The sequence below is a fragment of the Pongo pygmaeus genome, chromosome 19, assembly GCF_028885625.2.
Source record: "Pongo pygmaeus isolate AG05252 chromosome 19, NHGRI_mPonPyg2-v2.0_pri, whole genome shotgun sequence".
Taxonomy (NCBI): Eukaryota; Metazoa; Chordata; class Mammalia; order Primates; family Hominidae; genus Pongo; species Pongo pygmaeus.
The window spans coordinates 76991702-77129982 of record NC_072392.2 but is presented as its reverse complement, the minus strand read 5'-3'; the positions used below and the strand labels follow the sequence as shown (position 1 = coordinate 77129982).

General features: G+C 51.0%; 7 protein-coding genes, 1 long non-coding RNA gene and 1 pseudogene across 14 annotated transcripts in view; 7 read left to right on the top strand and 2 right to left on the bottom strand.

Moving 5' to 3' along the window:
* The window catches only part of TMEM101 (transmembrane protein 101), a 3980-nt gene extending 1105 nt beyond the window's left edge, over positions 1–2875 (top strand). The window contains exons 3-4 of the mRNA XM_054457801.2: positions 907–1053; positions 1827–2875. Of these exons, the coding sequence (XP_054313776.1) occupies positions 907–1053; positions 1827–2135 (456 nt within the window). The 3' untranslated portion in view covers positions 2136–2875. The remainder of the gene's footprint in view (positions 1–906; positions 1054–1826) is intronic.
* Positions 2876–4925: 2050 nt separating this feature from the next.
* On the bottom strand, positions 4926–9853 carry NAGS (N-acetylglutamate synthase). The gene is made up of 7 exons (XM_054457798.2): positions 8900–9853; positions 8078–8352; positions 7752–7965; positions 7280–7460; positions 6497–6668; positions 6218–6400; positions 4926–5546 (listed from the first exon to the last, which is right to left on the bottom strand). The coding sequence occupies exons 1-7, from the start codon at positions 9323–9325 to the stop codon at positions 5393–5395; spliced, it is 1605 nt and encodes a 534-aa protein (XP_054313773.1). The 5' UTR covers positions 9326–9853; the 3' UTR covers positions 4926–5392.
* PYY (peptide YY) lies at positions 6263–57753 on the top strand. Its single transcript, XM_054457807.1, has 6 exons — positions 6263–6345; positions 43540–43784; positions 56500–56625; positions 57002–57189; positions 57296–57376; positions 57507–57753. Exons 4-6 carry the CDS (start codon positions 57002–57004, stop codon positions 57529–57531), a joined length of 294 nt encoding a protein of 97 aa, XP_054313782.1. The 5' UTR covers positions 6263–6345; positions 43540–43784; positions 56500–56625; the 3' UTR covers positions 57532–57753.
* Positions 57754–68057: 10304 nt separating this feature from the next.
* Positions 68058–69724, top strand: PPY (pancreatic polypeptide). Of its 2 annotated transcripts, none has more exons than XM_054457806.2 (4): positions 68058–68113; positions 68880–69070; positions 69314–69385; positions 69576–69724. In XM_054457806.2, exons 2-4 carry the CDS (start codon positions 68880–68882, stop codon positions 69598–69600), a joined length of 288 nt encoding a protein of 95 aa, XP_054313781.1. In that variant the 5' UTR covers positions 68058–68113; the 3' UTR covers positions 69601–69724. The 2 variants fall into 2 exon arrangements, with proteins under 2 accessions (XP_054313781.1, XP_054313780.1); XM_054457805.2 differs by lacking the exon at positions 68058–68113 and adding an exon at positions 68260–68347.
* A 1844-nt stretch (positions 69725–71568) lies between these two features.
* Positions 71569–83011, bottom strand: LOC129017347 (uncharacterized). Of its 2 annotated transcripts, XR_008495055.2 has the most exons (6): positions 82763–83011; positions 80560–80732; positions 79488–79590; positions 72110–72282; positions 71819–71944; positions 71569–71683 (listed from the first exon to the last, which is right to left on the bottom strand). It is a non-coding gene; the product is annotated as an uncharacterized LOC129017347 (long non-coding RNA). The 2 variants fall into 2 exon arrangements; XR_008495056.2 differs by having other exon boundaries at positions 71569–71944.
* A 93-nt stretch (positions 83012–83104) lies between these two features.
* On the top strand, positions 83105–87280 carry LOC129017346 (leucine-rich repeat-containing protein 37B-like; annotated as a pseudogene).
* LOC129017340 (leucine-rich repeat-containing protein 37A3-like) lies at positions 84125–86417 on the top strand. Its single transcript, XM_054457799.2, has one exon. The coding sequence runs from the start codon at positions 84143–84145 to the stop codon at positions 85652–85654; it is 1512 nt and encodes a 503-aa protein (XP_054313774.2). The 5' UTR covers positions 84125–84142; the 3' UTR covers positions 85655–86417.
* On the top strand, positions 85716–95577 carry LOC129017607 (leucine-rich repeat-containing protein 37A-like). The gene is made up of 4 exons (XM_054458220.1): positions 85716–85720; positions 86588–87280; positions 89586–89663; positions 95313–95577. The coding sequence occupies exons 1-4, from the start codon at positions 85716–85718 to the stop codon at positions 95371–95373; spliced, it is 837 nt and encodes a 278-aa protein (XP_054314195.1). The 3' UTR covers positions 95374–95577.
* A 6869-nt stretch (positions 95578–102446) lies between these two features.
* Positions 102447–134642, top strand: MPP2 (MAGUK p55 scaffold protein 2). 5 transcript variants are annotated; one of them, XM_054457795.2, is made up of 13 exons: positions 102447–102720; positions 105696–105759; positions 111750–111868; positions 126697–126849; positions 127000–127149; positions 127539–127766; positions 128457–128588; positions 128697–128802; positions 128888–128956; positions 129192–129353; positions 130037–130239; positions 130618–130746; positions 132020–134642. In XM_054457795.2, the coding sequence occupies exons 2-13, from the start codon at positions 105729–105731 to the stop codon at positions 132194–132196; spliced, it is 1659 nt and encodes a 552-aa protein (XP_054313770.1). In that variant the 5' UTR covers positions 102447–102720; positions 105696–105728; the 3' UTR covers positions 132197–134642. The 5 variants fall into 5 exon arrangements, with proteins under 5 accessions (XP_054313770.1, XP_054313771.1, XP_054313772.1 ...); XM_054457797.2 differs by lacking the exon at positions 102447–102720 and adding an exon at positions 103044–103064; XM_054457796.2 differs by lacking the exon at positions 105696–105759 and having other exon boundaries at positions 102699–102720.
* Positions 134643–138281: the final 3639 nt, after the last annotated feature.

Sequence of the window (138281 nt, the reverse complement as noted above, 5' to 3'; positions counted from 1 at the left end):
CTTTTAAACTGTTAGTTTAGTAATCTCAGACTCATGGGGTACAAACGACCTTAGAGAGTACCTAGTTTTCATAAAATAATTTTATGAAAATGTAATTACTCTTAGTACAGCATTTAAGCCAGAACCTGTGCCAGGCCCTGCAGGGTTGGAGATAAGGTTGGACAAAGGCACTGTCCTTGAGGAAGAGACTGTCAGACCCTTAGGGGAGGAAGATGTGTGAACAGCTACAGGGCAGCAAGATCAATGTTTTTGTGGCATAGATCCCAGGCCACGTAGAATAAAGAACACCAAGATTAGAGTCTACAGATCTGAGAGTGGGTAAGGGAGAAACACATTGTGTCTGGGTTCTGCCACTTATTGGCAGGTAGGACCTGCCAGTTTTCTTTTTTGTTGTTGTTTTTTGAAACAGAGTCTCACTCCGTCACCCAGGCTGGAGTGCAGTGACGCTATCTCAGCTCACTGCAACCTCCGCCTTCCAGGTTCAAATGATTCTCCTGCCTCAGTCTCCCAAGTAGTTGGGATTACAGGCGCCCTTCACCACGCCTGACTAATTTTTGTATTTTTAGTAGACAGGGTTTCCTCATGTTGGCCAGGCTGGTCTCAAAACTCCTGACCTCAGGGTGATCCACCTGCCTCTGCCTCCCAAAGTGCTGGGATTACAGGCGTGAGCCACTGTGCCTGGCCAGACCTGACAGTTTTCTTAACCCTCTGGGCCTCAGTTTCTACTTCTATATATATATAAAAAGAATGATCTGTCTCTGTTGCACCTGTCCACCAAGCTTGGAAATGTAAGAGGGTTCATCAGATGGAATGGGTTGTGTAGAGAGGGGTGGTTCTACACTCTGGGAAGCCAGGAGAGATGTGGCGGCTGCAGTTCTTGACTGGGGTCCCCTTACCCTGGCCTAGGTCCGTATGTACTCGCGCACAGTTGCCATCATCGGCGGCTTTCTTGTGTTGGCCAGCGGTGCTGGGGAGCTGTACCGCCGGAAACCTCGCAGCCGCTCCCTACAGTCCACCGGACAGGTGTTCCTGGGTATCTACCTCATCTGTGTGGTATGTTGGGGGACTGTTGGTTGGAGGTGCCTGGCTGGGAGTGAACTGTGAGTCTAGGCATGGCAGAACCCCAGGAAGGTAGACACAGAACGAGGCCTTGAGTGCAGTTCCTGATGGCCTAGCTCCCTGGGAATTGCCCCGGCCAGCTTCTAGGCCTCAGGGGCCCTCCAAATGCCTGTTGAGGGGCCCTTCCTCCAACAGTGTTGCCATGAGGTAGACTGGCCATTAAATTCCAACCCTGAGAGCCAGGAGAACAAGATGGGGTGATTCTCTCATGGCTCCAGCCCCCAAAGGACTAGAAGGGGTTAAAGGAGAGGTTTGGTGGGGGTCAGGCCCCAGCTGGGACTCTGCCCCCTAGAGCTGATGAGAGCTCTAGGGTAGCCACTTATGGTTCTCCCTGGTGCTAGGGGAGGCCAGGGTGACTGCAGACATGGACAGGCCCCAGGGCATTAGGTCTCATCTTAATTACCGAGTATATCTCATGTAGAGCTCTCTGTGTGGGCTCCCATATTCAGAGGTGGGAGCTCTAGTCTGACTGTGGAAATACACTTCCTTCATAGCCCCTAGGGTGAGGGGAGACATGGGCCCTAATCTCCTGGGGCTCCATAGTCTGAGGGGGAGACAAAGGCCCTACTTTCAGAGGTTCCCCAGTCCAAGAGGGGAGTCACAAGCCCATCTGCAGGGACTCATTTGCAGGTGCCATCCCAGGGGTGGTTTTCCCCAGACAGGCTTCTGAGCCTGTTGGAGAGTCTTAGAGGATGGTATGTCTCCAGGCCTACTCACTGCAGCACAGCAAGGAGGACCGGCTGGCATATCTGAACCATCTCCCAGGAGGGGAGCTGATGATCCAGCTGTTCTTCGTGCTGTATGGCGTCCTGGCCCTGGCTTTTCTGTCAGGCTACTACGTGACCCTCGCAGCCCAGATCCTGGCTGTACTGCTGCCCCCTGTCATGCTGCTCATTGATGGCAATGTTGCTTACTGGCACAACACGCGGCGTGTTGAGTTCTGGAACCAGATGAAGCTCCTTGGAGAGAGTGTGGGCATCTTTGGAACTGCTGTCATCCTGGCCACTGATGGCTGAGTTTTATGGCAAGAGGCTGAGATGGGCACAGGGAGCCACTGAGGGTCACCCTGCCCTCCTCCTTGCTGGCCCAGCTGCTGTTTATTTATGCTTTTTGGTCTGTTTGTTTGATCTTTTGCTTTTTTAAAATTGTTTTTTGCAGTTAAGAGGCAGCTCATTTGTCCAAATTTCTGGGCTCAGCGCTTGGGAGGGCAGGAGCCCTGGCACTAATGCTGTACAGGTTTTTTTCCTGTTAGGAGAGCTGAGGCCAGCTGCCCCCTGAGTCTCCTGTCCCTGAGAAGGGAGTATGGCAGGGCTGGGATGCGGCTACTGAGAGTGGGAGCATGGGAGACAGAGGAAGGAAGATGGAGATTGGAAGTGAGCAAATGTGAAAAATTCCTCTTTGAACCTGGCAGATGCAGCTAGGCTCTGCAGTGCTGTTTGGAGACTGTGAGAGTGAGTGTGTGTGTTGACACATGTGGATCAGGCCCAGGAGGGGCACAGGTGCTGAGCACTACAGAAGTCACATGGGTTCTCAGGGTATGCCAGGGGCAGAAACAGTACCGGCTCTCTGTCGCTCACCTTGAGAGTGGAGCAGGCCCTGATCTGCTCTGGGCTGTGAAGGGGTGGAGCAGGCAGTGGCCAGCTTTGCCCTTCCTGCTGTCTCTGTTTCTAGCTCCATGGTTGGCCTGGTGGGGGTGGAGTTCCCTCCCAAACACCAGACCACACAGTCCTCCAAAAATAAACATTTTATATAGACATTTGGTTTTGCTTTTCTGTTCTCCCCAACAGGGCACTCTGCCATTGGCTGGGATTGATCCTGGGTTTCTTGAAATGCTAGATCTGGTCAAGCCCCACCTTGGGCCTCCCGTGATCTTTCCTCTGTTCCAAGATTTCCCACAGTTCTTTGGCTCTCTCTCTCTCTTTTTTTTTTTAATTTTTCACTTCTTTATTTTTTAGAGACAAGGTCTAACTTTGTTGTCCAGGCTGGTTTCAGACTCCTTGGCTCAAGTGATTCTCCAGCCTTAGCCTCAGCCTCCCAAAGTGCTGGGACTACAGGCGTGAGCCACTGTGCCCAATGGCTCTCTTTTTCAAGAATCTCAAAATCCTCACTGTACTATATGCTTTCGATCCCTCACCTCAATCCCTCTTGTAGGTTGTCTTTTTCTCCCCATTTGGAGCTGGTTCTTATGAAGACATCTTTGGTGAGAGCAGCTAGAGGGAGAGAACTGTGAAGTGTCCACTGTGAAGTGGAATATTTTACACTTTACACAAGAAGGAAATGGAGGCTCAGAGAGGATAAGCAGTTTCGGTCAAGCCACAGAGCGAATCCAGCCCACAGAGCTGGATTCCAGGTCAGGTCTGTCTAATAGTGAAGTCCAGATATGTACTCACTGTGACCCATCTCCTGAGGGGAGACAGAGGCTGCTCTATTCCAGCCCCTACTGTGCCATGATGGTCTCCCTGTTGACCTTCTCCCTTTTTTTTTTGAGACGGAGTCTTGCTCTGTAACCCAGGCTGGAGTGCTGTGGAGCGATCCCTGCTCACTGCAAGCTCCGCTTCTCGAGTTCACGCCATTCTCCTGCCTCAGCATCCCGAGTAGCTGGGACTACAGTTTTTTTCCTCCGCCTCCCGGGTTCAAGTGATTCTCCTGCCTCAGCCTCCTGAGTAGCTGGGATTACAGGTGCCCGCCACCATGCCTGGCTAATTTTTTTTTTTTTTTGAGATGGAGTCTCGCTCTGTCGCTCAGGCTGGAGTGCAGTGGCGCGATCTCGGCTCACTGCAATCTCCGCCTCCCAGGTTCACGCCATTCTCCTGCCTCAGCCTCCCCAGTAGCTTGGGACTACAGGCGCCCGCCACAACGCCCAGCTAATTTTTTGTATTTTTAGTAGAGACGGGGTTTCACTGTGTTAGCCAAGATAGTCTCGATCTCCTCACCTCGTGATCTGCCCGCCTCGGCCTCCTAAAGTGCTGGGATTACAGGCGTGAGCCACCGCATCCGGCGACCTTCTCCCTTCTTGTCTATGCGTGTCTGCCAGAAAGTCACCCCAGCAGCAGCTGGTATGGTGCCTGGTACATCATGGAGCTTAAAAAAATGTCAAATGAAACCCCTGGGCTTTAGATTTCTGCCCATCGAGTCCTGTAGAGACTGGACACAACCACTAGGAGGGCCTAGGGGAAAACGTCCAAGTTTGAGCTTTTAAGCCAAACCCATCTTTTAACTTCTCTGGGCTTTTGCAGGTAAACGGCCTGCCACTGATGCCACTGATGCCTTTCTAGGCTGTGAGCCCAGCCTAGAAAGGGAGCTGTGGGTGGAGGCACTCACAGGGAAGGGGAGCTGGGGCTGCTGTGGCCTGGTCTGTGGAAGGGAGGATGCTTCCTAACCTCTGGGAGGGAGATGGTGGCAGCATTCATCATAGAAGTCTCCTACTCCCTCTAGGAGTCCCCTGATTCCCCAACCCTCAAGATCTTGCTCCCAGCCTGTAATCCTAGCACTTTGGGAGGCCAAGCAGGGAGGATTGCTTGAGCCCAGGAGTTTGAGAGCAGCCTTGGCAACATAGTGAGACCGTGTCTCTACCAAAAAAAAAAAAAAAAAAAAAAAGCCAGGTGTGGCGGTGCATGCCTGTGGTACCAGCTTATTTAGGAGGCTGACGTGGGAGGATTGCTTGAGCCTGGGTGGTCGAGGCTGCAGTGAGCTGTGATTGCACCACTGTACTCTAGCCTTGGTAACAGAGCAAGACCCTGTCTTAAAAAAAAAAAAATCTTGCTCCCACGGGGTCACTTCTAATTTACTTTCAAGTGTAAGCTGACTCTCAGACAAGTGTTTGCATTTTAATCAAGGCCTCCTGAAAAACTGCAAGACCCAAAGGAATTAAAATGAATGGTAGAATATCACACAGGCAGGGGTGTTATTTTGGGTAAGGGAGCCTCAAAACATAGCACAGAGGCACAGAAACTAGTCCACCCTTAGGGTTAGTCCTGAGTAGAGCCCTGGAAGGCACCCTCCCCTCCCCTAATCCCCAGGTTGAAAATCGAAGGCCATTTGGTTGTGGCTTTAGAGTGAGTTGAGTTGGGGTCCTAGACTGGTCCCCCTCTTTCCTGTGCTTGTCCCACTTCAGCACCTCCTCTGGGCAGAGCTGGGGCTGCTTTCTCCTCTGCAGATCACTCAGCCAACAAGCCCCCTCCAGCCTGTGGCTGGCTGCCTGGGGTCATGCCCAACTGGCATGGCTTTTGGTCCACCCTGGCCATTCCAGGGCCTGTAGCATCCATGGTGAGGGTCAGCTGCCTGGGTCAGAAGCTGGCTTGTGAAAGGAGTCTGGCAGTCCCTTGGCATGGTTGACCAACTCATAGGAGTCCCGGATATCAGCCAGGCCAAACCAGAAGAAGATCCACTGCTTGTTGGAGAAGCTGCCGTCACTGTGTTTGAAGTACCTGGGTGTGGGGAGGTGATGTAGGAAACAGTTTTTAGGGCAAGGCCAGTGTTCATTACTCACTGGTTCTGTCTTCAAAGAACATTGATTGAGGACCTACTGCATGCTGGGCGCCCAGCTTGGTCCTGCTGTGTGTTATCTCATTTTATCCTCACAGCAGAGGCCTGAGCCTGGCATTGTGATGCTCAGCTCACAGAGAAGCAGCTAAGGCTCAGAGAAGTTAGGTACCTTGCCAGGTGCACACAGGAAGGGAGCGGGTGCCTTGTTCTCCACACTGCCTTGGCTGTGCAGCAAAGAGGAGGGTTCTTGCTCACTTCCTAGTGCTCACAGAGCAGGGTGTAGGGGTGAGGGGGTAGTTACTGAAGGAGAGAGGAGGGGTGTTCCACTGGAGGCGCCGCAGGCCTCCAGTAGACCCTGAAGGGTTAGGATTCCTCAGGCCCCTGTGAGAGCGGGCTGCGTGGGGGTTAGGAGGTCACTTGCTTCCAGGAAAGGAGTGTTAAGCGTGCTTTAACTCGGGAAATCTCAGGCTTTCTGTGTGGTCTGCCCCTGGGAGGTAGTGAAAGGGAGACCAGTGGAAGAAGAGGAAGCCCAGCCTTCTTGGCATGGTTGGCAAGGGCGGGAGAGGGGAGGGAAGTCGGGGCCCAGCCCAGAGCTGGGAGTGGCGGGACCTACCAGGGATTGATGGGGTTGGTGACCCGGGAGCGCCAGAAAAGTGTCTGAAGGTCCCGCCGCAGGCACTCCCACAGCATCTGGCCGGAGCCTTGGCCCTGGCGGCTGGAGCTCACCACAAATTTGTCCAGGTACGGGGTGCCCCCCAGGACGGGCTCCATGGTCAGAATGGCGGCGGCGTTGTACCTGGCGCAGCGGGAGAGCGGCAGGCTGGGACCTCTCCTTGGTCCGAAGCTGCCCGACTGCCCCCCAGACCCTGCCCTCTGGGGTCCGCAGGCTCACCCCTCGGAGACGTAGATGGAGTGCAGCCGCGGGCGCAGCGAGGCCAGGTAGTCGTCCCTGAGCTTCTTGCCGAAGCTGGCGTTGACCAGGTCCACTAGACGGCCCTGGTCCAGCTTGTCCAGGCTGCGCACCCGTAGCATTCGCTCGGCGTTCTTGAACAGGGTCCCGGACCCTGGAGGAGGAGGGGGAGGGGCTAGTCTGGCTGGAGAGCCGTTTGCGCAGCCTGGTGGGGACTGCAGGTAGGGCAGGGGCTGGTGGGACAATTTCCGTCTTTGGGAGACCTCCACAGTGAAATGATTTGAGTGGTCTGCATAGATTTGTCAGTGATTTTCATTCAAGGAGATGCTTTTCCTAGGCAGAGATTGTGCCCCAAGCTCCTCCAGTCGCCTGGAGCCCCACCCACTTCCGTTAGTCCTGCCTTTCTCCTTGAAGTCTGTCTCCCGCCACGACCCGGCCCACCCACCTAAGCCCCGCCCATCTCTCCTGGCGAACACCTCCCTTGTGGTCCCGCCCCCTGGACACGCCCACCGGGGGCCCCTCCTTCTCCCCCCTAGTCCCTCCGATTTCTTTAATTCCTTCGGAGTTCCCTTCCAGTACACTGGGTGTCCTCCTCTCTCACCTCCCCCGGGTTTCAGCAGCAGCAGGAGCCATTGCTGTGACACCCCCCGCCCCCTCCTACGGCTCCTGGACAGGAGGAGAAACCGCTCCTCCTGACCGCAGACACCCAGCCCCGGCCAGTGCTCACTCCCGGGACCCAGTCCCCGGCCCGCCCACCGCCCTCACCCTTGTTGCTAAAGAGCTCAGTGAGCAGCGTGCTAGCGGCGGTGATGACGGCCGAGGAGTGGTGGGGCAGGCGGCTGAGCACGTCCACGATGAGCCGCATCTGCTGCCGTTCTTTTGTGCTCACCCACTCGGCGTTGCACACCAGGTCCAGGTCGGCGGGCAGGTTCACGTTACTCAGGACCTGTGTCCGGAGCCAGCCGGTGAGCCTGGCCCACAGCCGGCACGGACTGCGCCCCTGCCCCCACGGACCTCTCTTTTCTCTGACCCCTTTATCCTTACTTCCGCCCGGAGTCCTTAGCCGGGGAGGTCGCAGATCTGGGCACCCAGGGCTGAGCTCCTCCCCTATACTCCCTTAGGCTTTTCTACCCACCCGGCTTGCTAGTGAGTCTGCGGCCAGTCGCGGAGAAGTGCGAGGGGTGCAGGAGAAGGCCCGGATCGCCGGCGTGGGGGGAGGGGAAAGAAAGGGCCGCACCTTATGACTGCTGTCGCGCAGGCCGCCTATGTTATTGAGGAAGATGATTTTGGTGGGCCGCAGCGCCTTGGCCAGCGACGCGGTCACCTCCAGGGAGTCGAGAAGCACGGAGCGGCGCGCGGCCGTCTCCCCGATGGGGCACAGGATGGGGATGCTGCCCGACTCCAGGCACCACTGCAGCAGGTCTGTCTCCACCGAGACGATGCCTCCGTAGCTGTGGGCCAGACGTGGTGCTCTAGAGGGCCCCCTCCAGGCCTGCGGGACGGGGCAGGGCGGGCGGAGTAGCACGCTCTGAGGACGCCTGGGCGGGCAGGGCGGGCACTAACCTGGCATGGGGAGCCGGCTCGGCAGCGCGTAGCACCGACCCGCCGCCAAAAAAAGGCACAGCAGTGGCGGCGTTGTGTCGAAGCGCGTCCACCAGCACCTTGCAGCTCTTGGCCAGCTGCGCCTTGGCCTCCCAGAAGGAAAGACAGCCCGAGGGCGCCGTAGGGGCCGGCAGCCCCAGGACCACCAGCGGCTTCATGTCCATGCGCTGCAAGAAGGCCAGGGCAAAGGCCAGACTGGATACGCCCTGCTGGCACTTGAGCACCTCCTCGTCCACCTGCGGAGGAGTGGGCTTTCAAGGAGCGTGACACGGACCTGAGCCGCTGGCTCCCACAGCCTGGCCTGCAGGGCCGTCTCGGTGACCCTACCCTTCCAGAAGCTGTCAGGACCCACTTCTGGCCACCGGTGCCCACCTGCTCCGCCCTTTGCCCCGTTGGGTCTTGCCACTCCCTTGTCTCACGCTGGGGTACCTCCCGCCCTCCTCCCTGCGACCTTGGACTCCGGGACACCTTTGGGGGAGGGGCAGTGCAAGCGGCTCCTGTCCAGGTCCTTCTGAACCCCTAACTGCGCCCATGTTGGGGGCCTTCTTCAGAGCATCACACCTGGCGGGTGGGGGCCCCCAGGATCTTCACTCGCGCTGGGCAGGAGGCTTCCGGAGGAGCTTACGGCCTCTCCCATTCCCGGCGGCGCTGGTCTGGGCTCTGCCGGGCTCCTTCCCGCTTCCGCTGCGCAGAGCCCGCAGCGTATCCTGCCATGCCTGAGGACAGGTGGCCGCACGACCCCATCCCCTCGCTGTGTCACGGCCCACGCCGGGCTCCGCTCACCTCGATGACGGCGAAGGGCTTGTCCGCGGAGTGGTGGCAGGTCTGGAACTGCATGAGCCAGTGGCGCGCCTCCCCGGGGCTGGCCCCGCACTGGTTCAGGAAGGCCTGAATGTCCCGCTGCACCAGCGAGCGGCCCGAGGGAGGCTCTGGGGGCTCGTGGGGCACCGGGGGCGTGGGACTCGGCACCCACGACGGCTCCTCGGCGACGGGCGACTGGGAGACGTCGTCCGCGCCCGCGTACTCCTCCGGCGGGGGCTGGGGCTGCGACCAGGCGGTGCTGAGCCGGCGCCCCGGGCTGGTGCCCCTCGACGCCCGCCGCCGCGCGCCACAGCTCAGCCTTCGGGCGCCCCCAGTGCCTCCCCGGCCTCTGAGCCTCGGGGCCACAGCAGCTGCCCGCAGAACCGCAGCCATCAGCGCCGTCGCCATGACGACAACCAACTCTTGCCCCCCAAGAGTGGCAGTCTGTCTGGAGCGTCTGGCACTGGGGGCTCTTAACTTGCCTTTGGGCGGGGCTGGACCTGGTCGGGGCGGGGTCCGGACAGGGGACCAGGAGTCTCCTCTGGGTGCGTTTGAGGAGGGTCAGGCCATGAGTCAGGGGGCGGGGCCACTAGGCTCCCCCGCCCCTGGAGGAACTGAACCCACTATCGGTCATGGGGCCGAGACTAAATGTGGCGGGTTGTCTTTAATCTGCTGCCAAGGTAGGTTCCAGGGGCGGCTTTGGGAGTCTGCAGGGCCTTGGATGATTGGCATTCTGACCAGAGAAGAAGGGACTGCAGGTGGCTTTGAGCACAGGGCTGGGCAGGGGGCTGGAAGGAGGGAGCTGGAAAGAGCAGAAGAAGGTGGGCAGTGGGAGGCCTCGGGGCGGGTGGTGCTGGCCTTGTCTGTCCTGTTACCTGAGCTCAAAGAAGATCCTAATGAATGACCATGAGGTTACTAGGGTTTGCCAAACTCCAGTCACTGGGTACCAGCTTGAGGAATTCTGTGATATCCTCAAAACACTCCTCAAAACTTATAATACTTTAGTGTTAAAGCTTTTCTTTATCAAATATCACATCTGGTAAAAATAAAATAAAATAGAGTTTTTTATTTTGTTTTTTGAGATAGGGTCTCACTCTGTTGTTGCCAGGCTGGAGTACAGTGGTGCAATCATAGCTCACTGCAGCCTCCACCTCCCAGGTTCAAATGATCCTCCTGCCTCAGCCTCCCAAGTAGCTGGGACCACAAATGCACACCACCATGCCCAGCTAATTAAAAAAAAATTTTTTTTGAAGACGTGGGTTTTACCATGTTGCTCAGACTGTTCTTGAACTCCTGAGCTCAAGCAGTCCTCCCACTTCTGCCTCCCAAGGTGCTGGGATTACAGGTGTGAGCTACTTCACTCGACCTCTTTAACCCTTTTTTTGTTGTTGTTTGAGACGGAGTCCCACCCTATTGCCCAGGCTGGAGTGCAGTGTTTCAATCTCGGCTCACTGTAATCCCCGCCTTCTGGGTTCAAGCGATTCTCCTGCTTCAGCCTACTGAGTAGCAGGGATTACAGGCAGACACCACCACATCCGGCTAATCTTTGTATTTTTAGTAGAGACAGGGTTTCACCATGTTGGCCAGGATGGTCTCAAACTCCTGACCTCGTGATCCACCTGCCTCAGCCTCCCCAAATGCTGGGATTACAGGCGTGAGCCACCACGCCCGGCCCTCTTTAACCTTTTTAAACTTAAAGTTTATCCATGTTAGGTCTGTAACTAGGCCAGTATCACTTGCCATAAGCCTTAAGAATCAAGTGAGGAGGCGGGTGCGTCATTTGAGGTCAGAAGTTCAAGACCAGCCTGGCCAACATGGTGAAACCCCGTCTCTACTAAAATTACAAAAATTAGCCAGGCAGTAGTGGCATGTTCCTGTAATCCCAGCTACTCAGGAGGCTGAGGCCAGAGAATCACTTGAGCCTGGGAGGAGGAGATTGCGGTGAACTGAGACTGTGCCACTGCACTCCCGTGTGGGTGACAGAATGAGACCCTGTCTCGAAAAAATAAAAATAAAAATAAAAATTAAAATTAAAAAAGAATCAAGTGAGAGGAAAACAATGTTATTACATTCCATTACATTCCAGCTGCATAGCTTGCCTGTTTTCTTGGTAACATGGAAGGTTAGCAGGTGCCATGTGTTAAAGATACCCTAGCACCAAGCAAAGCCTTCTTTGTGGTAGAGGAATAGCTAACACATGTCGAATGCCAGGCACTATGCAAAGGACTTCACAAACAGTCATTCATTTAATCCTCTCAGTGACTCCAGGATAGCTATTATCATTATTCCCATTTTACAGATGAGAAAATGGAGGTACAGAAATATGTGAGGGTCAGGGTCACTCAGCTCACAAGCCGTGGAGCTGGTCTAGGAAGCAGTTCTGCTCCAGATCCATGCTCTTAAGCAAGTTTTGGAAAGGAGTTGAAAGGCTTGAAAACATTCACAGGATATGATTCAATGTTACTTCATACTGTGTTCATGTGCTGGGCACTGTCAGCTGCACACATCCTGCCCTTGGGTACACTCTGATCCAGTCGGACCCTCTGTTGTTATAGAGGGGGAAAGAGGACCCTCTGTTGTTGTAGAGGGGAGGTGACTTGGCCAAGGTCACACAGCTCGTCAGTGGCATGGCCAGACCCTAAGCACCCTCAGTTCCTAGCCCTGCTCCTCCCTGCTTCCTTGCATGTGGTTTTGTCTCCCCATGCTGGAGTCCTGACACCTGGGGCTCTGCCTTTTTGGGGAGCAGGGCTTGGGCTGCTTCCCTCCTGAGGATTCTCCAGGGGAGGCCAAGTGAGTGTGCTTACCCGTTTCTGGGATCTTCCCCGCAGTCCCCCACCCCTCGGACACACTGTCCCATGGGGGAGACTCTGTAGTGGAAGGAGGGGCTGACATAGGACCTCCTCATTGAGTTTTTTTGTTTTCCCACTTAGAAATCTTGGGTTCCAAAGCAAAGCATGAAGCAATGGTGTGGAGGGGCTGCACCCCCTACCTGGTGGGGCCACCTCCAGGGCCTTCTTTCTCTTCCCTCTTTACTCTCAGGCCCGGCCACACACACACTTCTCAGAATCCACCGGAGGAGGAGGTCTTAGCCTCCAGGGGCATTATAGTTTTCCTCTCCAAACTCCTCCAACCCAAATGTGCTTCTCTTTCCCTAGGCTGCAAGGCCAGCTCTTCATCACAGCAGGCCACCCCTGCTGACCCCTCTCCACTCAGAATTCCTCCTTCTTGTCTCTGTCCTCTTTGACTCAGACTAGGGCTCCCTGAGGGCAGGACTGGTATCTCCCTCAGACTGGGGGCTTCCTAGGGGTCCACCCAATTCAGTCCCTGCTGACTGAATCAGCTCCATTGCCCCTGAGCCTATGAGGTGGAAATGGGCTGGGAAGCGGCTTCTGACTCCTTTGGGCTTCATCCCAGAGGGCCGTGTCCCCAGGCAGCCAATGGGGCCCAGAGATACCAGAGTAGATGATTAACTCCAGGCCCATTGACCCTGGGGCCACTGTGTCCCCTCCACCTCTCCTCTGGTTGGGGAACTGGCCCTGCTTTCTGGAGGAGGAGAAGAGTGTGAGTGTCTGGGGTCAGCATTCCTACCCAGCCCCACCCCTCTGAGTTGAAGGCCTACAGGATCATTGTTGATGTATGGGTCCAGCTCACATTTTTCTTCCTCTAAAGCTGGGTGTTATTTTGTTAGAGCAGAGCCTGTTGTCATTGTGCCCAGGTTCAGGGGCCCAGCTTCTCACCAGGTTTGGGTCTTGGAGATCCTGGGAGCAGAGACACAACTTCCACCCAGAAGGGTCCTGGGCCCCAAGCACAGGAGCCAGGTTTAAGCCCAAGGCTTTCCATCCCAATACAGCCCTTCTTGGCTGCAACTCAGCCCAGCAGGGCATGAATGTGTGACAGGAATTGGCCAGGGTGAGGGGCTGGGGTTGACATTTGACAGTACCACATCACAGCTCCTGAGGGGAGGCACACACACAAATATGCACAGTACACAAATATAGAGCCCCATAGCATTGAGATGCAAACAGATAAACGACATGTAGACACATGGGTGTATGAAGAGACACAGTAGACAAACTTGGAGACCCACACCAGCCACAGTCACACAGACACTCATCTGTGTATGGATGATGTAGAGGGATGCCTCTGTACACCATACAGGTGTACAGAGGTACACAGATCCACTCACACACGTTTGGATACAGAATTGTGCACTCATATAGGCCGGGCGTGGTGGCTCATGCCTATAATCCCAGCACTTTGGGAGGCCGAGGCGGGTGGATCACTTGAAGTCAGGAGTTTGAGACCAGCCTGGCCAACGCAGCGAAGCCCTGTCCCTGCTAAAAAAAAAAATACAAAAATTAGCCAGGTGTGGTGGCTGGCACCTGTAATCCCAGCTACTTGGGAGGCTGAACCTGGGAGGTGGAGGTCGCGGTGAGCCAGGATCACACCACTGCACTCCAGCCTGTGTGACAGAGCAAGACTCAGTCTCAAAAAAAAAAAAAAAAAAAAAAAAAAAAAAAAAAAAAAAAAGTGCACACTTAGGCATTCTCAGGCGTTCTCAGTGACTGTGTCATATAGGAACACATGGACATAGATGTGGAAAGACACCAAGAACACACAAAAACACACCCAGCTGTGGCCATTGACAGCTACAGGACACTTTGACACACCCAGAGTAGCACAGACCTCCTGACAGTGCCATCTGCCCTTATCTACAAAGGCACACAGATACACCCAGGCCCAACCAAAGGCAGACGCAGGGCAGTGCTCCGGCTTTGTCATGCTCATGTGACAGAAACCCTGATCAAATCCACCTTTCATCTATCCTGTGCCTGCACTACACAGCTGAACATGCGTGATGGCTAGAGAAAGACATACAACCTCAACGCCTGGTCTCACTTTAAATTTACAGCCACAAGCTGGGCATAATGGTGTGCACGTGTAGTTCCAGCTACTCAGGAGGCAGAGGTGGGAGGATTGTTTGAGCCTGGGAGGTTGAGGCTGCAGTAAGCTATGACCACGCCACTGCACTCCAGCCTGGGCAACAGAGTGAGGCCGTGTCTCAAAAATAAAAAAAGAAAAAAAAAGGGAAGCTCTCGGAAAACATAGGCATCCATGTCTCTGCTCTCCACCTGTTAGTGTAGATGGACAGCACAGGTGTCATCTAAAGCCAGTTCCTGCCCTGGTGCACAGGCCCCATCCCTTCCTTCCTCCTCAGTATTGCTCCAGGAAGTTTTCCCTCTGCTGCTCCATCATCAAAATTCCCACCAGCATATAAACACAGTTATTTTCCATCTTAACAAAACTTCTTTTCTTCGTTTTTTTTTTTTTGAGACGGAGTTTCACTCTTGTTGCCCAAGCTGGAGTGCAATGGTGTGATCTCAGCTCACTGCGACCTCTGCCTCCTGGGTTCAAGCAATTCTTCTGCCTCATCCTCCTGAGTAGCTGGGATTACAGGTGTGCGCCACCACGCCTGGCTAATTTTTTGTATTTTTAGTAGAAACGGGGTTTCACCATGTTAGCCAGGCTGGTCTCAAACTCCTGACCTTAGGTGATCTGCCCACCTCAGCCTCCCAAAGTGCTGGGATTACAGGCTTGAGCGACCGCGCCCGGCCCCTAACAAAACTTCTGACTTCATCTCCCCCGCCACCCCTCAGCCCCAATTCTTTGCTCCTTTTACCTTCAAAATTCCTGGAAAAAGTGAACAAAGTTGCCATCTCCAGGTCCTCCCTCTCGTTCTCCCTTAGGCGCAATCCACTTAGGCAATCTCCCCCACCCCTACCAGAGTCACTGTCAAGGTCACCGGTGACCACTGCATTGCTAAATCTAAGGGTCAATTCTCAGCCCTCCTCCCCCTAAGCCTATTGGCCACCTTTGCCTCCCTCCCTCCTCCTCGATACCCCCTTCACCTGGCTTCAGGCTGCTCCTCCTCACACTCCCTTCCTGGTCCTCCTCTTTCTCCTGCTCTCTTCCTGATGGAGAACCACAGGGCTCAGGCCTTGGTCCTTTTCTCTACTTTCTCTCTCCCGGGATCCTGTTAGTTTCATGACTTAAATACCATCTCTAAGCTGATGACTGTCACGTTTTTAATTTCAGCCCAGACCATTCTTCTGAACTGCAGATCTGTGTCTCTAACTACCTACTTGACCCCTTGGACCTAATATAATAGACATGTAGTAGGCATCTCACATTCCAGGCATCGAAATCAGAGCGCCATTCCCCCATGCTGTGGCCAAATCTACTTTACTCACATCTTCCCATCTCAGTTGATGGCAGCTCAGTTTTCTCTTTTCTCAGAGCCAAAAATCTATGATCAGCGGGGCATGGTGACTCATGCCTATAATCCTGGCTACTTGGGAGGCTGAGGCAGGAGGATCTCTTGAGCCAGGGAGGTTGAGGCTGCAGTGAGCTATGAATGCACCACTGTACTGCAGCCTGGACAACACAGTGAAACCCTGTTGCTTTTTTTTTTCTTTTCTTTTTGAGACAGAGTCTCACTCTGTCACCCAGACTGAAGTGCAGTGGCTTGATCTCAGCTCACTGCAACCTCCACCTCCCAGGTTCAAGCAGTTTTCCTGCCTCAACCTCCCAAGTAGCTGGGACTACAGGTGCATGCTGCCATGCCCGGCTAATTTTTTGCATTTTAGTAGAGACAGGGTTTCACTGTGTTGCCCAGGCTGGTCTTGAACTCCCGAGCTCATGAAATCCACCTGTCTTGGCCTCCCAAAGTGCTAGGATTACAAGTGTGAGCCACTGTGCCTGGCCGAAACGCTGTTTCTTAAAAAAAACAAAAAAACAACTGTGGGTTCAAGCATGGTGCCTCATGCCTGTAATCCCAACACTTTGGGAGGCCAAAGTGGGCAGATCACCTGAGGTCAGGAGTTCGAGACCAGTCTGGCCAACATGGTGAAACTCCGTCTCTACTAAAAATACAAAAATTAGCCAGATGTGGTGGTGGGCGCCTGTAATCCCAGCTACTCAGGAGGCTAAAGCAGGAGAATGGCTTGAACCCGGGAGGTGGAGGTTCCAGTGAGATGAGATCTTGCCACTGCACTCCAGCCTGGGTGACAGAGTGAGACCCTGTCTCAAAAAAAGAAAATTACCCCAAAACCCCATGGCTTGAAAGAACCATTTTATTTGCTCATGGATGCTGTCCATGAGGAATTCAGGAAGGGCTTACCTGGTGGTTCTAGTTCAGAGTTTCTTATGTGGTTGCAGTCAGATGATGGCTGGAGCTGGGACAGCAAGGGTGGGGCCTGGGTCCAGCTGGGGGCTGGACAAGCATCTCTCTCTCTCTCCACGTAGTCTCAGAGTGGTCTCTCTGGGCAGGCTGATTTGGAGCAGCCTCAGGGCAGTTGGGCTGCTTACAGGGCAGCTGGAGGCTTCAAGCCCACCTGGTCCAGCAGAAAAGGCTGCTGCATTGTCTTTTATAGTTCAACCTTAGCAGTCCTGTAGCATTACTTCTGCCCCATCCTATTGGTTATAAGTGTGTCACAAGACCACCAGACTCAAAGGAAGGGGTCATGGGCTGCATTTCTTTTATATATATATATATAATTTTTTTCTTTATTCTTTTTGTAGAGACAGAGTTTTGCTGTGTTGCCCAGCTGGTCTTAAACTCCTGAGCTCAAGCGATCCAACTGCCTTGACCTCCCAAAGTGCTGGGATTACAGGCGTGAGCCACTGTCACAGCCTGCATTTCTTTTTTTTTCGTTTTTGTTTTTGTTTTTCTTTTTGTTTTTCATTGAGATGGAGTCTTGCTCTGTCACCCAGGCTGGAGTGCAGTGGCCGGATCTCAGCTCACCGCAACCTCTGCCTCCTGGGTTCAAGCGATCCTCTTACCTCAGCCTCCCAAGTAGCTGGGACTACAGGCGCCTGCCACCACACCCGGCTAATTTTTGTATTTTTAGTAGAGACGGGGTTTCACCATGTTGGCCAGGCTGGTCTTGAACTCCTGACCTCAAGTGATCCACCCACCTCGGCCTCCCAAAGCACCGAGATTACAGGCGTGAGCCACCGCGCCCGGCCCGTCCACATTTCTCGATGTGAGATGTCAGGGCCTCCTTGTGGAAGGGCATGTGGGATGGGAGGTATTGTTATAACCATCTGTGGTCCCAGCTACTCGGGAGGCTGAGGCAGGAGAATCGCTTGAACCCGGGAGAGGGAGGTTGCAGTGAGCCGAGATCGCCTCCAGCCTGGGTGACAGAGCGAGACTCTGTCTCAAACATAACAAAACAAACAAAACAAAACAAAACAACAAAAACGGTTAACTAATGTAAATTTCACAGGGTTCTACTTAATATTTGCATGTCCCAAGGTAAAGTTAATGTGTGGATAGGAGATTGTGGGGTATCAGGGTTCAGGAAAATGTCCTAAGGATGAATATTGAGCCTCCTGGACTCAGAACTTAGGGCGCAGGTCCAGCCGCCAAAATACCCCCGGGGTCCTCGGTGGATAGAGGACACGGATTCCACTTTGCGCCCCAGGTTGTAATGACAAACAATTGCCACCAAGGGGCGATGCCGGCCCGGCCACGCGATGCGTAGTCCCGGGTAGTCCGGGGTAGTCGCGGACTGGCCGCGTGGGGTTCGCCTGCCCTGCGGGGACCCGCGGAGTGAAGGGATCCTCCCGAGGGGCTAGTGGGAACCGCCCCGGGGCGGCGAGGCTGGGGCGACTCCTGGTCCCCTCGTGCTCATGCTTACCGCCTTTCCTTCGGGGCCCTGGCCACCCCCGGCCCCAGCCAGCGCCCTCCCGTTCGTTGGGCCCAGTCAGGGCTCTGTCTCGGATCCCAACCCTCTTCCGGGAAAACGCAACTCGTGGGTGGGGAAGTGAGGGTGCAGCCTAACGGGGGAATCAGGGGCAAAGGCGTTGAGAGGAGCAGGAGGTTTTATTTGGGACGAAGGTGGGGAGTTCTCCCCTCAGGCTGAGCCACGGAGGAGGGGACTCAGGCATCCCCGGGCGGGACACGTTAATGGGGCGCCCTTGCCGCACCCTGGATCAAAAGGCGAGGTTCGAGTCCCAGCCTCAATCACTGGATTCGGGCTGACTTTGTGCAGGACTTTTGCTCCCATTCTGGGGATCCTTCCATCTTCTCAGTAGGGAGAAAGCTTCTCTCCCTACCTTACACGGTGGCTGCGGCTCAAACAGAGAAACCTAAGAAGTGGCAGTGTTCGCTGACTTGACTGTTACTGTGAGTGGGACAGGGGAAGGGTAAAGCCCACGGTAGCTTGAGGCCAGGCGCGGGGTGTAGGTTAAGGAGACCTGGGGAGCCGCTGCAGGGTTTTGAGGAAGGGAGTGCCTTGATTTCCGTTGAGCACTTGGGAGATAAGAACAGCTCCCAGGCAGAGAGAGGGGAGCCTGGCAGTGGGAACAGACAGAGGGGGCTGATGGTTACAGCAGAGTATACTTATTATTTTTTAAAAATACATGTTTTTTTTTCAGGCTGGGTGTAGTGGCTCATGCCTGTAATCCCAGCACTTTGGGAGGCTGAGGCAGGAGGATCACTTGAGCCCAGGAGTCTGAGACAAGCCCGGGTAATAAGCGAGACCTCATCTCCACAAGTCATTTAAAAATTAGCCAGCCAGGGCTGGTGTGGCATGCCTGTAGTCCCAGCTACTGGGCAGGCTGAGGTAGGAGGATCGCTTGAATCCAGGTGGTGGAGGCTGCAGTGACCAGAGATTGTGCCACTGCACCCCAGCCTGGGCAACAGAGCAGAACCTTGTCTCAAAATAATAATAATAATTAATAATTTCAAAAAATAAAAGTAATTTAGAAAAGTTACCAAAAATGTTGAAAATTGGATAAACAAAACCCACCTGGCCCACAAATACAGCTGCAGTTTGCTTTTGGTCTATTTCTTTTCAAGCTCTTTTTACACTTAAAAACACGGCTGTGTCACTATGTATACAGAGTTAAGTTTTCTGATTTTTCACTTAGTATGTCACAGCAATTTTTTTTTTTTAAGACAGAGTCTCACTCTGTTGCCCAGGCTGGAGTGCAGAGGCATGATATCAGCTCATTGCAGCCTCTGCCTCCCAGGCTCAAATGATCCTTCCGCCTCAGCCTCCTGAGTAGCTGGGATGACAGATGTGCCCCACCATGGCTGGCTAATTTTTTTTTTTTTTTGAGATGGAGTCTCGCTCTGTCCCCCAGGCTGGAGTGCAGTGGTGCAATCTCGGCTCACTGCAAGCTCTGCCTCCCAGGTTCACGCCATTCTTCTGCCTCAGCCTCCCGAGTAGCTGGGACTGCAGGCACTGCCACCATGCCCGGCTAATTTTTTGTACTTTTTTAGTAGAGACGGAGTTTCACCGTGTTAGCCAGGATGGTCTCGATCTCCTGACCTCATGCTCCGTCCACCTCGGCCTCCCAGAGTGCTGGGATTACAGGCGTGAGCCACCACGCCCTGCCTGTTTTTTTTTTTCTTTTGAGACAGGGCCTCACTGTGTTGCCCAGGCTAGAGTGCAGTAGCACAATCACAGCTCGCTGCAGCCTCGACCACCAGGCTCAGTGATCCTCCAGCCTCAGCCTCCCAGGTAGCTGGGATTATGGGCATGGGCCACCATGCCCAGCCAATTTTTTGTGGAGATGGAGTTTCACCATGTTGCCCAGGCTGCACAAAATATTTTAATGACATTACTGGTTCAGGAAGAGGTATGTTGTGGGGAGAGGAAGCATGGAGAAGCAAAAGGAAGAAAAAAAGCATTTGCTACAGCCCATCAGCCAGAGGCAGCATCCACCAGCCTGACCATATAGTTTTATATAGACTTACTACCCTTATTTTTTTTCCCAGTTGAGATCTTATTTATTTATTTGAGATAGAATTTCACTCTTTTTGCCCAGGCTGGAGTGCAATGACAAGATCTCAGCTCACTGCAACCTCTACCTCCTGAGTTCAAGTGTTTCTCCTGCCTCAGCTTCCCAAGTAGCTGGGATTACAGGTGCCTGCCACAATGCCCAGCTAATTTTTTGTATTATTAGCAGAGACAGGGTTTCACCATGTTGGCCAGGGTGGTCTTGAACTCCTGACCTCAGGTGATCTACCTGCCTCAGCCTCCCAAAGTGCTGGGATTACAGGCATGAGCCACTGTGCCTGGCCCCAGTTGAGATCTTATTGCAGGTGACATTTCATATCCTGTCTTTCCCGCAAAACATTAAATCCTAGTTTCTCATATCATAAATTTCGTAATCATCTTTTAGGTGACTGCATAATGTTACATTGTAGGAATGTTTCATAATTTTATATCAAATATGCTGTTATTAGAGATTTATGATGCTTCCAAGTTTTTGCTATTATAAATGAACTGTGGTATATATTTTGTGCCTTGTATCTCTGGATTGCATGTATTAGGTTGGTGCAAAAGTAATTGCGGTTTTTGCCATTAGAAGTAATATTTTAGCAAGTGCCCAGAAGCTGAATTTCTGGGTTAGAGTGCATGAATATTTTTAATGCTCTTGAGTCTTGAGAAGTTGCTTTTCTTTATTTTTTTTTTTGAGACGGAGTCTCGCTCTGTCACCCAGGCTGGAGTGCAATGGTGCGATCTCGGCTCACTACAACCTCCGCCTCCTGGGTTCAAGCAATTCTCATGCCTTAGCCTTCCGAGTAGCTGGGATTACAGGTGTGAGCCACCATGCCTGGCTAATTTTTTGTATTTTTAGTAGAGACAGGGTTTCACCATGTTGGCCAGGCTGGTCTTGAACTCCTGACCTCAAGTGATCTGCCCGCCTCGGCCTCCCAAAGTGCTGGGATTACAGGTGTGAGCCACCTCGCCCCGTCGAGAAGCTGCTTTTCAAAGAATTGTGCCAGTGTACACGCTCACCAGCCACGAGCCAGCCAGTGTGCCTGTTTTCCTGTATTCTTGCCATCTGTGAGCTTGATTTATTTATTTTGGAAATCTTACCAGGTAAAACATGGCATCCCATTTTGCCTTTTTTGGTTGCCAGTGATAGTATGGTTCCTTGCTAGTGGACTTGTCTGTTCATGTCCATTTACCTTTGGGGGATCCTAATGTCTTACTTATAGATTTGTATATTCCTTTTTTTTTTTTTTTAAGAGACAGGCTCTTGGTCTGTCTCCCAGGCTGGAGTGCGGTGGTGTGATCATAGCTCACTGCAGCCTCAAACTCCTGAGCTCAAAGGATCTTCTCACCTCAGCCTCCCAAAGTGCTGGGATTATAGGTGTGGAGCCACCGTGCTGGACTTGTATTAACCCTTTGTCGTATTTGCCATCTGAATTTTTCTTAGTCTATTGATTCCTTCACTTAAAAAACAGTTGAGAAATGCAAATCAAAACTGCTTCACACACATCAGGATGGCTAATAACAAGTGTTGATAAGGATGTGGAGAAATTGGAATCCTAGTGTACTCTTAGTGGGAATGTGAAATGGTGTGGCTGCTATGGAAGCAGTATGGCAGTTCCTCCAAAAATTAAGATGGCAAATTTTATGTTATGTGGTTTTTTTTTTTTTTGAGATGGAGTCTTGCTCTGTCACCCAGACTGGAGTGCAGTGGCATGATCTCAGCTCACTGCAAACCCTGCCTCCCCGGTTCACGCCATTCTGCTGCCTCAGCCTCCCAAGTAGCTGGGACTACAGGTGCCCGCCACCACGCCCAGCTAATTTTTTGTATTTTTAGTAGAGACAGGGTTTCACCATGTTAGCCAGGATGGTCTCGATTTCCTGACCTTGTGATGCGCCCGCCTTGGCCTCCCGAAGTGCTGGGATTACAGGCGTGAGCCACTGCGCCCAGCCTGTTATGTGTTTTTTATAATTAAAAAAATGCTAGGGCCAGGTGCGGTGGCTTACACTTGTAATCTCAGCACTTTGGGAGGCCAAGGCGGGCAGATCACTTGAGGTCAGGAGTTCAAGACCAGCCTGGCCAACATGGCGAAACCCGTCTCTACTAAAAATACAAACATTAGCCAGTGTGTTGGTGCATGCCTGTAATCCCAGCTATTCTGGAGGCTGAGGTGGGAGAATCACTTGAACCCAGGAGGTGGAGGTTGCAATGAGCCGAGATTGTGCCATTGCACTCCAGCCTGGGTGACAGAGTGATACTCCATCTCAAAAAAAAAAAAAAGAAAGAAAGAAAGAAAAAAGAAAAAGAAAAAGAAAAGCTAGAGAACCAGAAAATATAACATCCACTAAAAAGAAAAAAAGATGTTATTGAGTTCTACTTTGTGTTAAATATCTCCATGTGCTGGCCATGGAGATTATCAAAACAATAAAATGTCAAGGTGCCCATGGTCCATGGGGATGGAAATATAAAGAAATCATCACAACATAGTTTCAACTCCGCTCTGAGAGAGGATTGAGTGCCCTGGAGTGCTCGAGGTGGCAGTCAACCCAGGGCAGGTGAAGTGGTCAGAGAAGCTTCCCCGGGGAGCTGAATTGAGGATAAATTAAAGTTAGCCTGGCAAAGCGAGGTGGTCCGATCTGTGATTTCAGTTACGCTTTTATGACATGCACACCATTTAACGCTTGTGCGGGCAAGGCTGTTGACCTTTCTTTTTGTGATTTCTTCCAGAGCTTTTACGCTCGTAAAGCTCCCCTTCCGCAAGAGGTCTGATGATTCCATTTCATCCTGTTTTTCCATAGTTCAATTTATTTTTACGTTTAACTCTTTAATCTACCTGGAAATTATTTTGATGATTGGCAGTGGGATGAGACCCTGGTGGAAGGATGAAGAGGCAGAAACAGGAGGAAGTGACTTCATTCTGCTGCCCTTCTTCCTGACTTGGTGGCTCTGGGGCTCCAAACGGTCACCTTCTCCCCTCCCTGTGGTCGTTTCCGTGATGGATGAGTGGGATGGTGTGTGGCTGTGGCCCTGGGTGATTGGAGGCGATGGTCCAGTAGACCATGTTGGTCTGAAGTAGGAGGGATGCAGAACAGACTGCTGTGAGGACTTCCGGCGTGGGGACTGGACAGGACAGATGGAGGCATATGTCCCACTGCTCTCTGCCCCTCCCTGCTACCGAAGCGCTCGTTCTCCATCCTTGCCCCCTTCCTCCCTCCCTATTGCTAATTTTAGTTCTCTGTTCATCCGTTTGTTTTGGGCTGTGTTCCCTGCTGGACTGTAAGCTCTTAGAGGGCACATGCCATGTCTGTTTTGCTCAGAACAATGGGCACTGGCCTCCTCTCAGAGCCTGGAGCAAGGACTGGCACAGACGAGGGGCCCAGTGAATGTTGGTTGGATGAACAAAGGGAAGAAATGGCCTCTTCATGCCAGCCCCACAGGGATGTGGCGTGTGGGAAGCTGGGAAGAGTGGTCATTCTGAGCTGTCTGCTCCAAGACCTGGAGACAGATTGCTGGATGGGGGACTGAGGATTCAGAACCCCCAGTATGGGTCAACCTCTCAAGGTCTGATCTTTGGGCTGAATTCCATCAGCAGCAGGGAGGCTGAGAGGCTGGGAGTCTCCCCTGCCCAGATGCCTTTTGTAGCTGAAGTCCCAGGGTAGAGGCGATGGGCTGGGCCCAGAGGAATAGGGCTGGGGAGAAAGGGCTGGAGTCCTGGAGGCAGCTGGTTTTGATGAAGCTCAGTCCCAGGGGCTCAGAAACATTCATTACAGCCAGGAGGAGAAGTAATTAAGTCAGAGAGCAGCGGCGGGGAGGGAGGGAAGCCCCATTTTCTCAGGAGTCTCCAGGTGCAATTAATAAGGGCAAGGGAGGGGAGAGCTCTGCCCAGTCTGGTGATATTGGTAATAGAGACATGGCTTCAGGGCTGCGGTCACCATGTCTGTGCTGACCACCAGAGGAGGGGTGGACACGGGGGCCCGAGGAATGTGTTAGCATCTGGCTTCATGAGGCCAGGGCCAGACCACCCTGAGCTGAGCTCTGGTGTTGCTGTTGACTTGCTGTAGGAACTTGGGCAGGTCGCATAACCTCTCTGAGCCTCAGTTTCACTATGAGTAATGTGGAGCTAATAACATGAACCTCATAGGATTGCTGTGGGATTAAATGTAAAATGCTTAGCAGTGTGCTTATCATGCAACAAAACTGGGATGATAGATAGGGTTGGGATCCCAAAAATAGTTTGTGACAGCTGGTGCTGAGAATCCACGTGTCAGCAGGTGTGTGGGCAGAGGGCAGGAACACGCAGGCTGCCCTGATGGTGGCTTCTGGTTTCTGAGTCCTGAGGCAGACAGCAGCCCTGGGAAGGGTATAATGAACCCCCGCTCTGTGTTTTTTCCCCGATATCTGTGGTCCTTACATGACCTTGCAAGGCTATTATTGTTCTTTCCATTTACAGATGAGGAAACCAGGGCTTGGGAAGGCAAAGTGGCTTGCTGAAAATCAGTGGGATGTAGAGCTGGAATTTCAGTTCAGGCTTGTCTGGTGCCACAATATTCAAACTCCTTTCCTTTAAGCTGCAAGGCTACAGAAACTTGGGGTGCACAGGAAGCCACATGACCCAGTCTTGGGGTGAACCATGGAGAGCAACCGTCATTGACCTCTCAGGCACACTCCATGCCATCTGTCTTGAACACGCATATGGGCACGACGTGTTCAGGAAAGAAAGACCTAGACGCTCACCCTCTCTCTCTTTTCTTTTCTTTTTTTTTCGAGACAGAGTTTTGCTCTTGTTGCCCAGGCTGGAGTGCAATGGCATGATCTCGGCTCACTGCAACCCCCGCCTCCTGGGTTTAAGCAATTCTCCTGCCTCAGCCTCCCAGGTAGCTGGGATTATAGGCATGCACCACTACATCCAACTAATTTGGTATTTATAGTAGAGATGGGGTTTCACCATGTTGGTCAGGCTAGTAGTCTTAAACTCCTGACCTCAGGTGATCCACCCACCTCAGCCTCCCAAAGTGCTGGGATTACAGGCGTGAGCCACCGCGCCCGGCCAACATTTTCATATATAGAATACCCCTACAGACTTTTCTTCCTGTGTGTAGACATATATTATATGAAATTGGAATTATTATATATAGGTATTTTTGGTATTCTTCTTTCCCCCATAAAATCATATTTCATAAATATTTCCATGTCATTTAACATTTTTCCAAAACATGATTTTTAATGATTCTATTGGAATAGTACACCTCATTTATACTATAATTTGTTCATGGACATTTGGAAATTTGTGCTGTTTCCTATTTTGTGTGTGTGCTACTGTTAATCACACTGATGAATAGCCTTGTGCTGTCTCTGGATATATCCATTGGTTACATTCACAAACATGGAAGCCTTGGATTGAAGGATAGGTACATTTACCGTAACCCAGCCTCCTGTGAGGCCTGTTACGGTCTCACCAGTGAGGGTGTTACTGTGTTGTGAGGGAACTCGCCATGGCCCAGGCAGCCTTGGGCATTGTCATTTAAAAACATCTTTGTGGCTACACTTTGGGAGCCTGAGGCCAAGGATCTCTTGAGGACAGGAGTTCCAGACCAGCCTGGTCTATGAGTATAGTGAGACCCCGTATCTACAAAAATTAAAAAATAGCTAGGTGGCGTGGTATGCACCTGTAGTCCCAGCTACTCAGGAGGCTGAGGTGGGAGGATTGCTTGAGCCTAGGAAATTGAGGTTGCAATGAGCTATGATCACGCCACTGCACTTCAGCTTGGGTGACAGAGCAAGATCTTGTTTCATGTATTTACAAATAAAAAATAAATAAATAAAAATAAGTGGGAGTCTCTGTCATTTTCTTATTATTTGTAGGTACTCTTCATATATGCCAGATCTTAGTGCTTCTTTGGTTGTATATGTTGTGAATATGTTTTCTTAATTTTGAGAGTTGCATTTTAATTTAGTTTTTTATTATACAGAGAAGTATTACATTTTAATGTCATCAAATTTATAAACCTTTCCTTTATATTTCTTTTGTTTGTTTGTATATTTAGAAGAGCCTTTCCTTTTTCATTATAAAAGTCATATAACAACTTTTCTACAACTTTAGAAGAGAAACAGACAAAGTCATGCCCAGTTCCACCATCTCATGCAACCATGCAGGATTTAATTAACAGCAAAATCGAGATTTAATCAGCCGCTCAAGCCCTGGTGTAGATTTAGATGATCAATTTCAATAACCTCAGAGCTGACTGGTGCCCGACACCCAGATGCATTGGGCAGGGCATGGATGTGGCAGTGCAGAGGATTGCCTGGTACGGGCCTTCTAGGCTGCGTCCCTTTCTTCGCCTGTAAAGGAGGAGGTGGGACTAACACGCTGGTGTCTTAGGAGGCAAGTGCAGACTCTGGGTTTGGACAGACCCAGTTTCAAATCCTTACCCGGCCGCTGGCCAGCTGCAAGCCCTAAGGTTTACAGCCTCTCTAAGTAAGCGGTTTCCACCTCTGCGAAATGGGGGAAACAGTGCGTCCCTCACGGAATAGTTGGGAAAATGAAATCAGATGGCAGTCATGCTTCTCAGGCAGGCCCACGCCCCATTTCAGTTAGATATTATTATAATTATTGGTTATTATGGGTGGTGTTGATGGTAGCTGTGTTTAGGAATTCCCGACTAGCCTTCTGCTCCCACCCGCTGTGAATCCAGGTCAAGAGGTGGGGCCCTGGCTGTGTAGAGGGCCATAAGCAAAAGGAGGCCAGGACCGACAGGGCACCGGGGTCGGCCAGGCCGAGGCCACATCCCGGCCGCGCAGAGGGGAAAGGAGCAGGGCTGACCCGGAGGCTGCGAAGGCTCCCCGCATCCCCGGGGCTGGCGCCCCCCTAACAGCGACCCCATCGCTTCTTGGATCCAAGGGGAGGGGCCGCCCCGCCGCTCCCTCGGTTCCTTATCAGCGATGGCCCGATAAACGCGGGCGATAAGGGCCTCCGGCGGCCGGGGCGTGCAAATGGGGCGGCGCGGCCGTGGTTCCGGCGGATCCGGGCGCGGTGTTTGCAGGAGATAAGCGCGCGGCCGCTGCGCCCCGCTGGGTACACAGACGCCACTTAGCTGCGCAAACAGCAGCCGCTCGCCTCAGGACACTCAGCCCGGCCGGCACCGGACACGCGGCCCCTGCGCGCGCCTGGGGAGGACCCCGGGAGGCCGGTGGGATGCGACAGCGACGTCATCGAGCAGATTCGCGCGGGGTCGGGGTGGGGGCATGGGACTGTGACAGCCCCGGATATGTCAAGGGCACGAGCCTACAGGAGAGTGGACGTGCACCGCGAGCCGATGTGCGTCTAAGACCCGGCCCCGGGGAGCGTTGGGTGTCTGAGCTTGTTGAATGAGGGCAGTGGGTGAACTAGTGGTATCTGAGGGGCTATGCCTATGATATGTGTGCTTGGGGGGCCTTGAGGGAGCCCCCAGGGCATGGTCCTCATCCCTGCAGTGCCCCCTGTAGCCAGGCTGCTGCCTAACAGTTCTCATTCTCCCCTTGGGAACAGGCACCCAGATCCCTGAGTTCCCGGAAGAGGCTCAAGCTTCCCGTTCTCAGCAGGACTGGGTCTTTGGGGACACTGAGCAGGCCCCAGAGCTGGGGCTCCATCAGGCAGGGCCTGCGGTAGGAGAACCACTGGAGGGCCACCCAGCACCCCTTTACTGCTTCCCTTATCTCGGGGCATCAGCTCCACCCCCAAAACCCTCCTTGTCCCTGTCTCCTACTCCAGCTGCGTTTTTGTTGTTGTTGTTGTTGTTGTTTGTTTGTTTGTTTGTTTTAAGACAGCATCTCGCTGTCACCCAGGCTGGAGTGCAATGGCGTGATCTCGGCCCACTGCAACCTCTGCCTCCTGGATTCAAGCGATTCTCGTGCCTCAGCCACCCAAGTAGCTGGGATTACAAGCGTGCTCCACCACACCCGGCTCATTTTTATATTTTTAGTAGAGACGGGATTTCACCATGTTGGCCAGGCTGGTCTTGAACTCCCAATCTCAGGTGATTCGCCCACCTTGGCCTCCCAAAGTGTTGGGATTACAGGCATGAGCCACCACGCCCAGACTCCAGCTGCCTTTAGCACCCCAATTGGCTGCTGGAGGCTACAGACTTGGGGCCACCACTTTCCTCCTTCTCCTTAGAACACCCCTTACCAAAGGTCATCTGAAGAAGAAACCCTCTTATCCAGGACAAAATGAGCAGCTGTCCCCAGCCTGGAGCAGCCCGTTGAACACAGACTGAACACAGGCATCAGGCTCAGGCACCCAGTTGAGTGCAGAATCCAGCCTGGCCCATCTTCAGGCACAAGTCTTGATGACATTTCATGAGCTTGAAAGACTTTGTCCAGTCCTGTTGGGTTTTGTCCAGTCATGCCTGTTCCTGCCACGTGCCTTAACCTTCTTTCCCCCCCAGCCCCTGCTAGTCTCCCTGCTTTTACCACAACCTTGGCTAAACTCTGGCTTTTGTCTGACTCTGCCTGTAAGCAAGCCTGCCAAGTACAAGTGTTCAGTTTGTGCACTGCACAAGAGCACCACATCTAGGGGCATGGTTCACATTGTAGCTAAGTGGTGCACATGAGTGTGTACTGTCCTTCCTCAATCAGTAGAGGAGACTCCTCTTACAAAAATGCACACCGGCATTCAGGGCCATGCATGAGGAAACACTCACTGACTCACACATATACAAGTATTTTTGCCCCATCCTAGCCTCACTCCAGACTTCTGAGGTGGCTTCTCCTGCCGGCCTGACACTCTCAGAGATGGGATTCCCAACCCATCCACTCTGAAAGGGGAGTGCTTACTAGCTGGTACTGACCTGTCATTCAGAGTTGGGGGGTGATGTGTGTGGGTGAGAGTGTGGGTCTAATATGCAGGTGGGCAGGGCTTTGGAGAGCTCCCCTGGGCAGAGCTGGGCAGAGCTAAGAAGTTGTCCATGAAGAGTCAATTTGATCTAATTGCTAGGAGGATGCATATGTTCTGGCTACTGATTTAAAATGTTTATGGAAAGTGATACATTGGACTATATTGATCATACCATTAAGAGAATGGAAAGGCAAGCTACAGGGTGGGAGAAGATATTTGTAAGGGACTTATTTCCAAAAAATAAATAGAATGTTTACAAATCAATAAGAAAAGGTGGACAATTCAAAAGAAAAATGGGCAAAAGGCTTGATCAGACAATTCACAACAGAGGATAACCAAATGGTTAATAAACATATGAAAAGGGCCTGGCGCGGTGGCTCATGCCTGTAATGCCAGCACTTTCGGAGGCCGAGGTGGGTGGATCACGAGGTCAGGAGTTCGAGACCAACCTGGCCAATATGGTGAAACCCCGTCTCTACTAAAAATACAAAAATTAGCTGGGCATGGTGGTGTGCACCTGTAATCCCAGCTACTTGGAAGGCTGAGGTAGGAGAATTGCTTGAACCTGGGAGGCAGAGGTTGCAGTGAGCTGAGATCACGCCATTACACTCCAGCCTGGGCGACAGAGTGAGACTGTCAAAAAAAAAAAAAAAAAAAAAAAAAAAAACACACACACACAAAAACAAAACCATGAAAAGGTGCTCTTTTAATCAATCATCAGGAAAATGCAAATTAAAGCCACAGTGAGATACCATCACCCATCCACCAGAATGACTAAAATGAAAAGACAAACATGATGCCAAATATTGGTGAGGATGTGGTATAACCAGGTCTCATACTGTGCTGATGGGAGTGTACATTGGTACAACCACTTCAGGAAATTGGCCATATCTGCTAAAATGCAACACATACACACCCTATAACCCAGCAATTCAACTCCTAGGTGTATATACTCAACAGACGTGTGTATATGTGTTCACCAAAAGACACTTCCAAGAATGTTCTGCTCGGCCAGGCGTGGTCTCATGCTTGTAATCTCAGCACTTTTGGAGGCTGAGGCAGGAGGATTGCTTGAGGCCAGGAGTCTGAGACCAGCCTGGGCAACATAGCAATAGCAAGACCTTATATCTACTAAAAAAAAAAAAAAAAAGTTCTGCTGTCTCAGATGGGCATGCTTAAAAAAGAAATGTTCATAGCCACAGTAATTATAATATTTCCAAACCTGAAACTATCCAAATGCCTGTAAATACAACAAATAAATAAATAATGATATGTTCACACAATAGAATATTATATAGAGACAAGAATGAACAAACTGTACACACAACAACACGGATGAATTTATTTCACAAACATAATATTGAGCAGAAGAAACTGAACCTAAAAGAATACTATGTGGCCAGGCGTGGTGGCTCACACCTGTAATCCCAGCACTTTGGGAGGCAAAGGAGGGTGGATCAAGAGGTCAGGAGTTCAAGAACAGCCTGGCCAACATGGTGAAACCCTGTTTCTATTCAAAATACAAAAATTAGCTGAGTGTGGTGGTGGGCACCTGTAATCCCAGCTACTCCGGTGGCTAAGGCAGAGAATTGCTTGAACCCGGGAGGCAGAGGTTGCAGTGAGCCGAGATCATGCTACTACGCTCCAGCCTGGGTGACCGAGTGAGACCCTGTCTCAAAAAAAAAAAAAAAAAAAAAAAGTCCAGGCATGGTGGCTCACTCCTGTAATCCCAGCACTTTGGGAGGCCGAGGCGGGCGTATCACCTGAGGTCAGGAGTTTGAGACCAGCCTGGCCAACATGGTGAAACCCCGTCTCTACTAAAAATACAAAAATTTGCCGGGCATGGTAGTGCATGCCTGTAATCCCAGCTACTCATGAGGCAGAGGCAAGAGAATTGCTTAAACTCGGGAGGTGGAGATTGCAGCGAGCTGAGATTGTGCCATTGCACTCCAGCCTGGGCAACAGAGTGAGACTCTGTCTCAAAAAAAAAAAAAAAAAAAAAAAAAGGCGGGGGAAAGAAAGAAAAAGGAATACTATCTGATTCCACATAACTTATGTGTTAGAAATCAGGAAAAATGGTTATCCTCAGCAGGGAAGGGATAGAAAGGTAGGGGACACGGGAGGACTTCCTAGGGGCTTGTAATGTTCTGTTTCTTAAGCTGGGTGCTGGTTGCACTGATGCGCTTCGTTTGTGAAAATCCATTGAGCTGAACATTTACAATCTGTGCACTTTAGGTGTGCTAGTCTTCAATAAAAAGTTGAAAATGTGTTTTGACATTTATGGAGCTAGCATTTGGGTAAATTGAAGCTGTGTGTCACTGATTAAACTCTCTTGGCCCTGTTGTTCCCTCCCCTACTCTTCCCGCTCTTCTATTTCTGGGCCTTACCTAGCTACCCACACACCCATTTCTCCCCCCACCGCTGGTCTGCTTCTGATTGTGCAGGATATGCAATTATATATATAATTTTTTTTTCTGTTTTTTGAACTAGAGTCTCGCTGTCACCCAGGCTGGAGTGCACCGGTGCCATCATAGCTCACCATAGCCTTCATCTCCCAGCATTAAGTGACCCTCCTGTCTCAGTCTCCTGAGTAGCTGGGACTACAGCTTTTTTTTTTTTCATCTTTATTAGAGAAGAGGTCTCACTATGTCCTCCATAAGCATGTTTTTGTTAGAAGTCCTTTAAATTTTTTTCCCACAAAACTGCTGTATAGGCAGGTGCAGCCATTGTCTAGAAGCCTTGCCTTCCCTGATGTTTTATCGGTTTGAGATTAGGCTCAGCTGTGAGTGAAGATAAATTTAAAAATAACAAGGACTTAAATCAGGGATTCTCAAATTTAAGCATGCATCAGAATCACCTGGAGGGCTTGGTAAGACTCCAGCTGCTGGGGCCCATGCCCAGGGCTTCTGACTCAGTAGGTTCGGGATGGGGCCTGAAAATGCGTGTTTCTAATTAGCCGCCAAGTGATGCTGCTGCTGCTGCTGCCAATCTGGAAATCACCCTTTAAGAACAACTGCTGGAAACACATCAAGTTTTTTTCCCTCATGTAAAAAGCCTAGAGGCCTTTTTGTGGTTCAGAGATCCTTCAAGCTTTTCATTTTGGCTCCCTAAGGTGTGACACTCATCGTGTGGCCCAAAATGACTGCTTGAGTTCCAGCCATTAGAGATTTATTCCAGCAGACAGGAAAGAGGAAGGGGCAGAAGAAAAACAGAACTTTACGGATAAGGGCACTTTACAGGGGGTGCCCACAGTTTAAGGGTGAGACTTAAACTGCCTTCTGAGGCAGAGTATGGAGGGCTATGCTGCTGGGAGCACAGGGAGGGGCCCCAACCCAGCCAGGGGGCGGGAGTGAGAGGTGACCTCTACAAATAGCAATTCCTGTCTACCTTTAGTGTTGCTGCAAAGGTTACATTTTAAAAATGGATGTGACTGTGATTTACAAGTGGCAAGTCCTATAGAGAATTTCCTTGCTTTTCTTTCTGAGGTACAGACCCAAACTGGGGTGGGGGTGTAATAGCCTGTTTTGGGAATTACGCTGAGACTTGCCTGCAGGAGATATGATCTGGGAGAGAGGCTGGAAAGGGGGGTCTTTAAGTATTGATGGAAGCCATGAAAAATTCTTTTCCCCAGAAAGATGCGCTTTCTTTTCTTTTCTCAGAGACAGAGTCTCGCTATGTTGTCCAGACTGGTCTTTAATGCCTGGGCTCAAACGATCCTCCTGTCTTAGCCTCCCAAAGTGCTGGGGTTACAGGTGTGAGCTATCATACCCAGCCAAAATACAGTTCACTTCTCTCTCTTTTCCTTCCTTTCTTTCCTTCCCTCCTTTCTCTTTCTTCTCTTTCTTTCTCTCTCTTTCTCTCTCTCTCTTTCTTTCTTTCCTTCCCTCCTTTCTCTTTCTTCTCTTTCTTTCTCTCTCTCTCTTTCTTTCTTCCCTTCCCTCCTTCCTTCCTTCCTTTCTTCCTTCCTTCCTTCTTTCCTTCCTTCCTTCCTTCTTTCCTTTCTTCTTTCTTTCAGGGTCTTGCTCTGTCACCCTTATGTCTGGTGGCACAATCATGGCTCACTGCAGCCTTGACCTCCTGGGCTCAAGTGATCCTCCCACCTCAGCCTCCCAAGTAGTGTAGATTGCAGGTGTGTGCCACCATGCCTGGCTAATTTATTTTTTTGTAGAGACGGGCCTCCCGCTGTTGCCCAGGCTGGTCTTGAACTCCTGGGCTCAAGCAATCTGCCTGCCTCAGCCTCCCAAGATGCTGGAATTACAGGTGTGAGCCACCGTGCCCGGCCAAGATTCACTTTGATACATGTTTTACTATGCAACCTCAAGGGGTTCACAGGCCCCTGAGGCTCACTGAGGAACCCCGTTTAAGAATCCTTGTTCTAGAGGAAATCTCCATCTCAGCGGTGGTTTTAGGAGCCCCAGGCTCTGGGACAGCAGTTTCAGGAGGCTTTCCTGAATGGCCCCAACTCCAAAGTGGGGACTCTAAGTGGGAAGACCCCTGTGGCAGTGGCATAGGTGGCTCTGAGATGGTGCTGCAGTTTCAAGGGACCCCAGAACTGGGCTGAGGACACAGAGTAGGGTGAAGGTAAGCAGGAGAAAGTGAACAGAGGGACAAAGGGGCATGGAGCAGGGAGAGTTGGGAGTGCATCTGCCAAGGAACTGCAGGTCAGCAGTGCCAGTGTTGGGCGGGCAGGCGCCGGAACACCTGCAGCGTGTTCCCAGCTAGGGCAGGACTCCTTGCATGAGTCCTGGTGCAAGGGGCATCTAGGAGTGGCCCCTGGAACTCTAGTTTCCAGGTCACTGACTTGGGCCTTATTCTCTCTGGGAGGCGGCAGAAAGGTGGGAGTGGGTCAATTCTTGTTTTCTTCTCTCTCTGCTATCACCTTCCACCCTCCTCTCTGATGGATGGCACAGACTGAGTTGCAGCTAATGGCTTTCTGCGGAGCCCTTGGAACTAATGAAGCTGCTAACAAGTGCCTGGGTAAATGAATTGCCGCCCCTGCCTCCCTCTCCCCCTCCCTCTCCCTGCCCCGCTGAAGGCCATGGGCGGCGCAGCAGCTCAAGGCCACTGGAGATGCAGAATGGGGGATGAAGGATGGGGCCTGTCACTCTAGGCCAGGAAAGCAGGGTGGGGGGACATGAGAGGGCGGAGGTAAACACTGGGGAGAAGCATATACCGAGAGGGAGTTGGTGAGAATTGTGGAGAAATGTGGGTAGAGGCCAGTGGCAGAGACGTGAGCAAGAAGGAGAAGGGATATGTATCGGGTAGGGTGGGGTGAGGTGGAGCGATGGTCCCCTTCTGTGCCAGGCACTGGGGCACAAAGATCAGAAGCCCCTGCCTTGTCCTTGAGGAAACCACAGTTTGGTAGGGGGTAGAGAAGCATGCAGAGATAGTCACTGGTTGGTTTTTGTTTTTGTTTTTGTTTACGTTTTTGGTTTGAGATGGAGTCTCGCTCTGTCACTGAGGCTGGAGTGCAGTGGCATGACCTTGGCTCACTGCAACCTTGACCTCCCGGGTTCAAGCGATTCTCCTGCCTCAGCCTCCTGAGTAGCTGGGACTACGGGCGTGCGCCACCACACCTGGCTAATTTTTGTATTTTTAGTAGAGATAGGGTTTCACCATGTTAGCCAGGCTGGTCTTGAGCTCCTGACCTCAGGTGATCCACCCACCTCAGCCTCCCAAAGTGCTGGGATTACAGATGTGAGCCACCATTCCTGGCCGGCATATATATATATATATATATATATATATATATATATATATATATATTTTTTTTTTTTTTTTTTTTTTCAGCATCTTACTCCTGTCACCCAGGCTGGAGTGCAGTGGTGTGATCTTGGCCCACTGCAGCCTTGACCTTTTGGGCTCAGGTGATCCTCCCGCCTCAGCCTCCTAAGTAGCTGGGACAACAGGCGCGTGCTACAATACTCAGCTATTTTATTTTATTTTATTTTTATTTTTAGTAGGACGAGAATTCGCTATGTCGCCCAGGCTGGTCTTGAACTCCTGGGCTCAAGCAATCCACCCACCTTGGCCTCTCAAAGTGCTAGGATTACAGGCATGAGCCACTGTGCCCAGCCTACCCACTGTTTAATTGTCAAAAGAAGCCTGTGACATGAGCTTTATTATTCTCTTTTTACAGTGAGGCTCAGAGAGGCCAAGCAAACTCTCCCAAAGTCACACAGCTAAGAAATGCGAGTGGGATTCAAACCCAGAACATCTGACTCCAGAATCCATACCCTTTCCACCACCCCTAGGTTTGTAAGTATGTGGAAAGAAAAGACGTGATCAGAAACCATTAAGAACAGATGGTTCTGGGTTGATCTGATTTTCCCCGTTGATGGAATTATTTGGTCGGGGATAGGAGTGCCGCAAGCTCCTCATGTCTGGACTTCAGCAAGGCACACAGCAAAATCCTGACATCCTGCAGACATGGGGTGATGTGTGGGCGAAATGGCTCAACGGCTGGAAGAATTTCTAATTAGATGAAAGGCTGCTTCTAAAGGCAATCCATGGCTGAAGGTGGGAAGTGGCGGCTTTGCACCACAGGGCTCTGTCCTTGGTCCTGCTCCGTTGAACTTTTTTTTCCTTAACCTCCCCCCCATATTTATTTCTAATTATCGAAATAATATATGTCTGCTGTAGAAAAATATAAACTATAGCTAAGCCAAAAGAAAGAAAAAGTATCCTAATCCTCACAGCACCACTTGCTGAACAGCCTTTTTCAATTTGCTGTAACTCTGAACATTTTTAGAATACGATGTTAGGACCCGAATTCCCACAACAAAAGATAACCCACTGTTCACACTGAGGGTGCATCCTGCCAGTCTCTTTATTGCAAACAATAGCAAGAAAATGTAGCACGTTATGGGGTGCTCACTGTGAGCTGGCAACAGTCCTGAGCTTCTGACAGCCACTATTTCATTCAATCCTCCTAACCCTTTACGGGCACTTTTATGACCTATTTTTCACAGATGACAAAACCAAATCTCAGAGATGAAATGATTTGCTCACGCCACAGAGACTGGGTAAACAATTGAGGCAGGGTTTGAAGCAGGTTTTGTCGGATTCTAGAGTGGGGCTTTGAGCGACCATGGGACCCTTCTCTACAAAGGTGCCCGCATGTTCACCTAGACCCATCCCCCACTGCCTGCCCTTCCACCTCGCCCTCTACTAGTAAAGGGGGCAGTTTGTGCAGGACGGTCTGAGTCTCCCTGTTGCTTCTCTTCTGCTTGCACAGTAGCATCGGGGGACACGAATGTTATGTGCGGGAAATGCGTGAGGGGAGAAGAAAAGACACACACACGATACCTTTAAGGGTAAACAACCTTTATCCCATGTAAATGGCAATGTAGATATAATAAGCAAATGATATAATAATAAGCAGATTGATATAATAAGCAAATTGCAATGGGAAGGGGAGAAGGGAAAAGATATTCACAATCACCAGACTATGGAGGATTCACCACCAGACTGGGAAGCAACAGCCTGGGTGGGCTCCAGAGTCGGCCACTTGTCCGTGTACGAGGAGAGGTCTCATGAAGCTTCGGCGCAGTATGGGACCCTAGCTCTTTTGTAACGCGTTGTTTGGCATGAGGTCCAGGCACGAAGGCCCTTCGTGATGACGAGGCTCAAGGAACACAAAAAGTTCAACTTGTTTTTGCGATTGTCTGTTGTTTTTCTTATATATATATATATATATTTATTTTTTGAGACGGAGTCTTGCTTTGTCACCCAGGCTGGAGTACAGTGGCACGATCTCGGCTCACTGCAATCTCTGCCTTCCCAGTTCAAGTGATTCTCCTGCCTCAGCCTCCCAAATAGCTGGGATTACAGGTGCCCGCCACCATGCCTGGCTAATTTTTGTATTTTTAGTAGAGACGGGGTTTCACCAAGTTGGCCAGGCTGATCTCGAACTCCTGGACTTCGGGTGATCCACCCACCTTGGCCTCCCCAAAGTGCTGGGATTACAGACGTGAGCAACCACGCCCAGCTTTGTTTTTCACTAATGTATAGGAATAGATTGAAATAGAGATTTCTCCAAAACAGCGCTGGATGAATGCCTCAAGGGTTCACACAACCCCTTCTGGTACTTGGTGAACATTGTTTCTGTCCATGTTCAATTGAGTTCAGATTTAATATTTAACTTTTCCTCCACAACCACCTAGGATGTGATCCCACACCAGGCACAAACCCCAGAGACTCTCCTGATCTGTCAGTAGCCACCCATGGGTGCTTACAGTAGGAGGGTGGCTTGCCTAGGAAGCCAGGAATGTATCTTTAAGTGACAAACACTTTTTAAAAACTTACTATTTTTCAAGTTCTGTTCTAAGCACTTTAGAAATAACTTTTTTTTTTTAATGACTTTTTTGGCAGAGTGCTGTGGCCCACATCTGTAATCCAGCACTTTGGGAGGCTGAAGCAGGAGGATCACTTGAGGCCAGGAGTTTGAGACCAGCCTGGGCAACATAGTGAGATCGTGTCTCAACAAAAATAGGCTGGGCGCGGTGCCTCACGCCTGTAATCCCAGCACTTTGGGAGGCTGAGGCAGGTGGATTACGAGGTCAAGAGGTCAAGACCATCCTGGCCAACATGGTGAAACCCGGTCTCTACTAAAAATACAAAAATTAGGTGGGCGTGGTGGCACGCCTGTAATCCCAGCTACTCGGGAAGCTGAGACAGGAGAATCGCTTGAACCCAGGAGGCGGAGGGTGCAGTGAACCGAGATCACGTCACTGCACTCCAGCCTAGCGACAGAGTGAGACTCCGTCTCAAAAAAACAAAAAAAAAAAACAAAAATAAATACTAATACAAATTAGCCGGGTATAGTGGTGCATGCCTGTTTTCCTACTAGGAAGGCTGAGGTGGGATGATCGTTTGAGCTCAGGAGTTCAAGGTTACAGTGAGCTATGACTGTGCCACTGCATTCTAGCCTCGGTGATTGAGATCCTGTCTCAAAAAAAAAAATGTTTTTTAAAGTAACATAAAGTTGGCTGGGTGTGGCGGCTCATGCATGTAATCCCAGTGCTTTGGGAGGCTGAGGCGGGCAGATCACCTGAGGTCAGGAGTTTGAGACCAGCCTGGCCCAACATGGTGAAATCCCATCTCTACTAAAAAAAATACAAAATTAGCCAGGCGTGGTAATACACACCTGTAGTCCTAGCTATTCAGGAGGCTAAGACAGGAGATCACTTGAACCTGGGAGGTGGAGGTTGCAGCAGTCCGAGATCGCGCCACTGCACTCCAGCCTGGGTGACAAAATGAGACTCCCTCTCTCAAAAAGAAAAAATAAATAAAATAAATAAATAAATAAATAAAGTAACATAAAATAAAATTGACCATTTTGTTGGTGTACAGCTTTATGAGCTTTAACACATGTATAGATTCCTAGATCCAACAATGGTGTCTGAACAATGAACATTCGTATACAAAAAGAGAACTTCAACCGAAACCTCATACCTTATACAAAAATTAGCTCAAAAGGGAAAGCAATGTAAAATAATAAAACTTTTAGAGAAAAGTAGGCGAAAATCTTCATGACCTCAGTTTAGGCAAATAGTTCTTAGACTGGACACCCAAAAGCATGAGTCACAAAAGAAAACAATTGATAAATTGGACTTCATCATAAATAAAAACTTTTGTTCTATGAAAGACAGGGTTAAGAAAATGAAAAAACCAGCTACGGACTGAAAGAAAATAGTTGCAAATCACATATTCAACAAAAGACTTGTATCCAGAATATATAAAGAACCCTTCAAACTCAACAATAAGAAAACCAACAACCCACTTAAAAAAAAAAACACACATGAACAGACACTGCACCAAGGAGGTTATAAAGATGGCAGATAAGCACATGAATAGATGTTCGACATCACTAGACAATAGAAAGATGCAATTTTTTTTTTTTGAGACAGAGCCTTGCTCTGTCACCCAGGCTGGAGTGCGGTGACGCGATCTTGGCTCACTGCAACCTATGCCTCCCGGGTTCAAGCGATTCTTTTGCCTCAGTCTACTGAGTAGCTGGGATTACAGACTTGCATCACCACGCCTGGCCAATTTTTGTATTTTTAGTAGAGATGGGGTTTCACCATACTGGCCAGGCTGGTCTCGAACTCCGGATCTCACGTGATCTGCCCACCTTGGCCTCCCAAAGTGCTGGGATTACAGGTGTGAGCCACCACGCTTGGCCGGAAAATGCAAGTTAAAACCATGATGAGGTGCCACTGTCCACACATTAGAATGGGTAATATAAAAAATATTGACAATCCAAAGTGCCGAGAGGGTGCAGAGCAATTAGAACTCTTGTCCACTGATGGTGGGAATGCAAAATGGTACAGCCATCCTGGAAAACATTTTGGCACTTTTTCTGAAGTTAAGCACACAATTACATATGACCCAGAAAACTCTCTTCAGGGTATTTATCCTAGAGAGATGAATATGCCCACATGAATGTTTATAGCCGCTTTATTCATAGTTGATCCAAAATGGAAACAGCCCTAATGTCTTTCAATGGGTAACTGAGTAAACAAACCACATTAATATATTGGCATATTTACTATTCAGCAAGAAAAAGGAATGGACTATTGATACACAGAACAAATCGGAGTAATCTCAAGGGCATTAGGAGTGGACAAAGCCTGTCTCGATAAGTTACATACTGTATTATTCCAGTTGTGTGATATTCCCTAAAAGATAGAACTATAGTGATGGTAGTGGGTGCAAACATTAGGGCTGACAGGCGTGACCACACAGGGATAGTACCAGGGGGTCCTTCGGAGTGATATAGTCCTTCTGTGTCCTGACTATGCTGGCGGTTCTAGGAGTCCTTTCTCCATTCAGTTGTCTTTGCACTTTGGTCAAAAATCAATTTGCCATATTTGCATGGGTCTATTTCTGTACTTTCTATTCTGTTCCATTTACCTAGCTATCTGTCATTTCACCTGTACCACACTCACTGTCTTTTTTTTTTTTTTTTTAGATAGGGTCTCCTTCTGTCGCCTAGGCTGGAGTGCAATGGTGCAATCTCAGCTCACTGCAACCTCTGCCTCCTGGGTTCAAGCAATTCCCATGCCTCAGCCTCTTGAGTAGCTGGGATTACAGGCATGTGCCACCACGCCCAGGAATTTTTGTATTTTTAGTAGAGATGGGGTTTCTTCATGTTGCCCAGGCTGATCTTGAACTCCTAGCCTCAAGTGATCCTCCAGCCTCAGCCACTCAAAGTGCTGGGATTACAGGCATGAGCCACCTTCCTCAGCTTTTTTTTTTTTTTTTTTTTTTTTTTAGGAGACAGGGTCTTGTTTTTTTATCCAGGCAGAGTACAGTGGTGTGATCATGGCTCACGGTAACCTCACACTCCTGGGTTTAAGCAATTCCCCCACCTCAGCCTCCCAAGTAGCGGAGACTACAGGCACCACCATGACCAACAAATTAAAAAAACTTTTGGCTGGGCGTGGTGGCTCATGTCTGTATTCCCAGCACTTTGGGAGGCTGTGGCAGATGTATCATGAGGTCAGGAGTTCAAGACCATCCTGGACAATATGGTGAAACCCCATCTCTACTAAAAATACAAAAAATTAGCCGGGTGTGGTGGCGGGCACCTATAATCCCAGCTACTCGGGAGGCTGAGGCAGAGAATTGCTTGAACCCAGGAGGCAGAGGTTGCAGTTAGCTGAGATCGCGCCACTGCACTCCTGTCTGGGCGATAGAGCAAGACTCCATCTCAAAAAAAAAAAAAAAAAAAAAAAAGTTTTTTTTGTAGAGACAGGGTCTTACTATGTTGCCCAGGCTGTCTTGAACTCCTGGCTTCAAGCAATACCTACCTCTTGACTTAGCCTCCCAGAGCATTGGAATTGTAGGTGTGAGATACCCAGCCTGGCCTAAGAGTATTGTTTTTTTAATTGTGAGTGGATTTTGAATTTTTGTCAAATGGTTTTTCTTTATCAATCAATATGAGCATTTGCTTTTTTTTTTTTTGAGACAGAGTCTTGCTCTATCGCCCAGGCTGGAGTGCAGTAATGAGATCTTGGCTCACTGCAACCTCTGCTCCTGGGTTCAAGCGATTCTTCTGCCTCAGCCGCTGGAGTAGCTGGGATTACAGGTGCCCGCCACCACGCCCAGCTAATTTTTGTATTTTTAGTAGAGACAGGGTTTTCCCATGTTGATTAGGCTGGTCTAGAACTCCTGACCTCAAGTGATCCACCCGCCTCGGCCTCCCAAAGTGCTGGGATTACAGGCGTGAGCCACTGCGCCTGGCCAAGTGATTGATTTTTGAATATTGAACCAGCCCTGCATTGTCAGGATAAATCCCACCTGATTGTAACATATACTTTTTTTTTTGTTATATATTCCTGAGTTCAGTTGGCTAATATTTTTTTCTTTTTGAGATGCAGTCACATCCTGTCACCCAGACTGGAGTGCAGTGGCACGATCTCGGCTCACTACAGCCTCTGCCTCCCAGGTTCAAGGCATTTTCCTGTCTCAGCCTCTTGAGTAGCTGGGACTACAGGTGTATGCCCCCATGCCTGGCTAATTTTTGTATATTTAGTAGAGACAGGGTTTCACCATATTGGTCAAGCTGATCTCAAACTCCTGACCTCAGGCGATCCACCCGCCTTGGCCTCCCAAAGTGCTGGGATTACAGGCTTCAGCCACTGAGCTCGGCTTATTTATTTATTTAGAGATGGAGTCACACTCTGCTGCCGAGGCTGGAGTGCAGTGGCACAATCTTGGCTCACTGCAATGTCTGCCTCCTGGGTTCAAGCGATTCTCCTGCCTCAGCCTCCCTAGTAGCTGGGACCACAGGTGCACACTACCACACCTGGCTAATTTTTGTATTTTTAGTAGAGACAGAGTTTCACCACATTGGCCAGGCTGGTCTCGAACTCCTGACCTCAAGTGATCCATCTGCCTCAGTCTCCCAAAGTGCTGGGATTGTAGGCGTGAGCCACCGCGCCCGGCCAGCTAATATTTTGTTGAAGATTTTTACATATATGTTCATGAGAGATATTGATCTGTAGGTTTTTTTTCTTACAATATCTTCGTTTGGTTTTGGTCTCAGGGTAACGCTGCCCTCATAAAATGAACGAAGGAGTATTTTCTCTTGTTCTATTTTCTGGAAGAGATTGCGTAAAATCAGTGTTATTTCTTCTTCTTTAGTTATCCCGCTCTACTGCACACTTCCTATGATTGTGTCTGTGTTCAGGGCCAGGTGGCAGGAGGACACAGAGAGAAGAAAGCTATAGGGGTTCTTCTTCTTGGGACTACAACTGTTTTTAAAAACAAACACACACACATACACACCCAGGCTGGTGTCACTCCTGCCCGCAAGTGATCCACCTCGGCGTCCCATAGTGCTGGGATTACAGACATGATCCACAGCCCCTGGCCCACAACTCTTGATCAGAGAGGGAAAGATTTGGTTGTCTGTGGACCCTGCAGCCACTGATACTACTGTCACCACTGCTACTCCGATGGAATTGTCTCGGGGCTGGGGCATGGGAGAATGAAGAAGAGAAAAATGGAGTTCCTTTTCTCTCTCTCAGTGCTAGACCTTCCCTTTCTACTCCTCGAGGCAGAACCAGCATTTCTCCTGTTGATCCTTCTCGTAGCCCCAGTGCCCATTCTGGATTTGGCACTGTCTTGTATCGAGGCTGGGGAATATCAGAGGAAAAATGAGAAAATCATTTCAGCTCAGTGGAATGTTGAATTCTGGCTTTCTTCCCCCGTTTCCCCACTGTGTTTACTTTCACACTCTTCAGAGAGCTGCCCCGTGCATGTCTGTCCATGTTTCACAGCAGCATTCAGCAGGAGAGACAGGGTGGAGGCTGCTTACTCCATCTCATCTGGAACCTAATAGCTTTTTAAACCATCACAACCATATGAAGTAGATGCTATTGTTATATACACGTGGCCGATGACAAAACTGAGGCCCTTAGAGGTTAAGTAATTTTCCTAAGATCACACAGCTAGTCAGTGGCCAACCTAGTCATCCTAGCCCCAGAGTTTGTGGTCTGAGCTGCAAGTTCCACAGCTTCAGAGGGAGCTGAACGTGACAGCTCTGTGGGGTGAGGTATCGGGCTCGCCTGCTCTGGACAGGCCCTGATATCTCACTCCCTCTAACCTGCACGGTGTGTGAAGGGAGAGTGCATAGTGTTTAGGGAATTGCTTTCTTCTTCTTCTTCTTCTTTTTTTAGACAGACTCTCACTCTGTCGTCCAGGCTGGAGTGCAGTGGCATGATCTCAGCTCATTGCAGCCTCCGCCTCCCAGGTTCCGGTGATTCTCCTGCCTCAGCCTCCCGAGTAGCTGGGATTATAGGCATGTGCCACCATGCCCAGCTAATTTTTGTATTTTTAGTAGAGACAGATTTTCACCATGTTGGCCCGGCTGGTCTCGAACTCCGGACTTCAGGTGATCCACCCACCTTGGCCTCCCAAAGTGCTAGGATTAGAGGTGTGAGCCACCGCGTCTGGCCTTTTGCTTTCTTCTTTGATGAAGATCTGGACTGTGGTGGGATAGGAATAGCCTTCTGTCTTCAAGACATACGCATGTATGTGCATGTGTGTGTATGTGTGTATACATGCTTATATATGTACCTGTGTGTAAACCATGCAGCCATGGACAGTGAGGATGTGGATCCATTCATTCAGCAAGTATACTTGAGCCACCACCATGTATCACACATTATCCTGGTCACTGAGGATACATCAGTGAAGAAACAGACAAAAACCTCTGCTCTCCTGGAGCCTCCATTCTAGTAGTCAGACAACAAACATACAAATAAGTCAATTACATAGAATGCTAGAAAGTGGTAAGTGCTGGGGAATAAACAGGGCAGATAAGGAGGATTGGGAGTGTTGGGGTAAAGGGCAGGATATAGTTATTAACACAAAACGATGTCTGCCATGTACTCTTGAATGCACTGCCTAAACTGCAATTTCATATGACTTCCTTGTATTCCAGGGGAAACTCATTCAGGCAAGTTCAGCCCTTTAGGAGGAATTCCCCTGTGGTCACATTCCAATTCCTGGACCTGCTGCCACCCTCAGAACTGCATGCTCCTTCTTCAGACTTTCTAAGAATGACTCAGGTCATTGGTGGAGTGAAGTCAAGATTTCCAACTCAGTCACCTGAAGAGATGGAGATACCATTCATGGAGCTGGAGGTCCCTGGAGATTTGGGAATTCAGATAACAAGCTAAGATAAGGGTGAGCTACTGACTTGACCTCTCTCTGCGTTAGTTTCATATTCTGTAAAACCAGGCTAATGATGGTACATTATGTGTTGTGAAGACTAAAATAATATGTGAGACGTAACTGGCATAGTACTTGGCACAGTGTAGGCACTTGAGAAAGACTGATTTATTATTTTTGCTATTTAGGCTACATTGACTTTAAGCTGACTGAGAGATATCCACGGGGATATGTCTAGAAACAGTGGACTATGTGGATAGGGAACTCAGCAGAGGAGCAAATGACAGAGATTTTGGGGGTGATTAAAACCTTGGGGGTAGATGACAACCCCACAGTGAAGAAGAAAAAAGAAAAGAGAGCCAAGGATCTCATCTTGGGAAGCACCAATGTAAATGGGCAGAAACAGGAAATGCCAGGAAAGAATCATTTTTTGTTTTGTACTTACAATGGCTAGAAAAAAATATAATTTTACGTTTCTGATTTCTTTTTTTTTTTTTTTTGTGAGATGGAGTCTTGCTCTGTCGCCCAGGCTGGAGTGCGGTGGCATGATCTTGGCTCACTGAAACCTCTGCCTCCCGGGTTCAAGGAATTCTCCTGTCTCGACCTTCCAAGTAGCTGGGATTACAGGCGCATACCACCACGCCTGGCTGCTTTTTGTATTTTGGGTACAGGCGAGATTTCACCATGTTGGCCAGGCTGGTCTCGAACTCCTGACCTCAAGTGATCCGCCTGCCTCAGCCTCCCAAAGTGCTGAGATTACAGGCGTGAGTCACCATGCCTGGCCAAATATGTAATTTTTTTTTTTTTTTTTGATACGGAGTCTCACTCTGTCGCCCAGACTGGAGTGCAATGGCATGATCTCAGCTCACTGCAACCTCTGCTTCCTGGGTTCAAATGATTCTGCTGTCTCAGCCTCCCGAGTAGCTGGGATTACAGGCACCTGCCACCATGCTCAGCTAATTTTTGTATTTTTAGTAGAGACGGGGTTTCACCATGTTGGCCATGCTGGTCTTGAACTCCTGACCTCAAGTGATCCACCCTCCTTGGCTTCCCAAAGTGCTGGGATTACAGGTGTGAGCCACTACACCTGGCCATATATACAATTTTTATTTGTCCATTATTCCAGAATAAAGCTGGAAGAAAAAAAAAGAGAAAAGAAAAGGAAAGAAAAAAAAAAGATTAGTCTGGATGCTAGGGATGTTCATTGCTATTGGTTTCAACATTGTTTTTAGCCCTTTTCTGTAAACAGAGATTTCCAAATCAAATTCAGGACTGACGGGTGTTTATTTAACTTCTTCTATATGACATCTGTGTCCTCTTTCTTCCACATTGTAAATTCTTGTTCTCAAGGACACAGGAGATGATAGCATTAAAAATCCCATTTATTTTAGAATAGCATTTGTTTGATCTATATTACACAGAAGTCTCAGAATAAATACTGACTGGCACCACCAGTTATTATGGAGAACAGTTGATTTTTTTTTTCTTTTGAGATGGACTTTCACTCTTGTTGCCCAGACTGGAGTGCAATGGCACAATCTCGGCCCACCGTAACCTCCGCCTCCCGGGTTCAAGCGATTCTCCTGCCTCAGCCTCCTGAGTAGCTGGGATTACGGGCATGGGCCACCATGCTTGGCTAATTTTGTATTTTTAGTAGAGACTGGGTTTCTCCATGTTGGTCAGGCTGGTCTCGAACTCCTGACCTCAGGTGATCCACCCGCCTTGGCCTCCCAAAGTGCTGGGATTACAGGCGCGAGCCACCGTACCCAGTTGATTTTTTTTTTTTTTTTTGCATATGCTACCCCCTTGCTCTCCCTGCACATTTTTTCTGGTTTTATTATATACATATACATAGTTAGAGTATCTAATCGTTACATAATACACTTTCTTCCTTTTAATTCTCATTTAGCATTAGTTCTTTTTTTTTTTGAGATGGAGTTTCGCTTTTGTTGCTCAGGCTGGAGTGCAATGGCGCAATCTCGGCTCACAGCAAACTCCACCTCCTGGATTCAAGCGATTCTCCTGCCTCAGCCTCTCGAGTAACTGGGATTACAGGCATGCGCCACCACACCCGGCTAATTTTGTATTTTTAGTAGAGACAGAGTTTCTCCATGTTGGTCAGGCTGGTCTCAAACTCCCGACCTCAGGTGATCCGCCTGCCTTGGCCTCCCAAAGTGCTGGGATTACAGGCATGAGCCACCGCGTCCAGCCAGCATTAGTTCTACATAACTGAACTTAATGCTCATCACCAGGCCTTATGTCAATGTCTTTCTAGTCATTTTGGTTGTCTGAAGTTTATTCTCTAGTAGATTCCTCAGGAAAAGCTCATGGGCATAATATTCCCTGAGATCTTGCATGCTGATAATAGTTTGATTATGCATTTGAAGGTCAGAATAGCTGGGAGGTAGAGGTAAGAGGATTGCTTGAGCCGAAGAACTTTAGACCAGCCTGGGCAACATAGTGAGACTATTTCTACAAAAATAAAAGAATAAAACACTATTAAAATTAGCTAGATGTGGTGGTACACTCCTGTAGTCCCAGCTGCTCAGGAGGCTGATTGCACCACTGCACTCCAGCCTGGATGACAGAGCAAGACCCTGTCCCCTCACACCCCCCAAAAAAAAGAAAGAAAGAAAAATGATGGTAATATAACATAACTTTCTTTGTAGAGACAGGGTCTCTCTCTGTCACCAGGCTGGAGTGCAGTCACAGCTCACTGCAGCCTTGATGTTGGCCCAAGCAATCCTCCCACCATAGCCTTCTGAGTAGTGGGACTACAAGTGCATGCCATCACATTCAGCTATTTTTTGTATTTTTTTCCTATTTTGACCATCCATGTCAGATTTTTTGTTGGTATTTTTGGTAGAAATAGGGTCTCTCTATGTTGCCCAGTCTAGTCTCGAACTCCTGGGCTCAAGCGATCCACCCACCTCGGCTTCCCAAAGCGTTGGGATTATAGGCATGAGCCACCACACCTGGCCAGGGCTATTTTTCTCTTTCTTTTCTTTCCTTCCTTCTTTCCTTCCTTCCTTCCTCCCTCCCTTCCTTCCCTTCCTTCCCTTCCTCCCTTCCTCCCTTCCCTTCCTTCCTTCCCTTCCTTCCCTTCCTTCCCTTCCTTCTTTTTTTTTTTTTTTTTTTGAGATGGAGTCTCACTCTGCTGCCCAGGCTGGAGTGCAATGGCATGATCTCAGCTCGCTGTAACCTCCGCCTCCTGAGTTCAAGCGATTCTCCTGTCTCAGCCTCCCGAGTAGCTGGGATTACACGTGTGTGCTACCACGCCTGGATAATTTTTGTATTTTTAGTAGAGACGAGGTTTCACCATGTTGGCCAGAGTAGTCTAGAACTCCTGAGTTCAAGTGATCCGCCTGCCTCAGCCTCCCAAAGTGCTGGGATTACAGGGATGAGCCACCATGCCCAGCTCAGGGCTATTTTTCTAATAATAGTTTTGTATGGGATTTGATCTTAATACTTTTACATTGCTAATTTTTATGTGAAACTAGTTTTCCTGAATTTTCAGAAGGAGGCTTCACCAGAGAGTTTTTCTAACTTCAAAAATCTCTTCCTTTTATTGTTTTCACATAATGTGAAAATGACGGTGGCTTTGGTCTGAGCTTTTTCTGGCTCTGTTCCTCTCTCTCCTTTTTATCTGGATCTCTTTCTCCCCCTTTTCTTGTCTCTGTGCTGCTTAATTTTGATCCTGCTCTTAGTGGCTTATCTGTGGGTTCAGTACCATAAGGGAGCCCTGGCGGGTCAGTGCTGAGAGCTCAGGGGACAAGAACTTCTCCAGGCCCTTTGGACTTGAACGAAGGCATTGGTGCCCTTGCCCTCGCCTGCTACCGTGATGGCTGTTTCAGCAGCTGTGTGCCGCCCCCCAGAAAATGCCCATTGCACTTTCCAGGTAACACCTGTTGACTACATCTCAAGTCATACAAATCAGAGGCAAACTGAAGTGTTTATGCCCCTACATTTATCAGTCATTGGTTAAACCCGCCCCTGGGGAATGGGGAAGCCCCAGGCACTTCCAACGTGATGCAGGCAAATTGGTCCTGGCAATCTGAGGGCACCCGTGCGACTAAAAGATTCCTTCATTCATGTGGTCAAGAATGGCTCATTTTTTGTACAGCATGGTGACTGTAGTTAATAATACTGTACTATAGAGTGTAGATCTTAAGCATTCTCACATAAGAAAAAGTAACAATGTGAGGTGATGGATGTGTTAATTTGGTTGTAGTAATCATTTTACAATGTATACATATATCAAATCATCACATTGTACACTTTAAGTATATACAATTTTATTGGTTAATGATACCTCCGTAAAGCTGAAAAATGGCTCATTTTTACATTTCCATTTGGCATTGCATTAAGGGTCATGGAAGGGGGGAAATAGAGGAGTGAGAGGGTACCCCCATTCCTTCTAATAGCACATTTTGAGAGTGGCACACATCACTCTTGTGCACATCCATTGGCTGGAACTTAGTCACAGGAAGTCACTTAGCTGCAAGGGAGACTGGGAAATGTAGTTTTTAGCTGGGAAGCCATATGCTCAGCTAAACTCTATTGTAAGGGAAGAAGGGGAAAATAGGTACTGGGGAACAACTCACAGTCTCTTTCATTAAGAGTGATGGGAAAGAGTGAAAGGAAAAGATGGGTGAGGTAGGGTGACAGGCTCCCACTTCCAGGCAGGGGTTTGAGGGAGGAGGAGGATGCATGCTGAGGTGAAGGCCATTTTCATTGTGGTAAGAGATAGCTGAGTTTGGAGGCAGAGAAGACAGAAACTGGGCTGACATGAGGGTTGGGGAAAATGGAACAAAATAGGCCGGGCATGGTGGCTTACGCCTATAATCTCAGCACTTTGGGAGGCTGAGGTCAGGAGTTCAAGACCAGCCTGGCCAACATGGGGAAACCCTGTCTCTACTAAAAATACAAAACTTAGCTGGTTGCGGTGGCAAGAGCCTGTAATCCCAGCTACTCCGGAGGCTGAGGCACAAGAATCACTTGAACCCAGGAGGCGGAGGTTGCAGTGAGCTGAGATTGTGCCACTGCACTCCAGCTTGGGTGACAGAGCAAGACTCCGTCTCAAAAAAAAGTAAAAAGAAAAAAAAATGGAGCAAAACAGAGGCCAAGGGCCTTCTTAGCTAGACATGGCCACATGACTAAGTTCTGGCCAATAGGACAGGAGCACAACAAGCAATGCAGCTTCCTCATCATACTCTTTATTTCCAACTTTTCAGTTCAGGGGTACATGTACAGGATGTGCAGTTTCGTTACATAGGTAAATATGTGCCATGGTGGTTTGCACAAATCATCCCGTCACCTAGGTATTAAGCCCAGCAGCCATTAGCTATTCTTCCTGATACTTTCCCTCCTCCCCAACTTCGCTTTTTTGGTTTGTTTGTTTGTTTGTTTTTTGAGATGGGGTTTTGCTCTGTTGCCCAGGCTGGAGTGCAGTGGAGCAATCACAACTCACTGCAGCCCTGACTCCTCAGGCTCAAGTGATCCTCCCACCTCAGCCTCCCAAGTAGCTGTGACTACAGGCACACACCACCATACCAGGCTAATTTATTTTTTATTGTTTAGGTAGAGACAGGATCCTGTTATGTTGCCCAGGCTGGTCTCAAATTCCTGGGCTCAAGTGTCCTCCTGCCTCAGCCTCCCAAAGTGCTGAGATTACAGGTGTGGGCCAGGAAGCTGACCTCTACCATACCCAACTCTTAAAGGGCAAAATGCTTGCCCTCTACTTCCTTGTTTCTCATCCCTGTGGCCTGGAATGTGAATGTGGGGTAATGAACACCATTTTTTTTGTTTTTGTTTTTGTTTTGAGACGGAGTCTTGCTCTGTCGCCCAGGCTGGAGTGCAGTGGCGTGATCTCAGCTCACTGCAACCTCCGCTTCCCGGGTTCAAGCAATTCTGCTGCCTCAGTCTCCTGAGTAGCTGGGATTACAGGCACCCGCCACCACACCTGACTAATTTTTTTGTACTTTTAGTAGAGATGGGGTTTCACCATGTTGGCCAGGCTGGTCTCCAACTTCTGACCTCAGGTGATCCACCACCTGGGCCTCCCAAAGTGCTGGGATTACAGGCGTGAGCCGCCGTGTCCGGCCTAATGAACATTCTTTTTTTTTGAGATGAAGTCTCACTCTCGTCCCCCAGGCTGGAGTGCGATGGTATGACCTCAGCTCAGCTCACTGCAACCTTCGCCTCCCAGTTCAAGTGCTTCTCTTGCCTTGGCCCGCCCGAGTAGCTGGGATTACAGGCACCTGCCACCATGCCTGGCTAATTTTTGTATTTTTAGTGGAGATGAGGTTTCACCATGTTGGCCAGGCTGGTCTAGAACTCCTGACCTCAGGTGACCCACCCGCGTCAGCCTCCCAAAGTGCTGGGATTACAGGTGTGAGCTATCACGCCCGGCCAAACATTCTTAAACCATGTAGATGGGTGCATAATCTTGGAGTAACAAGATAGATGGTGTTTGGGCTCCTTGTAGATCAGAGGCACCCTATCCCCTGGCTACCAGCTTGGTCTCTTACAAGAGAGAGAAATAAACATCTATGATATTTAAGCTACCGCTATTTGGTATCTATTAAGGCAGGTGCACGAATATTTTAGCTAATATGTTCACATGTTGACTGACTGATTCAATAACCTAGGAGCACACACGTGCCAGTATCACATCAGATGCCAGGAGCCACAAAGACACAAGTCCACAAGGGCCTGGTGAATCAGGGAGCTGACTGTGTCTGACAGGTCAGAACTGTTTCTCCCTGAATCGATACCTCTTTCAGGACTTGAGTTTCTGCACCTGCAGCACAGGCCTCTTGAGACTTTTGGGCCCTTGAAAGAGTTTTGGATTCAAGCAGGAGCTTATCCGAGAACAGGAGCACTCATGCGGAGAGGATGTGCACAGAACTCACAGGGGCTGGCGCCCAGGGACCCTCACAGGGTCTAATTTCAGGCTTCGCAACACACACCAGCATTTTATTTTTATTTTTTTCCTTTTTTGAGACATAGTCTTGCTCTGTCACCCAGGCTGGAGTGCTGTGGAGCGATCTTGGCTCATTGCAATCTCCGCCTCCCAGGTTCAAGTGATTCTCCTGCCTCAGTCTCCCAAGTAGCTCGGATTATAGGCATGCACCACCATACCCAGCTAATTTTTGTATTTTTAGTACAGACAGGGTTTTGACATGGCCAGGCTGGTCTCAAACTCTTTGCTTCAGGTGATCCGCCCGCCTTGGTCTCCCAAAGTGCGGGGATTACAAGCATGAGCCACTGCACCCAGCCTATTTTTATTGGTTTTTAAAAATTCTTTGGTTGTTATTTAAGCCATTAAATAGAAATACCCTTTAAACATTCAAACTATATTGGAAATATATAAAATACTGGAGAAGCCCTTGTTTTGATATAAACAGGTCTGAGTCATTGACCAGTGTTTTGAAAAAGTCAGTTTAAGTGGGCAATCATAAAGACACATACAGATCTTAGTCACTTTGTTTTGATTTCAAACACAAAATTCACATTCAGACAAAATTCACATTCAGGCACGAATTTTTCTTTGGGTATCTTGACTCAAATCACCCTTTGACTTTCTTGCATAAATCACACCCACAAGCCTATAATTTGTCACCTGTTATTTCCAATTTCTTTAAACTTAAAGACGCTTGTGAAGCAATCTGATGTAGCACACTTCTAGATTTTTAGGATTTTCCCGTAATAGTTTATCTTTCACATCTAATTCAACATGTCAGCAAATCTCTTTGTGTATTACTTCCAAAGCATTTAACGTAGTTTGCAAGAAAACAATTGTTTATGCACTCATATTTCATCAATATTAAATTAATATTTAATTCAATTATATGATTACAATGACAAATACACCTGGCATAAACAGGCTAGGGACACATCCAACCAAAAGGCAACTCAACCCAGAGATAGCTGAGTTCTTGCTTTTCTAGACCAGAGGTCATCAAACTATGGCCCTGTGGGCCTGTTTTTGTACATTCTGTGGGTTAAAATGCCTTTTAGGGGCTGGGTGTAGTGGCTCACACCCGTAATGCCAACACTTTGGGAGGCCAAGGCAGGTGGATCACTTGAGGTTGGGAGTTCAAGACCAGCCTGGCCAACATGGTGAAACCCCATCTCTACTAAAAATACAAAAATTAGCCGGGCGTGGTGGCATGTGCCTGTAATTCCAGCTACTTGGGAGGTTGAGGCAGGAGAATCTCTTGAACCTGGGTGGTAGAGGTTGCAGTGAGCTGAGATCATGCTGCTGCACTCCAGTCTGGGTGACACAGCAAGACTCTGTCTCAAAAAAAAAAAAAAAAAAAAAAATGCCTTTTACGCCAGGCACAGTGACTCATGCCTATAATCTCAGCATTTTGGGTGGCTGAGGCCCAAGGATCCCTTGAGCTCAATAATAATAAAAAGAATGGCTTTTAAAGTGGTTGAATCTGTAAGCAGTTGAAATAAACTAAACAAATTTTATGACATGAAAATTATATAAAATTCAAACTTTAATGTCTGTAAGTAAAGATTTACTGAAGCACTACCATGCCCATTCTTTTTTTTTTTTTTTTTGGTGTATTGAGTGGCTGCTTTCAAGCTACAGTGGATGAACCTAAGGGTGTCAACAGAAACTGTATGGACCACAAAGCCTAAAATATTTACTATCTGGTCCTTTACAGAGTTTGCTTACCTCTGTTCTAGAGAGAAGCCTGAGCCTTGGGTGCGCACCACACCACGGGTATCTGTTACTGTGTTTTGCAGAAGCTTCAGCTAAGAGGGAGGGCTCCTAAGAGAGCTCCTACCACAAAAAGTGAAAATCCCTTACTACTTGGCATCGCTGTTTCCTAAACCCACCCCCCACTCTTCCCAAGGTAGCTTCATGGTTTGCTTCCTCACTTCCTTCTTGGGCTCAAGTGATCCTCCAACGTGGTCTCCCAGCGCACTGGGATTACAGACATGAGCCACTACACCCGGCTCTGATTTTTCTCTATAGCACTTATCAGACATATTCCATGCTTATTTATTTATGTATGTATTCATTTATTTGAGACAGATTCTCACTCTGTCACCAAGGCTGGAGTGCAGTGGCACCATCTCGGCTCACAGCAACCTCCGCCCCCTGGATTCAAGTGATTCTCATGCCACAGCCTCCTGAGTAGCTGGATTACGGGCGCCCGCCACCGCGCTTGGCTAATTTTTGTAGTTTTAGTAGAGACGGGATTTCACCATGTTGACCAGGCTGGTCTTGAACTCCTGGCCTCTGATGATCCACCTGCCTCGGCCTCTCAAAGTGCTGGGATTACAGGCGTGAGCCACCGCACCCAGCCTCCATGCTTATTTATTTATTTTCTATTTTCTGTCGCTAAAATGTGAGCTCTATAAGGGCAAGGATTTTGCCTGTTTGTTCACTGCTCTATCCCAGTGCCTAGATCAGTGCCTGGCACACAGCAGGGACTTAATAAGTGCTTGTTGATGAGGATTGAATTACTCTTTTTTTTTTTTTTTGAGACAGTTTCCCTCTGTCGCCCAGGCTGGAGTGCAGTGGCGCGATCTTGCCCAGAGGCAACCTCTGCCTCCGGGATTCAAGCAATTCTCCTGCTTCAGCCTCCAGAGTAGCTGGGACTACAGGCACGCGCCACGACGCCTGGCTAATTTTTGTATTTGTAGTACAGATGGGGTTTCACCATGTTGGCCAGGCTGGTCTTGAACTCCTGACCTGGTGATCCACTCACCTCGGCCTCCCAAAGTGCTGGGATTACAGGCGTGAGCCACCACGCCTGGCCTGAATTACACTTGCTGTATGACAACCTGCTGTCTGTAGGACCCTGGGCATGAGGAAATGCCTGAGAGTGGAAAGCAGTGGAGCAGTGCTGCACAGTGCATGGTGATCAAAGAGAGGCCTTGTGTGTGGGGAGTGGGTATGGGCAGGTGGGTGATGGGGTACAGAATTCTAAGCCTCTGGGGATGAATGGCAGAGGCCACACCATCTTGATGAGTGGCCCTTGAGCCCACTGGACAAGGAGAATTGTTGGCTGGGGTCCAGGTCCATATTCTCCCTGACTTGGGGTGGCCTTGCCAGGTGTTCTCAGAATGGGGACCAAAGGAGCCCTTTGATTCTGTCTCCTCCCCTTTGATTATGTCCCCTACCCTTCAAGGACAAACTGGAGGCAGGTCCTGGTCTCACTTCTACAAAAACAATTGTTTCTGAAGTTTCCCCCCTTACACCCTAGATATGTCTCATGGCCACTGAGTCATGCAGCAATGATGGGTGTGGGTGTGTGGATGGGGGGGTGGCTGAGCCCATTGATCGAGGGCTGAGACATCTTCCCCGCTAATCAACAAGTTAATAAGCTCTTCGATGAGGAGGCGGTGATTAATGAACCAATCAGCTTGCCCTATAATTGGGGAGTGAGATTGGAGGGTGGGAGTATGATGGATAGAGAGGGTTTGCGAGGATGTGCGGCTGGCTCCTGGTCCACACTGAGACCACCTAGGGGCCCATTTACTTTGGCTATAAATGAGGAAGTGACTTCTTCAGAGGTTGTAGCCCGAATTCAGGCCACCCCATGCCCTCTAGCTTCTACAGTGTCTCTCCTCTCTTCCCATCTGTCCTTGGACCCCACATTCCCCAAGACATGACAGGGTTCCAGGGATGTCAGATTCCCCGTGGCCATCTCACAGGTTCCTTCATCTCTGCCCCGAATCGGTGCACTAGAAATACCCTACCAGCACCATGGTTAGTGCCGCTGCAGGGTCAGAAGAGCAAATAGCCCCCTACTCTCTGGTATCCTTGCCCCTGTTAGCTTGCAGGGTCCTTCTCTAGGCCCTGATCCCTGGGCTCACAGATGTCCTAACCAGCCCCCACTGCCCCCTCCATCCTAGGGTGAGCACCTGTCTTTTGTCTTTCCATGGAGGAATGGAATTCTTTGATTTCCGCTGTCTCCCCTCCAAACAGGACAAAGGCTGTCTCTGTCTCTCTGTATGTGTTCTGGGAACAGCTCATACTGGGGCTCCCCTATGACATGGCCATGTCTCTCCTTTGAGACTGGGGTTCTTGAAGCGCAGGGGTGTGTCTTGCCCCCTGGATGAGGGCTCCCTAAGAAGAATGACTTTTCTCCTCCCTCCAAGGGCAGGATCTATGTCCCCTTGTCCTGGTGTCCTCTTCCACCCCCATGCTTAGCAGGGCACCCTGGTGTTTCCTGGGATGTGGAATCCCATGGGGCCTGACTGGCTGATAAGGAGCCATTTCCGGAGAATGCAGGTGATTGAACCCATAAAATGGTGACAGAGAGCCCTGAACTCCCCATCTCAGGAGAGCTCTAAAAATAGTGCCCACAGCCATCTGTCCTGGGGCTGGAGGGGCTGGCTCAGAACCAAGGGCCTGGACAAGTTGGCCCCGTCAGTCCCTATGGGCTGATGGGACATCTGGAAGTACTAGAGGTCTGGCCAGGCCAGGGAGAGGAAGCTGGAAGGACTTTATGGGGAGACCTTCCCACAGCCCTTTCTCCTCCTGGGCAGGTGGGTTTGAGAGGGTTGGCAGTCTGAAGGTCCTTCTCCTACTCGGCCTCTCAGAGTGGGTGTGGGCCCCAGACTTAGTCTTCGGGTCCCTGCTTCCAGGCCTGCCTCTGGCGCCCCAATGGCTACTCCAGGTGCTGAGCCTTTCTGCCCCTCACAATTGAGAGGTCCTCTTCCTGGGTTCTGCCTCACCCTGCTTTTCCTGTTTGAATCGTGGGTGAGCTTGGCTGCTCCATCACCTCCCAGGGCTTCAGTTTCCTCATCAGGAAAATGGAGATAAACTCAGTTCATCATCTTGTGATGCCTGAAATTCTGCACTACCCGGTGCACAGTAGGTGCTTAATAAACAAGTCCTTTCCTTCAAAGGATCTGGGCTTAGAGCCCAGTGGAGACTGCCACGGGCTGGGGACAGTGGCATGTGCCTGGGAAGCCTTGGCATCACTCAGGCCCAGAAGACGCCAGTGCCCTGAATGACACCTGCATAGGGGTGGAGACACTGCCTTGGGAGGGGGCTCTATACCACACATGGCTGGACTGGGGTCTGTGTGTGCCAGTCTGGATACACAGGTGGCCGACTCAGCTTCTTCTGGTGGGGGGATTGATTTCTGCCTCCTCCTGCCTCTTTTCCAACTCTTTAATAGAGAGAGGACATAATGGAGTGTTCAGAGAGGCCTCTCCCCCAAGACACCATAAACTGTAGGTCAGGAGCCAAGGTCAGGTGCTCCCACCCTGCCTCCAGGAGACTTTCCCCAAGAGGTCCTGTCATTCCTCAGCCCTTCTCCAAGGTATTACTGAGCAGAGGTTGAAAAGAGTTGTCTTTTGTAAAGAGTGGTCACAGATCCCACGGACTGGAGGGAATGTGTCCACCCTCCCACGCCCCAACTCCCACCCAGGGACAGGCTAGGGAAGATAGAATTTCAACCCTGGTCCTAGGGGCTGCCCCAGGAGTCTAGATCCAACCGCTTTACTTCCTCAGGAGGCTAGACCTGCCACTGGGGAGCTGTGGGGTGAACATGGGGTTCAGGCTGAGTACCCCATCCAGTGAGACCCCGAATCTGAGCATGGCAGCTGCCCCCTCAGCTCCTGCGAGGTGGAGACATCACGCACTGGCTGGGTATAAGCTCAGCGATCTGACAAGGGTGGAAGGAGGGAGGAAGAAGGACCCACCCCCTGCTGGCTCCCCCTCCCCCTGGGACTCCCCCTCCCTTTCCAGGCGGGGATATAAGCCCCACAAGGAAAGCGCTGAGCAGAGGAGGCCTCAGCTTGACCTGCGGCAGTGCAGCCCTTGGGACTTCCCTCGCCTTCCACCTCCTGCTCATCTGCTTCACAAGCTATCGCTGTGAGTGGCTGGGGGCTCAAGCATGGTCTGTACCGGGAAACCCAGGCTGTTTTTGTGGGGAAACTGAGGCTGGGATGGTGGAAGCTGGGGGTGAGTGGTAGGAAACTGGATTGGAGGGGGCCATCGGAAGTGGGAAGGAGGCCAGCAGCGGGGGTGGGGGTGGGGAGACAGGCAGGGCTTATGCCTCTCTGATATGAGGAAACTGAGTCAGGAGACCGTGCAGTGCCCAAGAACACACAGCAAGCCCGGTGGCTGAGCCTTGGTCCGGTACCAGCCCCAGGGAGAGCGTCGGAACGCGGCCCCGACGGCAGCCGCAGCCTCCCGCCGTGTAGGGTCGAGGCTTGGAATGACCCACGTCCCAATGTCTCCTTCCCAGATGGTGTTCGTGCGCAGGCCGTGGCCCGCCTTGACCACAGTGCTTCTGGCCCTGCTCGTCTGCCTGGGGGCGCTGGTCGACGCCTATCCCATCAAACCCGAGGCTCCCGGCGAAGACGCCTCCCCGGAGGAGCTAAACCGCTACTACGCCTCCCTGCGCCACTACCTCAACCTGGTCACCCGGCAGCGGTGAGCGCAGGCGCGGAGCGGGACCCCTGGGGCTCTCACCCTGAGGTCCCGCTCCACCTGGGGGCGTGGCCAGATCTGACCACGCTCTTCCCTTCCCCGCCCCCAGGTATGGGAAAAGAGACGGCCCGGACACGCTTCTTTCCAAAACGTTCTTCCCCGACGGCGAGGACCGCCCCGTCAGGTCGCGGTAAAAGCGCCCTCGTTACCACACATCCTGCCTCCGAGAGCGCGGCCTGGCCCTACCCTGGCAACATCACTTAACGACGTCTCCCAGGCTCGCCTCCCCAGATCCAATTCCTTCCCCTTCTCTTCCGCAGGTCGGAGGGCGCAGACCTGTGGTGAGGACCCCTGAGGCCTCCTGGGAGATCTGCCAACCACGCCCACGTCATTTGCATACGCACTCCCGACCCCAGAAACCCGGATTCCACCTCCCGACGGCGGCGTCTGGGCAGGGTTGGGGTGCGGCCCTCCGCCCGCGTCTCGGTGCCCCCGCCCCCTGGGCTGGAGGGCTGTGTGTGGTCCTTCCCTGGTCCCAAAATAAAGAGCAAATTCCACAGAAACGGAGTGTGTGCCTTTGTATTTCCTTTCTTTTCTCCTTCGTGGAGGTGGCATCCCGTGGAAGTGGAGGGTGGAGGCGTGGGGGCCAGGGAAGAGAAAACCGACTTGGACAGAGGCGCCCCAGGACAAGGCTGGGGCGGGCTGCGGAGTTCCCTCTGCTCGGAGCCCAGGGAAGACTCGACCACCCAGCCTGAAGCTGGACAGCGCCCAGACCAGGAACTGCTGTGGAAGGAACTCTGGTCGAGTGGGGGCAGGGGTGGATGGAGCTCTGGAAGAAGGGGCGGGGACGGGCCACAGGAGCCTGCTAGGCAGCCTAGGAGAGCAGATGGGGTCAGGGCTGTCCCTTCCCCACCCCGTGAAGCCAAAGACGGCTGGGGGACGAGTCGGGCACCAACACCCCGGGGCGTTTCCCCAGGAGCTGTATTACTAGCGCCCAGGGCTGGAGTGGCTGGAGGTGAAGTGTAATCCAAAATGGGGCTGTGGAGGAAGAGCTTGTGGGGGTGAGATGGCTGTATGTGTGCTGGCCAGAGAGGCAGGCCATTTCTACCTTCCCCCTTTCCCTGAGTAGAGGAGCACTGGGAGTGTGGAGGCTGCCCTATCCCTAAGAAACCGCCCTTCCCCATCTCGCTGAATTCACACTCAGTGGATAAGTCACAAACTGTTCTTTCTTAGTGACAATGCCATAGGGACGCCCTCCATGTACTCCCCTCCCCTGGACTAGCTACTGAAGCCTAAAGGCTCTGTGGATGTTTAAACTGGAATCCAACTCGAATCCCTTACCACTCTGCACCTATTCCAGAGCCTGCCTGCAGATTGATCTCCCCTGACATCCACCCTTCCCTGCCCCTTTCCTCCAAAAAGCTTGCCTTGACTGCCCAATTGCACTCTTCCTGCCCTCTCTGGCTGCCCAGCTCTCAGGGCCTCTGCTGTGTTCACTGAGAGTTCTGTCTATGTCTCTGTGTCCTGTCTCCCTCCTGGGGCCTCAAGAAGGAAGGGCCTATGTCTCCTTCCTGGGACACAGCCTCCTGTATCTGTGGGCTGTCTTCTGGGACTCCAGTTCAGCAAGACCTACCCAAATCTGAAGCAGGGCGCTAGGAGACGAGGGGGAAAATCAGGTTGAGGTCAAAGCCTGTGACCTAGAGAGGGGAAAAATGACAGGAAGGCTGGGGGCATCCTTGCAGTGGATCAGGGTTTTTTTTGTTTTGTTTTGTGTTTTAGAGACGGAGTTGTTGCTTTTGTCGCCCAGGCTGGAGTGCAGTGGTGCAATCTTGACTCACTGCAACCTCCACCTCCTGGGTCCAAGTGATTCTCCTACCTCAGCCTCCCGAGTAGCTGGGGCTACAGGTGCTCGCCACCACACCTAGCTAATTTTTGTATTTTTAGTAGAGACGGGGTTTCACCATGTTGGCCAGGATGGTCTCGATCTCCTGACCTCGTGATCTGCCTGCCTCGGCCTCCCAAAGTGCTGGGATTACAGGCGTGAGCCACCCCGCCCGGCCTGGATCAGGGTTTTTAAGGACTATTTGCAGTTCAATAGTTCTGGAAGGAGAGAAGACTCTAAAGCTGACTCTGCCATAGCTGCAGAGAAGTTCCCTGCTTGGATACAGGTCCCTTGGGGGCCACAGGGCTCTGACACCCACCCTCGCCTGTGCTGCCCTCCAGCCTCCCTGGAGGTAGAGCTGAAAGGGTGAGGCAGAGGAGGCAGGTGAAGGTCACTGGCTATGTGGATTCTGATGCTCTGCGCCTTTGCCCAGGCCACTTTACCTCCTTGCAGAGCCCTTTCCCTCTCTTAAGCCTGGAAGATACTCTCAGGATAGTGGTCACCTCCTCCCGGAAGCCTTGCCTGATTTCTTGGTGATGGAGTTCATTTCTTTGACTCCCTCTCCCCACTGATTATCTTAGACCCACTTTCCATCCTATTTTGCCTCCTGTCTTCTCTCCTGCAGCAGGACAGGTGGGACAAGAGCACACAGTGGCTGCCCGAAGCTTTGGTTCATTGTGTGAATGGGGAGTGGGAGGATGTGTCTGTGTGTTGGTGTCCATGATCCCCTGTCTATTGGTCTGCCTGGGAGAGCTATAGTCAGTTTAAGGCGGATGGAAGAAAGACCTGGTATGAATTAGGCATGACCACAGACAATTTCTGCCCAGCTTGACATGTCTCATTGGCCATCAGTGACATGGGTCCACCTCATGTTCATTTTGAGGAGTGTTGAGCAGTTTAGGGTAATAATATTATTAATAATTATTATTAGTATAATAATAATGACAATAGCAATAATTATTTTTTCCAAAAAGCACTTATTTATGTGCGAGACACTGAGCTGTTTGTTTTACATATATCATATTACTAGGATATTGATTTGGCTTTAAAAAAACAGGTGGAATTAACAGTGGCTTAAACAAGATGGAAATTTATTTCTCTTGCATGAAATGTGAGTGGCACCTGGAGAGTTGGCAGTTGTGCTCCATGAGGGCATCCAAGAGCCCAGGCTCCTCTTTTGTGGCTTCCCCATGCCCTCATCTATATCATTTACAGGACTGAAGACAGCCCACCATGGCCTCATCTGTGTTCTAGCCAGTGGCAAGGGAGGGAAGGGGAAGGTAGGCACTCTGGTTACTATGTTGTATAATAAGCTACCCTAAAACTTCGCAGCTTCAAGCAACCATTGTACATCACTCAGGATTTTGTGGGTCAGGATCAAGAAGTGCTCCCCCTGGCAGTTTGCTTTGAGTCTCACATGCGGATACTATCAGAGGTTGGCAGGGTTGCGGTTAAGGATCCACTGGGCTGATGCCTGAGAAGGCTCATTCGCATGCTAGTGCCGGCTGTTGAGTTCAGCCGGGGCTGTTGACCATTGTACCTACATGTGACCTCTCCATCCTGATATTCTTGGGGTAGTTGGACTTACATGGTAACTGGTCTCCTGCTTGGAGTATTTCAAGAGAATCAGATGAAGGTGGCATTGCTGGTTAGTTTGCTAGGGCTGCCATAACAAAGAATCACAGACTGGGTGGTTTAAACAACAGTTCTCGTGGCTAGCAGTCTGAAATGAAGGAGTTGGCAGGTTGATTCCTTCTGATCTGTTCCAGGCCTCTCTCCTTGCCTTGAAGATGGGTGTCTGAGCTGTGCCTCTTCACATCATCTTCCCTCTTTGCATATCTGTTTCTGTGTCCAAATTTCCCCTTTTCAAAGGAGACCAGTCCTACAGGATTAGGGGCTCACACACTGTAGTATGACCTCATCTTTTTTTTTTTTTTTTTTTTTTTTAGATGGAGTCTCGCTCTGTTGCCCAGGCTGGAGTGCAGTGGCATGATCTGGGCTCACCACAACCTCCGCCTCGCGGGTTCAAGTGATTCTGCCTCAGGCTCCGGAGTAGCTGAGACTACAGGCACGCGCCACCACACCCGGCTAATTTTTGTATTTTTAGTAGAGATGGGGTTTCACTATGTTGGCCAGGGTGATCTCAAACTCCTGACCTTGTGATCCGCCCTCCTTTGCCTCCCAAAGTGCTGGGATTTCAGGCGTGAGCCACTGCGCCTGGCAACCTCATCTTAACTAATTACATCTGCAATGACCCCATTTCTAAATAAGGTCACATTCTGAAGTACTGGGAGTTAGGACTTCAACATATGAATTTCAGCGGGGACACAATTTAACTCATGACAATCATTTTTGTGACTCAGCCTCAGAAGATATGGCATCATATCCCATATTCTGTTGGTCAAAGCAGTCACAAGTACCCTCACATTCAAGAAGAGGGGACACAGACCCCACTGTAGAATCACACGAGATAGATATTTTTGTGTCATCTTTGAAAAATATAATCTGCCATAGGTAGGCACATCCATTCCTAAAAACGGAATGGCAAAAATCACTTTAACTCTCAGCCCATTGGCTAAAGCCTAGTCTCATGGCCCCACTTAGCTGCAAAGACAACCTATGAGATGTGTTTAGTTGAGTGGCTGTGCGCCCATCTCGAGCTCTTTGTTTTTAAAATTTTTTTAAATTTATAAATGGATTATCTTTTTTTTTTTTTTTTTGAGACAGAGTTTTGCTCTTGTTGCCCAGGCTGGAGTGTAATGGCACGATCTCTGCTCACTGCAACCTCCCCCTCCTGGGTTCAAGTGATTCTCCTGCCTCAGCCTCCCGAGGAGGTTGGATTACAGGCGCACACCACCACGGCCCAGCTAATTTTGTATTTTTAGTAGAGACAGGATTCCACCATGTTGGGCAGGCTGGTCTTGAACTCCTGACCTCAGGTGATCCACCCGCTTCGGCCTCCCAAAGTGCTGGGATTACAGGTGTGAGCCACCGCTTCCAGCCATATGTAGGTTATATAACAAATCTACATATGTACCATCTCAAGGTCTTTGATGATGAAAGGAGAATGTGGATATTTGGGCACCTAACATTATCTGCTAGGAACATGATGTCCTTTGAATGTCATCTAGAAATCATCTGGGCCTATCTCTTCATTGAAGCAATGGGAATCCCAAGGCGGACAGGGAGGGAGGCTTGCAGGAGGCCTTAGAGTGAGGGACAGAGGTAAGATATCTCACCCTGAAGCAGTTCTGTTTCTACTAAACGTGAAATCTAAACTCTTTGCCAGAAACTCAGGCTTTTCATAACACCCCTTCCTCCTTTGGTGGCATTTCACGCAGTTTCTGAGTGTGCGCCCCTAAAGTGCTCAGCCCCACTGCCACAGAGCCCTGCTTCTGTGAAATAGCATTTCCCCCTGCCCCCAGCCTTCAAGGCCACTTCAGGCCTCATTTCCTCCAAGAATCTTCCTGCCCTGCCCTCCCTGTTTACCTCCCCAACACTATTTTTTTTTTTTTTTTTGACACAGAGTCTTGCTCTTGTCACCCAGGCTGGAGTGCAATGGTGCCATCTCGGCTCACTGCAACATCTGTCTCCCAGGTTCAAGCAATTCTCCTGCCTCAGTCTCCCGAGTAGCTGGGATTACAGGCACCTACCACCATGCCCGGCTAATTTTTTGTATTTGCAGTAGAGACAGGGTTTCATCATGTTGGCCAGGCTGTTCTCAAACTGTATTATGTAGCTTGGTTTAGTTTCTATTTCGGCAAGAAAGAAGCCTTCCTCTTTGAGAAAAATTTGGAGCGGCAATGATAGGATTTGCTGTTGCAGACACTGGAGACAGGAAAGGAGAAATACTGAACTCTCCCTGTGTGTCTTCAGGAGGCCCTGGAGGCAGATGGAGTTCCCAGGGCAGAGAGAAGTGGAGGCAGAGCCCAGCCTCCAAGTTAGTGGAGTGAGCCCCCACTGGGTCCTGAGTTGGCTCAGAGTGGGTGAGACAAGGGGCTCAAGGTATGTGTGTGCATGTCACAACTATCCCCAGCCCAAGGGTTTCTCCAGGGCATAGGTCCTGGCATCTGGGGGCAGCTACCCCCCAATCTATCCCTTCCTCTGCTGCTGCCATTTAATTTTGGAATAAGACATTGGCCTAAGAGCTGGGCCAGGCTCTGGCCAGTGGCGGGTTGGGATTTGGGGGAGGGGGGGGCGGGTTCTGCAAACAGGGATAAAGCCAGGCTGGAACCATGTAGACCTGGGTTTAGTCTTGACCCTTCCTGACTCCCATGTGACCTTAGACAGCCTCAGCTACCTCACTGGGCCTCGGTTTTCTCATCTGGTAAGGGCGAAGAGTAATTCCTGCCTCCCTCACAAGGTAGCAAAGAGGCATTTGTAAGATGATCTCTGAGTAAGGTTCTGAAGCGCAGGGCTAGGTGAGGGACGGCTGCCAGCTTGCTGCAGGGCCACAGCCAGTTTCTTCCCCTTTCTGAACTTTCGTGTCCTCACTTTCAAAAAAAGCCATCCTGGCCAGGTGCAACGGCTCATGGCTATAATCCCAGCACTTTAGGAGGCTGAGGTGGGTAGATACTTGAGCCCATCTCTCCAAAAAATAAAAAATAAAAAAATAGCAGGCCATGGTGGCACGCACTTGTGGTCCCAGCTACTTGGGAAGCTGAGATGGGAGGATCCCTTGAGCCCAGGAGATATCGCTGTAGTGAGCAATGATCATGCCACTGCACTCCAGCCTGGGTGACAGAGTGAGAGCCCATCTAAAAAAAAAAAAAAAAAAAAAAGCAAGCCATTCCCCAGCTCCTCACGCAAGCCATTCCCCAGCTCCTCACGCAGCTTTGACCTCTTTGTAGAACGCTTACTTCTTCATCACCTCCCGCTGCCCCCATGAGGCCCAGAACAGATGTGCGATGAATGACCATTCATTGGTTGATTAACTGAAGGCAGCAGGGATTGCAGTTAGACAGCCAGGACGCAGGGGTGGGGTGGGGCAGTGTGTGTGATGGAGGACTCCGTGCGGGCCAAGCTGCTGCCCTGGGGTCATGTATGTGGGGGCCCCCATTCCCTTTGCTCCTTTACCTGCCTTCATTCACTCTGTGACCTCAGGTGTTTCTGGGGTGTTCCTCTCCTAGTCTCATAGCACTTACTTCATCCCCATCACTGCCAGTGGCCATCCGCCTTGTGCCAGAGGGCGTGGTGTTAGGCAGGGGAAGAGGTACCACTATCATCTTCATTTAGTGGGTCTGCAGGCCAGGAATTGGTGCTTTCTTTAAGCAGGGCTCTGTGGCAAGGACTATGGGAATGTTACTGAAAAGCGGTCCTGACCCAGACCCCAAAAGAGGGTTCTTGGGGCTCACACAAGAACGAATTCAGGGTGATTCCACAGAGTAGAGTGAAAGTAAGTTTATTAGATAAGTAAGGAAACAAGGGCCAGGTGCGGTGGCTCATGCCTGTAATCCCAGCATTTTGGGAGGCCAAGGCAGGAGGATCGTTTGAGCTTGGGCAAAAAAGTGAGCCTCCATCTCTACAAAATCAATCAATAAATAAAAGCCTATGGCTACTCTATAAGCAGAGCAGCCCCCAGGGCTGCTGTTTGGCTATTTTTATTGTTATGTCTTGATCATATACTAATAAACAAGGGGTGGGTTACTCATGAGTTTTCCAGAAAAGAGGTGGGGATTTCCCAGAACTGAGGGTTCCGCCTCCTTTTAGACCATGGAGGGTAACTTCCAGATGTTGCCATGGCATTTGTAAACTGACGCTGGTGGGAGCATCTCTTAGCATGCTAATGCATTATAATTAGTGTATAATGATCAGCGAGGCCAGGCAAGGTGGCTCATGACTGTAATCCCAGCACTTTGGGAGGCCGATGGGGGCAGATCATTTGAGGTCAGGAGTTTGAGACCAGCCTCGCCAACACGGTGAAACCCCGTCTCTGCTGAAAAAGAAAAATCAGTGAGGGCAATCAGTGGTCACATTCATCACCCTCTTGGTTTTTGCGTGTTCTTACCAGCTTCTTTACCTCATTCTATCAGCAGGGTCTTGTGACCTGTATCTTGTGCCGGCCTCCTGTCTTGTCCTGTGACTAAAAATGCCTAACTTCCTGGGAATGCAGCCCAGCAGGTCGCAGCCTCATTTTACCCAGCCCTTGTTCAAGATGGAGTCGCTCTGGTTCAAACACCTCTGACAGGAACACATCAAGATGAGAACCACTGCTGTGTTCTAGACATAGTGATGCAATTAGGCTTTGCGTCCCCACCAAATCTCATCTTGAATTGTAATCCCCGTAGTCCTCACGTGTCAAGAGAGCGACCAGGTGGAGGTCATTGAATCATGGGGGCAGTTTTCCCCATGCTGTTCTCGTGATAGTGAGTGAGTCGTCACGAGAGCTGACGATTTTATAAGTTGCTCTTCTCCCCTTTGATCAGCACTTCTCCTTCCTGCCGCCTTGTGAGAAAGGTGTCTTGCTTCCCCTACGCCTTCTGCCATGACTGTAAGTTTCCTGAGGCCTCCCCAGCCATGCTGAACTGTCAGTCAATTAAATCTCTTTCCTTTATAAATTACCCAATCTCAGGTAGTTCTTTTTTGTTTTTTGTGTGTTTTTTGAGATGGTCTCTCACTCTGTTACAGCCCAGGATGGAGTGTAGTGGCACGATCTCAGTTCACTGCAACCTCTGCCTCCCCGGTTCAAGTGATTCTCCTGCCTCAGCCTCCCAAGTAGCAGGGATTACAGGCATGCGCCACCACGCCCGGCTAATTTTTGTATTTTTAGTAGTGATGGGGTGTCACCATGTTGGCCAGGCTGGTCTTGAACTCCTGATCTCAGGTGATCCGCCCGCCTCAGCCTCCCAAAGTGCTGGGATTACAGGTGTGAGCCACTGCACCTGGCCTCGGGCAGTTGTTTTCAAAGCAGTATGAAAATGAACTAATATACATGGCCATGGCAGTAGAAAGCACATCTACTACCACTTCCTCCTGGATTGTCACTACATCCCTGAAAGGACCCAGAAGAGGAATCTGTTGTTTGCAAAGGAGAAAAGTGAAAGCTACAGTTTGGTTGACATTTGTGGAGTGCCTATTATTTCTTAGGCACTTAGGTTTACCTCTGCAACAGGATAGAGCTATAAGTGGCCCTGGCGTCTGAGTCAATCCCTAGATCCACTGTCTGTTGGGTGGGGCTGGGTCTCCACATGAGTAGCAGCCAGAACAGGTCCCTCCAAGGCCGTGGTCCTGTGGGAGCGCAGATCCTTTTAACTAGGGTTAGAGCCTGGCGCTCTCTGGCGGCGAGCTGCAACCTCTACCCGCCAAACCCAAGGCCAGGCTGAGACCAGCCACCAGTTCACATCCTTGTTTTACAAGTGGAAAACCTCAGTCCAGAGAAAGGCCCGGGCTTGCTGAGACAGAACGACTTTCATATTTGCCTTGTGGAATGTAAGTTGTCTGGTGAAGCATTATTGCTCTTCTTGTTAACCAAAATCAAAATTGAGAGGGTCAAGGCAGAACACTGATGTTTGCTGAGCCTTCCTTTATTCTCCCTATCTTGAGATCGGCGTGATGAGCCTATTTTACAGAGAGGAAAAGTGAAGCTCAGAGAGGCTAAAGAAACTACTTTCCCAGGCTCACACAGCCAGCCAATGGCAGAGCCAGGATTTGGACCTAGGTCTGTCTGACTCTAAGCCCACCCTGCCAGATCCCTGGAGTTTCACCTCCAGTCCCCTCTTCCCCAACAGGCCCCCGCATCCCCCAACTTCTTGGTATACTGATCTGGGACAGCAGAACGTCAGCAGTCCTAAGTTCTTAGCTCCGTACTCGGTGTCACCGTGTCATTCAGACACAGCCAGTTACCACTCCTTGGCCTAGGCTGGGGAGGGAGACTGGGGGCTGGGAAGAGACGCTGGGCAGGGGAGACTCAAGGGCTTCTGGTGGGGGTGGATTAGTGGGGTTGAGAATCTAAGCCAGAATTCGGAACCTCGGCAGCTATGAGATCTTGAGCAAGCGTCTTTACCTGTGTGAGCCTCAGGCTTCTCAGCCAAAAAGTGGGAAATTATACCAATACTTTGACAGCCCCACTTAGGAAAAAAACAGTTCAGGTTTGGAGTTAAATTTTGAAGTTAGATTTTGTTTCAAACTCTGGATCGCCCACTGACTGGCTGTGTGGTTTGGGGCCAGTGATTTGACATCTCTGAGCAGATTTCAGATCCTGAATCTGTAAAATGGGTTGTTGTGGGGATTTAGTGAGGTGACTGAGCTGGCAGCACTTTGGAAAATGTGAGGCTTTACAAATGAAGCTGGTTTTTAGCACTTCCCTGGAATGGGGGCTCTGAGATGGGGAGGGAAATGGCTACTGGAAACTGGCACTCCCTCAACCTTTCCCCTGAACCCAGGCACATGAGTTCTCATTCTGCATCCTATGCACCCACCAAATGGGTTTCTCCAAGCCTGGCACCCCACTCCTTTCCACCTTGCCTGAGGACCTGAGGCCCCTTCCCTCTTCCCACCTTGTTCTAGTTGCAAGCTGCAGAGGATGGCCTGAGTTTCCATTCTTCAGCCTGGAGGCTCTGGCTGTAGCCTCAATCTTCCAGCTGCAGCCTCAATCTTCTGCCCCGAGAGAATCCGTTGGATGATTTGGGTTGATCTTTGGGAAGCAGGAGAGCTAGTTCCAAGGCCTATGACCAAAACCTTTCAGTCACTCTCAAGTCCCAGAACCCCATCTTTCTTGAACCAAGCCTGCTCTGGTGCCCAAAGGGAAGGGGTGTCAGTGATGGGGGCCCATAGGAGACTTTTACTGTGGTCCAGTTTTATCTGTTATGCGCTGGTCTGGCACCCACAGCACTGCCCTGTCCCCCTCCCGTCTCTGGCCTCAGTACTGGCGTTGCCAGTATCAGGAGACAGTGAGAGGAGGGGTAAGGGCTTCGGAGCGAGAGAGGCTGACAGGAGGCGGGGACTCTGGGGGGCTGAGGACTATAAAGCGGCCCAGCGAGGGCAGGGGCTCATCCGGCCTGAGGCAGGTGCTCATTTGGTCTAGTGCCCATTTACTCTGGACTCCGGGTAAGTGGGCTCAGCCTGCCAGGGGCTCTGGGGGCCTTCCCCAGGCTGGGGCCTGGGATGGAGAGGAGTTGGTGCTTTGCAGGGCCAGGGGCCTTGGGAGGCCTAAGGTCCTGCTTGGGTCTTGCTTTCTGCATCTGGACAGACCTGTCACGCTAGAAGAGCTGTCTGCTGACTGCACGTGCATGTGCACACTCGTGTGCATGGCTGTGAACTGGAATGTGTGACTGTGACCTTGTGAGTGACTGGGGTCCCTGTGTGAGTGCTTTTGCCGGTCTGTGCAGGACGACATGGACAATAGCGTCTTCTCCAGGACCCATATCTGTGTCTCTATCGCAGGGTGGAGGGCCAGACCCACAAGGCCATGGATTTTGGTCCTTGGCTTCCCGAGTTCATTCTGTGTCCCTCACCCTGTGGGTGACCTGGCATGCCCTTATTGCCACTAACTGCTGCCTCCTCGGAGCCACGAGGCCCTGGATGTCATGAGTCCCGTGTCTCCAGGACTCATGTCCCCATTTTCTCTGCTATACTTTTCTAACTTTCGAGGCCCTGGCTTGCTGGGCTGCTCACAGGACAGGCTGTCCGTGCCTTCAGAGCAGTGTCTAGGAGGTGGAGTGGTCAGCTTGGAGTGGCCTTTTGCTCTGCCCCCTTGTCCCCAGGCTTGGAGAAATGGATGATGGGCTAAGGGGCTGGGTAGATGGGCCCTGCTTCCTGGGCACGTGAAAATCTGCAGCCCGGGCTCTCCACCTCCCCTCTGCTTGCTCCTCAGATGGCTGCCACACGCCTCTGCCTCTCCCTGCTGCTCCTGTCCACCTGTGTGGCTCTGTTACTACAGCCACTGCTGGGTGCCCAGGGAGCCCCGCTGGAGCCAGTGTACCCAGGGGACAATGCCACGCCAGAGCAGATGGCCCAGTATGCAGCTGATCTCCGTAGATACATCAACATGCTGACCAGGCCTAGGTGTGTCCTACAGTCGGGGAGAGAGATCCCAGCCCCTGGGACCCTGGGCCCACTCCACATTCCTGGCCACACCCTATGCCCAGCCCCAGCCCCTTCCAGGCCTGCTCTTGGGAAAACAGGGCATCTGTGCTGAACAGGCCTAGACCAATGTGCCCTGGGCAAGATGGTGCCTACAGGCAGATATGAAACAGGTGGGCTGGCACCTCAGCACAGTGCTTGCCCCTGCTGCCTCTTCCCTCCCAGGTATGGGAAAAGACACAAAGAGGACACGCTGGCCTTCTCAGAGTGGGGGTCCCCGCATGCTGCTGCCCCCAGGTGAGTTTGACTCCCTGTCCTGTCTGTCCAGCTCCCTGGGGCTGAAATGGGGGTGGTGGGACTGAATCAGGGCTTGGAAAAGTGTAGTGGGGGGTGGAAGAGGGAGAACAGGAGCCCAGGGCCAGCCTGAGGCCTCCTGAGGGCACGAGGCCTACCCCCTACACTGCCATGTCCTGCCCTGTCCTCACAGGGAGCTCAGCCCGCTGGACTTGTAATGCCACCTTCTGTCTCCTACGACTCCATGAGCAGTGCCAGCCCAGCTCTCCCGTCCGCACCCTTGGCTCTGGCCAAAGCTTGCTCCCTGCTCCCACACAGGTTCAATAAAGCAAGTCAAAGCCACAGCCTGTCCTGTGTCTCTGTGGACCCCTGGTGGAGGCAGCAGGAAACGCCAAATGCATGGGAGAGAAAGGGGAAGGCAGGGCAGAAGAAAAGGGGATCATCCAGAACGTTGGCAGGGGTCATCAGAGTCACTCAGCTCATCCTCTCCCCTCCACAGAGGGACAAGTGGTGGCCAGAGGAAGGCAGGGACTCCTCTGAGCAGATGGTCCTTCATGGTCCTTCAGCAAGTCTGTGAAGCGGCAGTCTTGAATCTTCCCAGTTCAGCACCCATAGACCTTCCCAACACGGCCTGATGACAACCCTTCCCCAAGTGCACCCCTCACCAGTGCCTTACTGCAGCCTAGGCAGCAGAGGCACCAAAATTTATACGAAAGCGTCCTTGGCATGGGGGCAGGGGCACAGCCCAGCCTGGAAGAACGATTCTGGTGCTACGGCAGTCATGGCTGCATCCAGGGGCCTGAGCTGCCGTCCAGAAATTTGGAGAGTGGGCTGCCCTGAGAGGTAGTGAAGTCCTGGGCACGGGAGGTACTCAAGCTGCTGTGGAAGGGGAGGAGGCTAGATTAGCTGAGAGTTCCAGCCACCATGAGTAGAATCTGTAGATTGCATACTCCAGCCCTGGGAGGACAAGGACCTGGATCCTGCCCTAGGGAGGACTTCCCAGATTCCCAGAGAACCCATCTTTTCCTGGCCCTTCTCAGGCACCCTGAATAGGTGGGGACAGTGCGCGCGTCCATGCGTGTGTACGTGCGTGTGTAAAGGGGAGAAGTGAGGGAACTAGAATGTTTCCGGTTCCTAGAAAGGCTTCTCCTGCCTCCCCCACATGCTTGGCCTCAAGGGATGGGGTTACGGGTTTGGAGGATGCAGGGTCCACTTTCCTGGGGTCAGCACCTTGCACAGAAATGGAAATGACACCACAATTGTGTTTCCCGTCAAGTCCTACTCCATCTGGTGTGTGCAAATGACCTGGAAGTAGAACCAGGTCCTAAAAGGCAAAGAGCTTCTAGAGGACGCAGCTGCTTGGCTCAGATTGATTTTTTGTTTGTTTTTGGAGACAGGGTCTTGCTCTGTCACCCAGGCTGGAGTACAGTGGCATGATCACAGCTCACCATAGCTTTGACTTCCTGGGCTCGAGCGATCTTCCTGCCTCAGCCTCCCAAATAGCTGGACTACAGGCACATGCCACCACACCCAGCAGATTTTTTTATTTTTTAGAGACAGGGTCTTGCTATGTTGCCCAGTGTGGTCTCAAACTCCTGGGCTCAAGCAATCTGCTCACCTCGGCCTCCCAAAATGCTGGGATTACAGGTGTGAGCCACTGTGCCTGGCCTCAGGTTGATTCTTAAATCCAAGGGATGTCTGGATAGAGAGATGGTTTCGCAAGAGAACGGTTTGAGTCTGGGAGAGGGAGTCTGAAGTCCCAGCATTTTCTCTGGCAGCTTAAGGGGATGGGCGGTGAATGGGAAGAGGAGTCTGGGCTTTTTGGTAGAAACTTGAGCCAGGTGGGAACTGGGGTGTGTCTAACTGAAGCCCCTCCTTTGAGGTTTCTTCTCTCACCTCTGCTCTCCCTCTGGGTTAGAGCCCCCCACACTTGTGCCGTCTGTGCAGGACTACAGGGGCAAAAAGTGTCTTCTCCAGGACCTGTATCTGTGTCTCTACCACGGGGTGGAGGGCCAGACCCATAAGGCCATGTGTGGGTGGCGTGGGGGAAGGTGGATGGGTTGCCAGGGGAGGCAGGGGAGGACCCCAACAGCTGAGGTCTTTTTCTTTCACAGCAGAAACTCCAGGGTCCCCCTTCCCCTTCGATGGATTGGTCCCTCCCTGCCCTCAGGCCCACAGAAGTCACTGAAGCAACAAAAATTTGTCTTTATTGTTTTCACTGAGGGGATGAGGAGGGGTCCAGGCCCCTCTCAATATAAAGGGGTTGGTGGGCGGAGAGGCGTCTGGAGGCCAAGGCCCAGCCTGGAGAAAGAAGCCCCCCACAGGGGTGCTGTGTCTCCCCGCATGCCCGCCCCCAGGAGCTTCCTCTCGCTACCACCCAAGCTGCCGCCAGCCCCGAGGCCCCTGGCTCGGTGCCGAGCGTCCAGGTTGTCCTACCTGGGGCCCCGGGAGGAGGTCGGTGGTCGGGATTCCGAGGTGTTCAGCCACTGGGGGTTCGTGGCTTTCGATGGGGAGGTGTCCGTGGCGTTCGCAGTTTTCTTGTGGTTTTTAGATTTCTTCGGGCTGGGAACAAGTCTTTGCAGTCATGAGGCCGCTCCCCGAGCCCAGCTCGGGGCCGCGAGTTGCGTGGGAGTGCCTGGGGGCGTCCTTGTCCCCCCCCCCGGGCCTCCTCACCCCCCCGCTTTCCTCCTTCCCTCCCTCCCTTCCTCAGGCCCTCCGCTGGCCCACCTGCTGTTGAAGAGCTTCCCCATGTACTTCTTGATGGAGCCTAAGTTCAGCCAACTGGTGGCCCTGGGCTGCGGCACTTGCAGCTCCTGGCCCAGGGCGCCCTCGGGCTGCAGCAGCAGCAGCGACACGAGGCCGGCTATGGCCAGAGCGAATGCGCAGCGCAGAGCGGGCGTCTGGAGGGGGCGGGGCAGACAGAGCCGCGGGCGGTCACGTGATGCCGGGGCTGGGGTCAGCGCGGCGCCGGGACCGGAGCTTGCAGGTGTTCCGCGCGGTGGGCAGGCTGGGGTGCAGGGGCGTTCAGACCGAGGGACGTGTCTGTTTTTGGGACACACACCAGTGCACGGACGCCGTAAGGGACATCCTGGTGTTCGGAGGAATGGTGCACACCTGGACATGCCCGGTGATGCAGGCGCGGTGGCTCACGCCTGTAATCCCAGCACTTTGGGAAGCCGAGGCGGGCGATCACCTGAGGTCAGGAGTTCAAGACTAGCCTGGTCAACATGGTGAAACCCCGTCTCTACTAAAAATACAAAAATTAGCCGCGCGTTGTGGCGGGCGCCTGTAATCCCAGCTACTCTGGGGGCTGAGGCGGGAGAATTGCTGGAACCCGGGAGGTGGAGGTTTTAGTGAGCCGAAACTGCACCACTGTACTCCAGCCTGCCCAACAAAGCCAGACTTCCTCTCAAAAAAAGAAAAAAAAAATGAATGGGGAGACACACCCTAAGGTGGACGCATGAGAACGGCATAAAGCCATTGGTCAGCTCCCTAACCTCACCGACCTCTCTCCCGCAAACTCCTTGCTTATTCCTCTCCTTTCTCCCTGCTGTTCCCGCAAAATGACAGTCACTCTGTTCTCAGTCTGGAAGACTCTTCCTCCAGTCATCCTCATGGCCAGCTCTGTCTCCCCTTATAAGCATTAGCTCAAAATCCACCTTTTAAATGGGTCCTACCCTGACACCCCTATTTAAAATTGCAACCCGGCCGGGTGCGGTGGCTCACACCTGTAATCCCAGCACTTTGGGAGGCCAAGGTGGGAGGACTGCTTGAGCCCATGAGTCTGAGACTAGCTTGGGCAAAAGACAGACAGCCCTGTCTCTACTATTTAAAAAATAAATAAAATAAGATTGCAACCAAACCCCTCACCTTGCTCTTTTTCTTGCTCTATTTTTGCACTATTTTGTCTTTTCTTTCTTTTAATTTTATTTATTTATTTAAGGCAAGATCTTCTTTTACCTTCCATGCTGGAATGTAGTGTCGGGATCATAGCTCACTACAGCCTCAAACTCCTGGGCTCAGGCCATTCTTTTGCTTCAGCCTCCCAAGTAGCTAGGTCTACAGGTACATACAACCATGCCCAGCTAAATTTTAATTTTTTGTAGAGATAGAGTCTTGCTGTGTAGCCCAGGCTGGTCTCAAACTCCTGGCCTCATGAGATCCTCCCGCCTCACCTCCCAAAGTTCTGGGATTACAGGTATGAGCCGCCACACCTGGCCTGCACTTTCTAACTTACTATATTCTATATTTATGATATTTATTGACTGAGTCCCTTCCGAGCGGCATATCCTCCCTCAGTGTAAGCATCATTAATTACAGCTGGGCTCTTTGCCTATTTTGTCGATTGATGGATCACAAGCACCTAGAACGGTGCCTGGCACTTAGTAGATACTCAGTAATACATATTAAATGAATGACTAACAGTTACACACAGGAAAGCCAGCCTGAGGATTCACACACCCAATGTACAGAGAATTTTGTGCCTGCAACACACAATGATTCACAGACTATGATGCCCATAAACATGATGCACACTCCCAGAGCTCCTAAGCCCCTCAGCCCTCTTTTAACCAGGAACTCTCCTCATCCCCACCACCCCAAGCAGGAATAAGAAGCCCTAGTAGCTACCCTGGCCATCAGAATGGCAGACGAGGCTGCCCTGGCCTAACTCCTTCATGCCTTTAGTGGGCCTGAGGAGGGGCCCTTGGTGCCAGCCCCCATCCCCAAGCTCCTAGAGAATACAGCTGATGGGGGCCCAGACTTGGCCACCAGACATTACCATGGTGCTGGGCAGGTGCAGAGGAGCTCAGTAGAACGTCTCTGGCCAGGACCTGAGGCCCTTTATATTCCTAAGCATCCCTGCCCCCTTTCCCTCTGAGGCTCCACTCCCAGCATATCCTTCTCCTCCCCGTGTCATGACCTGAAAGTCTGGAATGGAGAGAAGGTGGGGGTGGAAGCACATGGGCTACCAGCTGTTCTGACCAGGTCACAGTCCCTGCCGGGGGCCCAGAAGTGTGGGTGGCAGAGGCAGGGAGGCCTGGGGTGTCGGGTAACTTTTTGCTCCAAGTACACAGATCCTAGGGAGAAACTGGCTCTGGGCTTGAGAGGGGGCTGTGCTTTTCCCAGGGGTTACTGTCAGGGTTTGGAAGGGGGTTATGCTGAGACCAGATGCCCCTCCCCATCTGGCTAGATCCAAGGTGCCTCTGCTTCCTTCTCCTGCAGGGTTGCTTTGGGATCCCAGCACCCCTATTCCCTCCCGCTAGGCCCACTGCCATGGGGAGGGGGTGGAGTTGCAGTTTCTGGTTTCAGGATTGCAGGCCCCGCTGCACAACCTGGAGGTTTTCTCAGCCTGCCTGGCTATTTTGGAGCCCCTGAGGCATGACCTGCTGAGCCTTCTGGAGGGTGGTGGGTCTTGGCTGCTTGGATGATGGACTTAGGCCTTGGCTGCCTCAGGCCACAGAGCCTCAGCTGTGTGGCCTGTCAGGTCCCCTCTACCTCCTCAATATTGCTGCTTTTATGGGGCAAGGTTGTAAAATATGTGCTGATTCTTTGTGCCCACCCCAACCCCAGAAGGGGCACAGTAGGAAGAGCAGGGGCTTCTGGGTAGGAATCCTGACTTCACTCCCTCCTGGCTGTGTGACCTTGATTAGGGGACATTATCTCTCCTGAGCCTCCACATCCTTATCTGTGAAATGGAGCTCGTTAAATCCTGGCATAGGACTGTTGTGAAGATGGAGTTGGGTGATGTAGCTCAGCCTCTGGGCAGCTCCTGGCACATGCTAGGTGATTAACAGGCGTGAGAGCCCCTCCACTCATAGAAGAACCCCCCCAACCTTTTTTTTTGGAGATGGAGTCTCACCCTATCGCCCATACTGGAGTGCAGTGGCACGATCTTGGCTCACTGCAGCCTCTGCCACCCAGGTTCAAGCGATTCTCCTGCCTTGGCCTCCTGAGTAGATGGGATTACAAGTGCTTGCCACCGTGCCCTACTAATTTTTGTATTTTTAGTAGAGATGGGGTTTCACCATCTTGGCCAGGCTGGTCTTGAACTCCTGACCTCGTGATCCACCCACCTCGGCCTCCCAAAGTGCTGGGATTACAGGCGTGAGCCACCACACCCAGCCTTAAAAGAACCCCTTTCTCCCATCTCCACTTCTCCTGAAAGTGTCTCATCTTCTGGCCTCTTCTCCTTATTAAAACTTGCCCTCGGCCAGGCATGGTGGCTCATGCCTGTAATCCCAGCACTTTGGGAGGCTGAGGTGGGAGGATCACTTGAACCCAGGAGTTTGAGAGTAGCCTGGGCAACATATTGAGACCTTGTCTCTACAAAAAAAATTTTAAAAGCCAGGTGTGGTGGCACATGTCTGTGGTCCCAGGTACTAGGGAAGCTGAGGTGGGAGGATTGCTTGAGCCTGGGAAATTGAGGCTGCAGTGAGCCAGGATCGTGCCACTGCACTCCAGCCTGGGTGACAGAGCAAGACCCTGTCTCAAAACAACAACAAACAAACATACAAACCAACCCTGCTCTCAGTGGGGGTGAGAAATTCAATGTCAATGTCACTGAAGTTTATGGGATGGCCCAGTAGCCAAGTGAGACCAGGACCGCATTTCTATGGAGCCAAGAATCTCTAGAAAAAGAAATGAGATTCCCATGATACATTTCCATAGTACAGGTGGGAGGAGATATCTGGGGACCAGTGTACCCTAAATACCAGCAAACAGGTTATTCCTTATCCCCATTAGTCACAGCCCAGTGCTGAAGAGCTCAAGAGCTCAAACCATGTGTCCCTTTGCAGCCTTGGCTGCCCTTACAAACCCAGGCTCTTCTGCAGGCACTGAAGGCTCTCAGCCCCTTGCTCTTCCAGACTCCCTTACTCATTCCAGGAACTATAGAGGTGTATGGGAAGGGAGGAAACGGGGAAGAGAGGAAAGGAAGAAGCTCAGAGGCTGCCTGCTGCTCTCTGAGGGCAGGAGGCAGTAGTGGCAGCTCTGCAATGGGCAGGACGAGGGAATGTGGCTTGAGGACACAGCTCCGGGTGGGTCTCCCTGTCAACTGCCCCTTAAACTCTGACTGCGAGTTCCCATTTAAATGGAATTTCCAAATTCACCGTGGAGTACATGCCCAAATTCCCAGAGGGCAGCAGGCCAGGGGCTATGGCCTCCACTTCTCAGAGAAGAACACTGAGATGCAAAGAGAAGCTACTCAGATACCTGGTGCTGGCACAGCTGGGGCTAAACCCGCCATTTTGACTCCAAGTCAGTGTGTGACCATTTGGATGGGCCTATTTCTGAGGCTGCTGAGATAAGCCCCGGGGGCTTCCTGTGATGCATGATGGTTCTCAAATGTCATTCTTTGCTACCCACTGTGGAATAGGCCCAATGATAGAGTGACCTTGAGTCTCCTGGCTGACTTGCCCCAGACTAACCATCCCACCCACTCCGGGACCACCACTACTCCTCTCTGCTGGGTGTGGCCCAAAGCTGTCCTCCCACCGGCTCACTACTTCCTACCTGCCCTCCAGTGCATCTGGGTGCTAGTGATGTCCCGAGAGAGACACAGAGAGAGGCTATTAGCTCGACTGCCGACCGTGGAGAGCAGCTGGCCTAGGAGAGGCCTGGCTGCCCTGTACAGCATCACTGCATTTTTTTAAAAATGTCCCATCAAAGCCCTTTCCCCTTGATGAGGGAGTCACATGGTGACCTGTGTTCTCCCTTCTAGATGCATGCTTCCGGAGGGCAGCTGGGGTCTTGTTCAGCTCTGAACCTCCAGCATCTAGCACAGTTCCTGGCTCACTGTGGGCCTCCATGGATGCTTAGTGGGTGGGTGGAGGTGGAAGGGAGGGAGGAAGAAGGGAGGGAGGTAGAATGGGAATGGAAGGGAGGGAGGGACTGATGGATCAATGGATGTGATGAACAAAGAGACAGATAAAGGAGTGAACAAATGCATGGCCTGGCTCATGTCATTGGGCCTGGAACCAGCTGCCGCCCGTCCTCATGTCTTCATGTGCCTTGTTTCATGTGTGTGTGTGAAGAGGCAGAGGAAGGTAACTGGGGGACCCCCCTCTCATCTCTGGGCTCCTCCAGGAACAGGCTTGTGTCTCCTCTTCTCTTGGATCTTCCTTGCTCCTTTGCTCCCCCAAACCTGAGGCTGGGCCACACCTGGTCTTCAACTGCCCCTCATTAACTCCCGGGACTCTTCTCATTTGGAACCGTGCTAGGGTAGCAAGGGCAGTGTGGTCTGGGCACAGGGTCCAGGGGAGAGGAAAAGGTGGCCTCTCCCAGCCTCCTCCTCCTCCCAGAAATCTTCTTCTCCCGCGCCCCCCCAGCCCTCCTCCTCCCCACATCTCTTGAGCAGGCCCTTCCTGCCCTCCAAGCTATAGTTCCAGCACTCATGCCAGAACTGGAACTGGCACTCCAGGCCGAGGTGCACAGTGTCCCACAGGGTCTCAGCCAGGCCGGGCTCCCTCCCGCAGAGCTGCTTCTGCTGCCGGGACAACTTCAGCAGGTCACACTGCTTCAGGTGGGCCCTAGCCTGTGCCGGGGCCACCACAGTGCCCAGTTCTGGGAAGGGCATGAGGACCTCCCGCCTGGTCAGGCTGGAGAGGGTGAGAGGACGGAGACGGGTGAGAGGACAGAGACGGGTGAGAGGACGGAGACGGGTGAGAGGACGGAGGAGACGGGTGAGAGGACGGAGACGGGTGAGAGGACGGAGACGGGTGAGCCTTGGGGATGCTGGTGAGGGGCAGGTGAAGGGAAGGGGGCCTCCTTGGGTGCCCCCAGTGTGGGTGGAATATACATCATTCCAGGGCTCACCCCAAAAGAAGTAACCCCATTCTGGGACATCCTGGCCTCCTAGCCAGGGTAAAAGAGCAAAGGTGGGCTAGTTGCGGTGGCTCACGCCTGTAATCCCAGCACTTTGGGAGGCCAAGGCAGGTGGATTGCTTGAGTCCAGGAGTTTGAGACCAGCCTAGACGACATAGCAAAACCCCATCTCTGCTAAAAATATGAAAATTAGCCAGGCATGGTGGCACAAGCCTGTAGTCCCAGCTACTTGGGAGGCTGAGGCAGGAGGATAGTTTGAGCCCAGGAGGTGGAGGCTGCAGTGAGCAGAGATCACGTCACTGAACTCCAGCCTAAGCAACCTAGTGAGACCCTGTCTCAAAAAAAAAAAAAAAAGAAAAAAAGAAAAGTAAAGCAAAAGTAGAACCAGGCAATGGCTCCTTTTTTATTTGTTTGTTTGTTTGAAACGGAGTCTTGCTCTGTTGCCAGGCTGCAACCTCCACCTCCCGGGTTCAAGCGATTCTCCTCCCTCAGCCTCCCAAGTAGCTGGGACTACAGGCATGCGCCACCACACCTGGCTAATTTTTGTATTTTTAGTAGAGATGGGGTTTCACTGTATTGGCCAAGATGGTCTCAATCTCCTGACCTTGTGATCCGCCTGCCTCGGCCTCCCAAATTGCTGGGATTACAGGTGTGAGCCACTTCACCCGGCCGCAGTAGCTCTTAAAGTGCCACATCCTGCTTAGATGTGGCACTTATCATGTTGCTCATGTGCCACTGGCCAAGGTAAGTCCTGTGGTCAAGCCAGGAGTAGTCAGAGAAGCCCACGTTCCTCTGAGCCAAGGGCACAGCTCTCCTGTTTGGAGCCACCTGCCTTAACCAGGACATCTGACTGGATGCTACGTCCTCTCTGTATGCCCCAGAAGTTGGAAGCCTCACCAGAGGGTATGCGGCCTGGCCAGGCCCCAGGTGCCCTCAGAAATCACCCGTTGACTCCACACCCATCAGGTGCAGTCAACCCATCATGGAGCATATCTCTGAAACCTCCTAGCAGAGACAGATGCTATCGGGCTCCCCTTGACCTAGCCTGGCCCTGGGCTCCTCTCCCAGACAGGGTGAGGACAGGGACCCATTAATCATTAATCTGGGGCAAATGGGTAATTTTACAGTCCACCGGGCCTACACCCAAACCCCTCCCTGCAGCCTGGCAGGAAGCCCTCAGAGACTTTGCAGGTCCAGAGCAGAACTGGATGTCAACTCCGGCTGAGGAGGCCACGCCTTGACTGGCTTCCAGTGTGGAGGGCAGCTTGGGGGCTGCAGTTACCTTGCCCTCAGATGTCCTCCTCCTCACACCGAGGGCTGGTGTGAGCGGCGACTTCTGCTCACACAATTCCAGTGTTTCAGAAACTGGACCTCCCTGGTAGCAGCTGATTGACAGAGGAGAGAGCAAACAGGAAGTGATGGAAATTTTGGCCAATGAAGCTGCATATCTTTCAAGACCTGCCTCAGATGCCATTTTAAGAATAATAGCTATTATTATTGTATCATCATAGCTACATTATATGTCATAGGATATGACATATAACACATTATTATAATTACTACTTTTTTTTGAGACAGAGCCTCACTGTGTTGCCCAGGCTAGAGTGCAGTGGCATGATCTCTGCTCACTGTAACCTCCGCCTCCCAGGTTCAATCAATTCTCCTGCCTCAGCCTCCTGAGTAGCTGGGACTACAGGCACGGGCCACCACGCCTGGCTAATATTTGTATTTTTAGTAGACACGGGGTTTCACCATGTTGGCCAGACTGGTCTCGAACTCCTGACCTCAAGTGTCCACCCACCTCAGCCTCCCAGAGTGTTGGGATTACAGGAGTGAGCCACCACACCCAGCCCAAGCTGTGTTCTCGTCTGGGACTCCCCTATAGTATGGAGTGGAGGCTCTAAGTTGGTTTGCCTAACTAAAGGCGTCATCCTTGATTATGACCTCTGACATCTGGAGAGTGCCAGAATTCCCTAGGCTGCACTTGGGCCCAGGGAACCTCACCTCTACAAAAAAATATAAAAATTAGCTGGGCATGGTGGCAATGCACCCGTGATCTTCTTTCTTTGTGGTGCAAAATCTTATTTCTGCCTACTGGCCAATTGATCAGGAATATGCACCCTGGTGTTTCAATCTCCAAACTATAACATTTTGCCTAACAAACAAACTATTCAGGTTCAGGTTCCTTTAGTAATGCCTATTTCCTCCCCCCACCCCACACACCAAGCGGGCTGTACACTTCATTCCCGTTAGCAGGACTAAACATCTCTGCTACACTGGGCACCAGGATAGCCGGTTGGAGGACCCCTAATTTTCTGCCTCCTAATACTAACAATTGGCCCATGTGTACTCACCTTCATATCCTGCTTTATCTCCCAAAGGCTGAACTCCCTTGTTCAGGCAACCACCCAGAAACACATGAGTACCATCACTCTCCTCCGCCAAGTCCGGTATCAGTGCCTCAAGGAAAACAACTCTGAAGTCGAATGCCCACTGCTTCAAAGCCCACAGGCTGAGTACAGCACCCCTATTCAGAAGGAAGTAGCCAGACAATCAACAACACAACACCCCTCTTCCTTTTATATTAAAGTAAAAGGCAAGAATGTTAGCCAAACTGAACCATGTTGCAAGTTCCTTGCTATTTTGCAGACCTTGGTCAAAGTGAAACATTTCACAGGGGTTCAGGCCATAAGAAACATCCTACCTAACCACCTGCCCACAGGGCGGAGAAAGGCCCAACTAAAGAAACATCCCTGGTCTGGTGCAATGGCTCACACCTGTAATCCCAGCATTGTGGGAGGCTGAGGCGGGCAGATCACTTGAGGTCAGGAGTTCGAGATCAGCAGCCTGGCTAACATGGTGAAACCCCGTCTCTACCGAAAACACAAAAATTAGCTGGGTATGGTGGTGCACACCTGTAATCCCAGCTACTCAGGAGGCTGAGGTAGGAGAATTGCTTGAACCCAGGAGGCAGAGGTTGCAGTGAGCCGAGATCACACCACTGCACTCCAGCCTGGGCAACAGAGTGAGACTCCATCTAAAAAAAAAAAAAAAAAAAAGAAAAAGAAAAAGAAAACAAGAAAGAAAAGAAAAAGAAACATCCTTGTCATATCTTGCTGGACAAAGGTCCAAGGAACACCATGATGACATCCCGCTGGAACAAGGGCCAGAACCACCTCATCATGGGAACATCTCATCAATATCCTGCCAGGCAGCAAGCCCTACTGCCCAGACCCCTCCCCCCCCATACCTATAAATTGCCCTAGCCTGTAAGCAGTGGTGGGCTCTGGCACAAGGCTGGTCTCCCACTTCTGTAGGGTTTATGCTGGACATAAAACCTGCATTTGCTGTTGAGCTGCCCTCTTTCTGTGTGTCTTTCTTTAACCCTCGCTTTTTCTTCAAAACCTAACAACAGTAACATACAGTACAGGTTTATAGCCTAGGAGTCATAGGCCATACCATAGCCTAGGTGTGCTGTAGGCTATATCACCTAGGTTTGTGTAAGTATATGCTATGATGTTAGCACAATGGTGAAATCACCTAATGACACCTTTCTCAAACTCCTCATGTGGCAAGCAATGCATGACTGTATATGAAAGCCTTAAATGGGGATTAACTTTCTAAATTAATCTCTAAAAACAGTTGTTATTTACTACATATGAATTTTTTTTTTTAAAAAAAGGAGCAAAAGTGTTTCATTTCAGTAGGAACTTAATTTGGAGCTAGAGTGTTTTATTTAACTTTCACCGCAAAGTTGCAAAGTGTTTTGTTTTGAAGTTTTTCCCTGTAAAATAAATATTTTAATTCAATTTAAATAAAACCCACCGAGGAAACCTCAGGCTTTAAGAAGTCTAGCTTCCTGTGAAATGTGAGAGGAAGTCAGCACTGATTTCAGAAAACTGATTATAACAATAGATCCATCCCTAAATGAGGCGAACCTTGGAATCTCTTCCACTTTAAAACCATCACTATGTACCCTATGCCTATGCGAGGCACTGGAATAAGATGAAGCACCTTCTTGGAGTTTACATGCTGGTAATTATGCCAGACAGTAATAAAATAGGTAAGAATGGCTGTGAGGGAAGTCAGCTGGGTTCTAGTTACAGTCGCATTTCAGGAAATTATTTAACGTGCTGACTTTAACAACCTAAGCCTTTTCTCCATGTGTGCACACAGGGTAGATCTCTGAAGGGTGACTCTGTAACTTCTAGGGTAATGGCTGTGTTGAGTCAAGGCAGGATGACAGTTCAGCCTCCTCCCAGGCTGGTGCAAAGAGCTCTTCACTAGGATTAAAACCTTCTCTCCCAGACCGAATTGCCAACTCCCAACACCCCTCCTACAGAAAATTTGGAGTCCTCGCTCATTCCCTGGCAGCCCCTACCTAATAGGGTGGTGAATTAATTATCAAACATGCAACAAAAGATACCGAAAGTTTAGCGAAAGTGGCAACACTTTGGAATAAATTACTGTTATGTGCGTCCTCCCTGCCACCCTAACTGGCGCCCATTTTGCAGGTCAGTTGCTCTCCCTGGAAGGAAGAGTATTCTCGGATTTCACCTTGGAGGAGGAAGAGTTCAGGCTGCCAGAACTGGACTAGCACTTCTGAATATCCCGAGGCGAGGTCCTGTGACTTCCTTGGGAAGCTGTGCCGCGTCCCGACCCCACCCCACCCCACAGGCCGCTGGAGTCCTGAGACCACCCAGGTCTGCGGCCCAAATCCTTCCTCACTAAGGGGAGGGGAGGGGTGTTCCAGCGGGGCGCGGTGGGAAGGGGACCTTGGGCGGGATTGTGACTTAAGATCGCCCTGGTGACATAGAGCAGATCTGGACCCCAACCTAATAAAGGTGGCGTAAATAAAGGTGTCATTAACGACGGGGCGGGGCGCGCGTTTGTCAGGGGCACGAGCGTCTGGGGGCTGCCAGGATGGCTCCCGCTCAGTGCAAGGCGCCAGCGCGTGTCATGTCCCGGCAGCGTCCCTGGGGCCCACGGCCCCTCCTCACGTGGCGACTATTGTGCCTACTAGTCCAGTAGGCTCAGCCTCTGGAGTGGATCAAGGACCCGCTCCAGCTGACCTCTAATCCCCTGCGGCCGACTGAGCCCTGGTCTTCCCGCTCCTCGCTCCTCCCATCTCCCGTGGGAATCTCCCCATGCGCTTACTCCCCCGGCAGACCCGAGGGGCTTTGATTACCTGGGGTCCTCTGCTTCCTCGCAGATGGCAGCCCCGCCCCATTTGGTTCCATTCCTGGACACGGATTCAGCTGGAGAGCTGCTCCCGGGGCCAGAGCAGTTCTCTGCTGCACACCAGGATCTAAATGACAGGCTGATTCGACAAGAAAGGCTCCCAAAGGCGGTTCCAATGCTGGACTGGGATCAGAACCAGACCCTAGTTCAGCCTCCTCACCTCAAAAGTAAGGTTGAAACTGCAGATCTAGATCAGGCTGCAGATCATCAGGCAGATGAAATACTTGTTCCAACTCTAGACAGTAAGGATTCAAAAGCAACCAAGTTTATTGTTTTGCCCAAGAACAGGAAGAAAGATCTAGCTCAGCATCGGAAGCTTGCTAAGGTTGTTGGAACTCCACACTGATTTATATCAAAACCTTAGCAGAATGGGCCGGGCGCAGTGACTCACACCTGTAATCCCAGCACTTTGGGAGGCTGAGGCAGCAGATCACAAGGTCAGGAGATCGAGACTATCCTGGCTAACACAGAGAAACCCCATCTCTACTAAAAACACAAAAAATTAGCCGGGTGTGGTGGTGGGAGCATGTAGTCCCAGCTACTTGGGAGGCTGAGGCAGGAGAATGGCGTGAACCTGGGAAGCAGAGGTTGCAATGAGTCGAGATCGCGCCACTGCACTCCAGCCTGGGCGACAGAGCGAGACTCTGTCTTAAAAAAAAAAAAAAAAAAAAACCTCAGCAGAATGAATATTCAATTATGGATATACTGTATCCCGGCAGCCTGCCTCCAGAACTCTGGGTGAACTCAGATGAGCCTCCAGGACCCCCTGAGCAAGTTGGACTTTGTCAATTCCATCTAGAGCCCGAAACTCAAAATCCAGAGACCCTTGAAGACATCCAGTCCTCTTCGCTCCAGCAACAAGCCCCAGCGCAGCTTCCACAGCTCTCTGAGGAGGAAGAACATTCTCTAACCCATCAGGAGGCCCCAGCTCTGCCTTCACAGTCTCTTCAGGGGGTCCACTCTTCTTCAACAGAGCAGGAGACCCCAGGACAGCAGCGACCTGCCTCTGAAGAGTTTGTAGCTCCGCCACTGATACACCACGAGGTAAATGTTCCATTGAAAAGTTGGAGTGAAGCTCAGCATTCATGCTCGCCCAATGTCACAGTCAAACCTGTGGATATGGAGCTTGCGGTAACTCCAGAGCCGGGTAAGGAACTTACGTCAAGCCAGGAACAGGCCGCAGCTCAGCCTCCAGGGCACCCCGAGGAGGTGGACTATTCCTCAACCCAATTAGAGGCCCCAGCTCAGACACCAGAGTGCCCTGAGGAGACAAAACCTCCTGCAACCAAGCAAGAGACCCCAGCTGAGCCTCTAGGTCCTCCTGTGGAGGCTGAACCTTCCCCCAGTGAGCAGAAGCAGGCAGCTCAGCCTTCTGAGTTTCCTGGGCGGGGGCGGGGAGGGGGGGGGGTTGAACCTTCTCAGATCCAGCAGAAGGCCCCAGCTCAGACTCCAGAGTCCTCTATGGAGAGTCTAGCTCAAACTCTACTGAATCATGAGGTGACAGTTCAACCTCCAGGTGAGGATAAAGCTCATTATAACTTACCCAACATTACAGTTAAACCTGCGGATGTGGAGGTTACCATAACTTCAGAGCCTACCAATGGGACAGAATCTTCCCAAGCCCAGCAGGAGGCCCCAGTTCAGCCTCCAGAGGAGGTGGAACCTTCTGCAACCCAACAGGAGGCCGCAACTGAGCCTCCAGGTCCTCCTATGGAGCCTGAACTTTCCCTCAGTGAGCAGCAGCAGCCAGCTCAGCCTTCTGAGTCTTCTGGAAAGGTTGAATCTTCTCCAGCCCAGCAGGAGACCCCAGCTCAGCCTCCAGAACATCATGAAGTCACAGTTTTACCTCCAGGTCACCATCAAGCTCAGCATTCAGGTTTGCCCAATGTCACTGTTAGGCCTCCAGACATGCAGCTCACCATAGCAACAGAGCCTACTGCAGAGGTGGGAACTTCTCCAATCCACCAGGAGGCTACAGCTCAGCTCTCAGGGCCAATTAATGATGTAGAACTTTCTGCCACCCAGCATGGGGGCCCACCTCTGCCTCCAGAGTCATTGGAAGAGGCTGAGCCTTTAACAGTTCAACAGGAGACTTCAGTTCAATCTCCAGAACCTATTAATAATGAGAACCCCTCTCCAACCCAGCAGGAGGCTGCAGCTGAGCGTCCACAGACCCCTAAGGAGGTTGAGTCTTCTCTAATCCAGTAGGAGGCCCCAGTTCAGACTCCAGAGCTCCCTAATGAAGTTGTAGCTCAACCTCCAGAGCATCATGAGGTAACAGTTTCTCCTCTAAGTCATGATCGAGTTTAGCCTCCAACATTGCACAATGCCACTGTTAAACCTGTGGATCACGTGGTTACCATGACTCCAGATTTCACTAATCAGGTTGAAATTTTAACCCAACAGGGGGCCCCAGCTCAGCCCTTAATGTCCCCTGAGCAGTTTCAACATTTGAAATACCAGCAAGAGATTATAATTCAGCAGCTAAATACCCCTGAAAATGACGAACTTACTCCAGTACTTCAAGAGCCCACAACTCAGCGTCCAACTCAGCTCTCCTCAGACTTTGAAAGTTCATTGAATGATGAGATGATATTTTCACCTCTAGATCTGTCTTCAGTATTCAGAAGTAATTCAACTTTGCCTAATACCACAGTTAAAAATGTGAGTATGGAGCTTACCATACCTGCAGCGTCACTATGGAAGTTGAACCTTCTCCAGTCTAGCAGGACAATCCTTCTATTCCCACTGAGCACGCTGACTTTTCTCTAGCCCAGCCTGATCTCCCTTCCCCACCTCTGCATTCTCCTGAAAAGATTAAATCTCCAGTCCAGCAAGAGGCCACAGCTCAGACTCCAGAGCCCCCTAAGGAGGTAGAAACTTCAAGCCAGCAGATGGTCCCATCTCAGCCTCCAGAGCCACCTAAGGAGGTTGCAGCTCAACCTCCAGCTCATTATGAGGTGACAGTTCCAACACAAGGTCAGGATCAAGCTCAGCATTCAATATTGCCCAGTGTCACAGTTCAACCTTTGGACCTGGGACTTACCATCACTCCAGAGCCCACTATGGAGGTTGGACTTTCTCCAACCATCCAGGAGACCCCAACTGAGCCTCCTAAGAAAGTTGTACCACAACTTCCAGTATATCAAGAGGTAACAGTTCCAACACCAGGTCAGGATCAAGCTCAGCATCCAGTGTCACCCAGCATTACAGTTCAACCTTTGGACTGGGACTTACCATCACTCCAGAACCCACTACGGAGGTTGGACATTCTACACCCCTGAAGAAGACTCTAGTTCCTCCAAAGCATCCTGAGGTGACACTTCCACATCCAGACCAGGTTCAGACCCAGCATTCACACCTGACTCAAGTCACAGTTCAACCTCCGGACCTGGAGCTTACCATAACTACAGAACCTACTACAGAGGTTAAACTGTCTCCAACCACAGAGGAGACCTCAACTCAGCCTCCAGACCCGGGGCTTGCCATAACTCCAGAACCCACTACAGAGATTGGACATTCCACAGCCCTGGAGAAGACTACAGCTCCTCGTCCAGACCAGGTTCAGACTCTGCATCGAAAACTGACTGAAGTCACAGGTCCCCCTGCTGAGCTAGAACCTACTCAGGATTCATTGGTGCAGTCTGAAGGTTACATCCAAGATAAGGCTTTAACTGCACCAGAGGAACAGAAGGCCTCCACAAGCACCAACATATGTGAGCTCTGTACCTGCGAAGATAAGATGCTGTCATGTATTGATCTCAGCCCAAAGCAGAGGCTCCACCAAGTGCCTGTGCCAGAGCCCAACACCTACAATGGCACCTTCACCATCTTGTAAGAATCACCTTTCCTCAATTGTCCTCTGTGTCCTGCCTCACATGGCAGCCTTTTCCTGGAGGCCTTCCTGGGCCACCTTTATCTCCCCAAGCCATACTGACAACCGGCTTTCTGCTTTCACCTTTGCTTGTCAACTCTTCCTTCTCCTCATTCTCCTTTACTGTTAGGCCCCTTCTCCACTCTTTTACTTGTGATTGCTCAGCAACATACGTCTTAAATGTACAAATTATTGAGTGAAAGAAGTGATACAGAAAATAATATGTATAATACGATTTCATTTATATAATGTTATATAATGTTCAAGGTGGCAAAACTAAACTATATTGTTTATGACTGACATATAATAGGTAAAACTACATTTTATTTTATTTATTTTTGAGAAAGGGTCTGCGGTGGTGCAAACATGGCTCACTGCAGCCTGGACCTCCCATGCTCAAGCAATCCTCCCATCTCAGCCTCTCCAGTAGCTGGGACTACAGGTGCACACCAACATGCCCAGCTAATTTTTAAATTTTTTCTAGAGACAAGGTCCTGCTGTATTGCTCAGACTGGTCTCGAACTCCTGGGCTCAAGCAATCCTCCTGCCTTGGCCTCCCAAAGTGCTGTGATTACAAGTGTGAGCCACTGTGCCCAGCCAGAACTATTTACTTATTTTTTTATTTATTTATTTTTATTTTATTTTATTTTATTTTTTCTGAGACAGAGTCTCACTCTGTCACCCAGGCTGGAGTGCGGTGGTGCTATCTTAGCTCACTGCAACCTCTGTCTCCCAGGTTTAAGCAATTCTCCTGCCTCAGCCTCCTCTGAGTACCTGGGATTACAGGCACACGCCACTACCGCTTGGGTAATTTTTGTATTTTTAGTAGAGACAGGCTTTCGCCATGTTGGCCAGGCTGGCCTCAAACTCCTGACCTCAGGTGATACACCCGCCCTGGCCTCCCAAAGCGCTGGGATTACAAGCGTGAGCCACGGTGCCCAGCCAGAGCTACATTTTAAAAGCAAGAATATTATTACAAAAGTCAGGATAGTGGTTACCTATAAGGGTTAGAGAGAGGGTTATGATTGGAAAGGGGCACACTGGGGGCTTCTGGGATCATTATTTCCTTGTTGCTGAAATGATGACAACCCTCATGGAGTTGTTATCACCCTGGAGAGGAAGGAGACAGCCAAAAGAGAGAAGTATTGTCTTGTAGACTTATTAGATTCACATAGTATATCGTCCTTCTCCAGCGTGTAAGGCGTTGTCTAAATACGTCCAGTTAAAGCACTACAGGGTAGCCATTTTTTAAAAAAATTGTTGGCCACATTCCTAAGTTCACAGGGGAGGGGGAATGTCTCACACTCCAGCCCTCCTGAGCCTAGGCCCTCTGTGAGATGTGTCACCCTTTCTTGGACACCATATTGAAATGAGAAAAGTTCCTTTGTGCCCCTCGCAGGGTGTGGGACAGGGAGAGTGACTTGGTTCTTCAGTGCCCTGCTGCTCAAACCTCTAGGGGAGCATACATTCAGGCAGGCTGTGGGGCTCCAACCCCATGGCAGTGTCTAGGGGTGAATGCTTACAGCTCCTGAAGCCCCAGTGGGCATGTCTTACCGTGTGCTCTTTTAGTTTTGCCGTCTATAGGCGGCTTGTGTTAACCAGCTCAACTAGACCCTCTACCTTGTCGCCAGGACAGAGGGCTGTCTGTATCCCAGGTTCTTTCTTGCCTTGGTGTACCAGAAGAATTGGATCACACCTGGGCTTGGAGAATGAGTGCAAAATTTTATTGAGTGAAGGTAGCTCTCAGCAGATGGGGAAAGCCAGAAGGGGGTGGAGTGGGAAGGTTTTCCCCTGGAGCCAGGCTGCTGAGCAGCCCAGGCTGTCCTCCCACTGCCTCAGCCAAACTCTGCCTCGTTCTGCCGTTCTGCCGGTTGGTGGCCTGCCTGGCGTGCTCCCCTCGACACCCTCTTGATGTCCAGCTGCTTGTGTCTTCTTCTGCTGATCTGCTCCTGTCCATGTCCTTGTATGTGTGCCTGCAAGTGTCTCAGGGTTTTTATAGGCACAGGATGGGGGCGTGGCAGGCCAGGGGAGGTCTTGGAAAATGCAACATTTGGGCAGGAAAACAAAAATGCCTGTCCTCACTTAGGTCTGTGGGCACAGGCCTGGGGGTGGAGCCCTAGCCAGGGACTACACACCCCCACCCAGCACTCTCCTTCCCCACTTCCGTGTCATTTAAAGGGACCACATCCTTCTGTATCATTTCCCACCTCTGAACAGGTACATCTAACTGTTGTTAGAATACGGACAATGACTGGTCTTTTGCAGGAACATGGATGGAGCTGGAGGCCATTATCCTCAGCAAACTAACACAGGAGCAGAAAACCACATACAGCATGTTCTCATGTAAGTGGGAGCTAAATGATGAGAACTCGTGATCACAAAGAAGGGAACAACAGACACTGGGGCCTACCTAAGGGTGGAGGGTGGGAGGAGGGAGAGGAGCAGAAAAAACTATTGGGTACTAGGCTTAGTATCTGGGTGATGAAATAATCTGTACAACAAACCCCTGTGACACAAGTGTACCTATATAACAAACGTGCACATGTATCCCCTAAGTTTTAAAAAAGTGCACATGTATCCCTTAAGTTAAAAAAAAAAAAAAAAGGCCGGGCGCAGTGGCTCACACCTGTAATCCCAGCACTTTGGGAGGCTGAGGCGGGTGGATCATGACATCAGGAGATCGAGACCATCCTGACTAACATGGTGAAACTCCGTCTCTACTAAAAAAATACAAAAAAAAATTAGCTGGGTGTGGTGGCGGGCGCCTGTAATCCCAGCTACTCAGGAGGCTGAGGCAGGAGAATGGTGTGAACCCGGGAGGCGGAGCTTGCAGTGAGCCGAGATTGTGCCACTGCACTCCAGCCTGGACAACAGAGTGAGACTCCGTCTCAAAAAAAAAAGAAGTTAAATGTGCACATGTATACCCTAAGTTAAAAAAAAAAAAAAAAAGGAAAAAACATCTGGAAAAAAAGAAAAATGATAAATTAGAAAAAAAAGAAGACAATGCTCCTAGCACCCCCATCATTCAGGAATTTCCAAGGGTTTTAGGAGCTTTGTGTTAGGAACTGGGGGCAGAGACCAATATATATTTATATTTCTTTTTATGTTACACTACCCCAGATAGGAAAACAGAAATTACTCTAGATATTTCAAACAAAAAGCGGTTGTATATAGGCAATTAGTGCTTATCATTGGAGGGGCTAGAGGTGGTGAAGGTTGGGGGGAGGGGGTTGCACCACTGGCTTTCAGGCTACTTTACCACAGCTGATTTCCAGAGGATGGAAGAAGTCAGGAAACTTGGGACACCGCTGCTGAGGTCCTTGCAGCCCCACGGTCCCCAGGCTGGTGACTGGTGGGGGAGTATTGAGTCCAGCTGACCACCAGAGCCCGCATGCCTGCTGCTACAGGGGAGGAAAGGATGACTTCTACCTCCTTTCCACATTCCAAATTCCACGTGACTACATTTTATTGGCAACACCCTGCTGGCAAGCGAGCGTTGATGTGTGCTTCCTGGGCTCCGGCACCTGCACAGAAAGGGCTGAAATTGGTAGGTGTTTGGGTGTCCGAGGGTTTGCAAAAGAAGAAGGCATGGAGTCTATGGTGGAGTCACATGGTGGAGACCTAGCTAAGTCAGAGGCCTGGAGAGGTGTCATTCTAGCTGGGCAGCAGGTGACACACAATCATCCCGAGTTGATTGGAAAAACACCTGCGATTGACCCGTAGTTTGTTCTGGAATGTTTTCACTGGAATGAAAGCTGAGCGGTCCGCAGGCCATATAGTATTGGAGAAAACATAGCCCTCATTCAAAAAGGCTGCCAGAGAAAAGATGTCCACAGGGAAATTCAGGGGTTTTGTTTGTTTGTTTTGGGGTTTTTTCTGGAGACAGTCTCACTCTGTCTGTCACCCAGGCTGGAGTGCAGTAGTGTGATCTGAACCTCCACCTTCCAGGTTCAAGTGATTCTCCTGCCGTAGCCTCACAAGTAGCTTGGATTACAGGCACCCACTACCACACCCAGCTGATTTTTATTTTTATTTTTTTGTAGAAACAGGATTTCACCATGTTGGCCAGGCTGGTCTTGAACTCCTGACCTCAAGTGACCCTCCTGCCTTGGCCTCCCAAGGTGCTGGGATTACAGGCGTGAGCCACCACACCCGGCCAGGAAATTCAGTTTCTGAAAATACACCTGTGGATCTCTAGCCTTGAACATCCTTGTATGCTGCTTTAAACGGCTGATCCTCAATGCCTCCCTTCCAACTCACACGCTCGCTCCCCTACATCAATCTCCCAATCTCCCAGAAAAAGGAACCTATTTTATTCTTTTTTTTTTTTTTTTAAGAGACGGGCCTAACCTTGTTGCCCAGGCTGGTTTTGAACTCCTGGCCTCAAGTGATCCTCCGGCCTTGGCCTCCCAAGTTACTGAGTTTACAGGCGCAAGCCACCACGACCGGCGAAGCCTATATTAAGCCCTTTTATGCTCACTCGGCGGTACTGCAGAGAGTGGGGGGAGGAAGCAGAGGTGCCCTGGCATCTTCAGCTGGAGATGAGCAGGGCGCTGAGGGTGGGAGAGGCCGGGCGCCTGGGGATGGGAGCCAGGACCGCACCTTCACAGGGACGCTGCCACCCTACCCCGGAGGTCAGGGCCTCTCGCCCAGCTCTGGCTCTGAGGTCCTGGAGGGAGGGAGATGCTGTTGCGATTCAGAAGATCAGGGGAGGGTCACCCCCATTCGAGAAGAGTGAAAATCCTGAGCCTTAAGCAGAAGTGGAACTGGTTGGAGCCGAGGCTTCAGAGGGTGGCCTTGGGAAGAGGGTCTGGCGCCGCCCTGTGGACTGTTCGGGCTCACGGGGCTGGAGGCTCCGAAGACCGCGACCTGTGAACCGTGGGGAGGCTCCGTGCGGATGGGGGCCACAGCCCCCGCCGGAGCCCCAACACTAGCCCTGGACTTCTCCACCGGCTTACGACATGGGAGCTTAATAAGCTCCTTATTTAACGCACGGTTGTATCAGGTCCCTGTGGGAGCCACTGGCCCTATAGCCTAATAAAGGAGCGGGTGCACGCATTGGATTGGTGAGCTACCGCCACAGCAACGCGTCCTAATCAACCATCCCAAACGGCGGCTGGAATAAAGTTCTCGCAGGCCTGTGCTTGGGCTTGAACGCTGGACCGGCCGCTGCGCTCTGTGGCTCCCTGCAGGCCTGCGGATCGGCCAGGGGGCTCCGTTCCTTCTGGGCCGAGGCTGAAGAAGCAGCGGCTGCACCAGAGAAGGCCTTCTGGGTGAAGGTGGAAGCGCACAGGGTCCGCGGAACCGCCTAAGGTGTCTTCCGGCGTGGGCTCGGAACAGGCAGGCTTTCGTTTCTGCTTCATTCCATGGCCAGAGCAAGCCACGTGGGCAAGCCGGAAGCCGGGGGTGGGGTGGGGGGGGGGAAGTACCCTCCACCCACCAGGAAACCATGGCAAGCGGTGGGTGCAGGTAGGGCTGAGGAATTGGGGCCGATAGTTCTATCTATCCCGGTGAGTGAGGAGACCTGCTTTGGGGGTTGTACAGTCTGGGTCTGCCCTTGCGGTGGTATCTGTCACTGTGAAGACTCCACCACGGGTTGCCATCAGGTCAGGGACCCTGACAAGGTAAGAATTGCATCTTTCTCTGCACACAACCCTGTTCCCTCCCCACCCCCATGCCTAACACAACACTCCCTTCCCCCCCCCGCCCCCGCCATGCCTAACAGAGAGAAAGGAGAGAGACAGTTCTTGAGCCCGGTTCTTCCTGCTTGAGCTTGGTGTGTCAACCAAAAGAGTTGAACTCTGTAAAATATTTGAAGGGATTTATTTTGAGCCTACTATGCATGATCAATGGCCCATGACAGCCTTCAGGAGATCCTGAGAACATGTGCCCAAGGTGATCAGGCCACAACTTAGTTTTATGTGTTTCAGGGAGACATAGGACATCAATAATATATGTGACATGTACAGTGGTTTGGTCTGGATGACTGGAATGGGGTTGGGGAAGTGGAGGACTTCCAGGTTATAAGTAGATCCAAAGATTTTCTGATTGGCAATTGCTAGAAAGAGTTAAATTATTGTCTAAAGACTTAAAATCAACAGAAAGGAATGTTTGGGTTAAGATAAGGGATTGTGGAGACCAAGGTTTTATCATGCAGGTGAAGCCTCCAGGTGGCAGGCTTCAGAGAGAACAGACTGTAAATGTTTCGTATCAGACTTAAAGAGTCTGTTCTATCAGTAAGTCCAAAAGGAGGGATGGTATAATTAGGCACGGCTGGGCTCCCCTTCCCATCATGGCCTGAACTAGTTTTCAGGTTAACTTTGGAATGCCCTTTGCTGAGAGGAGAGGAGGAGTCCATTCAGATGGTTGGGTGAGCTTAGAATTTTATGTTTGGGTTTCAGTTGGCATCCAGCACCCCTTCCCCCAAGTTTGGGGCCCCTCCCAAAGGAGATAGGCCTGGGTCTTTCCTCACATCCTTGGGGGGTCTCAGAACTGCAGACTCAAACCTTTTAACTCAAGGAATCTCTTTGATGATTTGTGTAAATCCTTGGGAGGCTGGGGCGTGCTGCTCTGGAGCTGAGACACAGCGAGTCAATCTCCTTCCATCCCCCTTTTGTCTTGTTCTCACCCTGAAGCTGCCGGCCTCAAGTTTTTTGGCTGGATTCTTCCCAAAGCAGGTTGGGGATGCAGGTACTGTAATCGCCTGATGGGTTCTTCCTGCCTGCTGCACAGACAAAACCAATCCACTGAGACCATGGCATTGCAGTAAAGAAAGAGTAATTGACACAAGGCCGGCCACCAGGAAATAGTTGTCACTCAGATCGGTCTCCCCCAAAACTTGAAGATTCGTTTTTCAAAGTTAGTTTGGTGGGCAGGGTCTAGGGTAGGGTAGAGGTGCTGCTGATTGGTTGGGCATGCAGATACAGGGTATGGAAAATGGTCCTTGAGTGCTGAGTCTGCTTCTGCTTGGCAGCCACAGGACTGGTTGAGTCACGAGTCTCGGTGGAGCCAGAAATGCATGAAGAAACATCTTTCCTTATGCAGATGTTGATCAGCTGTGCTTACACATTCCTTTGTAAGGACAGGACAGTCTCCCCTAAGTTAGGGGACAAAAGTGACTCCTACTGATGGCATTAGCTCTGCCCCTACTCTCAGATGCAATGCCAGGGACTGTGAGGACCAGAGACCCTGGAGCTGCTGGCTGGGTATGGTCGGGGGCCAGTTATCAGCCTCTCTGAACTCCATGTCCTTAGTACCAAACAGAAGCCCCTTTTGTAGGGTGGGCACTGGGAAGCACTGTTGGGGCCATCCCTTGTTGGTGGCCTCTTCTCTTCCATCTCCTCTGGGTTTTCACGGCTTTTTCAGGAGCAGGCCTTGCCACCCTGAGTGCCCTCCACGACCACAGCTACCTTCTGAGGAAAGAGGCCTCGGGGGTCCTCTCTGCATGTAGTTGCCGGGCAGGCCTCACCTGGCTGTACATGGGAATCACCTGGGGAACGTTACAAACCACTGTTGTGTTGCCCTGCCTCTCAGAGATTCTGCACCTTGTATTAACTGAGCACCTAGAGCCAGGTGTGGTGATGCACACCTGTAGTCCCAGCTACTCAGGAAGCTGAGGTGGGAGGATCCCCTGAGACCAGGAGTTCAAGATTAAGCCTGGGGAACCTATTGAGACCGCATCTCAAAATTAATTAATTAAAAAATACTGAGCACCTACTCGATGGCCAGCACTGAACTAGGTGCTGGAGTTACAGCGATCACTAAGATATAATTGTTGTCCTTGAAGAACTTCATTCAGGTGGGAATAGATATTTATTGAATGGAATAATATTTCAAGAAATGTCTACCAAGAGGCCACTTCTTGGAAATCCCTGTTGGAAAGAAGATTTTTATCTTTTTTATGAGCAGAGTGCAAAGTTGTCTCTTTAGATGGATGGATTTGGAAGGGAATTTAGTAATCTAGTTCCTATCCCCCAACCTCCCATTTTACAGATGCAAAAACCAAGGCCAAACAGCTGAGTTTTCTGCCCTGGAGGAGGAAACTGGTCTCTGAAAGCCAGAAGACTCTCACATTACATCATTCCTGCCAGCTGCTGTCAAGAGCTGCTAAGCTGTCCTCAAGTCCTGTGTCTGATGTCAAGCTAATAACAGATTTAGGGTGCATTAGTAAAGGTATCTTAATCAAGTCTAGGTGCCTTCGAGATTAGACTCAGCCATGATGAGCAACTAAGGATTAGCAAGAAAGATTACAAATTGTTTCCAGGAATTTATTTCTTTAAACACTGATTATATGTATAGTCTTAAGTCAAATTAAAATGTTATGTTCAGCTGTTTTTGTGAGTTATCACAGTTTTGTCAATTGAAAAATAATTGATGGAAAACTAAGTCAATCTCTTTACTAAGCTTTTTACTAAGCTTACCTGCTAAGCGTGGCTCCACCACTCGCTTTCTGTGTGATCCTGGGCAAGTCATTGAACTCTTCTGACCTTCAGCTTCTTCATCTATAAAATGAAGGTAATGATAGTACCTGCAAAGCGAGGTGCAGCATCTGCAGTGGAGCCTGAGGCCAACTGCCTGGGGTCAAGCCCCAGCTCTACACTGACCCGTGTGATGCCTTTGGACAAATTACTTGACCTCTTTGCTTGTTTCTTTATCTGAGGTCTGCTGCCAAGAACCTGCAGATTCCCAGTCTGCCTTGGGTGATGGCGGGTTCTCCTACAGTCTGTACTGGTGAGGGTGGGGACAGCCCCCCACAATGGCTCTGGCCTGGAAAAAGGCAATTTTTGGGGGAGGGGTGGATGGCAGCTTCTCCCCTTCCCAGGGCTCCACATCTCCCCACACCAGTACCTCAGGGAATCGAGCTGGAAGTAGAGGTGCCAGAGGGCTTGAAGCCCCTATGGGGTGGCAGGGAATGGGCAGGAGGTCCCCCACTCTGTCCCCAGGCACTTCAGAGAGGAGAGGTGCACAGGGTGGGCCCAGGGTGGCTGAACCCCAATGAGGAGGGCAACAAGAAGATCCCTGTGGGGCGTGGAGGAGGCTGGACCTGGGCAGTTGATGCCAAGCAAGGCTGCAGACAGAGTCGCTGGGTGGTCAAGGCAGGGGAGGGGTAGAGAATAGCTCTGGGATGGGTTGTCCTGCATTCCTAGGAAGGGATATGGCCAGGGCACAGCCTGGGTGCCCAGGGCTCCCCCATCATGGCTGACAACGCATTTTTATCAGGCCACGCAGTGGTTGCAGAGCCTGCGAGGTGGATATTATCCTGCCCATTTAACAGCAGAGAAAGCCCAGGACAAATGGCTTGCCTGAGGCCACCCAGTGTTCTCCACAGCCCCAGCCTCCCCTCTTCTGTCTGGGCTCCAATCTACTCTGTAAGCACTGCGTTGGTCCAGGACAAGCGGGGAGGGAAGCAGCATAGGATGTGTGCATACATGAGTGTATGTGTGAGTATGTGTATGTGAGAGTGTGTGTGTCTATGAGTGTGTGTGTATGAGTGTGTATTTGAGTGTGTGTCTGTTTGTGAGTGTATGTGTATGTGTGTGTCCAAGAGTGTCTGTGAGTGTATTGGTATGTGTATGTCAGTGTATGCGTGTATGTATGTGTGTACATATAAGTGTGTGTGTATGTGTGTATCTGTATGTGAGTGTGTGTACATGAATGGGTAAATATGAGTGTATGAGTGTTATATATGTGTGTATTTGAGTGTGTGTGTCTGAGTGTGTATGTGTTTGTGTGAGTGTGTATGTGAGTGTCTGTATATGTATGTGTGTATTTGTGTGTGTGTGTCTGAGTGTGTCTGTGTGTATGTGTGTAGGTATATGTGTGTATGTGTTTGTGTGAGTGTGTATGTGAGTGTCTGTATATGTATGTGTGTCTGAGTGTGGGTGTAATGTATGCATATGTGAGTGTGTGTCTGTGTGTATTTGAGTGTGTCTGAGTGCCTGTGTCTGTGTGTGTATGTGAGTGTGTGTAGGGATATGTATGTGTGTGTATATGTGAGTGTGTGAGGGTGGTATATGTGTGTGTATTTGAGTGTGAGTGTGTGTGTGTAGGGTGAGTGTGTGTGTATATGTGAGAGTGAGAGTGTGTATGTGAGTGTGTGTGTGTCTGTATATGTGAGTGTGTGCACACATGCATGGTGTATGTATATGTACATCTCTCCTCCAGGTCACTAGTTCAAGCGGGGACACTCCTCTGATCTGTCTCCAAAGAGCAACTCAAGTGCCTCATGTGGTCCCCAGGGCGTCTAACTGCGTCTGCTTTCTGCTTTGATCCCCTCTTCAACTCCTACTGTCCAGAAGCTTCCTGTACTCCCTCACCCACTACCTCATCAATCTCTGCCTTGCCCAGGGTCTACAGGGACACTTCAAATTATGGTTGGCTTGTAGGGGGGGCTCCAGCAATAGACATTGGATCATTGGGGTGGTTAGCAGGACTCCTCCTACTCCCAGGGTTTGCACTGACTTTTAAAAATTATTATTATTACTACTATTACTATTATGAGAGACTGGGGTATCACTATGTTGCCCAGGCTGGTCTTGAACTCCTGAGCTTAAGGGGTTCTCCTGCCTCAGCCTCCTGAGTAGCTGGGACTACAGGCATGCACCCCACACCCCGATGCACTGACTTTTGCAAGCTCTTCCCCACTTTGGTGATGGGCCACCTGTTACTGACCCCTCACATGGTGCCCATATCAAAGCCCTTGGCACTTCAGTGGAGGCACTGGAGGGAGAGGAGGAAAAGAGAAGTGGGTGGCACAGATGGATGTGGGCAAGGTGCCAGTAAAGAGTGTGTGGGCAGCGAGAAGAGGACATGCTATCTGTAACAGATACCTGGGGCTCCAGAAGCCCTGGGGTGGATCCTGCCTTCCGCAGGAGAACCTGAGATCAGCCAGGACACAGCAGACAGCCAGAGATAAGGACTAACCACCCACAGCCCGCTGGCACCTAGCTAGAGCCTGCCTAGACCTATTCCCAGAAGGGAACTGCATTTATGGAACACCTTCTGTGTGCCTGGCACGTGGCAGCCACTCTACCTCTGTCCTCTCCCAAAGTCGTTATCCCCATTGTACAGATGACGAAATTGAGGCTTAGCAAGGTTATTTAACTGGCCTAAGACACACACACGAAGTGGCTGAGCCAGGATTTCAACACAAAATTGTCTGGTTCCAGAACTTCCCACCCCAACAGGGAGGTGGGCAGACTCAGATCAGGAGGCAAGGGAAAGTGCAATTGTTGGGCCAGGTGGAGGAAGAGATGCTGCTTCCAAGAGAGGTTTTGGGGCTTTGCCCTCTAGAAAGGCAATCTGACATGAACGCAGGCCAGGCTGGTGGTAATGGTAGTGGTAGTGGCGGGGGGGGGGGCTTCAATTTCTGTCTTGAGGTTGTGTGATGAGTAAGAGGCCAGGAAACTTGGTCCTTCACGGAGGCCTTGGTTTAGTCCTGGTGGGAAGGCAAAGCTGTCTGGATCCATTCCTGTCTGGATGCCCTGTTGAGGTGGGGACTAGGGAGGACGGCATAGCTTTTCCTTTAGAACAGTGGTTTCCAAAGTGGGTGTGCACCTAGGAGTGTGCAAGATGATCCTTTTGGGTATGGGAAGACAAAATTAGAATTTCTATTTATAGTTAAAAAATTAATCCTGGCATGGTGCAGTGACTCACACCTGTAATCTCAGCACATTGGGAGGCTGAGGCAAGTGGATCACTGGAGCCCAGGAGTTTAAGGCCAGCCTGGGCAACATGGCAAGACTCTATCTCTACAAAAAATTTTTAAAAAAATTATCCAGGTGTGGTGGCATGCAGCTATGGTCCCAGCTACTCTGGAGGCTGAGGCAGGAGGATGGCTTGAGCCTGGGAAGTCCAGCCTGCAGTGAGCTATGATCATGCTACTGCATTCCAGCCTGGGCAACAGAGGAAGACCCTGTCTCAAAATATGTTTATTTATTTATAAATAAATGAAAATAAAAATTCATCCCTATGTCTGTGATTTCTAATATGCATACTAATTAGGTGAATAACACAAATATAGTTTATGGGCAAATATTTATATAATTTTATATAGTCCATTGAAGGCTCTAATTTTTTTTTTTTTTTTTTTTTTTTTTTTTTTTTTTTAATACGGAGTCTCGCTCTGTCGCCCAGGCTGGAGTGCAGTGGTGCAATCATGGCTCACTGTAACCTCTGCCTCCCGGGTTCAAGCGATTCTCGTGCCTCAGCCTCCCAAGTAGCTGGGATTACAGGCGCCCGCCGCCACTCCCGGCTAATTTTTCTATTTTTAGTAGAGACAGGGTTTCATCATATTGGCCAGGCTGGTCTTGAACTCCCGACCTTACATGATCTGCCCACCTTGGCCTCCGAAAGTGTTGGGATTACAGGTGTGAGCCATGGCACCTCGTCCAAGTTTTTTTTTTTTTTTAAATAGTCCATAAATAAGGTTTCCAGAACTAGGCACTGGTCAGTCACAGGTGTGGAGGCAAAGCACCGCAGAGGGTGGGTGTAGATAGACTGGGAATAGCTGTTGGTGGCCCCTGCTGGTCATTATAGGAAGTGCAACATCACTCAGTGCAAAGCCTTATCTGCAGAAATTTGTAACACTCTTGAGTTTTGTTTTTCTCTGTGCCTTGACTCCCAAAACTCTGGGCTGAACACCACCATAGGAATACCTTGATTTTTGGGGAAGGAGAGATACTACCTACACCCTTATGACCTCTGAGGCTGAGGCAGGGAGGAAAGCAGAGCTAATTACAGACCTCAGAGAAGAAGGACTCATTCCCCTCTTGAGGTAGGGGGCAGCCCTTAACTGCTAGGGGATGCATTGCCGACCTTCAAACCTGCTTCCCTTCCCAGCTACTCCACTGCCAACCATTAGCACCTCTATTCCTTTGGGGAACAGCTTAGGACACACTGCACCTTTATTATGGCATTCAACTGTGCTACCAAGAAGCGCTTTTTGTATCTGTGTAACACACTCCTTCCCAACTTCAACCCCAGATTGCGAACTCTAGGAGGTCAGGGCCCTTATCTATCTCAGTATCACAAAAAGTGGTACCTTGCCTGGCACAGAAGAGGAGCATCCTATTCTGCATCAATAAATGTTTCTTCTCATTCTGTAATTGCACAAGGCTGTTGTGAGAATGAAACAATTTGTCAATTGTAAGGTCCTGAACAGATGTGAGAGGCTGGCATTCTGCAAGGCCTTTATTAGAGAGATACTTGTTGACCGACGAATGCAGTGGGGCAGCCGCTAAGAATAATGAGTTGGGCTCCACCTCCCCAGGTGGGCCAGAATCTGAGATCCCAGACTGTCCTGAGGATCCTAAATGGAATGGAAGGTTTGATGTGGGTTGCTATGGAGGTAATAATTGCTTGATTGAGAAGTAATTAATATCTTGTAGAGATTCAAGATCCTTCCTCTTCCAAAATACAAATAGCTGAGTAATTTCCAGCCCAGAGGTGGACAGGTGAGAGTGGAGGGTAGCCTTTATAATGGAAAGGGGAACTCTTCCTGAATTCAATTAGAAGGATTTTCTAGGCTGGGTGCAGTGGCTCATGCCTGCAATCCCAGCACTTTGGGAGGCTGAGGCGGGCAGATCACCTGAGGTCAGGAGTTCGAGACCAGCCTGATCAACGTGGAGAAACCCTGTCTCTACTAAAAATACAAAATTAGCCAGGCATGGTGGCGCATGCCTGTAATCCCAGCTACTCGGGAAGCTGAGGCAGGAGAATTGCTTGAATCCGGGAGGCAGAGGTTGTGGCGAGCCGAGATCGTGCCATTGCACCCCAGCCTGGGCAACAAGAGCGAAACTCCTCTCAAAAAATAAAAAAAAAAAAAAGAAGAAGAAGAAGGATTTTCTAGCTTGCAGATAGAGGAGAGAGCTGCAAGCAATGCGCTCCAAGAACCCTCTTTGTTTAGAGACCAAAGCCTGCAATTCCTGTCAAAGCTATCTGGGTTCGATGGCTTTCTTCTCTCAGTAAAAGCCTGGGTCACCTAAACAATGTGGTTTTCAGCAGTTTGGCCGCCTCTGTGGCTTTTCCCTATATCCAAACTTATACCCTTGGAACTCAGGGGAGAGCTGAGTCTTGGGACCCAGGGACCAGTCCCCTGCTTTCGGGTTAGATTCCCATTTCTGAGATTTCCAAGCACGTTTCCAGGATGTAATCATTTCTTTTCTTTTTGTTTCTTTTGAGACAGGGTCTCACTCTGTTGCCCAGGCTGGAGTGCAGTGTTGCAATCTCGGCTCACTGCAGCCTCAGTTTCCCAAGTAGCTGGGACTACAGGCGCGCGCTACCACGCCCAGCTAATTTTGTTTATTTTTATTTTTTGTAGCGATGGGGTTTCACTATGTTGCTTGGGCTAGTCTCGAACTCCTAGGCTCAACCGATGCTCCAGCCTTCGACTCCCAAAGTGTTGGGATTACAGGAGTGAGCCATCGCGCCCGGCCAAAGATGCAGTCCATTTATGATCTTAGGAATCCAGTTAGCAAGGAAAAGGGATGACTCTCACATTTTGTTGAGGGCAACTGGACGCGGTGGCGGAACGCCGAGGTCGGAGAAGTAGCGTAGCTGGCCCTAAATGCTAATTGCACTGCACAGAGCTTCCCGTATTTGGAGGCCCAGCATCTTTTACTAGCAGATCTGGGGTGGAGCCGGAGGCTGGGCGAAGGCGGGCCAGTGGGTTTAACCCTTTATTTACTTTTTGGGCTGGGACTCTGAGGAAGGCTAGCCAGTTACTTCTTTATTCCACAGGCAGGGAAAGGACCAGGCCTCCCTCACCCAGACCTAAAAGAGGCTCTCGAATCCTTTCAGGAAGACATTTCCTCTTTTTTGTAAAATTTCTAGAAAGTCTGGAATCCAGATATCCACCCTCTGAGTCCTTAAAAAGCTGCCCCTGATCCCGAGGCCTTCTGGAGCTGGTATCCTGCTTCCTGGGAGTCTCTCTGAAGTCGTCCTATTCTTTTTCTCAACATGGAAGCAGGATAACGAGGAAAAGTGAGGCACGTCTGGAACTAGAACACGGGTCTAAGCCAAGATGGGTGGGCGGAGTAATCAAGCCGGTCTCATTAGTCACTTTTACTATCGCCCTTTTAAGGGATCCTTGGGAGCCGAGGGGCACCAGCGGGTACTGACTGGTACCAGTCCTGCCTCCCTAACTGTTCCCAGTGGGACGCCAGCAGGGCGTCATGGTCTGTGCGGTGTCTCCCAAACCACTACCTGGCTGCCCCCGGACCAGCTGCTGGGAAAGACTACTTCCTCCGAGTTGTGCCGGCCTCCGCGTTCTCCTCCCCTCCCCTCTCCTCCGGGCCTCCGCCCTCTCGCGGAGAGGCCTCGCCGCTTTAAGAGCCGGGCTAGCGATTGACAAGCAATAAACGCTGAGCGCCCGGCTGCGCTGGAGCCGCCCGGGGCGCAGGTAGGCGTCCCCCGGCCCCCGGGCCAGCACCCACCCCAAGACCTCCGCCTCCTTTTCGTCCTGGCACGGCACTTAGGACCCTATTCACTGGTTTAAACTCCACAGGCCCCTTTCACCCAGGCCCGTTCCCTCCCTGTCCACCCGCCCCCGCCCCTGGGCCCTCTTTCTGGGGTGCTGGTTGGGAGAACCAAGCCCCGCTGCCCATTGACACTGGTCCCCGCCCCTGCGGTAGGGGCTCCAAAGTGGCTTCAGGCACCAAGGTGGTGAGCTGTGAGGGGCCCGGGTATCTGCGCGGCCTCCCCGGGGGCTGTGCGGGTTGGGGGGACTTAGAAGCCCGGCATTACGTAAGAACCGTGCTGTTAGCGCTTCCGGGGGTTGGGGAGCGAGACAGAGGTCGCGCTGGGTCCCGGTGGCCCCCTGGTCCCCCTAGGCAGCCAACACCACAATCTTCCCTGGGAGGGGGTCCGCAGAAGGGGGCGCGCTGCTTCTCCCGCTTCCCAGGCTGTAGCGGGGCGGGTCGGGAGCCAGGGTTAGGGTCTGGAGACTTGGGAGGGGACCGGTGCCAGAAGCGAAGAGCTAGGGTTAGAAAGTTAGGTCAATTAAGGGGGGGGGGTGCGGATAAAGACGGGGTGGGGGTTGGTGGCCGGGGCAGTCATTTAGTGACCTCATCCCTGGTCTCTGGCGGGCGCGCACGCAGAGAGCCTTCTTTGATGGCTCACAACACGCCCCCCTCCCCCAGGTCCTAGCGCCCAGGGTGTTAGGGCTGGGTCCGTTGGGGCAGGGGTGGTCTGATTGTCCAAGCATGCACGTCCGCCTGGCCTTTCGATCCCATCCTCTGGCCCTCAGTTCTGTCCAGACCTCCCCGCGACCTCTCGCTCTCCAAAGCGCCTTTGTCAGACCTTTCTTCTCCGCACCTCTTTGTATGTGTATGGATGGAGGGATGGGTGGGAGGTTGGAAGAAACCTCTCCCTTTCACTGCTGGTCCGCTCGCCTACGGACACTATGGGTGATGTGGATATCTCGGAGGCAGAGCTGAGGGGGCATCTGGGCCCAGGCTTTTGGAAGCCGAGGTGCAGGTTCCCAGATGTCTGGGTGCAGGACCTTGGCACGGAGCCAGGCTAGCTTGCCTGGCACTGCCGTTCTCCTGTGGGCACAGCCAGGCCCCGCCCTCTCAGAGGCTTGGACGGGCGTGGGGGAGCAAAGCCAGCCGATGCCGTGGGAACCGACTCCCCGGGAGAAAACCCAGGCAGGCTGGGCAAGACTTTCGAGGGCAGGGATTTCATACAGGATCCTCCCTGCCTTTTCCCACCCTCCACGCTCTAGGGAAGGAGGACTTCTAGAGTCTCTTCTCTGACCCTGTGAGGGAGAGCAGCGCCAGCCAGGAGAAGGCTCCAGGTCATGAAGGCCTGGGAGGGGGAGGGAAGGGATCCTTCCTCCCTGCTCTCTAGGAGTAGAGATTGGCACCAGGGGAACGGGCCAGCGCAGTGGATCCTGGGCATTTCTTCCAGCCTGGGTGTAGCCTGAATAGGGGTGCCCTTCCTCTCCCTGAAAGCACCTTTCTTCCATGTCCTCAGGGGCAGAGCTGGGAGGAAAGGGAACCATCCCCCTCACTTTTGTAATTTCTTTCACCTGAGCTCAGGTGACCGGCTCAGGCCTGAGAAGGGAATGGGAGCAGAGAGGGTTTTATTGAAATCAGGTACTAGTCCTCTGGGAAGAATCCCCTTTGGGGGGAGGTGGAGTTGCTGTGCTTCCCCCCCCACCCAGGACTTAGCAGGCATTCAGTCCTAAAGTGGGCACTGCCAGATGCTTCCCCCCACTCCCCACCCCTGCTGTGAGCCACTGCCTCCTGTTGTCATGGCAACTGGGAATTAGGGTTTTATCCAGCAGCACATGCCCAGGAAGGCAAAGGGAAGAAGGGTGGGGGGTAACCCCCTGCCCTCTCCTGGGAGAACGAGGGAGCCACTCCTATCCTGGGGATGGAATGGAAACTGGGGCTGTAGACTCCATGCTTGGTTCTGCCCAGAGCACTTGGTCTCCTTGTGCCAGCTCTGAGCTAAGAAAGGGAGAGAGGAGAGAGAGCCAGCCAGAGGGGCCATGGAGAGGTAGATATCACTTCTGTCAGCCCCCCAGATAAATGTGGAACATCGACGCTTTGGTAGGCCTAGGTTCCAGAAGCAAATGAAATCAATGTGGGTCTGACTCTCAGGGAACCTACAGTCTGGGAGTACTCATGTTTTCTACTTTGGCTCAAATTCTGGACTCTTTTATTATTTTTAAAATTACTCTTTTTTTTTTTTTTAAAGACAGGTTCTTGCTCTGTTGCCCAGGCAGGTGTGCAGTGGCGCAATCATGGCTCACCATAGCCTTGACCTCCTGGGCTCAAGAGATCCCCCTGCCTCAGCCCCACAAGTAGCTGGGATCATAGGCATGCACCACCACACCTGGATAATTTTTAATTTTTTTGTAGAGATGGGGGTCTTGCCGTGTTGCCCAGGTGGGTCTCAAACTCCTGGGCTCAGGTGATTCTCCTGCCTCAGCCTCCTAAAGTGCTGGGATTATAGGCGTGAGCCACCTTGCTCAGCCAAATTATATTCTTATGCTCTAAAAATTCTACTTGTTTCCTCTTCAAAAAACAAAAAAGACAGCAGGAAGAAACACTTTATTTATATACTTATTTTTGAGTCATAAAACCTGGATTTTCATTTTAGCTCTCCTTATTAGCTTTGTGAACTTGGGCAAATCAGTTAACCTCCCTTATCCTCCCTAGTCTCCTTCTCCTCAGAGAAATAGGCAAGTAATACCTGCTCTTCCTGCTTGTCAGGACTGCTGGAATCATTGTTGTTCTCCAACCCCCACTTTCTGGGCAGCACCTTCTCCCCTACCTTTCTGGCTTGTCCTGAAGGGGAGGCTCTTCCTATTCTCTTCCCCATTGCTTTGCCCTTGTATCTGCTCATCCTCCTCTCTCCCCTCTCCAGGAGAGACGTTTCAGAGCCCTTGCCTCCTTCACCATGCCGGTTGCCGCCACCAACTCTGAGACTGGTAAGAAGGGGGTGAGGATGTTAGCTTATTTCAGTGGTTCAGAGGGTGCCAGGCGAGGACGTAGGGGTGGGCACTTGCACAGCTCCAGATAAGAACCAACTGGCTCCACTGCTGTCCACCCTACCACTCAGCCATTCCTTCTGGCAGCTGCTGTGGCCATCTCCTCTGTGTGGGTTCCTGTGCTGGAACGAAGAAGAGAAGGAATAAGACCCATACCTGCTCCAGTGTAGGGCTGGAGCACAACTCACCTCCGTGGAGGGCAGGGGATGCATGCTCCAGAGGTGACCCATACTATTGCTGGAGGGCAGTGGCATAGGACCAGGCCTTGAGGAGGTGGCCCCGGAGCTGGGCCTTGGAGAAGGGCTTGGGGGTGGAGGGATTACAGCAGCACAGCCTGGGGCTGAGAAGTCCATAATCGCTGCCCACTAGGCCAGCATGTGCCAGAGGTGGACAGGGTGTACTGGGGGTCAGGAAGCTGTGAGTGAAGGAACGAGAATACCAGGTCAGGATACGTGGACGTGGCTCTGTAGGAGGCATTAGGACAAGGGAGTGGGCCACTCAGACAAACTAGCAAAGCCTCAGTGGCAAACTGCTTAACCTCTTGGAGCTCACATTCTTCTTCTGTAAAGAGGCTGCTGTGAGACGCAAAGGCTATAATGGGAGAGCACGTTACTTTTAGGAATAGTCATAATTATTATGCTGCTGTTGCTGCCGCTGCCACCAAGTTGTTGTTTTTGAGACAAGTTCTGGCTCTTTAGCCTAGGCTGGAGTACAGTGGCGCAAGCTTGGCTCACTGCAACCTCTGCCTACCAGCCTCAAGCCATTCTCCCACCTCAGCCTCCCAAGTAGCTGGGACTACAGGTGTGCACCACCATGCCCAGCTAATTTTTGACAAAAATGTTGCCCATGCTGGTCTCAAACTCCTGAGCTCAAGTGCTCCACCTGCCTCGACCTCCCAAAGTACTGGGATTACAGGTGTGAGCCACTGTGCCTGGCCTGAGTTGTTATTTTGGCATTAACCCTGTGTCCTTGAAACAGTCACCTCCCTTTGAAGACCTGAGATTTCCCTAAGATAAGATGATGGGACAAGATCAGTGTTCTTAACTTTTTTCTTTTTTTTGATATGGAATCTCACTCTGTTGCCCAGGCTGGAGGGCAGTGGTGGGATCTCGACTCACTGCAACCTTCACCTCCCAGGTTCAAGTGATTCTCCTGCCTTAGCCTCCCAAGTAGCTGGAATTACAGGCACCTGCTATCATGCCCGGCTAATTTTTGTATTTTTGTAGAGACTGGGTTTCACCATGTTGGCCAGGCTGCCCTGACCTCAGGTGATCCACCTGCCTTGGCCTCCCAAAGTGCTGGGATTACAGGCATGAGCCACCACACCTGGCCTGTTCTTAACTTTTATTGGTCCTGAGTCACTTAGAATCTGGTGACAGCAGTGAGCCCTCATCGTAGACATATACATCCATGCACAAAATGTACATTCTACTCTAGGGGCCCGTAGATTCCCGTAGTGCACGCAGGACCCCAGAAGGTTAAGTTCCCTGTGATAGAGGCCCTCTGAGGCCTGGGCAGCTGGGAACTGCTGTGGTTCTGCTCTGAGTTGTCTGAACTTCCCCCTGCCTGGATGCCTCCCTCCCATGCAGCTCCTTCTCTTGCTCTAGGCCCTGCTACTGCCTCTGCCAGAGGTTCCAGGGCTGCCACTTTGGGTAGAATGATTCCTCTGTGCCTCCTCTCTGAGAAAGTGAAGGGAGTGAGCCAGAGCTTAAACTGTGGTACACTTGTCCAGGAAAGGCCTCTTCTCCTTGCAGTGGAGGGATGGCACCAATGTCCCCAGCTTCTGCAGCATCGGAGGGCTCAGTCCCCCATCTCCTGTCCAGCCTGCTGGGCTCCCTGGGGTCTCCCCGCCTCTTTCAGCCTGCCTAGGCCCCACTGTAAGCTGCTTAGGCGTTAATTAAACCCACCCCTGAGCCTGTGCTTAATGGCCTCTCCATCCGGGGCTGCCGAGTAAACCCATCAATAGTGCCTGACTGGGGCGTAGGAGGAGGAGCAGCCCAGCAATTTGGCTTCCTTGTTGCAGACCACTTGATGGGGGTGTGGTGGGGGAGGATGGGGGACAGGGAGTGGAGCCTTGGGGTGTGGCGGTGGGTTCTACTTCCTCAAAGGACTCCTGGGGCTCCTGCTCCCCTTCATGTTGTTTGAGGGGCTGCTCCTGGCTTCTCATATTCAAAGGAAGCAGTACAAAGTGTTTCTCTTCTTTCAGGCAGCCTCTGTCCTATCCCGAGCTACATTAGCTCCCAGCTCCAAAAATCTAATGGTGGGTTCTGCCCCTTATTATCTGGTGGTCATTATACTTCCCACAGGATAGAGAGATAGCTGTGTCCCTGCCTCTGAGTTCAGGCTCCCCTTCCCTCCTCCTTCCCTGGGAGATCCCTGCCTTGGACTCTGCAAAGGGCAAAGCTAAAAAGGTCCTTTTTCCGCCCTTCCCCATGGGTCAGTATGGTTGAAGGGAGGGAAAGGGTGACCCCATATCTACTTTGGGTAAAGTCAGGGGCCGTTTTCCTGAGAGTTGGGAGATAAATCGGCAGTGGCACTGGGCTGAGAACTTAGAGATCCTGAACCTGGCATCTCCTGACCTGAAGCCTTGCTCCCTCTTCCCCTGTCACCAGATTCCCTCCCTTTTTTGGATCAAGGCTGGGATATGTGGCTGCTTTCAGGTGGAGCTGTCCCTTTAAATCTCTCCTCCATCCCTGGGTTACTGTCCTGGTGTGTAATTCTACTGCCATGGCAACCAGGGGTGCAATGCGACCTGGTGCCACTCCTCAGGGAATGGCTGAGTGGAGGCTGCAGTACCCTGATGGTGGCCTCTTGGGCACAAGATCTCAGAGGAATGGGGTCACCGGGGCGGAGCTGAGTCCCTCCCTTCTGCCCACACTTTTCCCTGTGTGCAAATGTGCCCTCACTTTTCCTTTCTGGGGAACTGAGTTCCAAGATGCCTGACTTGCTTCCTGGGCATCACCCCCTTCATCAAGGGGAAGAGCTCATGGGAGATGGGGGAGGGGAAGAAGCTGCTGTGAGGCGAGGGGTAAGCAGGGCTGGGCACCATCCCTACCCACAGCGATGCCACCTCCCCCACGTACCCTGCCTCCCAGTGGCTGACCAAGGGCGGGTAGGGGGAGGCGTCTGAGGCTTGAGGTATTTGCCCCGAGCCCAAGTGAGGCTGCCTCCTGGTGGAGGGCTGAGTCGTTCTTGGGGACTTCCTTCGACTGAGGGACCATTGTAAAGGAAACAGGGCCTGGAGAGGGGACTGAGAGCAGAGGTAAGAGGGCATAGGGAGGAGGTGGCATGGGGTGTATTAGAGGAGGGGCTTCTAGAAAAGAGGGTACAGGGACAAGATGGGCCAAGACTTTTCTCCCTCGGGTCTCCTGAAGCTGGCTGTGAGGGGAGGGTCTCGGGGTACCGCGCCAGTCTTGAAGGGGCAGCATGCCTACCGCCTCCCCAAAACTTCCTGTTAGCCGCCTCCTCCCCATCCCCACCGACACTGACATGCTGGGGATTGGGCAATCTGTGGGACTAGGGCTCCCTCCCACCATCCTTCTCCCACCCAGGTTACCTCCTGCTCTGCACCGCGAAGCGCCAGTCGGGGCTTTAGCCAATCAGCAAGGCGGTCACGGCGGCTGAGCCTTGCCATTGGCTGGTTCCTCAGAGGGCGCTCTCCGACTCCCGCCTTCCCCAGCCCGGCCAGGCTCTGGCTGGGGAGGCGGCAGACGGCGGCGTGTAGGACACTCCGGGAGTCCTCGGGTCTGGGGGCCGCCATGGCAGGCAGCCCAGGCAGCGGGGTCTCCTTGGAGGGTATATCCCTGGAGTCTTCTGAGGAAGCGGAGCTCCAGAGGGAAGGTAGGGAAGGGCGGGCCAGATGGGGGCGGGGCTGCTGGCCCCTTAGCCTACCTTCCTCCAGCAGAGTCGGGGCATCTGGGGAGGGTGGCCTGGGAGAGGTCATCTGAGGGCACCTTCAGGAGAGCTGTCCTGGGCAGAGGGCACCAACTCCCTTGGCTCAGTCCTCCCCCAGATAACTGACGGAGGGAATCTGGCATACCCTGGCAGGAAGGGAAGGGTCCCTGCCCTGGCCTCTTTCAGAGCCCACTGAGGGCCTCGCAGGTCTCTGACCAATGCCAAGCCCCAGCCTGGGCAAGAGGGTCTGAAGGGCAAGCTTGGACTTTTTTTCTGGAGAAGGCAGGGAGCAGGAGGAGATGGAGTCCAGGAGTCCCTGAACCATCTCTGCCAGCTCCAGTTCCAGTGCCCCCTCCTCCCCACTCCTGTTCCTTCCTGGAGGAGGGGGGCACTGACAAGAGCATTGAGAGGCGCCAGGGGTGCATCCTCCCCCGTCCTCCGTGGCTTGGGTGCTGTTATGCAGATGCAGGCATGGGCGGCATGGTGGCAGAGTAATGATACCCCTCACCCATCTCTGCCCCCAGCTGGGCACATTCTGCTTCTCGCTTCCTTTCCCCAGAACTTGCCACAGCCTGGAACTCCCACCTCTGCCAGTGAGTGAAGGCAGCCCCCACCTCAGGTCTCGGGGGCGTTGTTGCGGCCCAGCTGCAGGTGTTATCGTGTCCTCCGTTATGTCCCATTCCGGGCTGAGAGTTTGCTTATCCCTGTGATGACTTGGTGTGATCTCGGCCTTTGGGTCACACCGAGGCCTCCAGTGCCTGTTTCCCTAGCTCCTGCCAGCATTCCAGGCCTCAGCTTTGACTTCCTATCATCCATGTTAATTTCTCAGTGATTATAGATCATTGTCACTCAGAGCTGAAGGCCTGTAGACATCATCTAGCCCAATCCATCCATTTTACAGGCAGGAAAGACTGAGGCCAGTGACGGACAGTGACTTGTACAATGTCACACTGAATTAGTGGTGCTTAGACTGGAGGCTCTGCAGGCCCTGGCTCCTGTGTGGCTGCCTGCTTGACTCTGGGCCTGTACTCAGGGACTTGCTCCGAGTACTATCTGTCTCATCCTTGAGCCTGCCAGGTACAGGTGGCTGAGCCCTGGGCTTCAGCCCATCTAGAGGTTGAGGTTGAGTGAGGAGCTTGTGGTTTTTCTTTTCTTTTCTTTTTTTTTTTTTTGAGACGGAGTCTTGCTCTGTCACCTAGGCTGGAGTGCAATGGCAGGATCTCAGCTTACTGCAACCTCCACCTCCCGGGTTCAAGCGATTTTCCTGCCTCGGCCTCCCGACTAGCTGGGATTACAGGTGCCTGCCACTACGCCCAGCTAATTTTTTGTATTTTTAGTAGAGACCGTGTTTCCCTATGTTGGCCAGGCTGGTCTCGAACTCTTGACCTCAGGCAGTCCACCCGCCTCAGCCTCCCAAAGTGCTGGGATTACAGGCATGAGCCACCGTGCCCGGCCAGAGACAGTCTTGCTCTGCCACCCAGGCTGGAGTGCAGTGGCGTGATCTCAGCTCACTGCAGTCTCTGCCTCACAGCTTCAAGCAGTTCTCCTGCCTCAGCCTCCTGAGTAGCTAGAATTACAGACCTACACCACTATACCTGGCTAATTTTGGTATTTTTAGTAGAGATGGGGTTTTGCCTTGTTGCCCAGGCTGGTCTTGAACTCCTGGCCTCAAGTGATCCACCCAACAGCTTGTGGTTTTCTGGTGCAGGGCAGGACCTGGAACCTGACACCTGCTTCCCTTTCTCCCTTCTCTCCACCTCAGAGTCTTCCAGCTGCCTGGAGCCTCCCACCTGCTCAGGCTGGCATTACCTAGGGTGGAGAGAACAGGCCAAGGAAGCTGTCCCCTTCCTTCAGGATCCCTGTCCCAGACATTCAAGGGCCTGGGGTGCCTGTGCTGGGCAGGGAGGGGAATGTTGCCGGGGAGGGGCTGTCTTCTGTGGGACATGGGGGTGGGGAAGTGGCAAGTATTGTGGTGTGTTTTGGTCTTCTGTACCCAGCTGGTACCTGTGTATCTCACTGCCCATACCTTCCCCCAGCCATGCAGCAAGTCCTGGACAACTTGGGATCCCTCCCCAATGCCACGGGGGCTGCAGAGCTGGACCTGATCTTCCTTCGAGGCATTATGGAAAGTCCCATAGTAAGATCCCTGGCCAAGGTACAGTGCTCCAGGGAGGTGGGCACAAGGGCACTGTGCTTGGGGAGGCACAGTAGGGGATGGGCTATTAGCTACAGAGGGCCCTGGGAATGGGACATGTGGCACAAGAGGCCCCCCTGAAGGGGATTGTAGAAGAAAATCATGCCCAGGTGGTGACCTGAGTGGCTGCAGGTAGAGGGGCTGCCCCCACACCTGTCTGTGCGTGGGTGGATGTTTGGTGACTGCCAGCTTGTGGAGTGTGTGATTGGTGCGGGCCAGCATGCACGTGTTGGAGAATCTCTAGAATTCATCTTGCCTGTCCTTCTGCCTTTGGGCATTTTGTGTGCATGTCTTTCTAAGGTCACCTGCCATGTATCAGGTTGGGGAGAAATTCACTAAAAGAGAAAATTATAGGACAATTTGGTAATGACAGTGATAGAGGTGGATACACTAGGCATTTTGGGAGCATAAAGGACAGGTGCCTAACCCAGCCTGGGGTGGGCAAGGAGGGCTTCCTGGAGGAAGGACCACTTGAGCTGAGTGGAAGAATGAGGGAAGAGGGGGAGGGCATTCTGGGCCACAGAAGAGCTTGAGCAGAAGCACAGAGGTAAGAAAGAGTCAAGAGTGTGCAGGGCATTGGAAGTGCTGGTGTGAGGCTGAGCCTCAAGTGTGAGACAATGCGAGCTGTGCAAAGGTTGGCAGGTCTGGAGGGCACTGGGGGCTGTGTGTGGGTGCTTGGGCATCCTTCTGTGAGTGTCAGGGAGGCTTTATGGTTTTGTTTGTTTGTTTGTTTTGTTTTGTTTTGAGAAGGAGTTTTGCACTTGTTGCCCAGGCTGTAGTACAATAGCGTGATCTTGGCTCACTGCAACCTCTACCTCCTGAGTTCAAGTGATTCTTCTGCCTCAGCCTCGAGTAGCTGGGATTACAGGCATGTGCCACCACGCCCAGCTAATTTTGTAGTTTTAGTAGAGATGGGGTTTCTCCATGTTGGTCAGGCTGGTCTCGAATTCCCGACCTCAGGTGATCTGCCTGCCTCAGCCTCCCAAAGTGCTGGGATTACAGGCATGAGCCACCGTGCCTGGCAGGCTTTACAGTATTTAAGCAGGGATGTGAGGGCCAAATGTGGGTGTTTTGGCAGCCATGTAGAGGACTGTTGGGGGGTTATATCTGAAGTTGGAGAGGCCAGTTAGTGGCTCTTTAGTGGGTTGAGTATAAGATGCTGAGAGCCTGAACTGGAGCTGTGGTCCCAGACCTTAGGGTAAACTGGTGGAACTTGGTATTTGGCAGTGAGGGCTAGGGGACAGCAAGGCACCTGGGATCCTGCCCCAGGGAGTGTGGAAGGATGCCCCCTCTCTTGAGGAGGGGAGGTGGGGATGGTGCCCATGGCTTCGTTGGAGACAAGGCTGGGAGCTGTGGGAAATCAGACCTAATTGCTCAGATTTCTTGGTGAAGGTGGAGCAGTCCTCTCCTGGGAATTAGGGATCAGAGATGGAGCAGGAAGATTCAGAAGGGAAGGTTTGACTGGTCACTGAAGGGGAGAAGGAATTAAATGGATGGGGACCTCGACTGTCCATGTCAGGTGCCCGATTTCCCAGGGTGGGGGTGACTCCATCCAGAGAGGAAGAGAAAGGAGCGGGGGCTTTGGTCCAGGGCATGTGCTGGCCTGGGGCTGTGGAAGTTGGATGCAGGGAATTGTGAAGGGAGCTGGTGAGAGAGGCTCAGAGAAAAGAGGCCCAGGCTGGAAAGAGGCAGAACAGGGAGAAAATGAGGTAAAGGCTCAGTGGCTCTCTGAGGTCACAGAGTATTTGAGGGGTGATGGTGGGGATGTAGATGGAAGAGAAAAAGACCAAGGTCAGAGGAAAGGAGGTAGGAGGTAAAAGTTTTCCAAGGAGGACAGTTCTAGGGATGCCATGATAATGTAGGGTGGGGCTGCAGTGGACAGGTAGGTCATCAGTGTTGAAGACACCCAGAAATGGAAGGCTCAGGAGTGGGATGGGCTTGTCCACATACCCATTGGCATGTAGGGCTATGGCAGGCGTCAGGGTGGGGAGAAGACTGAGGCAGTCCCCAGGGTTTTCAGTGCATGGTGGTAGAGGTGACCAGGAAGTCGGCAATGACAGCAAGGGTGGGGAGAAAGAAGGTACAGCCAGGTGGTGGGTTTTCTGTAGAGCGGGGACTCTGTCACAGGCTGGCTATGGCCGGCCCTGGCATGGGATGTGGAGGACCACGTCCCACTGGAGTGGGGATTGCTGCTGCAGGGGACACCGTGTCCTTGGGATGTAGCCTATTCACGTTATCTGTGGAATGGTTGAAGACGTGGGAAGATTGTTAACAGCGAAAGATGAAAAGTTGCAGAGGTTTAATAGTGGGAAGTTCTGGGGAAGAGAAAACTGAGCAGATTGGAGGAGATTGGAGAAAGGCAGGGTGCTTTTCATTCAGCAGTTGAAGATCCTACTCATTTACTAAAAATAAAGACAAGAAGCCGGGAGTAGGGGCACGCACCTGTAGTCCCAACTACTCTGGAGGCTGAGGTGAGAGCATTGCTTGAGGCCAAGAAGCTCAAGTGCAGTTCATGTAACATAGTGAGAGCTCGTCTTCAATAAATAAGTAAATAAATAATAACAAGGAATTATACACATTTCAAACATAGAGACTTCCATGAAGGCAGGGATGTTTGTCTTTTTGATTCACTGCAGTATCCCCAGAGCCTACAAAATGCCTGACACATAGTAGGTGCTCACTGAATATTTGTTGAATGAATAAATACAAAAGAGTTTTAAAAAATAACATAACAAACTCCTGAGTACCCATCTCCAAAATGTTAATAATGTTTGTTTTGACTCTTGCCATTTCTTCTTAAGAAATAAAAAGTATGAGGCACATGGCACGGTGTGACTTACAGCTTTAGTCCCGGCACTTTGGGAGACCAAGGTGGATGGATCACTTGAGCTCAGGATTTCAAGACCAGCCTGATCAACATGGTGAAATCCTGTCTCTATAAAAAAATAGAATTAGCCAAGCATGGTGGCATTCACCTGTAGTCCCAACTACTCAAGAGGCTGAGGTGGGAGAGTTGCTTGAGCTGGGTAGGTCGAGGCTGCAATGAGCCATGATCACGCCACTGCAGTCCAGCCTGGGTGACAGAGTGAGACACTGTCTCAAAATAAATAAATAAATAAAAAGTTTGACACAGTTAATGCCTCTCTCCTTCCTCATTTTCACTGCATTCCCTTCCCACAGGTAACCACTGCCTAGAGATTGATGTTATTTCATTGAATGTTGGCTTATCTTGCCTACATATGTGTTTAGCTATAAACAGTATACCTTTGTGGGATTTTTTTTTTTTTTTTTTTTTTTGAGACAGGGTCTTATTCTGTCTCCCAGGTTGGAGTACAGTGGAACAATTATAGCTCACTGCAGCCTGGAACTCCTGGGCTCAAATGATCCTCCTGCCTTAGCCTCCTGAGTAACTGGGACTACAAATATGTACCACCATGCCTGGCTAATTTTTAAATTTTTTTGTAAAGGCAGGGTCTTGCTATGTTGTCCAGGCTAGCCTCAAACTCCTGGCCTCAAGTGATCCTCTCAGCCTCCCAAAGCACTGGGATTATAGTCATGAGCCACTATGCCTGGCTCTACCTTTGTTATGTGTGCTTTTTTTTTTTTTTTTTTTTTTTCCTGGAGTCTCACTCTGTCACCCAGGCTAGAGTGCAGTGGCGTAATCTCGGCTCACTGCAACCTCCGCCTCCCAAGTTGAAGTGATTCTTCTGCCTCAGTCTCCCGAGTAGCTGGGACTACAGGCATGCACCACCATGGCCGGCTAATTTTTTTTTTTTTTTTTTTTGAGACGGAGTCTCGCTCTGTCACCAGGCTGGAGCGCAGTGGCACAATCTCAGCTCACTGCAACCTCCGCCTCCTGGGTTCAAGCGATTCTCTTGCCTTAGCCTCCCAAGTAGCTATGACTACAGGCACGCGCTACCACGCCCAGCTAATTTTTGTATTTTTATTAGAGATGGGGTTTTACCATGTTGACCAGGATGGTCTCTATCTCTTGGTCTCGCCATCCACCTGCCTCGGCCTCCCAAAGTGCTGGGATTATAGGCGTGAGCCACCATACCCGGCCATTTTTGTATTTTTTTAGTAGAGACAGGGTTTCACCATATTGGCCAGGCTGGTCTCGAACTCCTGACCTCATGATTTGCCTGCCTCCAAGCCTCCCAAAGTGTTGGGATTACAGGCGTGAGCCACCATGCCTGGCCATTACGTGTGCTTTTAAATTTTATATAAATGAAATGATAGTGTAAGGTGCTTCTGTTTTTGAGATTTATATTTCATACAAGTAGTACAGCTATCGACCTAAGTATAGATACAGAGATAGGGAGATTCATTTGAACTGTGGTGTGGTGTTCTGATACAGCAGTCCCCAACCTTTTTGGCACCAGGGACCAGTTTTGTGGAAGACAGTTTTTCCATGGATCAGTGTGAGGGAGGTGGTTTTGGTATGCAACTGTTCCACTCAGATCATCAGGCATTCGTTAGACTTCTCATAAGGAGTACACAACCTAGATCCCTGGCACGTGCAGTTCCCAGTAGGGTTGGCGCCCCTGTGAGAATCTAATGCCACCACTGATCTGACAGGAGGCGGAGCTCAGGCAGTAATGCTTGCTCACTTCCTGCTGTTCACCTACTTCTAACAGGCCACGGACCAGTACTGGTCCATGGCCTGGGGTTTGGGGACCCCTGTTCTAATATATGAATAGAGCTGTTTGTTTATTGGTTCCCCTCCTGAGAGATGTGTATGTCACTGCTGATTTTGCTCTCTGAAAAACAGTGCTGCAGTGAACATCCTCATATCCATCTGCTTCTGCACGCGTGTGGGGGTTTCTCTAGAATGGACACTTGGCAGTGAAATTGATGAATATGTGCAGTTTTGAACCTCAACATCTGTAACTTTCCAAAATTGATTTCAGAGTTGGGTTTATGAGCCCATATCACCTCTGGATACTTTAGCTATTGTCTCCACAGTGAGACAGTGAGACTCTGCTTTGGGATGGCAGAGTCTCAGAGTGAGACAGCCCTCTCGCCAATACCCTTCAAAGCAGAGTCCCCCGTGATGGCATTCCTCGCTGGTCCAGTCCACTCGACAGTCCGCTTGACAGCTCTCTGATGATGGGTTTGCTGGCTGGCTGGCTATGTCATTCACTCATTCGTCCATCCATCCATCCATCCATCCATCCATCCATCCATCCGTTCAACAAATACCTGTTTTGCACTCACCACATACCAGGCACAGTGCTGGGGTCATGGCAGTGAACTGCCAGATAGTTTGTTTTCCTGATGAAGCCCAAGTCTGTCTTCCTTTCACTCGACCCCACAATGCCCCAGCCCTGGGACCTCACAGTAAAGCCTAGTTGAGAATGAACCAATGTGCTGTGTCACATTGTAAGTAGACTCCCTTCTCTAGAAACGTTTTTGGTGAGAAGCCTGGTCAGGAATTTTTCCAAGAAATTCCTGGTATGGTTCCGGATTCATAGAGCACAATAGAAGAGAGTATGGACGTTTCTTCCCCTCTGAGACCCCCAGTACGAGCCTAACGGGCTAAGGCAATCCAGTGACTTCTCTCTCCCTGTGGTTGTGAAACAAACAGGAAGTGAATCTCCATAAAGGAGCCTACCTGAGCTCATTGAAAAAAAAAGCCATACATTTCTTCTGTCCTTCTATGGGTGATCTTTTGCAATGTAAATTTGCCACTCCTCTCATCAAAGACAGTGTCTCTCAGAGCTCCCTGCATTGGACAATGGGACCTACTTCCTCCTTCTCACCAATTTTAATCATTATGTGTACACAGACAAATTTCTAACCTAATAGACAAAGCACTGTGATCAAAGATCCAGCTGCAAAAACTTGGTGAAGTGGCCCAGAAACTCACAAGAATGAAATCAGATTGGAGCCACATGTGGTAGCTGTTGGCCTCCCTCCCTTACGCTGTGGAGCTGGGCTTGACTCTCTCTGGGGATGTGGCAGACAGTGTAGGAGGGGCCAGGCTGGGTAGATCTGGGATCAGGGAGGGTCAGGGCCTGAGGATACAAACCCAGAGGGTTAAAGGCCCTACGGGAAGTCAAGTCTGGCAGAGAGATCAGAAGTCCAGGTGGTTGGCTGCACACAGCAAGTGGCGGCCCTGGCAGGTGGCTGGCATCTGGGAGGGCTGACATGGATCCAGCAGCAGGTGTTCCAGCTGCAGACAAGGCCGAGGTGAAGAATCCAAGGCAGGGGACATTCAGAAATTCAGAAAAATTGTTATTAATGGGGACAGCTGAGAGGCATGTGAAGGCTGGTGTGAACTAATTCACATGAGATGAAGAAGAAAGAACACAGGGCTTGGAGTCAGAAGATTCCACTGACCGGCTTTGTGAGTTTGGTATATCTGTCAACCTCTCTGAACTTCAGTTGTTTCTTATGGAGGAATTTTTTAAAAATTAATATTTGTTTATGTATTTATTTTAAAAGAAAGGTGAGTTCTCACTATGTTGCCCAGGCTGGTCTTGAACTCCTGAGCTCAAGTGATCTTCCCACCTTGGCTTCCTAAAGTGCTAGGATTGCAAGCGTGAGCCACCATGCCCAGCCCAGTTATTTCTTTTGAGAAGTGGGGAGAATGATACCTATCCCTCAGAGTCGTAGTGGGGCTAGGGCTAGGTGGAGGTTATGGAAGTGGAAGTGCTTTTTTTTTTTTTTGAGACTGAATCTTGCTCTGTTGCCCAGGCTGGAGTGCAATGGTGCAATCTCGGCTCACTGCAACCTTTGCCTCCCAGGTTCAAGCGATTCTCCTGCCTCAGCCTCCCGAGTAGCTGGGATTACAGGCCCACCATCCCTGGCTAATTTATGTATTTTTAGTAGAGACAGGGTTTCACCATGTTGGCCAGGCTGACCTCGAACTCCTGACCTCAGATGATCCACCCGCCTCGGTCTCCCAAAGTGCAGGGATTACAGGCGTGAGCCACCATGCCCGGCCAGAAGTGCCTTTTTGAATCAGAAAGAGTTGTTATAATCTTAGCTTCAGACTGGAGTTCACAGGGAGGCCTCTTGTTCTGTGGGGAGGCTAGGGTGGAAGACCTGGGAAAGCAAGACAGGGCCCTAGAAGAATAAAGGTCTAGGGAGGTCACTAAGATAGGGGCTCTGACAAGGGGACATGACAAGCAGAGGGTGTAGTGGTGAGGCCAGTGTATCAGTTCACTTTTGCTGTGTAACAAACCATCCTGCTGTGTCATGGCTTAAAACAACTGTGATTTAATTCCCCTGATTTTGTGGGTTGATTGGGTGGTTCTTCTGGCCTGGGCTTGCTTAGCTGGGGCTGGGTGGTCCGGGATGGCCTCACTCACATATCTGATGTCTTAGCTGGGAAAACTGCAATGTCTGGGATGGCCAGACCCCTTTCCATGTGGTCTCTCATCCTCAGCCACCTTCACATGGTGGTCTCACAAGCAAGGAAGGACAAGCCCCCAGTCACAAGCACTTTCTAAGCCTCTGCTCACATTTGATAATGGCCCGTCGGCTAAAGCAAGTCATATCTGTCAAACCCAGATTAAAGAGTTCCTTTACTTTCTGACACACTACTCTCTGGGACATCTTTCAGCTTTTAATTTCGCTATTTAATTATGAACCAGGGCTTCAAATAGGAATTCCCTGTCTTTTGCCATGATCGGGGGGTTGGAGTGGAGAGCAGAGGGAAAACTTTTCAGTGAAATGACTGTGTAGTGTTTGCATTTGCAGCCTGCTACAGCTCTGGATTGGGAGCAAACAGAGCAGAGTGCAGGCTGGCCCCACTACGAGCTAGCTGTGTCTCCCACCCAAGCTTCTGCTCTACCATGAGCTTGAGCCCCTGCTTTGCTGAGGATGATTTTCAGAGCAGAATGAAATGAATGGCTACCACAGAAATTCAAATCACTCTTCTAGTTCTGGGCCACATGTCACTTAACATGAAAAAGAAGAATAAGTCTTAGCAAAATAATAGTGAGTAAAAAAGTAGTAAGGGAAATAATTGTTCACTTAATGTTAAGTGAAAAAAAATCAGACCCCAGGGATGGATAAAATCATGATTCTCCCCTTTTTTTATGTCATAGAAAATACGGCCGGGCGCGGTGGCTCATACCTGTAATCCCAGCACTTTGGCATGCCGAGAGCGAGACCATCTTGGCTAACACGGTGAAACCCTGTCTCTACCAAAAATACAAAAAATTAGCCGGGCACGATGGTGCACGCCTGTAGTCCCAGCTACTCGGGAGGCTGAGGCAGGAGAATGGCGTGAACCCGGGAGACGGAGGTTGCAGTGAGCCGAGATTGCGCCACTGCACTCCAGCCTGGGCAACAGAGCGAGACTCTGTCTCAAAAAAAAAAAAAATTTTTTTTTGGACAGAAACGATTCCCTTTTTATTAACTATATTCATTTCAGAAGTATGTGGAATACATATGGACACATTAAAACTCTTTAACTGGGAAGCCAGGGAATGACAAACACGCTAAATCAAGATGGTGCTTTCAGCTGGGCATGGTGGCTCATGCCTGTAATCCCAGCACTTTGGGAGGCTGAGCCGCGCGGATCACCTGAGGTCGGGAGTTAAAGGCCAGCCTGACCAACATGGAGAAACCCCGACTCTACTAAAAATACAAAATTAGCTGGGTGTGTTGGTGCATGCTGTAATCCCAGCTACTCGAGAGGCTGAGGCAGGAGAATCGCTTGAACCTGGGAGGTGTAGGTTGCAGTGAGCCAAGATTGTGCCATTGCATTCTAGCCTGGGCAATAGAGCGAGACTCTGTCTCAAAAAAAAAAAGATGGTGATTTCTGCAAGTGGGAAGGGTGAGTGGGGGCATGTGGTTAGATGTAGGATATTGACAAGAGCTTTGTTTTTTAGTTTGGGTGGTGGGTAGATCCTTGTTACATCATTTAAAAAATCTAATTTAGGCCAGGTGTGGTGGCTCACGCCTGTAACCCCAGCACTTTGGGAGGCCAAAGCAGGCAGATCACCTGAGCTCAGGAGTTTGTGACTATCCTGGGCAACATGGTGAAACCTCGTCTCTACTAAAATATAAAAAATTAGCCAGGGGTGGTGGCATGTGCCTATAGTCCCAGCTACTCGGGAGGCTGAAGCACAAGAATTGCCTGGACCCAGGAAGTGGAGGTTGCAGTGAGCCAAGATTGTGCCACTGTACTCCAATTTGGGCTACAGAGTAAGACTCCATCTAAAAAAAAAAAAATTATTTGTTAGTTCAGCCCACTGAGTTGTTGGTTTTGTATTTGAATGATTAAATGTTTAAAGTTTCCTTTGGGCTGTGAGGTTGAGCTTGAAGAGCTGTGCTTTCATATCTGTGGGTATAAAATGTCCAGGGGTGGCCACAGGAGGAGGAATGGATTAGCGCATGGTGGGAATGTCATTAAGTCAAAGATAGGAGGTAAGCAGCTTAGGAGGCACCCTGGCTTCCCCCTTGATCAAACATGTCTCCTCGGAAAACTTGTCCTCCATCCATGGACCAGATAGTGCTAAAGTCAAAATGAGTGACCTCTCTAATGCTCACATCAGGACACCTGTGCCAGAGCTGGCTCCTGTTAACCCAAAAGAGCCATGCAAGGGTTGCTGTGGTGAGATTGTTGCTGCCTGAGTGCCTTTGTTTATTCTTGACATTCAGTTATTAGGGCTTTGATTCCCAACATTGTCCTAGGCACAGGGTAACAGAGCCAGAGCTGGGATGCCTCCCTCATTCTGGGGCTCCATAGGCTGGGCTGAGCTAAATGACTGAAAATCACATAGGGCTCTGTGGAAGACCAACCCTCTGGGGCTTGTTCCTTTCCCCAAATGCTAGTCCTTTGCCCCATCAGTTGTCTGTTTCCCCAGTAGGTTGTGAGTGTCAGTCTAAAATGCTGCCCACCCAGCAGAGGATGGTTTAGGAGGCTGTGGGGCCATGTGGGGTGCTGTTCCCTGGCCTGTTTGGGAAAAGAGAAGGCAGAAAGCATCTAACCTTTATTGAGCACCTGCTGTCTGCCAGGCACTGTGTCCATCTCACCAAATTCTCACAGCAGTCCTATGAAGTATTACTCAAATCTCACCATCTCATGGCTAAACAAATTTTCTATTATGAAAACATTTAAAAATATATCCTGAACATCCATCACCTAGCACCCCACTTCAACATTCAACAAGTCATGCATAATCTTGTTTCATCCACACCTTTACCCGCTTCCCTCTCTCCTCCATTGTTTTGGAGTACATCTCAGCCATAATAGATTGTATCTGCAAGTGTTTCATTGTGTATATAAACTCCTGGGCTCAACTGAAAAGGATTCTTTAAAGTTACACTACTATTCTCACACCTAAAAAAAAAATCAAACAATAGTTTTCTTTTGAATTTTTTTAATTAAAAAAAATTTTAAAAATAGAGATGGGGTCTTGCTGTCTTGAACTCCTGGGCTTGAGTGATCCTCCTGCCTTGGCCTCCCAAAGTGCTGGGATTACAGGTGTGAGCCATTGTGCTCTGCCATGAATTTTTAATAAATGGTATTGGAACATCTGGATAGTCATTTTGAAAGATATCAAAGTGTATTTATTCCTCACATCATATATCAGAATAAACTCCAAGCAGATCAGAGATCTCTATGTGAAAATATAAATCATACACGTCCTAGAAGAAAACAAGGCTCTGTATATGGGAAAAGCCCTCCCTTCAAAAAAAACAAAAAAACAAAAAACTATGCCTCAAAATTCAGATGCATGAAAGATTATTAAATTCACCCACATTAAAAAAATTTGGTTTTTGAGCCAGGGTCTTGCTCTGTCATTCAGGCTGGAGTGCAGTGGTGCAAACAGTGCTCACTGCAGCCTCAATCTCCTGGGTTCAAGCGATCCTTCCACCTTAGCCTCCCAAGTAAGAGTAGCAGGGACCTCAGGTGCATGCCACCATGCATCAAAATGAGCATTAAAAATGTTCAGATGCATTTTAAAAATATTTTGTAGCAACGGGGGCTTGCCATCTTACCCAGGCTGGTCTTGAACTCCTGGGCTCAAGCAGTCCTCCCTCCTCGACCTCCCAAAGTGTTGGGATTGCAGGTGTGAACCACTGCACCTGACTTAAATTTTTTTCTTTTTTTTTTTTGCATGCAAAAACACCACAAGCAGAGTCAAAAGACAAGTGGCAAACTGGGGGAAATTATTTGCAAGAAATATCACAAAGGGCTAATTTTTCCAATAGAGAGAGAACATTTTTTAAAATAGGGAAAAGAATAAAAACCAAGACCTGACAGAAAAATTGGGAAAGACATGAGTAGACAGTTCACAGAAAAAGATATACAGATGGCCCTTAAACATATGGAGAGATGTCTGACTTTACTCATAATAAGCAAAATGCAAAGTAAGCCCCACTGAGAGATCATTTCTCCTCCATGTGATTGGCAGACATGCAAATGTTTGATCAACACTCTAACGGTGGGCTTCAAGAAAATCCCTCATGCAGTGCTAGCAGGAGGGCAAACTGGCCAAAGTCCCATGGAGGGGAATTTGTCAGTATCTAAGCAAATTACATATGTATTTGCTGCTTGACCCAGCAAGACTTCTAGGAATTTACATGGAAGATCTTCTCCACAGATATAGAATACTATGCCAGAGTCATTTACTGCAACATTATTTGCAATAGCAAAGTATTAGAAACAACTTAAATACCTATGGAGACTGGCTGAATAAATTACAGGAATCCAGTCATGCAATGGAGTCAAATGCCGTAATTAAAATAATAAGATGGGCGTGGTGGTTCATGCCTGTAATCCCAACCTGGGAGGCAGAGGTTGCAGTGAGCCGAGATTGCGCCACTGCACTCCATCCTGGGTGACAGAGCAAGACTCCGTCTCAAACAAACTAACAATAATAATTAATAAAGGAAGATCTCCATGCAGTTTCATGGAGTGATTTCTATGACATATTTTTAAATAAAAAGCCAGAAAACAAACCAAACCAGTTAAATAAAAGCCCTAGGGTATCAAAGGGCATATACAGTGTTCTATGTTTTATGTAAGAAAGGGCAATATATTTATTTATTTAATTTATTTTTTTGAAACAGAGTCTTGCTCTGTTGCCCAGGCTGGAGTGCAGTGGTGCAATCTCAGCTCCTGCAACCTCTGCCTCCTGGGTCCAAGTGATTCTCGTGACTCAGCCTCCTGAGTAGCTGGGATTACAGGTGTGTGCCACCATGCCTGGCTAATTTAGTATTTTTGGTAGAGATGGGGTTTCACCATGTTGGTCAGGCTCATCTCGAACTCCTGACCTCAGGTGATCCTCATGCCTTGGCTTCCCAAAGTGCAGGATTACAGGCATCAGCCACCGCGCCTGGCCTTTAGTGGTGATTTCTATGATTTTGATGCACGCATCACCCAAGCAGTGTACACTGTACCCAGTGTGTAGTCTTTTATCCTTTACACCCCTACTACCCTTCCCCGCTGATTTTTACTTAATAGATTTGTGATAGGTAGTAGCAGTTGTATAGCAATTTTGAAACTGCTTTGAATATTGAAGGACAGAACAAATAAGTAAATATATTGATGTTATTGGGAAATAAGTTCTCACTGAAGGAGAAGGGAGACACAAATATGGAATGGGGGAAGATGAGAAAAATCCTTTAGAATTTAATTTTATTTGGAGCCATTAGTATCTACCAATGACTGCCAAAGAAATGATGCCCAGAAACAATGGGTACTGAGTGCCCACATCTTGGTTTCTAAATACTATCTCCTGCTAAAAGGAATCAGGGTTCCTTGGAGAAATTGCTGATTCCAGACCTGGGGTAGGGAACGCATCAGATGAGCCTGTGCCAGAAGGGAAGAAGATGCTCAAGGACTGATGGGAACATGTCAACAGGACAGAAGTGTGAATGGGGCTCCCACTGGACAAATTTGGGATAAACTGGGTCAACGAAGATAGTGATCGTAATGGATTAGGACATATGGAATAAAAAAAATTCATAGTGATATCATGAGAGAGAGGAGAGAAAGAGGAGTAAGGTGGTAGGAGAAAAGAAGAGCTCATTCTTTTTTTTTTTTTTTTTTTGAGATGGAGTTTCGTTCTTGTTGCCCAGGCTGGAGTGCAATGGCACGATCTCGGCTCATTGCAACCTCTACCTCCCAGGTTCAAGCGATTCTCCTGCCTCAGCCTCCTGAGTAGTTGGGATTACAGGCGCCCACCACTACGCCAGGCTAATTTTTTATATTTGTAGTAGAAACGGTGTTTCACCATGTTGGCCAGGCTGTTTTGCAAACTCCTGACCTCAGGTGATCCACTGGCCTCAGCCTCCCAAAGTGCAGGGATTACAGGCGTGAGCCACTGTGCCTGGCTGAAAAGCTCATTCTTATAGTAGAATGCCAATAAATGTAGAAGGAATGATGGGAATTAGGTAATCACTATTTTGCAACCTCCAGTATAATAATTCATTTAGGCAAGAGTCATAAATTGACACTAAATCCATTGGTGAAGGATTTTGGGGGAACAGAATAGTCACATAGTCTTAAAGTATGGGAAAGACACAAAGACACAAGATCACCTACATAGAACTCTTGTCACAAGGATTAACGTAAGTCTAATCATGAGGAAACAATCAACTAAATCTAGTGGTAGAGCATCCTAAAAACTACTGGCCTGGAGTCTAAAAATGTCTAGGCTGGGTGCAGTGGCTCATGCCTGTAATCCTAGGCTTTGGGAGCCTGAAGCAGGTGGATTGCTTGCAGCCAAGAGTTTGAGACTAGCCTAGGCAATGTAGTGAGACCCTGTCCCTACAAAACAAAAACAGAAACAAAAAAACAAAACAACAAATGTTCTGAAAGTCTAAAAGTTATTGGGATCTGTTCTAGATTAGAGGAGAATAAAAAGATGTGTCAACCAAATACAACATATGATCATCAATTAGATCCTGAATCAGAAAAAATAAAATTATAAAGGATACTTTTGGGACAAGAGTGAACGTTTGAATGTGGACTGTCTTACGTAATATATTAATGAATCGATGTTAAATTTCTTGCAGGTGATAATGACATTGTGGTTTATGCAGCAGAATGTCTTTGTTCCTATGAAATACAGGCTGAAATACTTTGGGGTAAAGTGGCTTGTGTTGTCTGCAATGATCTTTCAAAGATTCAGAGGAGAAAAAAGGTGTTCATATAATTCTTGAAATGGAATTCCTTTCTTCCTGACCTATTGAACCTAACACTCCCCACTGGGCTGGTCACGGGCGAAGGATTCCTTTTCTGTTTTCAGCGCACCTTGGTATGGAGCCCGGAGCCAGCAGAGCAACAAATAGGTGCAGGGCCTGCTCCTGGCACCATGTGCTGATTACCTGTCCCCTCATTCACTGGGAACACTGAGTTGAGGGCCTGAAGATGCAAGTTCAAGTCCCATTGGCCCTGGGAAAGTTATTCTACCGCTCTAATTTTCTCATCCTGGGCTTCAGGGTCTTTAAGGCCCCACCCAACCATGATGTCCGGTGGAAGAAGCTGTCTTTGAATGCCAATGCATATAGGGTCCTGGGAGCTGGGGACAATTTGGTAACTTCTAATGACCCTCTATGGCAAAGGGATGGAAAGGAAGGTTTGTCCTTTGGTTTCTTCCTTCCCTAAACTAGGTCCTAGTAATTTTGGGGAAGAAAGGAGACAGCAAGGAATGCATGTGCACGTGTGGGTGTGATTGTGTGTCAGTGAGTGAGGAGCTGAAGCTGAGGGCTGGGGGGTGGGGTGGGGAAAATGCCTGGGGGCTGAGGGAGGACGCTGCTTGGTGTCCCAGGGTTCCTGGGGAAGCTCCTGGCCCCACCGGTTCTGCTTCCACCCCCAGGCCCATGAGAGGCTGGAGGAGACGAAGCTGGAGGCCGTGAGAGACAACAACCTGGAGCTGGTGCAGGAGATCCTGCGGGACCTGGCGCAGCTGGCTGAGCAGAGCAGCACAGCCGCGGAGCTGGCCCACATCCTCCAGGAGCCCCACTTCCAGGTTCCTGGCTGCTGGGGCTGGGGTGAGGGAGCAGGAGGTGGGTGGACCGGGGCATGCTGCTGTTGGAGGGGCCAGCAGGAAGTTGGAGCTGAGATGGGAAGAGACCCAGGGCACTGCCCCATTGTCCCTTCTCTTCCCACCACCCCCCAGTCCCTCCTGGAGACGCACGACTCTGTGGCCTCAAAGACCTATGAGACACCACCCCCAAGCCCTGGCCTGGACCCTACATTCAGCAACCAGCCTGTACCTCCCGATGCTGTGCGCATGGTGGGCATCCGCAAGACAGCCGGAGAACATCTGGTGAGGACTGGACAGGGCCAGAGGCGGGGCTGGTGAGGGTGGGGGATTGAGAATAACCAATGAGCGGACAAAAAAGGCCAAGCGTGGTCTGAAGATGAAGATGGGGCCAGCTTTGTGCAGGGAAGGGCCCATGCAGCAAAGGTCGGGGGAAGACCCAGGAGACCATAGACACTGCACACGCACCTGTGTCCGCATCTCTCCAGTCTGCCTGCTTCCCCCCACATTAGTACCTGCTGTAAGTGAAGAATTTAGGCAGAAGGATGGAGGAGGACTTTGTGAGGGCGGGGGTGGGTGGGTAGGGACAGGAATGGAGGAGCCATTAGGAGACTATTTGAAGATTCTGACTTGGAGCAACTGGGGCCTCATCTTACACTCCCTCTGACATCCAGGGTGTAACATTCCGCGTGGAGGGCGGCGAGCTGGTGATCGCACGCATTCTGCATGGGGGCATGGTGGCTCAGCAAGGCCTGCTGCATGTGGGTGACATCATCAAGGAGGTGAACGGGCAGCCAGTGGGCAGTGACCCCCGTGCACTGCAGGAGCTCCTGCGCAACGCCAGTGGCAGTGTCATCCTCAAGATCCTGCCCAGCTACCAGGAGCCCCATCTGCCCCGCCAGGTGGGCCCCTCACCCAGCACAAGGCCCAAGGGATGGCTGAGCCTCCTGGCTGTCAGGGTTGCAGGTCTCACTGAGGCCCTCCTCTCCTACTGGTTTCCTCCAGGGAAGATGGGAGTGGGAACTGCAGCCCAGGGGCAGCTGACCGCAGCCACGGACAGGCCTCTGCCTCTGCTGCACCTGCACGTGCTCCCACATTGGCTGGCATTATACACGCAGCCACAGCCTGGGGTACCTGAGTGTATGAGAGAGTGCCTGCATCGTGGTCAGCGTTCTTCACGTTTGTGCGTGTGTGCAGGGTGGGGTTGTCGTATGTCCTGGACAGCTGTCTCCTGGTTGGTCAATTCTGGGGGTCTGGCTGCTCTGTCTACCTATCCTATTGGCTCTCTCACCCTCCACCAGAGCCCTTCTCCAAGGGTGAGTGGAGGAAGGGATCCAGGATTAGGTGCCAGGGTCCTGTCCCCTACTTAGTGGTCCCACATCCTTGGTCCTGAGATCTGAATCCCGTAGTACTAGATGCGAAGGGAGGTTGGCACCAGGGAGGCGCATAGGCAGGCCTGGAGGCATCACTCCTGCAGGGGGACAGTTCCATTGCCCCTTACATCTTTGTGAAAAGAGGGAGCATGGGGTAGACCTCCACCTGCAGCCTTCTGCTGACCCGTCCCCCAACCTTTTGCTGATTCCTGGGCCCAGGTATTTGTGAAATGTCACTTTGACTATGACCCGGCCCGAGACAGCCTCATCCCCTGCAAGGAAGCAGGCCTGCGCTTCAACGCCGGGGACTTGCTCCAGATTGTAAACCAGGATGATGCCAACTGGTGGCAGGTGAGCTGCGGGCACCCCCGCATCTCTCCAGGTATGGTGCATGGGAGGGCGAGGGCACAGGGAGGGGTCCTCTTGCTCAGGCAGATCTTGGTCTCATGTCCGTTTCAGGCATGTCATGTCGAAGGGGGCAGTGCTGGGCTCATCCCCAGCCAGCTGCTGGAGGAGAAGCGGAAAGCATTTGTCAAGAGGGACCTGGAGCTGACACCAAACTCAGGTAGGAGGTCCCCCCTACCCCACACCTCCAATCTGGGATCCGACAGGGCCCTGTCTGCCTCACTCACCCATCTCCCTATGGCCAGGGACCCTATGTGGCAGCCTTTCAGGAAAGAAAAAGAAGCGAATGATGTATTTGACCACCAAGAATGCAGGTGGGTATCACAGCGCCCCCTCCCTTGCCCTCCTCTAACATGGCATGCCTTTCCCTGTCCCCACCCATCACCTGTGAAGATGCGTGCCTGGCTCAGATGCTGCCAGCCGTGTCCCTAGGCCCTGCCCGACTCCCCTGCTCCCCTGTTCCAAGCCCTCTTGCCCTCAGCCTCCCTGAGAGCTCCGCCCCTCCCTCACCATGCAGCCTGGTGAGCAGCGCCATCTCCCTGTGTCCAGAGTTTGACCGTCATGAGCTGCTCATTTATGAGGAGGTGGCCCGCATGCCCCCATTCCGCCGGAAAACCCTGGTATTGATTGGGGCTCAGGGCGTGGGACGGCGCAGCCTGAAGAACAAGCTCATCATGTGGGATCCAGATCGCTATGGCACCACGGTGCCCTGTGAGTGGGAGCTGGGCCCTGCTGAGTAGGGGACAGGGAGCAGGACTCCCCTGGGGGCCAGGGGCTGGGCCCACCGAATGGGCATCTTCATGGGCACCAGGCCAGGTGGTACCTTTGGGTACACGGGTTGGGGTGCACGCCGTCTGTGGGTGGGTAGGAAGGGTGAGGGAGGTGTCCAGCCAACAGGTGGCCTAGTGGGCTGGGCTGGCGTCCCCTTTCCTTCTCTTGTTTCACTTGCTAAAAGCCGTGAAGAGAGTACCCAGCTGTGCACCCGGGTGAAACAGGCTATGAGCTGCACGTGTGTAGCCTTGTGGAAGACAGGGCTTCTTAGTGGCAGAACCAGCGGGGGTGGTGGAAGCTCCTGGCTGCCAGAGGCAGGACTAAGAGCACTGCCCTGGTCTGCTTGGCTCTTGCTGTGTGGCTTTTGGCTGTACATCGCCCTTTCTGGACCTCAGCCTCTCATCTGTGGGCTCTGGGTTGGACCATGATTGCCACCTCATGTCTCTGTGCCAGTGGGGAGAGTGGGGGGCAGGTGTGTCCAAAGGCAGCAGTGCTGGCAAGATGGGAAGCAGACTGCACCTCCAAGGCTGGGAAATGGGGGCCTGGGTAGGGGTGCATATATGTGTCTGAGGCACTGTGACCTGCCCGTGCCCATTCGGTCCAACCTACCCCCATCCCCCTAGACACCTCCCGGCGGCCGAAAGACTCAGAGCGGGAAGGTCAGGGTTACAGCTTTGTGTCCCGTGGGGAGATGGAGGCTGACATCCGTGCTGGGCGCTACCTGGAGCATGGCGAGTACGAGGGCAACCTGTATGGCACACGTATTGACTCCATCCGGGGCGTGGTCGCTGCTGGGAAGGTGTGCGTGCTGGATGTCAACCCCCAGGTACCGCCACTCTGCTCCTTCCCAGCCTGCCCAATGTCCTCTCTGCTGCCTCAGTGCTCCCCCATATAGTTCCAGACACTTGTCACCTGAGCACGCCCATGTAACCCCTTAACCCTCAACTACTGCTAGAAACCCAGCCCACCTGGAACCTTTCTCAGCCTCCCAGAGCCCCCACTCCTCCTCTGGTCTCCTCCAGTCACCCCAGCCACCTGCCAGCTGTTTGTCATTTGTCCCAGGACTTGTGTACCAGACCCCCAGGCACCCTTTTCTCATCCACTCCCAAGTGCCCACCTCAACCCCGGTCACCCTCACAGCCTTTCTCTGGTTCCTAGGACAGACATGGGGATATGCTCCCTACCCTGCCTTCTCCTTCTGCAGGCGGTGAAGGTGCTACGAACGGCCGAGTTTGTCCCTTACGTGGTGTTCATCGAGGCCCCAGACTTCGAGACCCTGCGGGCCATGAACAGGGCTGCGCTGGAGAGTGGAGTATCCACCAAGCAGCTCACGGTGAGGGCTCTGAGGTGTGGGGGAGGGGTCTGATAGCTGCCTAGGGTGGTGGGGGACAGGCCTGAGCTGACAGAGAGAAGGAGGTGGTGTTGGGGAGGGACAGGGGCCTGCTCCAGTTATCAGTGAGGCAGGACGTGGTCCCCCCTGCATAGATGTGGAAGGGGAGGTCTGAGAGAGGAAGTCCAAAGTCTCAGAGTGAGCCAGGCACACGCCTAGCCTGGGATACATGTGCTTCTGACTCCAGGCCCCTGGCTCAGCCCACTCTGCAGAGACAGAGTGCTGGCCAGAGTGAGTTCCAGAGGGCCACTGGGAGATGTGGGCAGGAGGTGGGCCAGGTGAGCTTGGGTTGCTTACAGCTGGGGGAAAGCTGAAGGGTAGGAGAAAGCCAGAGGCGGGAAGGCTGGCTGGAGGATTGAGTCAGCCTCAGGGAGCAGGCAGCACCTGGAGGAGAGGCTTCAAGGCCTCATTGCAGAACTCCAGCCCCATCCTCCTTCCTCCCTACGTCTTGCTGCGCCTTCCCAGGAGGTGGAGAGTTTGCGGCGCTCTGAGCTCAGGGGTCCCTCTGCTGGCCATGCCTGGTGCTGCAGCATTCAGGCCCCAGATCAGAGCGTGCCTGGGGCCCAGGAGAGGCTGTCTAGGCTGGCACCCTTCTGCCAATGACCCCCTTAAGGAGCTCTGGACCTTTGCCTGATCCCCATTCTGGGTACCTCCTCCTTGGCAACAGGTGTGGCCAACTGGAACTGTTGGGATGCGGCCAGCTTCAGCTTATTTAAGTCAGTTGTCAAGTACCCTTCCCCACCCCTGCCCATCCAGCTTCCACTGGGTCGAGGGTGGGATTGCCCTGGTACCAGCCTGTCTAGCTGCATAGGTAAGGCAGCCTAGGCAGACTTGAGGGAGCACTGGCTTGAGAGTCAGGCAGACCCTGATTAGCCACTGGCTGGCTGTGTGACCTTTTTGTGCCTTCATTTTCTCTGTTATAAATGGGAAAGAATTAATCCTACCTTGCAGAGCTCTAGTGAAGATCATGTGGCACGCAAAGCATTTAGGGGTATGATTGGCAGTTATTAAAGCTTATTTCCTCCCTTGCACTCACCATCTGTTTGTGGTTGATGGTGAGCCACTTTGAGGCACGCAGAGAGGGGCCCCTGCATCCCTAGCCAGGGAGTCCACGCCAGGGTTGGGCTTTGGGGAACGGGGGCAGCTGTAGCTCCTTCTGACAGTGGGGGTGAGTTGTGGGCACTGACTGTAGGGAGGTCCCCTTGTGCCTGGGCAGGAGGCGGACCTGAGACGGACAGTGGAGGAGAGCAGCCGCATCCAGAGGGGCTATGGGCACTACTTTGACCTCTGCCTGGTCAATAGCAACCTGGAGAGGACCTTCCGCGAGCTCCAGGCAGCCATGGAGAAGCTACGGACAGAGCCCCAGTGGGTGCCTGTCAGCTGGGTGTACTGAGCCTGTTCACCTGGTCCTTGGCCCACTGTGTTGAAACCCAGAACCTGAATCCATCCCCTTCCTGACCTGTGACCCCCTGCCACAATCCTTAGCCCCCATATCTGGCTGTCCTTGGGTAACAGCTCCCAGCAGGCCCTAAGTCTGGCTTCAGCACAGAGGCGTGCACTGCCAGGGAGGTGGGCATTCATGGGGTACCCTGTGCCCAGGTGCTGCCCACTCCCGATGCCCATTGGCCACCAGATATCTCTGAGGGCCAAGCTCTGCCCAGGAATGTGTCAGAGTCACCTCCATAATGGTCAGTACAGAGAAGATAAAAGCTGCTTTGGGACCACATGGTCAGTAGGCACACTGCCCCCGCCACCCCTCCCCAGTCACCAGTTCTCCTCTGGACTAGCCACACCTACCCCATTCCTGGACTTCTCCCACCTCTCACCCCTGTGTCGCAGGAACAGGCCTTGGGCTGTTTCCGTGTGACCAGGGAAATATGTGGCCTGCTGACAGCCAGGCAGGCCCGGGTGGTGGTGCCAGCCTGGTGCCATCTTGAAGGCTGGAGGAGTCAGAGTGAGAGCCAGTGGCCACAGCTGCAGAGCACTGCAGCTCCCAGCTCCCTCAGAAACGGACAGGGTCGCAGGGCAGATGCTGCTCGGTCCCTCCCTCATCCACAGCTTCTCACTGCCGAAGTTTCTCCAGATTTCTCCAATGTGTCCTGACAGGTCAGCCCTGCTCCCCACAGGACCAGGCTGGCAGGGGCCAGTGGGCTCAGCCCAGGTAGGGGTGGGATGGAGGGCTGAGCCCTGTGACAACCTGCTGCTACCAACTGAAGAGCCCCAAGTTCTCCATGGCCCACAGCAGGCACAGGTCTGAGCTCTATGTCCTTGACCTTGGTCCATTTTGGTTTTCTCTCTAGCCAGGTCCAGGTAGCCCACTTGCATCAGGGCTGCGGGGTTGGAGGGGCTAAGGAGGAGTGCAGAGGGGACCTTGGGAGCCTGGGCTTGAAGGACAGTTGCCCTCCAGGAGGTTCCTCACACACAACTCCAGAGGCGCCATTTACACTGTAGTCTGCACAGCCTGTGGTTCCACGTGCATGCTCGGCACCTGTCTGTGCCTCTGGCACCGGGGTGTGTGTATGTGTGTGTGCGTGTGTGCGCGTGTGTGTGTGTCAGGTTTAGTTTGGGGCGGAAGCAAAGAGTTGTTTTGTTTTGGAGGTCACTCTTTGGGGACCCTTTCTGGGGGTTCCCCATGAGCCTTCATTTCTTATGATACCCTGATCCCAGACTCCTTAGCCCTGGTCCTTTCCTGATGTCTCCTCCCTTGTCTTATTGTCTCCCTACCCTAAATGCCCCCCTGCCATAACTTGGGGAGGGCAGTTTTGTAAAATAGGAGACTCCCTTTAAGAAAGAATGCTGTCCTAGATGTACTTGGGCATCTCATCCTTCATTGTTCTCTGCATTCCTTCCGGGGTGAGCCTGTCCTCAGAGGGGACAACCTGTGACACCCCGAGTCCAAACCCCTGTGCCTCCCAGTTCTTCTGAGTGTCTAACTAGTCTTCGCTGCAGCGTCAGCCAAAGCTGGCTCCTGAACCACTGTGTGCCCATTTCCTAGGGAAGGGGAAGGAGAATAAACAGAATATTTATTACAAATGTTAGAATATATTTCTTATACTAGGAGTCTCATTTGCATTTGCATAGAGTATACACATGGGGTGGAAAGGCCAGGCCTGCCCCCATCTCGTTGGTGTGGCTCTGCGTATACTACACACTCATCCTCCTGCTCCTCTTTTCCCTTAGTCAGTGTCCTTTCATCCTGATTCAGCGCTCCCTTGCATCACCCTCAGCCTAAGGGAGTGGGAAGGAAATGGAGTGTTTTCTTGCTGACCTGAGGCTATGGGGTCACTTGCCATTTCCTACCTTTCCTGGGGGATTTGAGGGTAGAGGCAAGGGAAGATTTGTTGTTGCAGCTGCCTCTGCTCCCTTGGTCCAAATGACCATCATCTCTGATGGAGATGGGTTGGGTACCTGGCTCTCATGGCACCTTCACTGCTAGTAATGTCCAAGGGGCAGGCCTGGGGCCTTTCCCTCCTGTTTCTTCTCAGTCTTTCCTCTCTGAGCAGCCTCCTACATCCCCTGCCTAAGCCCCACTCCACAGCCGTCCCAGGTACCTATCAGGTGGGAGCAGAGGCTGTCAGTCCTTGGCTCACCTGGAACAGGGCTGGGGCTGGGTTGGAACAGGTGTGTGTACCCACCACATTAGCTGTATGACTCTGTTCTCCCTCCCTGCCATTGTGGACTCTTGTATTTGAGGGACCTCGAAAGAGTGAGGACCCTACCATCCACTGTCCATATTCAGTCCCAGCCCCAGTGCGCTTCCTCTGTCCCCTCCCTCAGCCATCCAATTCTTGACTTTTCTCACTGGTTTTCTTTTTCCTTGGATTAAATGTGAAAGCAAAGGCTTCTGACTCTGCTTGTCTTTGGCTGGGGTTGGGGTTGGGTGGATGGCTTTGGGAGAGGGTGAGAGCTGGGGAGCACAGCACAGATGACTCTACTAGAATGGAAGTCAGAGCGACACGTGTTGTTTTCTGCGATATCTTCCTTTCCTCTGTCTTGCCCCTGCACACTCCCCCATCCCCAGAAGATGCTCCTTCTAAGTGCTTGTACCCAAGGACATGAACAGACATTTCTCAAAAGACGACATACAAGTGACAATGTATGAAAAAGTGCTTTACATCACTAATCATCAGAGAAATGCAAACCAAAACCACCATGAGTTACCATCTCACACCAGTCAGAATGGCTATTATTAAAAGGTCAAAAAATAAGAGATGCTGGTGAAGTTGCAGACAAGAGGGAGTGCTTATACACTACTGGTGGGAACGTACATTAGTTCAGCCCCCGTGGAAAGCTGTTTGGGGAGTTCTTATAGAACTACCATTCATTCCAGCAATCCCATCACTGGGCATCTACCCAAAGGAGAAGAAAACATTCCACCAAAAAGATACCTGCACTTGTGTGACTGTCACTATGGGACTGAACGAAGGAGGATGAACGCCACTTGTGACAGTTACTACGGGACTGAACAAAAGAGGATGAATAAAGAAATGAAAACTTAAGACAAAAGAATCTGCTTTAAAGAAGGGGTCCTTGCTTTTGCTTCTAGTGAGCAAGGACCTTGAGCTTCCACAGCTCTCCATATTTATTGGGTAGAAAGAGCAGGGAGGAGCAGATAACCTTTGGTCAGCTGCTTGATTTATCACAGGTTCACATAATTGCTGACAGGCTTCATGTGTGCCTGTAGATAATCACAAACACTGCACCTGGGGTGTGACTGCCCTCGGCATTCCTTCTGGGTGGCAGACGCAGTTTGTCAGTTTGCCAACATTCTGCATTATGAGAACAGTTTGCTCATATAGCCTCCAGTGGTATACCGAGTTGATCATGACCCTCATTCTTTTGGCCTCCATCTCCCCCTTTTTGTTTTTACATTAATTGAACAAAATCTGTCCTCATGTTATGGGGGTTGATGTCAGTGTGACTCTGGTCAGTCCTCATTCTGTCTTTGCACTCAGATTCAACTGGCTCATGGCTCATACCAGGGGAACCAGGCCCATGGTTGGGATCCATGGGTCCCTCCAGTCTCCTGTTCCATGGTTGCACACACCTGGAGGGCACCCACACGGTTTGTCCATCTCCTATAAAAACATAAGCCTACCCTCGTCCCCACGTTAGTAAATCTATAGGCAGTGGGAAACATATTCTGAGGTTCCTTAATGCTTTTCCTACAAAATGCTGACATAACGTAGGACTGCTGAGCATGCCTTGGGGTAAAACTTTCCATTGATAATGAGAAACAGGCTTTCTCCAATCAACAGAAGGCACAGACAACAAATCGAGGCTTATCCTTCTCGTGTAAGGGTATAGTAAAAAAAAAACTCCAAGATCCATTACTGCCAGAGGCCAGTCTCTTGCTCCCGTATCCATAAGCCCACAAAACTTTTAATTTGCACTGCACAAGTGGGTCTACTAGATGCTATTGGTTGTGATAGATAAATGTCCCTTTGAGTTGTACTTCCAAATCCTTGATTCCCTTGTTTCTTCTTTTGTGGAGAAGGGTGTAATTTGCAGGGGATAAGCAACAGTTGAGCAATATAATCTCCCAGCTCAAAACCCAAAGATCTCGTAACATTATCACTACTTGAACTTCTCCTTCAAAATCCGAATCAACAACTCCTGGGACTACAGTAATGCCCTGGAAGTTAAGACAGCTTTGGCCTAAAATTAATCCCATGTATCCTGTTGGCAAAGGTCCACAAATACCAGTGGGAATCTTGGTGGATTTTTCTCCTCCAACTAAAGTAACCCATTCTCTGACTGGGAGACCCAATCCTGTGCTTCCAGGTGTTCCTGGGGAAAGGGAATCAATGTGCCTCTGGAAACCCACCCCTGAAACAGAGTTGTGGCCTGGACTGGGAATGCCCTCATTGTTTGAGGTGCCCGCATCCAGGCCCCCTTCTCATTTCCCCACAGAGGGGTGCTGTTTTGATGAAATTTTGAATGGCATTGATGAGCCCAATGATTTCCTTTATTGCAAGGAGGGCAAAATCCTGGTGTTTTTTCTATTGTGGGGTAGGGAACTGTATTATAAGATCCCTTCTTTCCAGAGATCTGACGGCATTCTTTTTTGAAATGTCCAATTTTTCCACAATTATAACATTTTCCCACTTTAGGGTTTGACCCTTGGCTTTTAGGTTTATCAACTACTAAAGTAGCCATTGCTTGAGCCAACATTGTAGAGCGATGAAGCTCAGTTCCCACATCTTGACAAGCTCTGAGAAAATTTCCTAAGCTTCTTGTACATCTCACAGGTGCCAGTGCACATTTACAATCCACGTTAGCATTCTCAAAGCCAAAGTTAGTATTTCTGCAGCCACAAAAGAAGACGGTACAGGCCAATCTTCACCCTCCCTCTCCTATTCACCACCCTTGATAGGTGCTGTGGGTGGGGCAAAAAATTCTTTCAAATTTTGAAATAATGACAAAAGGACAGTACGGACCAAACTCCAAACAGAAAAAACAGAAAGAATGGACAAATTCTGCCCCATGTTACCCTGATTCAGAAACTTCCCGCTCCCAGTACCTCTTTAGAATGCTGACCTTATATCCCAGGTACTTCTTTAGGGCACTGACCTTATATCCACTGCCAGCAGACTCCTTCAGGGGTGTCTCATTTGTCTGGTCAGTTTCACTTTCTCTGCTCCAGCAGACCCTCCTCATTCATGTCCTTGTCTGTCCCTGTCTGTCTCTGCTAGTCTCTACTAGTCCCTGCAAGTCCCTGCTTGTCTCTATCTGTCCCTGTCCCTGTTCATCCCTGTTTGGGCACCACTTGTGACAGTTACTACGGGACTGAACAAAAGAGGATGAACGCAGAAATGAAAACTTAAGACAAAAGAATCTGTTTTAAAGAAGGGGTCGGGGGCTTCTTGCTTCTAGTGAGCAAGGGCCCTGAGCTTCCACAGCCCTCCACGTTTATTGGGTAGAGAGAGTAGGGAAGAGCAGGTAACCATTGGTCAGCTGCTTGATTTATCACAGGTTCACATAATTGCTGACAGGCTTCAGGTGTGCCTGTAGATAATCACAAACACTGGGCCTGGGGCGTGACTGCCTTCAGCATTCCTTCTGGGTGGCAGACACAGTTTGTCAGTTTGCCAACATTCTGCATTTATGAGAACAGTTTGCTGTTTGCTTATATAGCCTCCAGTGGTAAACTGAGTTGATCATGACCTTCATTCTTTCGGCCTCCAACACACTTGTATGCTTATCGTAGCACTATTCACCATAGCAAAGACATGGAATCAACTTAGGTGCCCACCAGTGGTGGATTGGATAAAGAAAATATGGTACATTTACACCATGGGATATAATGCAGCCATAAAAATAATGAAATCGGCTGGGCATGGTGGCTCACTCCTGTACTCCCAGCACTTTGGGAGGCAAAGGCGGGTGGATCACCTGAGGTCAGGAGTTGGAGACCAGGCTGGCCAACATAGTGAAATCCTGTGTCTACCAAAAATACAAAAATTAGCCAGGCATGG

What these genes read in the sequence shown, in the direction of transcription:
- LOC129017607 (XM_054458220.1), top strand. An exon ending in AATGGCACCTTCACCATCTT is followed by an intron (nt 87,281 to 89,585) that starts GTAAGAATCACC and finishes GGTCTTTTGCAG; the next exon opens with GAACATGGATGGAGCTGGAG. An exon ending in CACATACAGCATGTTCTCAT is followed by an intron (nt 89,664 to 95,312) that starts GTAAGTGGGAGC and finishes CCCATTTTACAG; the next exon opens with ATGCAAAAACCAAGGCCAAA.
- NAGS (XM_054457798.2), bottom strand. Translation starts at nt 9,325, where the DNA reads ATGGCGACGGCGCTGATGGCTGCGGTTCTGCGGGCAGCTGCTGTGGCC. An exon ending in GAGCCGGCTCCCCATGCCAG is followed by an intron (nt 7,966 to 8,077) that starts GTTAGTGCCCGC and finishes TCTGGCCCACAG; the next exon opens with CTACGGAGGCATCGTCTCGG. An exon ending in TCCATCTACGTCTCCGAGGG is followed by an intron (nt 6,401 to 6,496) that starts GTGAGCCTGCGG and finishes CCGCTGCGCCAG; the next exon opens with GTACAACGCCGCCGCCATTC.
- PYY (XM_054457807.1), top strand. Translation starts at nt 57,002, where the DNA reads ATGGTGTTCGTGCGCAGGCCGTGGCCCGCCTTGACCACAGTGCTTCTG. An exon ending in AACCTGGTCACCCGGCAGCG is followed by an intron (nt 57,190 to 57,295) that starts GTGAGCGCAGGC and finishes CCCCGCCCCCAG; the next exon opens with GTATGGGAAAAGAGACGGCC. An exon ending in GACCGCCCCGTCAGGTCGCG is followed by an intron (nt 57,377 to 57,506) that starts GTAAAAGCGCCC and finishes TCTCTTCCGCAG; the next exon opens with GTCGGAGGGCGCAGACCTGT.
- LOC129017340 (XM_054457799.2), top strand. Translation starts at nt 84,143, where the DNA reads ATGGATATACTGTATCCCGGCAGCCTGCCTCCAGAACTCTGGGTGAAC.
- MPP2 (XM_054457794.2), top strand. Translation starts at nt 109,578, where the DNA reads ATGGCAGGCAGCCCAGGCAGCGGGGTCTCCTTGGAGGGTATATCCCTG. An exon ending in AGCGGAGCTCCAGAGGGAAG is followed by an intron (nt 109,660 to 111,749) that starts GTAGGGAAGGGC and finishes ACCTTCCCCCAG; the next exon opens with CCATGCAGCAAGTCCTGGAC. An exon ending in AGCCCCATCTGCCCCGCCAG is followed by an intron (nt 127,767 to 128,456) that starts GTGGGCCCCTCA and finishes TCCTGGGCCCAG; the next exon opens with GTATTTGTGAAATGTCACTT.
- PPY (XM_054457805.2), top strand. An exon ending in AACATGCTGACCAGGCCTAG is followed by an intron (nt 69,071 to 69,313) that starts GTGTGTCCTACA and finishes CTTCCCTCCCAG; the next exon opens with GTATGGGAAAAGACACAAAG. An exon ending in CCGCATGCTGCTGCCCCCAG is followed by an intron (nt 69,386 to 69,575) that starts GTGAGTTTGACT and finishes CTGTCCTCACAG; the next exon opens with GGAGCTCAGCCCGCTGGACT.